Below are 129,727 nucleotides of genomic sequence, written 5' to 3' on the forward strand. Positions count from 1 at the left end.
ATTTTATCACCATGATAAGGCACTATACAGCTGGAACATTTCACACACAGGTTGTAACACCTTGTCTTTGCCTTTGATGAGGATAATGGCTGCTTTGAATTCATGTTTCAATCTTTTGGCATGTCAGGTCGCAAGCTTCTTTGCCAGGGTTCCAGGTTCTTCCTCTCCGCCAGTTTGGAAGTTGGGGACCAGAAATAACTAGCAAGTTGGATCCAATGAAGGATACATATGTCATGGTGAGTGTTTTCTTTTCAATGTCAAAGATTCATTTCTTTATTTTTCACATTTAACTAAGGAAAATGAATGGCATCTGATTATATATTCTGAATGTATTTTGTCTTGCTGCGAAGAATCTTGACATTATTTCTTGAATTTATATTTAAGCTGTTTTCAGTTGTTGTAGAGTCATGTTTATTCTTGTAATTGGAGTTGGTACTTGGTAGTAAATGATGTTCTAAGATTTAGTATTAGGTGCATCACCTGTTGCCTTGCAGGTGTTATTACTCTTTTTCCCCTTGTTTGAACTCCATTGGAGAGGCATTGTTGGAAGAGTAGGCTTGAATCTCTCATAGATCTTTCGACCTTTTTCAGTTTCAACAGCCCCTTTTGTTGGAAGGCCATTAATGAATTCAAAATCTATTTTTCCTGGATTTCAATTGTTTCTATAAGTTTTTTCTTTTTTTTTTTTTTTTTGGGGGGGGGGGGGGGGGGGGGGGGGGGGGGGGGGGGGGGGGGGGGGGGGGGGGGGGAGGGTGGGTGGGTGTGTTGCTGTGAAGCTAATTTTCTTGAGTAATCAGTCCTGGAGGTATTATTTGGATTGGCTACTCTTTCTGACATTTTTTTGGTGTATTGGATGGATAATGGATTATATTTTGTTCCTTCAACAATCACGTGGTTGTTTCATGCTTCTCAAAGCCAACTCTCACCAGAAATTGGACTACTTTGAGTGAATTTTGGATAAGCTGTGGATAGGTTGTATCCCTGTTGAGGAAGCTCATATGTAGTTTTTATTAATGTGCCAAAAATTTGGATAAATTGTCGGCGACCCTAGAGCTATGACCATCTTGGACTCCTGGAAGCCCAGTACAGGAGGTTTTATTCTGGTTGTGGTAATGTGTCTACTGGAAAGCCTTTTGTTAGAGCATCCCTGGGTTTTTATGTTTATCGATTGGAGGGGACTCTTTTCTGATGCTATTGATTGGGTGAGCTTTGGTTAATTATGTTTTTGGCTATATGCAAAGAGGATGTGCAGATAGAAGATTTTTATTTGTTCATAGGATGGAAATCAAATAATTCTTATAGTAGGCGAACAAGAGGGCTGATTTCTGGCCAAAGAAGGAACAAGAATCTTCAAGTCTTTTGAGTTCATTTTTGCTCGTGTCATATAGCTGTTTTGTGGATGTGGAATATTGCTCTGGTAGCATCTGCTCAAGCTTTTTCTTGTCTGATGCATGTACACTAGCTTGCTTGTGTCATTGTTCATGCTGTAAACATTGATATATTTCCCTTTGTATGTTAGAAATTGTCTATGTTTGAGCTATTTTGGTAATGGATTTCATCAATGCAGATTGATAATTGGTATCTATCATAGAATCTCATCATAGTGTTTCCCATGAATAGTTTGTGGCCAGCTAATAAGGAGTCTTCCAGCCATGAGCTTCTGTGCATGAAAGTTTTCGCTTAATGTTCTGTTTTCAAAGGCAAAATGTGTGCAATCTTTTCAGTGTGAATTCATGGGATAAATTCCTTTCAATTCTTTAAATTATTATAACTTTTGCTTTATAGATCAATAATTGTAGCACTTAATATTCACTATACCCTCCTGCATTTATGCTTGTTTCTTGCTTCTTTTCCTCGATATCTCATTTTAATTGTGTTAAAACGTATTGTGCAGTGTCACCATGGCATGCGGTCATTACAGGTTGCCAAGTGGTTACAGACTCAGGTTAAGCGTATTATCATTACATTCTCCCTTTTACTTTATTTGTCTTTCACAGCTCTTGTGTGTGTTCCTTTGGCATTCACGTTCTCTTTCAGGGGTCTCATTATGACTCATAGCTCCTTGTGCCTCCCCCGCTCCCTTTTTAGAAAAACCAGTGGCCAGGTAGCCATTTGTGCTGTGCTGTGCTGTAATTTATGATATTATTGAGTGCTTAAAATATGGTTCTCATTGGATGTGATGTAAGTTTATGATATACAGTGAAGAAAGTTTGAGAGCAACATCAAGCTTTAAGCTGTGTTGTCTTTATTCCGTTGTTAGATTCTAAAGCCAGCATGGTCAGAACAACAGGCAGGTCATTCATAACATAAGAGTTAGTGTCTCCCTCCTACATGCAGCCTGTTTTTCCAAAGGGCCATACTTGAAGAGGTTGAATGCATGCAAAACATTAATTGAAGGTCTATTGTCTTCCAAAAAAGAAAGATAGTCCTTTATTGGTTTGGGGTTTTGTTGTTGTGGGGTAGAGATAGTCCTTTTATTGGTTTGGGGTTTTGTTGTTGTGGGGTAGAGAATTTGAAAACAGTGTGGTTTCTGTCTAGTTTGGTCGTGGATATTATTCTTAACATGATCTTGGAGAATCAGTTTACTTGAATTAAATCCATGAACTATGTAGCTAGTCTCTGTCTCCTTGCCCCTACATTCGAAGTTTCACGTTGAGGCCATTCTAGATGTTCTATGCATGCTATTAGAAATCATAAGAGTTTCTGACAAGTTTATCTTTCATTTCGTTTTCTGCTATTGTTGTTGCTTCTAATATTGTATTGAAGGTGATTTTGTGAGGCTTGTTTAATGTTTGTTTGTTTAAATTTTGCTGGTTCTTTCTAACTAATTTTGTTTTTTGTTGCTCAGGGATTTAGGAAAGTGTTTAATCTATCTGGGGGAATACATGCGTATGCAACCAAGGTGGATCCTTCTGTTCCTACATACTGAGATTATCTCATGCATCCCTCGCTCCTCTTTTCAAATGTTTTCTTCGCAATTTTGAAAACTTTACCCTTTATGATTGGGGTGGATTTGCATATCCAAGCTGTAATAATGCATCAATCTGCTTTCCTTTTACAAAGTATGCAAGGTTCCTTGGGAAACACGTTGCACAAGCCATATGCTGCTTGGAAACGGAACTAGTCCATAGTTTTGGCTTTGCACTCCTAGATACAGAGTTACATTGACAATAATTATGAAGTTGAAAACAAAAAACTTTAGTCACAATCTATTGTTGCCCTTTTTCCCCTTCAAAACATGATGTTGTCTAATTACAATTATATTGTACTACTTGATTATTTGGATTTATGTTTTTGTCTAAAATTTGTTACACGCATTTAGTATAATTCACAAAACCTCTAACTTATTCCCCCTATTGTTTTTCATTTCTAAGTTTGATTATATATATGTGATAAAGAATATTTATTTCTTATTCAAAGCATTTGATAAAATATATTTATGATTCTAAATTTCGAGAAAGCATTGGGCGGTTTAGACTTGCAACATAAGAAGGGTAGAAAATATGGAAACAATGAACACTTAAACATGTTGAAATGATGGATCCTCTTGATGGCTTCTTGTTTTCATGGCCTGGGATGACTGAAACTCAAATAGGTTTGTTTCAGTAAATAATGACAGTAGGGAAAGCTTGGTTTACAGTTATTGGAAACTTGCGATAGCTAACAAGAACAAAGCCAACTGATATTTTACAGCAGCTGTCGTGTTAGTTGATGGAAAGTCCCCAACAGACAGAGAACGGTTTTTCAATATTTGACCGGGAAATCCTCTGGACCTTTGTCTCTTTAACACTTGCATTTCCAACAGTTTCAAACACACCAATGACTCTTTCACCACAATTCACACGCGCTTTCATCCTAAAATCCCTCACTATCAATCCCCTCCAATTTCTACACCAAAATCCAAGCTGGTTGTACTAATCTTTCAACAATCTTTCCTCACTTTATACATTGTCTCTCTCTGTCTAACAAGCTTTTCTTCAGCCCAATCAGAATTTGGAAAAACTCTTCCTCTAGCTGCTTAAGGCCATCACCCGCTCCGTCAATCCCACCCATCTCTCTATCTCCCTTCCACAATGGGGAATTGTTGCTCTCGTGGCAACCCTGCCGGTGCCCCTAACACTAATGAAAAGGGAGACGCCACACCTGATAACAATGGTAACAACCCCAGCAGCTCTTCCCTGCAGGACAGTTCCGCCAATAATCCACCTAGGCATTCGCAACCTTCACCCTCTCCGGGAGCCTCCTCCAAGCCTTCCAAACCTAACCCGATTGGCCCTGTCTTAGGCCGCCCCATGGAAGACATTAAATCCACCTACACCATTGGCAAAGAATTGGGCAGGGGACAGTTTGGGGTTACACATTTGTGTACGAACAAGGCAACAGGGGAACAATTCGCGTGCAAGACAATAGCGAAGAGGAAACTTGTTAACAAGGAGGATATTGAGGATGTCAGAAGGGAGGTACAGATCATGCACCATTTGACGGGTCAACCTAACATTGTGGAACTCAAGGGAGCTTACGAGGATAAGCATTCGGTTCATTTGGTGATGGAGCTATGTGCTGGAGGAGAGCTCTTTGATAGGATCATTGCCAAGGGCCATTACACCGAGCGTGCAGCCGCTTCTTTGCTTAGGACAATTGTTCAGATTGTGCACACATGCCATTCTATGGGGGTCATCCATAGGGATCTCAAGCCTGAGAATTTCCTCTTGTTGAACAAGGACGAAAACTCCCCACTCAAGGCCACGGATTTTGGTCTATCAGTCTTTTACAAACCAGGTTGAGATTATTTCAGCAGTCTTGATTTTTTTTTTTTTGGCTGAACATCTTCATTAAGATTCGTTCTTATTTCCTTGGATAATTTTAACCATTGTGTCTCTTGTGATACATTTAATGACAAGCAACAATAATTTTGCCTTCCAAACAGGTGAAGTATTCAAAGATATTGTTGGTAGTGCATATTATATTGCACCTGAAGTCTTGAAGAGGAGATATGGACCAGAAGCCGATATATGGAGTATTGGAGTTATGTTGTATATTCTTCTAAGTGGTGTTCCTCCCTTCTGGGCTGGTACGTTATATTGTCATTCTTATTTCGCTCCTTTTTTAATTAATCTTTTTATGAAATATAGGTACCTATATATAGAATCCTAGCTAGTAAATCTCCTGCCGATGCTTGAAGCTAAGATAATTTTTGCTGATAGAATCTGAACATGGGATATTCAATGCAATTTTACGTGGCCACATTGATTTCACGAGTGATCCATGGCCTTCAATTTCACATCAAGCAAAGGATCTTGTCAGGAAGATGCTAAATTCGGATCCCAAGCAGAGGTTAACAGCCATCCAGGTTCTAAGTAAGTATGCCTCAATGTTCTTTTTTTTTTTTTTTTTACATTCAGTATGACGTTATCTGGACATATGTCCACATGCTATTTGCTCGGGAAAAGCGCAACAGAAAAGAATATCTGACATGGAATGAACATGTCTCTGTTCTATATTTTGGACATTGTGCATGTTTCTGATGGAGTATATATATGGTTATCAACAGGCCATCCATGGATCAAAGAGGATGGTGAAGCACCTGATACACCTCTTGACAACGCAGTGCTAACCAGGCTCAAACAGTTCAAAGCGATGAACAAGTTCAAGAAAGTTGCTTTGCGGGTATTGAGTCCATATCAAACATCTCATTGATTAGAATTCCCCAAAACATTCATAACAATTTCATCAACGTCATATCCCCTACTCAAAGAATAGAATTTGAATTTACTTTATCCAATTAAAGAAAAATTAATGGTCTAATTGCTTCATTAGTAATAGAAGAAATGTGCTATATATATATATATACACACTTCCAGGGAAATTTGTTTCTGATCAAATTTTACTGAAATTGATTGTAGGTCATTGCGGGATGTTTATCAGAGGAAGAAATCATGGGATTGAAGGAGATGTTCAGGGGAATGGATACCGATAACAGTGGGACAATAACACTTGAAGAATTGAAGCAAGGTCTTGCTAAGCAAGGAACGAAACTATCTGAATATGAAGTTAAACAACTAATGGAGGCTGTAAGTCTTTTATATAAAGATCAATTTTATCTAAAATATTTTTTTTTTCAAAAAGATAAATATATGGTATTTTCTTATTTTATTTTTATTTTTTTGGAAAATAGGCCGATGCAGATGGAAATGGAACCATAGACTACGATGAGTTCATCACGGCCACAATGCATATGAACAGAATGGATAGAGAAGATCATCTGTACCATGCCTTCCAACATTTTGATAAAGACAATAGCGGGTAATAATAATAATAAGAATAAGAGGAAAACACCAAAGCTGCAGTTGAATATAGTTTCTAAATTTTAATTTCATTTATTTATGTTTTTTTGCTTCATTGCATAACTGTACATATATGGCTATTATCAGGTACATCACGACTGAAGAACTAGAACAAGTTCTCCGTGAGTATGGCATGCATGATGGCAGAGACATAAAGGAAATCCTTTCAGAAGTTGACTCTGACAATGTAAGCAAAATATCCATTCCATTTTCAAACGAAAAACAAAAGCAAATCCATCAACATTAAATCGATAGATTTAACTTGTTTTTCTTCATTTCAAGCTAAAATCATGAATGAGTAGGTACGACACACATGCATGACACCATCTTTGTTTAATCAAGTATTGCATAAATGATAAAATGTTGTCTGACATTTTTGGCAGGATGGAAGGATCAACTACGATGAATTTGTGGCAATGATGAGAAAAGGAAACCCCGAAACAAACCCGAAGAAGCGGCGTGATGTATTCGTTTGAGTTTGTGTTGGTTCAACTGAGAAGGAAATCATTGTGAATATTCCCTTGATAGGCTAATGGATGGAGGTGCTGATGTGAAATGCATATTTGTTACAAAAGCGTGCATGAAAAAACAAAAGAGCTGAATAGAAATTCATGTACATTACTTAAACACAAAACCAAAAGAACATTGATGGGGCAGGATATGGTTATTGAGGAGGGATTTTAGGCATTGTCAAATTTGATGGGCCTGCTTGCTTTGGTTAGTTGTCTTGTCTCTCTTTCTCTCTCCCTTTTATGAACATTGTAAGTGCGTCCACAAAAAAGAGGATCACTGCTTACTAGTCATAGTTTGGAGATTGAATTGATGGGTGTTGTTGATGTATTTGATTCATGTCCACTTTTAGGAGTATGCTTGATTATTTCTTACATGTTGTTGGCTTACTAACAGAAAAATTTATTCTTTTATGTGCACCTTCTTGCAACGTTTCTTGTTTCAGAAGCTTTCAAATTATCACATTCTGTTCATACAGTGTTGAATTTAATGATGATATAATAATAGTGATACAATACTATATGCTTTTCTTTGCCAATATCTGCATTAAAATTCAAATGTTTAAAATCTTTATTTTTATATCAAGAAAGGAGAATTCCAACTGAATTCTTAATTTGAATACTCAAAAGTTGATCAAATTCTAAAAAAACAAAACATTTTTTTAAAGATAAACTATAATATATGCAATCCTAAACATATATACAAACGCACATATATATAGGTTTAACAATGAACAATTTTGTTTGAAATCAAGCACGGTGCAATTTGATTTTGCGAGCATTCTTGTATGAAAATTAATACAATACAAGTTGCCTAATATATTTTTATTATTTTTTAAATCATCCCTATAAATTTTTCATTAAAAATTTGTCAAATTGGGATCAAGTCACGGAAGTAAGTAAAAGTGTTTGAATTGAAATAAGAAAAAAAATTAAAGGCCCCGAATGGAATACAAAATGAAATTAGGGAAATTAATTGTGGACAAATTTTCTCTTATATAATTTAATTTGTTCAAAATTGAGAGAAAATGACTGTAATATCTTCTTCAAATTTTAAAGTATGTATATCCTTCAATGAATGGATGAAATGGGATGAAATATTCTGATATAGTCATAGCTTGACTTGTTGAAATTTTTATCAAAAGATATAACTTTCTTACTTTTTAAGAAATTGAAAGTGATGGTCAGCAATTAAGAATTAGACATTGAAAATTTACTGAATTGCACTAAACTTCTTCTCTGAACTTATGAAAAACTCAAAGTTTATTACTATAAATCTAAAAGAAGGTATTGAAAATTTTTCTTTTGAACAACGTAGAGTTCAATCACTAAACAACATACAGAAAACCAAAAATACAGCTGGTTAAAGCTTGAGTCTCAAGTCAAGTCCATCTTCTTGCTCTTCTATATCCCCCAACTTGTCGTCTTCGTGTCCATGAATCTCTACACCAGATCCCTCAAGGAGATTTGAAGTATTATTGTCCTGAAAACATGTGAAAGCAGCAGCAACAACTTGATGGTTTATTACAGGTATTTGTCTTGTAATCACCAGACCACGGTTTCGCAGAAATGGAGCTCGGGCTTCTCTTTGTGCACCAATGCCAAATCTACGTGCCATACGCATCCAGGCGTGAACCTGGTGGAACTTATGGATTATGGAATTATTGCGGCGAACGTTAAGGAGCCTGTTTCTGTTCAAAGAACCACGAAAGGGAGGCGCTGAAAGCATACTATGGAATGGATTTTGGTAGGCAAAGGGATCAGGTGTAGTTATTGACATGCCTAAAGCTTGCCTCCGTCGTCGTTGAATGAATCTCCCTTGGATGTGAGCATTTTCTTCCATAGGGAAGGGGAGAAAATTATTGCTGGACATGGCGTTTTCTGGGTAGTCAGCTGCCCTAATGACAGTATAGCTTAAGAAAACTTGTTTGCAAAGGGAAGGAAACCAAGCTTGGGTATATATAGGCCGAAGGGAAATAAGGAGTCTGGTTGTTCAAAGAACTGAAAATCTTTCATGCAAGGAAGTAAATAATTTTACAGCTGAATGCCTGATTATTTGATGAGTGCATAAGAAAATTACCGGAAATAGGGCGGAATTAAGCTTTGACTTTACCATATATGTAGTGCTGAAGCTGAAGGGTTGGATGACAATTGGCATATGACTTTGATAGAAATTAATTAAAGAAAAATTAGGGAGGAAAGTGTTCACATCCAAAAAAATTGGCATATATAATTTGCTTTGTTTAGAAGTTAAAGAAATAATTGATTGGAAAATTGAGAGTTAAAAATTCTCTTATAAGTATGAGGGTTTTTATTGAAAATTTATTCGTATTTCTCTAATTTTTGTACTGTTATTGGTGGAAAAATCATTTTTCTCGTACATGACAAATTAAGTAGGCATATTTGTCAGCCGAATATGCTGGTTAGGATTGATGTGAATCAGTAATCTACCAGTGATCCCCAAAAGGCAGCTGACTGTAAGGATTGAAACAAAATGTAAACAGTTATGACTCAATTGTGTAACTTTTTGTAGTTAGGTGGCTAAAATAGATGATTTCAAAAACTTAATTAAATGACCATTTAAATAGTTTACTCTATTATAAGTTGGTATATTAAGTCTAATCAAAATTGATAAAATTGTGAAAAAAAAAAAAGAAGAAAAAACCCACAAAATTAATGATGGGATAATTAATTATATATATTTATATTTTATGTTTAAGTTATTTAATTTTTAAAAATTATTTAATGAATTATGTACTTTATTTGTTTCCATGCATATATACTTATAAATTACCACAGTCAAAATTTCCTCTTTTTATATATACATTCTTTTCTTTCGGTAATATTCCACCCCTAGGTAATCACACGCACATTTTAAGGGCATAAAGTTAAGAGGTATGAAGAGGGAAAAGTTTATGCTTTCAGGAAATAAAATTAAAAAAAACATTAACTATATAGGCAATATGAGATTTAATTTCATCAAATATGTATATAAAAACTACCATTATATGATAATAGTACAGCCAACCCAAGTGGGACATATTCCCCACCGTGACTTGTGCCGCATGAAGAACCAAGACTAATAAGAAAAAAATCAGATTACCCATAGATAAATCTGCTCTTATATGTGCACTATATGCCCAGAAACATCACCATTCAGTGGAAACCATTATGATTCAGCTCCCTGGAGAAACAAAAAAGCCAGGTGGAGCTTCGCGAACATCCAACAGAAACCAGCATCCGTTTGTCTATACATACAAAGCAAAAAAGCTTTCTTAATTGCTGCTCTCCCTCTAAGTTCAATCACATAAGAATACAGAGCATTGCCACAGCCTTCACTGGTCTTGAATTTTTAGACCAAGAGGAGAGGTCAGGTCAACCTCAGCATTCAAGCCCAGCTGCAAAGCAATTGAAAGGCGAAGTCGTGACAGGTTGCTCATGTTATGAAACTGAGAATGCAAGGTCATACCATCGCAACCCAATCCTTCCTCCTTACTCGTTCCACATTCACGATTCCAGCAGCCAACCATTCAGCATCTCACCTTCAACCATTGAAACCTTAATAACAGCATCCCTCATTTCTGTTAAACAGCCAAAGCAGCTCCCTGCTGTACAAAGAACCCGGCGGACACCCTCAAAACTTCCATTCCTCCACTATATCCCCTATGACATCGTTAAAACCTCATCCCCTGACAGAACGATCCTTCAAAACTCCCAGGATTAATCCCGGAAGATCCCAACCAAGCCTCCACACAATGTCACACGTCCCAGCAGACCATGGATCAGTTGACAAGCTTTGCCATCGGCTCCCTTCAGTGAGAAGACCATGTGAACAAGAAACTGGCTGCCAAGAGACCACAGCAGCAAAACTGCAACAGCAAGAGACAAAATAGAGACAACAAAGCAAAGACCTGCCCAGTAGAAAACAAATACCATAGGAACAACTCGTTATTTGAGCTGTCAATATTGTTTGACACATCTATAACCTTATATAAAAAAAAGCCTCAATGAGGTTTCTAGATAGTATCATATAGGTACATCAACAAAAGAGTTCTTCAAGTCAAAAGAAATGGTTAAGTTTTCCACGTGAAGCTATTAAGAGAGTTGTTATGGGGTTTGACTTTGAGCGAGCTGCATTATTGGTGGCTTATATGAGTTGTGGGTCGTCATGGACAATACTTGCCAGGTCAAATTTTAGTGATTAGTAATACCAGAGGGAGATGAAAGGTCAGGAGAACTTTTAGAAAAGTCCAAAAGTTTGGTCACTTTATTTGTCAGTACTCTTCCTCAAAGAGTTCAGTGGAGATGACTTGAGACAACATGTCAAAGGTTTGATAATGTTTTGGATAGTTTATTAAGATCAAGAAAGACATTTGGTCTCAAGAATGTTCTTAATATTCCTGAAAATTTAGTAAGTGAGAATGACATTCCATGTTCTGTAAGCAACATTCTTAGAAATGTTACCTTACCATGGCAATGTCATTCCCACTGCAACAGGAGGGAAAGTAGCTTTCCCAATTTTTTTCTCAGTCAAAATGGCTTTTCATTGATTAATAATTGGAGTACAATGAAGGATAGGTCAAATGATCAACCATCCAAGTAACAGACACTTAATAGAAATCTGGTGGTAAACTAGAATACAAATACTGCATCACAGTACATCAACAAAACCAAATAGTGCCCAACATCGAAAGGTGGGGAACCCACAATAAAATCCAAGACCGAGCCTAAACATTAGGCAAGCTTAGAGATAAAACAAAAATGGGTGCAACCATCACGCACCTAGACCCGTGCAGCACTGCTAAGGATGTTGTGCGCCAAGAAGTTGTTAAAAAGACTGTCCACAAGGCATTTGGCAAATTTGAAGGTCATTGTTAACTTGAAGCAATCACTTCTTCAATGGTTGAATACTGTAACATGTGTTCAGCTTGCAAATCTTGCGTGCCTCCATAAGAAGTGCCATATGTTTGGAATTTTGAAAATATAGTGTCCTGGAAAGCAAGTATATTCTCATGCTTAATTTTATTAAATTCGTAATGAAAGTACATTTTAATAATAAGACAAAAAGCTTGTTTTAAGTAAACATTCATTATCTAGTTATTAAGGTACTATGATTCTATTGAGATATTAGTATATATTTGTATGAAGAGTCATACATACGAGACATGTACTTTAATTGAATCTAAAAGTTATTCACAGCCATATAATAAAGTTGGTCACTTTATTGTGTTAAAGCTGTAGTGTCCAGATTACTTCTAAGGAAATGAATGTGATTCACTTCAAGGGAATAATGAGTTTCAAATCGTCGAACTGGTTGACTTCGAGTAATAACACTATAACATGAATTGAAATTATGTGAAAATCAAATATAAATTTAACCGTTACTTAAATCTTGATATCACATTTATGCATTTGCTTATAGTAGAACCGAAATCCTGATGGATAGTGGATTCGTGTTTAATCTCCTTATAATCTTTGATTTACCATGAGCATGATCATTATAAGGCGTTGATCTAGACTTCGTATTTTGAGATTATAATTGAGATGAGCATTTAGGAACATATATCCAAATAATGGAGTATATAGCATTAACATCACTTTAAGTTATTTCAGGAAGATTGGTGATTAATTTGGGCCTAGTGGATTAATGAATTAGTTACTCATCACATCTAGCTACTCAAAAGATTGGATCTAGAGTATTGAATCACTAATTGGATGAAATTTGAGACTAGAGGACAAAATTGATATAAAAGGTAAAATTGTAATTTCACCTTTTATCATTGGATGGTTATGAGAATTTACAATATAAGGTTTGCAATTGGATAACTAATAATTAATATCAAGTATTAAATTATTTATTGTAATTATAGTTAATCCAAGAGTACAACCATGAATCTATGGTGGAGTGACTTCATGGCTAATAACCTTGAGTTATTTTTACTGAGATTAAGAATAATTCTAAGTTTATTGGAACAAGAATATCTATATCCAAATAGATTCCCCACTTAGCTTCATAAAATTCAACTTGTTTAAGTTGAAATGCATGTTTTAATTTGATTAATTGATTATATACAAAAATGGCAGTTTTAACATGTTTGTCTCAATTTAGACAAGAAAACATGTTTGGTCTTAATTTAGATAAGAAACTATGTTTGTATTAATTTAAGACAAGAAAAATATTTTTGTCTTAATCTAAACAAGAAAATATATTTGTCTCAATTTAGACAAGATAAAATATTTTTGTTTTAATTGAAGATAAAAGTTGTCTTAAATTAAGATAATGCCAGGAGGATTTTTCCAAAAAGAATGTAGACATCCATGTTGATAAAAAGAGACTCCATGTTTGATTATCACTTTTTTATATATTATTAATTTTTTTAAATAAAGATGGATAATAATAAAATAAGGTGATAAAATAAAAGTTATTATTCCATAAAGAGTTTTATTTTATAAAGAACTCTAAATGATAATTAAAGAATTAAATTATTTATTTTTTAATTTTAATTTTGATAATTATGGAGCATATTTGATGTTTTCATAACTCTAAATAGATGGTCAATATCGATTCAACGGTGTTTGATTTTGATTAAACCTTTAAGGCAAGAGTTTTAATAAAAAGAGAAGATATTGGAAGAAAAGAGAAGTATGCATTTTTTCTTGAAAAAGTTTCGATTGTTACTTTTTTCCTCTTTTTCCAAATTTTGTTGTATCTTTCTTCCTCTTTCCCATTCTTGGCTGAATTTTTTTTGAAAAAAAATAGCCACTAATTTTTAGGAAGAAAAGAGAGACAAAATCGGTTACCATCTTATAGTCTTGCATTCCACACCTTGTCGACTCAAGGTTCAAGTTGAAAGCATTCTTGAAGAATAAGTGGTAAACTTGTTTTGTCGAGAATCATTCATTGGTGTGGTAGTTCCCAAAATCAAAATCTCAAAATAAAAAGTATGTTTTTTCTTACTTAATAGATTTTTAATTTTTTTTAGGATGTGATTATATTACTTGCAATAAGAATGATGTATACTTCCGCTTGTGTAATTAGATTGCTTGCTTCCTTTATAAAATAATTTTTTTGAAATTCATGCTTTACACAATCATATCAATCCACTAAGATCCTACTCCAAGACCATAAGTGCTCCATAACAGAAATACCACAACCATGTACACCACATTATAACACAACTCTACATTTGGCATCTTTAATCACAAGAAATTGTGACAAACAAAATTAAACCAGCAACTTACAAGACAAATATCGAGCACCGAAATGCCCATCGTAAAGGGATACAAAATATAGCACTAAGCATGAAGATCACTACCAACCATAGAGCATATCCCTATTTACCTCAAAACAAGCCATGGCATTCATTGTCAACATAGCCTTTTGAAAAATATGTTGAAAAGAAATATCACTAGAAATACGGCTAGGAGTTGTTGTCTTTAATCCAAGCCAAATCTATTTTCGAATCTCATACAATGATACCCCTCAAATGTTTCATCAATAACACCAGCTCAATAACATAAAGCAGTCTTCAGAAGTATTGTCCAAAACACCAATATCAAGAAATGTACTATAAAAAGTGAGGTGTTGCTGTGAATAGCATAAAAAAAACAACCAAATAGTACCAATAGTAGACAACTAGCCAAAAAAGACAAATCCCTTTCCACTCTAAACGAACCAAATTAATCACCAAAAACAACAATGAGCAAATCCCACCATAAATGACTTTTGTGTCTGATGAATGTTTCATTGAACAAGATTAGGTAACCAAATCAACATCATTAAAAATGAAGGTGGGCTTCAATTCACATGGCATAAGCTTTTGACAACTATCACAACCAGTTATTGAACTTATACCGATTTGAGTGAAGATTTTTATTGGAGAAAACATGGCATACGTGCATTTCATCTTCAATAGTATAGTCCATGCAGCATATTTTCTCACCATGCTTGTTTTGAATGCATTTCCTAAACCCCTAATATTATAGCAAAGTATTCTCATTTTGAATAGACAGAGTTGGCCTACAAACATGCACTAGTGAAGGCAATAAAATTTGACTTGTGAGTCTTTCAAACGATAAAAGTAGTTAGCCAAACAAACATAGTAGCATAAAATCATCAAAATAAAGACCAAATCAAATCTATATGTGCAGTAAATATGTATTTTGTGTGATTTTATTTACATAAAATGAAAAAGGATATGCACTAGTAGGAAAGCAAAGTAGATATATATAAATACCCCAAATAGCTCAACTGCCCATGAAGAATCTTTTCTAAATTTCGAGTGGGTCATTTGAATGGAGCTTCGATTACCATCTCTTAGTTTTGGGTTTAACAACTTTCTAAATTTTGTTCTTGATTTGGTCTTCAGGACAATTAGGCATGAATCCAAGAATCAAGCCCATGTTCCAAACATCATTGACTTCTTTCAAAATGACTTTGTTTCGGTGACTAATGTTCCCATCGGAGAGAGTTGAAGCTGATTCTAAATTGTTGGGATTTGATGGAAAAGTTTTTCAAGTTAGGCCTTTAATCCCCCCATTTTCTCAACATTTTGAATTTTTTTGCTGGCTTTAGTGAAGATGTCCTCTTCAATTAAGTCGGTTAAACACACATCATCAAGATTTTCTTCAATTTCTGAGGCACTTGGAACCTCATCTTCTGATAGGAGGCTTTGGTTTTTTGAGTGAAGGATATCTGTGTTGTTAAGGATTTCAAAAGAAGCTCGTAAATTATAATTTAAGGGTTTTTTTTGTTGTAAGTTAAGTGTCAAGTTAAGTAGTTAGGGCAGGCTAGTTAAGCCTTGATCTTTGGGTGCCAAGCTTGCCAATGAAATGACTATAGGGTCGAAATCTTCGATGGTTAGGCCTCCATCCATGCTTGATTCCAAATTATGGTAATTATCCTTTAGCGGACTTTCTTTAACTAGGTTGTCAATTGTTTGGGTTGTGTCTCTAATAGATGGGGTAGCTTTTGGATCAATGCTTTGTTAGATATAAGGATTTAGACTTAATAAGCTACTATTTGGAGAACATATGCCAGCTCTAGATAGACTCTTCACACATTCATTGGGACCTTGACTTGATTCGTTGCTATCAAGGTTTGGCCCTAATAGATGGCTTTTCTAATTCATGACGTGTTGCATATTATATGACCCACTACTTCGATGCTCATCTGGGCTTGATGGAATAAATGAACTACTTGCATTATTAACAGCCACAAGCCTACTATCTACATCAAGCAACATGGGTTCTTTCCCCTTTGATATTAGGTTGCTCAATTATCTTCCTTTGGACTCCATTACTATGACATCCCCCATGGCTTTTGGTTGGCATTTCCTTGATGAATCATCTATGGAATAAATGGAGTCACAATCATATTCATTCCATATTGGTCATCCTGGCTATTCTATGACACAATCAAATGCAAATTCTTACATATTAATTATAAAGAATTAATTACTTACTATACTATAAATACGTTTATCAATGGTTTAAAATATACTAGTGATGATCAACATGGAAGCTATTTTGAAATATTGCAATTACTTTGTTTCTTCACCAGACATATGAATTCACCTTATAGCTTTGTGATGTTGTAAAAAGTGGTCATGTTCTAAGCATGAATGGGGATTCTAGAGCAAGAGATCCAACATCTTCTAGAGTTAATTCCCAAATTAAGAGACCACAATTCAATATTATCAAACCATTTACTTAGCCACAACCAATTGTCAACTTTGCCTTTTCATATTGTTGTCTATTTTCAAAAGAAATAAAAAAATGCTAACCAACTGCCTTTCTTATGGTTATGACACTTTTCCCATCTTTTCGAATCAAATTTTCCACATTTTCTAGTTCACAACCATTTCTAAAAACATCAACAAGGCCAGATTCAAGCTTTTGACCTTAATGTGTCTTGAACAAATCCTTCAGGCTGTGGGGTTCAACGGAAAAGGTGGCTTTGGTGAAGAAATGCCCAGCTGCTCTTATCTTTCTCCAGTTAATACTTGTAGGCAGGAATTGTGTCGATCATTAATACTTCCTTCATCGTCCCTTGGTTTAACTCCAGAGATTGAACCCAGATACTAAGGTTTAGGTGGAGCTTTGTTGTTATCTCTCAATCTTGTCTCACCACTAATGGATGATGTGGACCTTTCTCTTATGCATTTGGCTTTATCTAAACTTTATTAGGTTCAAAACTAGGAAACTTCCCTCATCGTTGCCAAAAAACTTAACGTCAATTTTGTTTAGCCAAGTATACCCCAATCTTGCTTCCCAAGAACCAGACCTCATGGAGTCTTTTGCTAGCATTTTGAGCCTCGGATGCTTGTTAGAATCTAACAAAGCCAAAAGCTTTTCCATTGTTGGAAAGCTTGCATGGAAGGAAAACACTAATGATTTTTCATATTTTTCAAAAATTAACCTTAGCCATCGAGCAATTGTTTTTAAAGGTAGATTACGCACGAATACTATTGTGTTTTTTCTTGTGTCGTGGCTTCTGGTTGTTGTTGATTGCTTGCTATTACTTTTGATGAGCAGTTAGTCTTCATTTCTAAACAACTTCAGTTTGAATTTTCCCCCATTATGTAAGTAACTTTCCTAATTGTTTTAGAAACGTAACATTGTAGCATGATTTTATAAACGATTTTATTGAATTAAACACAACTTACGAGAGGCCCCACAATTTAAATACAAAACACTACCCTAGCCATCAGAATTTGCATGACATCAAAATATTGGAGTTGTCTTCTTCTTCAAGACCACACCAACAACATATTTCAAATCTTACACATTAAGACCTAAAAAATGTATAGTATAGATTAGGTATATAATTTAACATTGAAATCCATAAGAAACATTAGACTTTGAGATGGAATAGAGAGTTTCCAAACAGATTCAAACCTACGATTTGATCCTAAGCCAATCCACATAGGTCTTGATTTGATGTGGACGAAAAGGTCGATGTAGATATCCCACACAAAAGTTCATTTGACAACCATTTATCAAGCCAAAGAAACCTTGACTTTCTTTGATACCCAAAAAATACCCACATGACTTTCCAAAGTTAATCTTCAATTTTAAGACAAGTTCAAAATGTCGTAGCAACCTCTTGATATTAACAACTTCTTGCAAGCCCTTTTCCATGAAAATTATTGTATCTTCAACGAACTATAAATAAGAAATCCTTATACCATTCATAGATAATGATATTCCCTTAAATAGATTAAGATTCTTCTCCTTGACTAGTAGATGATGAGTGTTTCTGCTACCATAATAAATAAGAAAGGGAACAGTGGATCTTCTATCCAAATGCCCTCTTAATGGGAATTCTGAAGAGGCTAAGCCATTGACAAGAACCACCACGTGCATCGTCGAGATGCATTCAAGAATTCAACATTTCCATTTGACACCGAAGCCCATTTTCTCCATAGCAAACATAAAAAAGTCACATTCAACACAATCATATGCCTTTTCAAATTCCAATTTGAGGACCACCCCATTATTAGTATCCTACATTTTCTTCATATTGTGAATAATCTCATTAGCTAGTAACATTCTATCCATGATTTGATTTTCACTAATGAATGCACTTTGTGTATCGCTGACCGCAAGATGAATCACCTTTCTAAACCTATTAGCTAGTAACTTTGCCAAAAATGTTATAAGTGAATTAATCAAGCTAATTGGTCAAAAATCCTTTTTGCTTGAATTATTCAAGCAACTTTCACGTATAAGTGCAATAAAAGATGAATTCGAACCTTTTTCAATACGCCCATTTCTCATAAACTCTAAAATAAAATCAAGCAAGTTCTTTCCCACAAACGCCCAAGATTTTTTAAAAAATTTACATTGAAACCATCAAGGTTAGGAGTTTTCAATTCGTCGCATTCTCACACTATACTTTCAACTCACCCATTGTCATAGGAGGCTCTACTCAGACCATATCACAACAACTAAGCCTTTTAAATTCAGCGTAAGTAATCATTGATCTCACCCATTATGATCACTATGGAATAATTCCATGAAGTACTCCAATGTGGCATTACACACTTCTTTCATATTCGAAATCCACACCTCATTTTTTATATTCTCCCAATGAAATTCCTTCAAGCCTAGGCCTCCGTTTTGCCATGAAAAATTTATTATTTTTATCCATTTTTTTGATCCACTTAATGCTTAGATTCCTTATTTTGTGAAGCTTTCCAAAGCTCTTTTGTAATGGATTTCTAAAGCCGAACTTCCTCTTATAATATATCTCTTAAATTTTTGACACAGACTAACTCTTCCACCTTGTCCTCAAGTCTTGAGATCATTGTGTCAAGGTTACCAAAAACCTCATTCTTCCATTATTTTAAGCCACTTTCAACTAGTTGAGTTTCACATTTAAACAAAATCCTGCTTTGACCTGTACTCCATCAAACTTTCATTTTTCCTCCACCATCTTTGAGAAATTTCTATCATTCCGTCAACAATCAAGAAATTTAACAATACGAGGCCTCCAATCCATATTTTTTGAAACAATAAGCACTAAGCAATGATCAAAAACCAAGCATTTTAATCCCTTCTCACATAGATTCTGGAATTGCATGATCTAATCTAAGGATACAAGAAAATGATCTAATCTACATGTCGTTCCAAACCCATACCAAGTAAATTTCTTCCTCACCAAAGGTAAGTCAAGTAATTTAAAAAGGTCTATGAAATCGTTGAAGTTTCTTATTCCAACACCCTCCATACTTCATCCTCCATTTTCGATGTATCTCTCGTTGTATTAAAAGATTTTTAAATTTATGCTGATAATTTCAAATAATTTTTTTTATCATAAGACATTAAGTATTCTAAAATATGAAAAAATTGTCTTTCTCATAGTGTCCCTTTCAACACAAGTGAACAATAACAAGGAAAAATAAAAAAAAAATCACTACCCACTGAGGATAGATAACAATTCTATCCAAATCGAGAGATATCATTATTTTTCTCCAAAAATTGGTAACATCGTGAAACATCCTTGGAATGCAAATTTAATTAGTTTCCAGCTTACACAAAATCAAAATTCAATCAGCCTAAAAGTGTTTAAAAGGCCATAGCTTTGAAAAAACAAGGAAAGCTTTATAATTTGGCAACTGACACCCATATAAATCCCAAATAATGCGTTCATTACATTTTCAAAGCCAATTCTTAATCAGCAAGCTTTATTTCCTAATTATCCTTAAAATATGAGATTTTAAAGATCCATCAATTGACCCATCTTTCTATATTTCAAGGTATCATCTTGGAAGCCAAAATTGCCATTAGTAAGTCAAAATATTTATTGAATGTTCAAAAAAATGCTTTTACGTCATGAACATACCAATTAAGACATTAATACCTACCAATTTTGATTAACCTCTTCTTTATTGCCTTCATCCAAAAGGTTATTAATCCTAATACTTTGAACGATTTTTCACCTATTAGCTTGGTGAACTTATTGTATTAGATTTTAGCAAAATTATTGGCAAAAAAGCTTAAATTGGTATTATATGGTGAGTGATACTCCGAATGCATTTGTAAGTGGATGTTGAATTATGGATGCTATTTAACGTTTTAATAAGGTTATCCATATCATGAAAAAGAGATTTTAGTGGAGTGGTCCTTAAGCTTGATTTTGAAAAGATATATGATTTTGATTAAGGTTTTTTAATGTTCGTATGGAAATGATGGGTTTGAGGCGTAAAGACAACAATAGATCTTTGAGTGTATTTTATAGTAAGAATAACAATTTTGGTTAATAGTTTGCAGGGAAAAAAATTTCCACCAAAAGAAGACGTCAATAAGAAAATCCTTTATCTCCTTTCTTGTTCATTATGGTTGTTATTATATTTATGTCTACTTCGAATTGTAAATTTGATTATGTTTAAGTCGATAACATTTAAAGCTCAAATAGAGACTTTCTTATTTGAAATTTGCAAATGGCACTGTGATTTTTATGGAAACAAGTCTTGAAAAAACTTTAAATATTAGAAAACTATTGAAGTGCTTTGAATTAGTCTTTGGGTTAAAAATAAATTTTGAGAAATCTTATGTATATTCGGTGGGAATTGATGATAGTGTAGGAAAGGAAATGGAAAACAATTTAAGATGATGGGGTTTGTTCCTTTTGTGTATCTTGGTATTTCAATTAAAGCCAATCCGAGAAGTCTTTGAACTTGGGAAATTATGATAAACAAATTCAAGAAAAAGTTGACTTTGTGACAAAGAAAATATCTATCCTTGGAGGTAGGATATGGAAATTGGATGGCAAAGGTCCTTTCTCTGTTAATAAATGTACAATAGATTTAGATCATCGTTCATCACTTGAAAGGTAAAAGATATTGTTAATATATTATTTCTCCTAAAATTCAAAGTTTACTGTGGCTAGCTATTTTGAATTGGATTCCTATCAAAAGTTTCCAAAGGTATTCTTTTGTAGAATAATGATTGTTTATATTGTAATAATTGCGGAATAATCTTTAAAGAGTAGCCCAAGATCTTATACAATTAATAAAAAAAAAAAAGATAAAAATCAAGCACACTCACCCAAACATAAAAAATTACGTGGTTTGGTCTTTTGACGACTTATGTCCATGGGCACAATAACAAATAACGATCCACTAAGAGAAATCAAGAAATTACAATAATAGTCTTAAACTCATAACCTTTATCCCATGTACATCCAAATCACTCTTTCTGAATCTAGGTGTTCTATATTCTTTAATCTCATAGGATCCTTTAATAAAGCCAGGTACAATAATTTTATCCTAATACAATTAGGATATATTATCCTAGTCAAATTAGATTTAAAGACTTGCTCAACAAGGTATACAAGTTTAACTAGAATTAAACTGTCCTAGTCAAACTATAACTCAAGACTATCTTAACAAATCTCCACCTTAGGCTTGAATTCATCAAGCTTCACCTTATGAACCAATCTTTGTCGTCATTGCCACTGCCCTAAAGGGCTTCAAGCACTACGAACATCGATCAAGTTCAAGCAATGCTTGAACTTTATCCCAAACATTGAATTAGTCAACATATCTATTGGATTTTCAACTGTAATTTTTTTTTTTTACTACAATCTTACATCTAGAAACCATCTCTTGAACAAAGTTACAATTGACTTAAGCCTTAAAGCCATAAAGCCTCCTTCACTACCTTGGTCACAACCATATATTCAGCTTTCAATTGTAGAAAAAGCAACTATTAATTGAATAACCATTTTCCAATTGATTGTAGACCTTGAGAGAGTGAACACATACCTCGTTTGAGATTTTCTACTATTTAGATCATCAGCAAAATCTGAATTAGAGAAGCCAACCACATTACAACTAGTGTTTGCTTTTCCTTCACACACTAAGCCAACATCAATAGTACCTTTAGGTGGTTTCACAAGCTTCTATGTTTAATCCTAGTGTAGAGACTTAATCTTTTTAAAAGACTCAGCACATGTAATTGCCTCACGATAAAAGTAACGCTTATTAATCTCTACTTTCATAGATAAAACACAAGAATCAAAATCACCATTGACACAAGTAATGCTTCATTGTTGTATATAAGATACTGATTCTTGTACCTCTTGTAATTCATTTTAGATTTCACTACCATCTTGCATTGTTCCAAGAGCATTGATTTTAAGCTCCACCTGCTTGCCAACTTCTTAGTATGATGTGAGTGTAATTCTTGACTTTATCTCATGAAGTAATGTAGACTCATCAATGGTAACATCCGACTCACCATAAACTTGGGAGACTTACGATCAATACACTACACCCGATAACCTTTCATGTCATATGCATAGCTTAGGAATATGCACTTCATTATCCTTGGCTCAAGTTTACTACCACTCACATGAGCATAAACAAGACAGCAAAATACTCTTCACATAAAGTAATCAATAAGCTTACTAAACCAAACTTCTTCAAGAGTCTTAAATTCAATTACAGTTGATAGAGACCGATTTACCAAGTAACAAGCCATATTGATAGCTTTTGTCCAGAATACTTTAGGTAGGCCAACATTAAAGAGTATGCATCTTGCTCTCTCTAAAAGTGTTTTTTCATCTTCTCTACAACATAGTTTTGGTGTGGTGTTTTGACGATAGTGCAATGTCTAAAGATTTCTTTATTCTTACAGAATAGACCAAACTCACCCTTTCAATCCTTTTCCCAATCTACTTCTTGATCAATGCCTTCCAATGTAAAAAGGTGGTAAACACTTCATTCTTAGCCTTCAAAAAATATGTCCACACCTTTTTTGAAAAATCATCAATAAAGGTCCACATGTAAAATGATCTACCTTTTGATGCCATCAGAGAAAGATCGTACAAATCTGAATGGATGTAGTCTACTGTACTTTTAGTTCAATAAGTTGTAATATTAAATTTCTCTTTATATTGTTTGCCATAAATGTAATGCTCACAAAAATCGGGCTTCCTAATCTTTTGACTACACAATAAACCATGCTTACTCAATTTTGTCATCCTTTTCTCACACATATGACCCAATCTCATATACCATAAATATGGAACATCATCATCAAGATCATTAGATGAGACTACGAAAACAGTTTCAATGACCGTGTTTGCTACTAGACAACAAAAGTCACTAGATTACTTGCCTTTTATGATAGTTAAGACTTATTTAAATACCTTTAAGACACCATTTTGGCCACCCTATTTGTATCCTTTCTTATCTAACAAACTCAAGGATATCAAATTCTTTTTCATGTTAAAGGCATGTCTCACCTCAAGTGTGCTTACCATACCATCAAACATCTTGGTCCAACTTGTGTCAATCACAACAACTAAGAGAGAAATGATTTCCTAAATAGTGCCCATGTCAACAGATTGATTAGTTATAAACCAATCATGCTTAGAACATATGTGGAAGCAACAAGCCAAATCCAAGATCCATGTATCCATTAGGTTACAGTTGGTAACTGCAAAAACACTATCAACTTCCTTAAAAGTATCAATCATGTTCTACTACGTTTACAGCATTCTTAAACTTGTTGATCTTTTTATCATCCTTGAATTTGGTACAGTCTTATTAGAAGTGCCTTTTTCTTGCCACAATTTTAACAAGTCCTCCTTTTTGCTTTAGATTTATCTTTTTTGTCTATGCCACTCTCTCCATCTTTTCTTTTATTCACAATCAAGCTTTCTGCTTGATTTTCATTCTGACTACCACCAACTTTCTTTTTTAATTCCTTAGGATTTAAAAATTCTCTTACATCTTCAAAAGTGAGTATTTCTTCGTCATATAACAAAGTATCCATGAAGTTTTTATATGATGGAGGCAACGAACATAAGAGAATTAGGCTATGTCTTCAACATCAATTTTCACACTAATATTCTTTAAATTAAGAATAATATTGTTAAATTTATCAATGTGAGTATTAACGGACGTACGTTCACATGTTTTGAGAGTATAAGTTCATATAAAGCCAATTCATCAAGGATTCAGTCATATAAATACCTTTAAGTTTAAACTACACTGCAGTAGCAGATTCTTCATTCATAACTTCTTTTAGCACCTCATCAGATAAAGCTAGAATAATAGCAATATGTGCTTACTCTGTAAAGTCATCTTTCTCACCATTAAATAGATTCAAGGGAAAATGATATTTTCCCTCCAATGCCTTTAACAGTCTTTGGTGCACTAGCAATGCATGCATTTTAACACGCCACAAGCTAAAATCATTTCTTACATCAAACTTTTCAATCTCATACTTGATCCACGAAGTTACGATTACGAGATTCAAATTGACTTATGTCCTTGAAACTCTTATACCAGTTTGTTATGATAATTGTGGAATAATCTCTAAAGAGTTGTCTAAGATCTTATCCAATAATAGAATGAAGAAAGATAGAAATCAAGCATACACATAAGAACACAAAAATTTATGTAATTGATCTTTTGATGACCTACGTCCATAGGCACAGCAATAGAGAACAATTCATTAAGAAAAAAACCAGAAGATTATAATAACAGTGTTAAACTCACAACTCTTATCTCACGTACACCCAAATCACTCTTTCTAAATCTAAGTGTTCTATATTCTTTAACCCTATAGAATCATTTTATGAGGCTAAGTATAACAATCTTATCCTAATACAATTAGGATATGTTATCCTAGTCAAATTAGATTTAAAGGCTTGCTCAACAAGGTATATAAATTTAACTAGAATTAAACTATTCTAGTCAAACTACAATTCAAGACTATCCTAACAATCTATGCACTTGGTATGGCTTATTTGAGGAGGGTTGTAATCATATTCTTATTTGATGTTATTATATGTTTGGATTGTTTAGAGTTATATTTTTAAGTGGTAGGGACCGTTGAGTTTCCAAATTCTATAGAAATTTTCATGAAATCTTGTGAGGATATAATGGTCCTTGGTGTCTTGAAATAGAGATTTTTAGTAGTGTGTGAAGCTACCTTTTGGCTTTTTATGAATTGCAAGGAATGATACTATTTTTAATGATAAAAGATGAGATGAAAATAAATATTTTTTATGATTAGGATGAGATCAATGTTTTGTATTAAGATGATTGAAGGTAATGACAGCTTTGATGAGTTTTGGTGGGGATCTATTCCATGTGATTCTCAACCTATTGGTTATGCAGTAAAATCTAGAATATCAATTTCTTGGATGAATATGTTTTTACTGACATTGATGATTTTGCTAGAGGTAAAGCAAATCTTGCAAGTAACGAAGGGCTTTTTTGGGACTCATCAAGCTCTGTGATTGGAATTTTCTTTACTCCTCTCGAAATAAAAGATTCTAATTTTACCCTAACTTTTCAGTTCATTGTATGGGGTTGAGAAGAAGTCTCTTCTTGTTGAACTTGACTTTAAAGTGGTTATCTCTTAGGTGTGCAACAAGAATTCAAGCCCATAGTATAAATGGAATTCTTTAAATGAAATCAATAATCTAAGAAAAACTATTGGTGATATTGGTTTTATGCATAATTTTAGAAAAATTAATGCTTTCGCTGATTTCTTAGCTAAATTTGAGGTTATACTTGGTGTTAGTACAATTTGAAGGCAAGTGTTTTATGAAATTTTTTTTTCTCGAATATATTCTGATTTTATTTTGTGTCTATGAACAATTAACTTTCCTTATTTGAATTATCAGTTCGTATTAGTTTCTAATATTAGAAAAAAATTTCTTTGGCTAAGAAAAAAAATCATTGTTTGAGCCGGTGTAGTAAAAGCTTTGTAGAATTAAAAGGTACTTGTGGCATAATTTACATGCGACACGTAAGCAATGAAAAAAATTAAATCAAGTAATAGTGAAGATATTTTCTTTTTATTTTAATTAATGCAGTACACTAATTAAATTTATTTTTTAATGAATAAAGAACTAATTCTACTGACATAGATTAAATGAACAACTTTGATTGCTAAAGAACTACATTAAAATATTGTTCCTGGCATCGTGTCCTAAGTTTGTTTATGGCTTGGTTATAATCAAAGTTTTAGGGTGACAGGTGTTAATACGACTTTCATGCATGTTATGTAGCCGTCAAGAAATTGATGAATTGTGTCCTAAGTGATGTGTGAGGTGTCAGTTACAGTTTTAGGCATGAATAGTGCAGGTGTCGCAAGCTCAATATTGAATTGTTTTATTTTGAAAATTGTGCTGTCAGCTGTTTTGTAATTTGACCAGCCATTAGTGTTTTGAGCGATTAAATGGGAGCCTTTCATTAATTTAATGAAGATATGGCTTAACAAAAAAAAAAAAATTGAAAGCTAGCTAGTAGTTCCACTCGTGCATTATTAATTTGTTATGTGAACCGGTTATAAACCAAGCGCACATTATGTTTACTTGGCAAAAGGGGTTCTTATTATGCATGTTAGAGTGTAATTCGTGCCCTGTGTTTAGGACACAATTATTTAATATATGAATTAAATATAAAATTAATTTACGTTAATAATAAAGATAATTATCTAAAACTAAATAGTAAATCAATGTATCATTTACAAACATGAAGTTACATTATAATTTGTAAAAATAAATATCAAAAATCAATAGATATTTTGATGGTTAACTTGGAGACTACTATGGTATTGAAAATACAAATCAAAATTCTTTTATTAAATAATTAATATAATTAAAAATAATAAAATAACCTTTCAAGCCTCATTCAATTTTATTCAAATTCTTAAATTTCTTTTAATTTTTTAAGTTTCTCCACTCATCTTTCCCTCTCTTCTTTTATATCCTTATGTTGTGAAATTATAAGGAGGTAAAGTTTTTATTTAATTTTTTCTATTTATATTATTATTTTTTTAATTCTATTTTATTTGCTCATATGTTTTAAGTTTCTATGGATTTTCTTTTCTAAATTTATAAGAATCATCAATCATATTCTTTTTTTTTATGTGGATTTTATTTTTAATGATTTTAATTTTTAAAAATTAAAAAATTATTATATATGTAATTCTCAAATATAAGTTCTAGCGTTCTATTATTGGTTATTGTTTAAAATTTTACCAATATATTATTTTTTATTAATCCTAGTTATATAAGAAAAAAATTATATTAAGTATATGTTTTTAATGTGCTTTACGTTTTATATTTAGTTGAAAAGAAATTATCTTGAGTATAAAAAGAAATTATTAATTTTGTATTATATTTTACGCATTATAATTTAATATTTAGTATTATAAGCTTAAATATAATAAAATAAGAATATTGGATGTTGACTACAATAAGTTTATAGTCGTTTATATTGAGAAAAATAAGATTTCGAAACAAAATGGATGATAAGTTTCTTACAGATAATTTAGTTATTTATATTTAAAAATATATTGTCATTGTGAATAAAACTTTTCTAAAGCAGCATTATAAGTTTTTTTCTTTTTGTTTGTTTTGATTTATATGTTATATAAAATTATTGTCTATTATAAATCTTTTGATTATTAATGGTTAAGTTCAATATATTAGTTTTAAAAATTTTTAACTTTTATTCTTCTTAGCCTTTGGCCCCTTCAAAAAAAATTGGCTAGGACCGCCCTTGGTTATATGCAAAAAAGTTTAAGGTGAAAACAAAAATAACAAATATAGTAAACAAATTAGAGATTTGGTTTGAAAAATAAATAAGTTTAGAAAATAAAAAGAAATAGAAGAAGAAAAACAAAGAAAATGAGCAAGAAAGGGATGAAGAGAAAAACTAAAGCAGAAACACTAAATAAGAAAGGGACAAACAACTCTAGAAAGAGAAACCCTAAAAAACCTTGTAAAATTAATATAATACTAATCAATTGCATTCCTGAAAACTAATCTAAAAACCACATCAATTTAAAAAAAAAAAAGAACAAATTCATGCATAAAAAAACCATGGGTAGTTCATATTTGCTTATATGACAATGTTTTTCTAAAACAAATGATAAAATTGTAACTGTAATCAGTAAAGAAATTAAACATTAATAAAAAGAGTAATAAAAAATTTTTTAAAAAAAAGAAGAGAAATACTAACCAAATGTCAAAATTCACTAAATCTACAACTTGAGAATATTCTATTAGTATGGTTTTAATAATATACAATTATGAAGTGAATGGTTAACTAAATTATATTTTGTAAAAATACACTTATCTATGACATTTTTGAATATTCAAAAAGTAATTACAAAAAAATATCAAATGAGTTGAAAGATAAACATATAGCAAAATAATAATGACAAACATGTAAATTAAGGAATATATTTTTAGTAAAAGACATATTCTTACTCAAAAGATAATTAAAATAAGCTTATATGATGTATATGAGATAAGATGAGTAACAGGTAAAAGAAGTCAATAATTGATACAACTTGAGTAAAATGCAAGTAGATTATTGTTTACAATAGAAAAGTATAACCATACACCTAATCATATAAGATAAAAATCAAAGAAAAAATTTAAAAACTTAGATGAAAGGTTTCTAATTTCTGTATGAAAACAATAATATTATAAGAATAAAAATAAGAAAGAACCCAAATAAAATAACTTGAATAAACAAAAAATCATGAAATTGAGAAATTAAATAAGAACGATATATAAAATACCTTTGAAACAATTATAATTGGAAGTTATCTTGAACCTGTAAAAACTAAGATTGTACAACAAAATAAAGCAACAATAATTAATCGCATTCCAAGAAATTAATCTAAAAACCAAATCAACTTAAAAAACAAAAAAAAATTCATGTATAAAAAAATAACAACAATTGGTAATTAACGTTTACTCGTATGACAATTTTTTTGAAAAAAAAACAAAATTGTAAATATTATCAGTAAAGAAATAAAATATTAAGAAATAATAAAAAAATTGAAAAAAGAGAATAACTAAATAAAGATTCAATATCAAAACTTACCAAAAAGAAAATACCTATCTACCATGTTTCAACTTTTCTTATCCCTTTTTCCTTTTTGTTTTCCTTTCTAACAAATCATGCTCCCCATAGTCCTCCGTTTAAGATGTCCTAAAAATTAACATAAATAAAATGCCTTCAAAATTAATAATGATAATTAAACAAAATAAAACAAATACCATACAATCATCAATGAGGAACAAATAAAAAAATCACAATGAGGAACAAAAGCAAAAATCAATTACATGCAACCTAAAATTCATAAATCCAAAAACATTAGAAAACAAAAATAAACCAAAAATAAGAATGAAAGAAAGAAACCCAACAACCAATTTCTATGACTTGGAGAAAAACTAAACAAAGAACACTATAAACAAACAAAATCTATATTATGAAGCAATACGTTGAAGCTATATGTTCTTTTAATTAATAAATTAATATGAAAAATATATATATATTATTTAAAAATCTATATTATTAAGTAATATGTTGAAGTCAACATAAACAGACAAAATCATTATCAATATCTTTTAAAATACCCAAAACCTCATTAGTAAAAAAGATCAAATAAACACCCTAGACAAACAACAAAATACCACACAAGTTCCAGGGACCATTCAACTCAAATCAAGTCACCATGTGTCAAATAATTAGACTATACAGATGTCAACCAATTAGTTTATTTAGGGACAACTTTTAATATATGTAAAATGTTTAAGGGTATTCGAGTTGATTGAGTGATGTATCACCTCAATTCAAAACTTTTTAGGCTTGAGTTCAGTCAAGTTTTTGTTTTTGGGTACTTCACTTCTACTTGAAAAATAATCAAGTTATGTAAACTTAATTCAATTAAACTTGATAATTACCTTAATAATTCCTTATTCAAAGACAATATGACCATTTATTATTTTATGAAAAAAAATAAATTTATTCGTTTCTATCAAATTAAATTTTACGTACACTTTTTTCATTGCTGAGTTTAAGATGGGATTTTACATTCATGGATGAGAGTGAAAATTCATTTAATTAATATGATTGCAAGAAGTACTAAGTAAATACCTAACAAACAAAGTTATTTCGAATGTCAAATAAATTATGGGGCATGAAATTTAACAAAATCCTTGAACTATTCAGAAAATTTCAAATAAGCTCACATACTTTTATTGTCTTTAATCAAGTTCTTATCCTTTTATTTTGAACTAAAAAAGTCCTTATACTTTTATTTTGAATCAAATAAGCATTTATTACTAATGGTTGACTTAGTCAAAATATTACTTATCATTCTATGCGACATGGCACTAATGCTTGTTGACATATCATAATGATGATAAGATGGTATGTTAATGTGATATGATGACATCATCATATCATATTTTTCACCTTTCATATTAACGTCACGTCAGCACCACAAAGATATAAAATGATAATTGACATTTTGATTAATGATAATTAGTCAACTATTAGTCATAAGAGTTTATTTGATCTAAAATAAAAGTACAAGGATTTTATTAAATGCAATAAAAGAATAAGTGTTTATTTGAATTTTTTTGAATAGTTTAGGGGTTTATTTGAGAATTATGCCTATATCGTGGCATAAGCGATCGATGATCATGTCACAAATCTATTTTTCTAGACATTTTGGTTGTATTTTGTGCCTTGTAATACAATTGCATTGCAAGAAATGTTATCGCTAGTAAAATAATATTGCAGCATTTGATATTTTTAGGAAAGTGTGATTAAAATGCTGAGAAGATATAATTACAGTGTTTGGTTTACAAACACTTTATTAGGAATGTAATGTTAATTTTTAAAATTACCTTTATGTATTAAAATGTATTTTTGAAAATTTTAAAATATATTGTTATTATTATTATGTCGAAGTATTCCTAAAACATTACAAATAGAAATAATTCTCTTTAGGAAAAAACCAAAAATATAAAAACTCAAAAGAGATTTTCTAAAAATAATTGAAAGTAAAAAAGAAATATTTTTTATTTTTAAAAGTTAATTAAAAATTACAGAGAGGAAATATTTTTTATAATGTTAAAAAATTATAAGCATGCAAAAGAATATCTTCTATTTTATTCCAAAATTCTAAATATATGTTTTATTTTATGAATTTTCTAATCCTTTATAATTTCTTAAAAATAAAAAATTATTTTTTATCATTTCAGAATTTTTTTGATAATTAATTTTTTTTATTTTTGAAACTTTTTTTGAATTTCTAAGAATTAAAAATATTTTTATATTTTTCAAAATTTGTAGATTTTTTATAAAAAATTCAAAATATTTCAAAATTTTTAAATTTTTTTGAAGTGATAAAAATTAAATTTTAGAATTTTAATTACTGAAAAAAGTCAAAAATATCAAATCAAGTTTAAGAATATTGTAGAGTAAGTTGTAATCTAAGATTGTATTGGTTTTTCAATGCAATCACATTACATTCATTGGTTGTAATGTAATTGTATTACAATCTTATATTGTGTTGATTTGTTTCAAAATAAATATTGTAATATAATTTAATTAGACACATTATACGAAACTTAGGTACATACCGTTGATACCAAATGCCTTCTTTGCGTTTTCATAACATTTAAATTTTTTTAATCAATATACCATCATGGGAGATAATTTCGTATATCAATAAAACAATATGTATACCAGACTATATTTGTTTTATAATTAACTCTTAGGATGCCCACTATATAATAAAAAAAGCCACTAATTATTCATTGTAATTCATTAGCATACAAGAAAGGCTAGAATATTTGAAACTAAACATAGCATCAATTGAAAATTACTTCATTCTTCAATGTCAGATGCCTTGACCAAAACAACAACGAAAAAAATGACCATATATAAGTCATCTGGCAGGATAGAATTTGGGCCTTGGGATTAGGATCGTTGAGCTTAGGAAACATAAGCACTTCGGGCGAGCCGTGGGCGAACCATGGCTGAAAGAGGCACAGCCTTTTGCAAGGCAAGCCCAAAGGCCTCATCCATGTTTAGTTCCCCACCGTTTGGTAGGATCCACTCGAAAGAGTGCACCAATGTGCCTAAAATGTACTCAACTAGCACAATACCCATCCTGGTTCCAGCACAGATTCTTCTTCCAGCACCAAATGGAATTAGCTCAAAATCGTTTCCACGTGGATCGATTTTGGCATTTTTGCCACTCATAAATCTTTCAGGGTTGAAATCTAGTGGATTATCCCAAACGTCAGGGTCACGACCAATTGCCCAAATGTTGACACTAAGTCTAGAGTTTCTTGGGATGTAGTAGCCATTAATCTCACAAGCTTGGGAGGAAACTCGCGGTAAGTTCAACGGAGTCGATGGATGTTTTCGGAATGTTTCTTTGCATATGGCTTGAAAGTATGCAAGTCTGGGTATGTCAGATTCTTGGAGCCTTCGGTTTCTGCCAATGACTTTATCCATCTCGTCATGAGCTTTGTTGAGTATGGTAGGATTTTTCATGATTTCAGCTAATGCCCATTCGATTATGCTAGAGGATGTGTCCGTGCCAGCAGTGAATAGATTCTTGCAATGGAAAGACAAATAGGAATTAGAAGATGGAACGTTGAAAATATGTACCACTACATATTAAGTAAAAGCTTTGATCTTCATTTGACATTACTAACTCCAGTATTGTCTCAAAAGCAAGAAACATGCTTGTAATATAAGTTTTAATCTTCACATGGTTTATATATTCACATATGTATTTATTCAATGGGTAACTTTCAGAGCCAAAAGAAAATTTAACTTAGCCAAAACAACATACCAAGAGAAGTGCCTTGACATTGGTCAAACTGAGCTTTTCCCCTTCAGAGTTTTCTCTGTTATCCATAATAATATCAAGGAAATCAGGCTTACTCTTCCGCTCATGAGCTGTTGCCGCGTGCTCTTTCATCATCTTTGTCAGCAGCACATCCCATCTTTTATGTAATTTCTTCATCTCACGTTCAATCCCTTGCAAATCCATCCATGCAATGGACGGTATAAAGTCACCGATATTGAAAAACCCGGCAGAGGTCATGAGCTCCACCACCATGTCTTTGAATTCATTGGACTCTGACCCCTTCGTCACGAAAACTCGTCGACTGAGGATCACTTGGCCGATCATATTGGCCATGGCATACGTCAACATTTCTGGCACAACCACTGGCTCACCCTTTTGGCTAGATTCACACATAGCTCGAAGCATATGGCCTAGCTCAACGGTACGGACTTGTGCCCAATCCTCTAGGGCTTTACCACCAAGCATGTGTAGATTGCTCAGTTTACGAAGCAATTTCCACCTTGGACCATAGTCGGCAAAGACCATGTCTTGAGAGTTATAAGCTAAGTGGGTGGCACCAGCATTAGCGGGTCGATTGGAGAAATTCAAGTCAAGGGTCTTAAGGAAAGCTCGAGCAGCATCTGGGGTTGAGGCCACCACCATGCTGCATGTTCCCATTTTCAGGTACATGACAGGTCCATATTTTTTGGCTAATTTGGCCAGTGTGACATGGGGCATGGACCCTAGGAGTGGAAGAGCACCCACAGCCGGCCACCCCTTCGGGCCAGGGGGAAGCGTTTTGGTTGATTTTCTGAGAAGAGAACGAATGAAATAACGTGTGATAAAGAAGAGAATAGCTGCTGCTGTGAGCTCCCGAAGGAGCAATGTGTCAAGTGCCATGGAGAATCAGCTTGGGGTAATGTGAAATTTATATACAAGAAAATTAATTGAAGGCAAAGTTAGGTTAGAGCACGTGAGACCTACCACACCAATGCTTGGAATGCACGAGACCCTGGTAAATTTGCAGGAATGACGAAATTTTGATGAATAAGGCAAGGAGTGCTTACTTATTGAATTTGTTTGTAACTCTTTTCAGCTAAATTTTCCACTTTCTTCAAACCGAATTGCACCAACTAATGGGATTTCTATTTTTTGTAAGCTGGGGTAAGAGTGTCAAAGACGGAACTCACTGACAACACAGCTTATATAAAATTGGTAATCTAGAATTCAGTAAAGATTCAAAATGTTACTAATTCTTTTTAAAAATTGGCCGGTGATCTTAAATTCAAAGATTACTTTGCTTTGATCTTAAACAATACATTAAATCATTAAGAGTTATATCTTCGGTTAATTTATTATCTTATTTCTTAAAAAACTGCTACTATTAGTTTTGCGTTTCATTTTAGAAAGACCATTTTAAATAGAGAAATTAATGTTCTTTAAAAATATCACAATAATTAAGATTTGAAATTCTAAATTAGAAGTCTGTCTTGAATTTCAGAAAAAAAAAAAAAAGGGTGAAATTTCCGGTGAGAGAAGCAATTACCTTTAATTGTATAATCGAAGATAATCAATATAAAAAAATTTGGGAATCAATTTAGTATATAGAAACTTTATTTCTTCTGCAGTTTTTTTGAGATTGCATTTCACTAAATTAAAGCAAGCTTGCGAAGTTAATATCCGCCTTGTGCCAAGCTTAAGCTTTTGAAGTTAAAATGAATTTTGAAAATAATTATTTTAGGGAGAATACAGTCTAGGACTCAAAATTGTAATGCTAAGATATTAGAAATAATTATGATGGTTTCAATCATGTTATTATATTATTAAACATAGTAAAAAATAACAGTTAATTATATTTAAATATTCAATTTAATATATAATTTATGTGTATTTTCTTCTACTCGAAAAGTTGAATTCAAATTTTCTATATTGACAAGAAAGGAATCTTAGAAACTTTTAAATTAAAAAAAAAATTCAAATTCATTAAAAAGCTACATTTACCGACTTGACAATACAATTTGATTGGACTCAACATTTAATTAATTAGTAAATTGCAAGATACAAGTTTATAAACACATAGAGGTTAGACCAACCAATACCGATAAAATTACGTGTTAATATAATAACACGTAACTGATTAGATTAATAATTAAATGAATTACATAGAATGACTAAAAATTTTAAAAGTAACGATTATCTCAATGATCTAATTTTACAATAATTGATTATGGTAAAAGATTGAAATGCCAAAAGAATACCTGTTTACAAAAAAAAATTAATAATTGCAACTCAGAAGCTCTAATGGAGACAAGATTTTATGTTTTTTAAAGAATTAAGCAGATGATCAGTTTCTTTCTCCTCCAAGTAGGGGTGCGCAAATGATTAATTCAATGAAATCGATTTTGAAAATTAAAAAATCGAAAAAATTGAACTCTTTCTCTAAAAAAATTAAAACTGAATCGAAGTAGTTGTAATTATAAAAAATGGAAAACAAATATAGGATGTGGTCTTTTTTTACAAGATCTTATGTTGAGATTTTCTTTTGTTTTGTTTTTTTAATTATTGAGACTTTCTTTTGTTTTGTTTTTGAATTGAATAATAAATACTGAAGATAGAAGAAATTATTGTTTTTTGAACTCAAAGCTCATTTATCTTTTTTAAGTATTACTCAATTCAGTTAATTTGATTACTTTAGTTTTAGAAATTCGAAATAAAAAATCAAATTGATTAAACTATCTTAACCAAACTTAATTAATTAAAACAGCTGAATAGAATCAAAAAAATAAACTCACTACGACTCGAATTTGCACATCCGTACCTCCAAAGGGGCTCAAAAAGAAACCGTAATGGTACGTTTGGTTGGCGGAATAGACAGGAATGGAATAGAATAGTTATTATGTGGGAATAGAATGAGGTGGGAATAGAATAGAATAGTTATTACTTAGTTTGGTATGACAAAGGGAATAGAACAGGAATAATTATTATGACTTATTGTAGTGTTTGGTTGGTAACAATAATTTTGGAATAAGAAAGGAATAGAAAATAAAAAGACAAAAACACCCTTTATTATTTATGTGATATTTTATTTTTATTAGATTTTTTAAATATTAATAATCTAGAATTTAATTAAAATATTAATAATAAATCATTTAAATATTAACATTTATTTAATTTAAATATTATTATGATTAATTTTTATTTTATTTTATTTTTAAAATATTCATAATTGATAATTTATTTAAAATATTAATAATTGATAATTTCAATATTAATATTTATTTATTTTTTAAAATATTAATATTTTATTTAATTTAAATATTATGATGATCAATTATTTTATTTTATTTTATTTTTGAAAATTAATAATTGATTATTTATTTAAAATATTAATAATAGATAATTTAAATATTAATATTTTATTTAATTTAAATTTTATTATGATTAATTTTTTATTTTATTTTTTAAATATTAATAATTGGTAATTTATTTAAATATTAATAATTGATGATTTAATTATTAATATTGTTTATCTAATTTAAATGATATTATGTTTATTTATTTTTAATTTATTTTGTTTTTAAATAGAAATAATTTATAATTTATTTTATTAATAATTGATAATTTAAATATTAATATTTTATTTATAATTTAATATTAATATTTTATTAAAAATTGGAATCAAGTGAGAGAAAGAGGAGAGAGAGAAAAATAATATTTTATACTAATAAAGTTGTAAATTTTCAAACTTGTAAGGGGTATTTTTGTCTTTATTAATTTTTAAATTTATTCCTCAACCATGGAATAGCTAATACCATGGGGGAGGGTGGTATTAGCTATTCCTTGGTTTTAAAGGATTTTGAAGAATAGCCATTCCATAGGAATGGCTATTCCTTGAATCATTTTTTAACCAAACAAAGGAATAAAAATTCCTTGAGAATAAAGGGGGAATGGCTTAGCCATTCCCCAACCAAACATGCTATAAGGGTTTTAGATGCCCACATTTTCAATGGATTGCATGACTAAAAACTAGTCGAAGGCCAAGACTTTTCACATGGGCCAGAACAATCATCAACCCATTGTTTCCATTCTACGAAAATCTACGGCCCTCGTCACCTCCCACAAATTCCCCAATCTTCTCGGTTTTCTCTCGCTCTCTGAAAAATCCCCAAAACCTATACCTGTCTCTCTCCTAACCCAATGACGACAATCAGTCTCCGCAAGGGCAACACTCGGCTCCCCCCGGAAGTCAACCGGGTCCTCTACGTTCGAAACCTTCCATTCAACATATCCAGCGAGGAGATGTACGATATCTTCGGCAAATACGGAGCCATTCGCCAGATTCGCATCGGAACCAGCAAAGAAACACGCGGCACCGCCTTCGTCGTTTACGAGGACATCTACGATGCCAAAACGGCGGTGGATCATCTCTCTGGTTTCAACGTCGCGAATAGGTATTTGATTGTCTTGTATTATCAGCAGGCCAAGATGAGCAAGAAGTTTGATCAGAAGAAGAAGGAAGAAGAAATCGCTCGGATGCAAGAGAAATACGGCGTTTCTACTAAAGATAAGTAAAAATATATATGGGTTTTTTTTTTCCAAATATGTTCATGTTTGGAATTGTAGGGTTTTGTACGAACATCTGAATTAATGGCTTAATATAATCGTAAATGTTGTTCGTTTGTGTTCGTTCAATAATTATACGTTGTTTATACTTGTGCTGTGAGAAGTTTAAATGTGATTTGGAGTTATTATGTCTTATGGCTTTTAAGTTTTTGCAATTTTGGAAGTCGTGATGTTTGCTGAATTTTGCTTATTGCTAGTTTTTGGCATGCATGTGTCAGTTAACTTCATATATTTGCTGATATATTGAGCTCTAATTTAGGGTTTCCCATTTACTTGGGTTTCTACATTTTGGTCGAGGCATTGATCTTAGGTGTTATATGCTGATAGCTTAAGGATGTCCTATTGTGAAAGCTGTGAATTGAATATCTCTCTATCAGTGTCGTTAACAGTAATATCTATATTAATGGAGAAGAAAAGATCTGTCAATGCATTATCCTTAACTCCAGCAATGTCTTGATATGTTGGTAGGATTTGAAGGTATGGTGTTGGGGGTGTGAAGTGCTACCTATTTATTGGAAATAAAATGGAAAGAAGCAAAATTGGCTAATTTTCACAGTAAATAAGCAGAAAATTAAGTAATAATGAGATTAAAAAAAAAAAAAAGACTTGGGGATTGGTGCCTGGGTTTTTTTACCTAATATGCTTGGCTACTGACAGCCTCTGCGTGAGCTAAAAGCTGTTGGTAGTTGACTCTGGATAATACTCACATCTAGGCTTAGGAATTTTTTTTGTTCTAACTCAATTTGAACTCGGAATTTGAAAAGGAGTTTGGTAGGCGAGAGTGATTGCTGATAATGCCAGTGTTCATCAAGTAGATGATAAATTAAAAGGATGCCATTTTATTCCTATTGTCTTGATATGAAATTGATTTGATCTCATGTGTCTTGTTTTAACTATGAGACTATTTTCTTCATGTTCTTATGTACGTACTCATGTATTTATGCATTAAAAGTTTACTTGGGCCTTGGAAGAATGATATTGTTAGCTTGGGAGCACAATATATTATGCTTAAGTATTTAATATCTTTGACCATGGCAAATCTCTCCTCTACAATCCACCCTCACGACCCCTTCCCCCATCCCAAATAAATAAATAAGATAACAGTGGCTTCAAATATGTATACAGCTTTCTGAGTTAGCCAAGAAAAGAAAAAGGAATGCATGCTGCGTCTCAATTCCCATGTTGTCAATGCCATATGCGATAGGTTAAAGAAAAAGATTGCTTGCACAATTATTTAGCACGAGGGAGAGTGTTTTATAACTGGTAGGTCATGTCTTATTGTAATTATCTTCTGTGGCACAAGGGAGAGGGTAGTAATACTGGTGGAAGGAATCCAAGGCTGAAGGTGGAACAAGAACATAGAGTCAAATCCTTATTAAGTGCTTGCCAAATTATGGTGGACACACAATAAGAGAATGGAACATAGATGGAATGTCATGTTACCAAATACTAAATTCTTGAAGTGACCTATTATGATTTATGGTTGTGTTCTGCAAAATTAGGTGGAGAATTCAAGTAGGTAAATATGTAAAGCAATAAGGTATCCTCCAACGAGTACAACATTTGGGAGATATGTAGGAGTAGACCTATTTGTGTGTCCAACTGCGGAACCAGGCTGCTGGTTTGATCTTTATGTTGAATATGGTGCATTACTTCCACTCCATGTATGCTTACAAAACCCTCTATTTCTGGGTAGTGTTGAAAAAAGCCAAGAATGATATATCTGGATATAGAAACTTTAAAACAATTATACGTGAAAAAAAAAAATAGACAGAACATCTCTCTTCCCCGACTCTGTTTGGGGAGGATTTTTTCCGTATTCAAACTACTGTTGAATATAACCTTTCAAGGATGCTCTTTGCCTCATATTGTAAAACAATGTGTGCTTAAATGCAATTGTAACTAATGTCTTTTTGGGAAGAAAAAAACTGCTTGTAAATTTGAAGTGGTGAGTGTGCTTTCTTTGTGCCTAACTATGTCAACTGCAAACCTTGTATCCTAATAATTTCTTTAAGGTTAAAATACACGGACTTTTTTTATTTTTAATCATAATTTTATGCAAGTTCATTAATTTTTAAAATAAATATTTTGCTTCAAACATGTAAATAATATTAATGTCTAATCCTTAAATGTTTAAAATGTCTATTTTTTTTCACTTTTTTCTTTTCTCTCATATTGGTCGGCAACGTGCTCTGACACCGATTAGTCATCTCGCCAAATCCGATCGAATCTTTTGAGGGAAGCGCAAGATCTGGCCGTGCACCCTAGATCTCGGGCTCCCCTTGAGAGCACCAGATCTGGTGCTCCTTTGATGCACTCCCTAGGGGAGTATGGCCGGTTGCGGGGTGTTCGGTTGAGAGTTTTTTTTTTTTTTTTTTTTTTTGAAAAAAGAAAAAAAATTAAAAAAATATAGTTTATATAATAATAACTTTTTAAATTAATAAAAGGTAAAATTATTTTAAAATTAATTATATCATCAAATTAATGAAAATATTAACAATTGATTAACTGGAAGATTTATATGTTCAGTGAATATATTCTTTTAAGGTGGAATATTCATTTGAAAATCAATAGGTGTGTGTATAATTATGATCAAAATTAAAAAATCATTGTATTCTACCTTTTCTTTAAACATATAAAAAGTTATTATTGAAAAAAAAAATGAGCATTGTAACTCTATGTTTCAAATTTGTGATAAATTTATGTTAACTTAGCAAAGGAAAAGGAAGGTAAGGATTAAATTGTGTAAAATATGGCGAAACAAGTGTGACTAAGGATTGAAAGAGAGGAATGGAATGCCCAACGCGCACAGAATAAAAGTTTTAACCCGCAATGTTTGGTAAATGGAGGCGAAGATGCAATTATCAACGTTGCTGTTTCATTCATTTAATTGAGGTTAAGAGTCAATTTGTAGGCTCATTTGATCATTTTTACTAGTTTTTATTTTTAATAAATAATAAAAGCATGAGTTTTAATTAATCATAGAGGTTTTTAATTCATATCTTAATTGAAGTTTCTGTATATATACACACACTAGAATCAATCTCACACCATAAATGTAAGACAAAATTATTTCATAAACGAAAATTTCTACAGTGGTGGGTGGTTTTCACCTCTTTTTCAGATTTTTTTGAAACATTCTCATATAAACATAATCCAAAACACAAAGCAATGGGTGTGAATTATGAAATCGTTTTATAAATTGTTAATTTTTTTTTTAACAAGGAAGATTTGGTTACCGATTCTGAGTTCTTTGATTGAAAATTTTAATAAAATAAATATGTAGACATGAACAATTAAAGCACGGCTTATTCATTAATTATCTTTCGCAATATTTAAATCTCCACACTCATCTTATTATATCCCCCAATATAGAGCTTGAATCAATCGCACATAATGCAAGCAATTTTATGAACATAAATCTTTCAAGAAGAGAAAAGTGGAAAAAGAGAAGGGAAGGAAAAGGGGAGCTTCATCCAAAGTTCCAAACTGATTGCTATCAACAAACTTACTCCTCATTGTAGGAAGGTTTCAGTTCTTTTATTGTTTTGTTTTCGACTGAAATTGCAAACAAAATTGAAGATGTTGCCAAACCCCAGGTCCAAAGTGCAGTGACAACCAGGGCCCAGCCGCTCAAACCATGAGTATTACCATCGAAATGAAACCTGGAGAGAATAACTCAATGAACCCAATTGAAAGAAAAAGAATTAAAAAAACAAAGAGAAGCTTTCATTATGATCAAAACATGGAAGAATCAAAGCAGTGGTAACCCGGTGGTGCCAATAAAATGCAGCAGATTTGAGCAAAGAAAATTCTAATTATATATGCACATCTAAAATTGCAACCATTGAACCAGGGCCAAACCACCACACCCTACCTAGAAAATGATATACTTAATAATTATAGAAGCAATAAACTCTCACAGTCGAAAACAAAGTAAATTCTAAAAGGGTCTACTTAAAGCAAAAATTGGAGGACCTAATTTCAGACATTTGAGACATAGAACAAATAATACAGAGAAATTCATTCTCTATAAGGAATATTAAGATCAAAATCTAGCAGCCTCTTAGTAACTCGTTGATTAGATTGCGCAGATGGATGGGCTTCTCCAGACAATTCTCCTGGCCTTGGCAACGGCATTCTGCTGAATCCATCGCTAACTTGACCAGATTCTCCAGACAATTGTTCTTCGGCTTTTCGTTGGACTAACACCCCCCTGGATGGATCAACAACTGGCTTAACTCGGTGATACGTTTTGTGCCCACCAAGTGCCTGACCGGTTTGGAACGTCTTGCCACAAATCTCACATTGGTGCACACCATTCACCGCCTTTGCACGTTTAGGCTTCTTCAATTTTCCATGGCTGGACCTGGATATGGACTTGCTAGAAATACGACTTTCAAACCCCCGCTGAGTGGCCATTGAGATGCTATTTTTCGTCGTTTGCTCACTATTGCCTAAGACCTCCACAGTAGCCTCGCTGTCAGTTTTATAGCTATTAGCAGCTCCCGACTGAGACTCGATTGAGACATCTTTACTGAGCCTTGTCTTCTGTTTCTTCCTTTTCAACAAACTTTGGTTGGAATCCGCGAAGTCTCCAAGTCTCCTTTCCCTCCAAGGAACTTGAGATCCATAAAAGACCCTCAAGGGCACCGCATTGTATATTATGCCATCAATCTTGTCACTATCAATTTGCTTCCGTCCTCTCTTACCAGTTGCAGACCAGTTGGATACATAGCTCAGCAAATCATTAGAAGACCCCTGATTGTGATCATTCCCTGGAGAGACTTCGTCAATCCCTTCTTCGACAGTGGTCTGGGGTTCACTTAACGAAGTGCTCTCTTGAGGTGGTGTTGGCTGTTGAATGCCATTGTAATCCTCCTCACGATGGTTTCTCATATGCTGACATAACAACTTCAGTGATGAGAAACCGTCATCGCAAACAAAACAAGTGAAACCAGCGTTGTCTTCTTCGGAGCTCTGCTGACTATCGAGATCCGAGAAAGCAAATTCCGTATTCTCCAAGTGGTGAATTCCAGCTTTTGACCCACTCTGGTGCTGACTATGGATCCGAAGATGCCCTCCCAAGGCCTTGGCCGACTTGAACTCTCGGTGGCAGTATCTACAGACTCTAATTGTTGGATCTTGGCTTTGATCAGGGGCTTCAACACATTCTTCCAGGAGCTTAATTATTTCGGCGGCGTTCAACTTTTGAGCCAAGAAATCTAAAGAAGTATCTCCAGGCACCATGCTGATGCTTTCAGTCTCAATCCAATCAGTTGCCTGAGGATGATATATTCGAAAAAGAAAGAAGATGGAAAGCCAACAACACTAATAGGATTCAGGAGAGGAGAGGTATCATAGAAGCAGCAGAGTGAAGCGCAGCAAAATAGGGTTTAGAAGAATAAAAGAGACCGATTAGGGTGAGTGTGTGTGTGTGTATACATATATATAGCAGAAGAGAAATCCTCACAAGGTCAGGATGAATCCAAATCCTTGGCCAAAGAGGATTAGCTTTTGACAAGGAAAATCCCAGTAATTGTAGGTCTTTCTTGATTGGAACTTAAACGAAACCTTGATTGACAAGTAACTTAATGAAGCCTTTTACTGGAAGCCGACTTCGTTCTGACGTTACTTTCCTTTTCAGCCTGTATATTATTCTGGCCTTAGCAATTCAAATAGAATGAAGAATTAACATGGAATTCTCTCAATTTCCCTATAAACCTAGGAACCGTTTATGGGATTAAGCTCATGATTTAAGTACAGCCAAATTAACGCTTTTGGTCCACACACCACCAACAAGATAGATATTTATGAAATCTTCTTTTGCTTTCCGTGTAATTTTCCTTTTTAATCTCCATTTGTTTGATTGTTAATAATTACTTTTCTTTATTTTAGTGAAATAAAAGGTAAATCAAAATTTATTTTACATTGAGCAAATAATTAAAATATCGTAACACCAATTTAAATGTAATTATTTTAATATATGAGTAAAATTATTTATATATATATATATATAATACTAGGAAAAAAGTTATGTAATTTGTTATTTACAAAAATTTAAATTTTTAATTCCTCTATTATATATATCTTTTTATTATTTTATTTTTTTAAAAATCATTTATCAATCTTAACAATGATTGTTAAATGAATAAAAGTAACAATCAGATTGAGCCCCAATTTTAGATTTTCTTTCCAGCTCTTGATTGAAATATCATAGCAACAAATTAAGTTTTATTTTATGGCCAATCCTTAATTAGTGATGCCAAATCAATAATACTAGTAATTAGTTGAGTGGTAACTGTTTGATTCAAAGAAATGGATGTTTACATCTTGTAATAAAACTTAAAATCAAACAATGCCGAGGAACCTTCATTAACAGTATTTATTCATTTTCCTTATCAAAATACTAATCTAATTTAGGCACTCCATGGACGTACACATTATATTCTTACCACCAGTTCCTAACTGAAAATGGTTTAATTAGTTTTAGCCAACTGGGTTGCATGGTTGCAAAACACCTTTTTGTTTCCACTTTATCCAAATAATGCAGCAGCATCTAACAAAACCCCAATCTTTAATTCCCATATATATATATATATATATATATTTATATGTACATATATAGCACGCACATCCATCAATTTGGGGATTAATTAATCGATCATCATCTCAACTATTCCTGCCTCCCACCCTACCATGGCCCACCGGACGGAGGTAATAAGCCTGATCCTCTACTGTTTTTTTTTTATTATTTTGTGGTTTTACTACCATGCATTATGTGGATTTCTTTCTGGTTGCCAACTTCTCCTCTCTTCCCCATAAAAGTTTTACTGCCCATCTATAGGATAATAGTCATTGAGTTAATTACTCAGAATGAGAAGATATTAATGAATAACTAGTTATATGGTATTTGACAGAATAACGCATGGATGTCTGTTCCTCAATTTGGAGGGTGGGATCAGAAAGGTCCAGGAGCCACGGATTATTCAATGGTTTTCTCGCGGGCTCGGGCCAACAGGAAGCAACAGAAGACTGATATTAGGCGTAGCCTTGGAAATGAGCAGGAATTCGTTGCTGCTGCTTCATTACCTCAGCCGCAATACCAGGAAGATTCTGTTACGGTAACATTTCATTTCACTAAATCCTGCTTCATCCACTTGAAAATACCCTCACTTTGTCTCATTTCTAATGTTGCCATGCAGAAGAAAAACAAGATCTTGACCTATATTAATTGCTGCATCAGGCCTTGATCCACCTGCCAGTCTTTTGGCCGTGTAAAGCGTAAACAGCTAGACATCTGGCCTGTAGATTTACTGATAAGGCGTTCTTCGGTTCAGGAATTAAGCAGAAGGTTTTAAGCTTTAAGCTTGGTCTGCCATGTAAATATCCTTCCTAATACCTACAACTTTCTCCATCATACGTGATTCTAACCTCTGATTATCAGAGCAATGGCACGATAATTATATCAACTGACATCCAAAGTTGCCTATACATATGTTACATGAGCTGTTTTCTTATGGTCTCATCAATTTTCTTCACTCAAACACGAGAAACTAATTTCAATCTAATTAGTTGATTTCAAGCGGTTTTTGCTTCGAGTAGAACCAATCTGCCCATACAAGACAGTGTGTATCTGTAAATATGGTTCAGTATACAATACCGCGCCCTACTTTCTTCGCATGTTTTGATCAAATTTAACAAACAAAAAGGCTTCACCACCGCCTTCTCATCTGCCAATAACAACTATCAATCTAAAAGATCACTCTACTAAAATCCGTACTGTCAAGCTAGCAATTAAACCTAAAACAAACAAATAAAAAATCTCAGCTTTTAAGTACGAAGCACTTGGCCAAGCTTCCCTCATCAATTTTCATATAACTTTCCCAAGGGTAACAGCAAACTGCTCTAATCTCCTTTCTTAGCACTAAAGCAGGGTCAGCACAAGAAAATTAAATAGACAGCAGCATCCAAGTAACAACAAAGCTAGTCGCATTTGAGGGCCATGTGAAACAATGCTAAAGAACATCTGTTCCAAAGGTTCCAACAAACAATTGTAACACAAGCACTCCACAGAATGAACTTCTCAATAAAAGCATTTACATGACAAGAATTAAACAGCAATCAATCAATTAAAGGAAGTTAACAAAACTTATTAAATTGAATACCTCAAAACCATCTGCTCCAAATTTTACAAGAGCTAGGGCAATCATAAATAAAGGAGGTGATCTCATTCTCTTTACCACAGAAGAAATATCATAATCCATTCAATTTTTGCAGTGAGAATTCAATAATGGACTAAAAGTAGAGTTGTTAAACAGGAGAGCAGCACATAGCTTGAGTCATACACCATAGTTTTCTTGTTATTGTATATGATCCATGTCCCTTGGTTAACATGCAAGGGTTCTTACATGGAGAACTATGCCTTTGCAAGGAATTCTAATTGCTACTTCATTAGTATTTTGAATTAAAGAAAAATAATAATAATGATAATCCAGTAAAACTTAAAATGCTGAAATATTCATTTCTAATCCTCCTAAATGTATTTCCCATGCAGAGGAGAAAAAAGATGACTTACACAAATTGCTGTACTATGGCCTCGATGCCCTAGTAAACTGACCATTCTCCAACCTTTCAAACGTGTAATGCTATAATCACATTTCAGATTCTGGCTTTTAAATTGATAAATTTGAACTTTTTGTGATGAACTAGAGGAAGCTTTAATATTTGAATATGATTATCATGTAAGTGGCCTCAGTGCATATACTTATTCTGCCATTTATTTTTTCTGCCAAGCAAAAAAATGCGTAAATTAAGTGCAACACATTGATTACTATATTGAAATCCAAAGTTGCATTCATGTATGTTACACAAAGTATTTCTGCATAATCTTATTAACTTTATTTGCTCAAACTCAAGATGAGTAATTTTCTTCTAATTTTATTTACAAATACAAAAATATACAAGTACCTTCCATTTAAGATGCTGAGTTAAAGCGCCCTACAGGAGCTTGGAGGGAAGATAGGTACTTAGCATCAGCCTTGTCAATCCCATTGAAAAGATAACTGAAGGGAGGCATTTCTATATACTTTCCAGAACCAGGAACAACTTTCAGCTCATCATCTTGCCAAACAACTCTTCCTCCAGCAATTGTTACTTCAACCTTTCCCTGAGAAACCATATCGAAACCTTTCAAAACCTAACATGGATGACAATGTTCGGAATGCATACATATGAAAATGAGTGCTTGGACCCAAGTGCATACACACAGAATATTGGATATAGATAATTGGAATGATTACACATGAAGGAATATTGGAGATATAAATAGATAGGAAAATTTGAGGGGAAGAGAAAGCAAACAGATAGGACCAAGTACCAGTGCTAACAGGACAAAAATCACAACTCAACATATCTTAGTTGATAAGGAGTGATCCTACACCTTATATAAAACCTTCTTTCGACTTGTAACAACTCAAACAGTTTCGGTAAATGTATTGTCATTTGGCAGTATCATTCTGATAAGCTGATGTTTGCGATCAAGATGTCAACCAAAATTGAACTTTCTGCTCATTATTTGATGTTGGACCAATTTAATACCTTAATTAGGTCGGAGTATTTTATTAATTAAATATATATTTCACTTGTTTAGTAGAAAATTCTTATCATGTACGAGTATTTTAAGTTCTAACTTGAGCTTCTTTACCGTTACGAAGCTTTTCTTTATAGATTATGAGTTGTTCAAAATTATTAGCATAGTAACCTCAATTTATGTGTCTTATGTTTACTATTTTCGATCCAAAGTCCTTGTAAAACAATAATTACTAAAGCTATATTTTTAAGCACTAAAATTATTTGAATTAATGAAGAAAACTTGTAAGAGATTTTTCAAAAATGGTGCCTTACTTTAGGATTTTGTTATGCCCTAACCATGGGTTAGGTTAGGTATGACTTCTAATTTTCTTCCTAATTATTTTCTTTTAATAAAACAATGCCAGCACCACTTCAGATAAAAAATAGGCCGTAAATAATTGTCTTTGAACCATAGAGAAAATTCAACTATCAAATCCCTAGCATAACCCAACTAAATGACCCTCAAAGTTAGCATTCCAAATATAGGTACCAATCACAGCACCCCCACAGCAACTATATGTCAAAACATTCTAACAAGTGAATTTTCCCATCCAATCTAGATCTTATATCACACAAAAAATTTACTGTTCATGTAGTTTTCCATATTGCCCTCTAATAACTCTAGACAATAACCTCCAAAACCTTAAACTATCTATCCAACATAAGTTGCTGATTTATTGTTCATGTATCCGAACCTTTTCAAGCTGTCCTACATCATAAGAACACCAGAAGAAGTGTATAATACACTTTTAGGATCTTTGAATGATTGTATATCAATTTTAACCAAACCTTGAAACACCATAAATTACTATCTTACATTTAACCGTAACAACACAAACTAGTGAACAACAAGGACAGTAAAATATTGAAGAAATAGGAATTGCTTGGAGAATGTTAAAAGATTATGTTTCCAAGAGAGTGAAAACTCCAAGAACAGGAAGCATAAATTAATCATCAAGACATGACTAACCAACTTTGCCTTTACAAGTGCAAGAACATATTCAATCAAACTAAACTAAAAAAGGCTCTTCTAGCATTATAATTGAAAACGAAAATGTGAATTATTGGTCACAGCAAATGGAATAAATTAAGAAGATTGAGATTACCTTTCCTTTCCTACCGTCAAAGACATTAGTATCAGTTCTAGAGTGGTGGGAGCTTGCCCTTATTTCAAAGCTCGAGTTAGGATTAAATATAATGATATCTGCATCAGATCCAGCAAGAATTGCCCCTTTTCTTGGATAGAGATTGAAGATCCTGGCACTGGAAAATCTTGGATATTAAAATTGGTTTCATATGCTTTGTATGCAGGCAGGTAAAAGCACATATTAAGTTATCAAAAACAGAATCAACAGATGTCCTTCTAATGACATGAATTGGAAAACAAAACAGACAAAGAGGTTATTGTAAACGAAAATTTTCCAATGAAATCATACCATTCAGTGCTTGTTATCCGGACATAATCAGTGACAGAAATTTGGCCAGATTCCTGGAAAATAAAGTCATATTTGAGAAAACAAATTATTATAGAAGATGACTCTAGATCCAATTGTTTAATTTTAAAAATTGAGGTAAAAGTCTACTAAAGCTTACCACCATCGTATCCCAAACCAGGTGCATCCTCTCCTCAATCCCTGATTGCCAAGAGTATCACAATGTGAGATGGCTTAAATAGCATGTCATTATAAGAGTGCCAATTCACAAATGCCAGGAACCGTTTTATATTACCATTGACACCGTTGGGAATTTTCCGGAAATCATCAATGCCAAAAGCTTTTTGTGTAGAATTAAAGACACAATGATCAGTTCCTACAAGCTGCAAGTAGTGAAAAAAAACCTTCAGAAAATCTCTTCAACCTTTGTCAATAGCAGTTCTTATGTCTCTTTAAGTATGTTTACAGTTGCTAACTAAATTCTACAGACTGACATTTGAGGCCCCATTGATCCTATATCTATCTATATGAAGGACAATCATGTATCAAAGGGGATTCTTATTTGTACAAATGGCTCTTCGGGCTCAGAACGAGCAAGAAGAAATTAAAGGTACTTCTTTGTCATTTGAGTTCTTCTGCCAGATCGGTAGAAGAATTATCACAAATCAAGTTGCCAAAAGGCTCATATCAGCAGGCTTCGGAAACCTTTTGATTTGATGGCCAAAGAAACTAGAATCCAGGAGTTTATATGGCCGCTAATGTCCCTAAAGTGAGGTATTTATTTTTTAACTACATAAATCAATGATGAAAGAGAGACCTGCAAAACTCCAGTTGAAAGGGCAGCTTGCAGAGCCTTGTCATGTCCTGATTCCCTTATAGGAGGACTCATGACATACCTGAAATGTGAGAAGAACATAACACCTCAAAATACTTCTATATTTGATTGAATATGATCAAAGAGAAAATGATGAGGTAAGGTTCTTGCTTTGCTGCAGTGATGAAGTCAGGATCCCAAAGCCCAGAATCATCAAGGACCAATCCAGAAACCACAGGCTCTCCAATAACCTTCTGCCCTGTAACAGAAAAAAAGTTATTAACCAATCCGGTTCACAAATCTACCTCCCACAAAGGTCATTACCAGTTATAGTCCCACCAAAGTATGGTTTGGAAGGGGGTGAACTGAAATGGTCCTTTCACTTTCCAAAAAAGTAGCCACTCTCAAAACTTGAAAAAAACAATCCTAGAAAGAAAACAATTTATCTATGTCCAAATTTTTTACAGCAAGTAGAATGACTTTTAACTCTCGAGAAAATTTTAAACAGAACATATAAAACATAATAAATTTTATTTCTCATATAGATAAGATTATTCAGACAAATTATGAATAGCAACACAAAGTTGCTCTAAACATCCTAGGCAAAAGAACCTGGGTTCAAGTAAAAATGGTCAGTTTATTAACTACAACGTCTGCAGGAATTATGACATTGCAGCGAAACACCCTCAGGGATTAAATTTTACTATATGACCAGTAAATAATTATTGGGTGCCATTACCCATGAAATCCTGACTTGCAGAATAGCATGTCAATTAACTTAACTTAAAAAATGATAGTTTTGAACAGACAACATTTTTTATATTTTTATACGGCACCATTTATATTGTCATAAACTCCTCCCTGAAGGATGTTTCCAAATTAAGTCTCCAAAATAGCTCTAACTGAGCATGATGGGAATCTTTACACCACCTCAAAGTATAGGAAATAGTTTATTCTGCTTAATTACAGGGACTTTAGGTTAATGAGTGCATAATTTCTATTTTCTACCCTTCTTCTTCTAGTCAAACCCTAATTCATTTAGTTACAGCACCTTAAAAGTATAGGTGGTCTCTGATAAGAGGCAGTCACCCCAAAACTAGCAGCAATATGCTACTCAGTCATGTGATAACCATATTTGATAAGACCTTGGTGATCCAAATCACTGATCACTAAGATATCAGATCAATGTCAAAGGAATAATAAAATGTGGAAATCTAAGATTAACAAGCCATGTAATGAAGATTACGGAACAAGTATGTCCTTATGTGACTTTGATTCCCATGTGATTGCATAATTCAATACCACACATGATAATCCAAGATCAGCAATAAGAATGATCTTGGATCACCATGGTAGTTGGATGATCAGAAAAATTCTGAAGGTGATACCAAGCAGTGCTATAATGTATGCACAGACCCCAGTATGTAGTTACCAACATGCATCAAAAGTTACATGCACAAAAGGAAAAGGAAAAGGAAATATGGGAAAATCATATTGTTTTGATAATTCATACTACTTTTTTGAAGGGTTTATTGTATGGTTACAAAAGCATCAAGTTATTTCTGCAGAAACCTTGCCAAACTAATTACTCATCACATGGATAACATAAAGAGATGTATCACGAAAATAGAATAAGATATTAGTGAACTTAAAACCTGACTTTCGAGCTTTAGCTATTTCTTCCATGGCATCAATGCTCATCACATGGACAACATAAAGAGGCGTATTCACAAACCTTGCCAAACGAATTGCTCGAGCAGTTGCCTCACCTTCTAGCTGCAAGGAGATTAAATGGGAAGGCTAAGTCATGAGTATAACATATGCTCAAAGGTGCACGGAATAAAGTATTCTCAAGGAAAAGAACAAATAAACAGAAAGAACCATCTATCTGATAAGAGTTTAGCCAATAATACACAAACAGCTTGATGCAATCTGCTAAAATAGTGAACATGTCTTTCAAAAAAAAAATAGTGAACATTGAGCCGTAATTTATCCTTTCTTAGACATTTAAGTTCCCTTTTTGAAAGGAAAGGGAGCAGATGCAAGTAGTTCTTGGCTCCTACTAGCTGTAATTACCTAATAATCTTGTAGGAAAAATATGGCAGAAAAGTACTACACAGATACATATCTCTAAGTGCACTCTAGGAGACTATGTTTCCCAATTACTACATGAATAAATAAAAGGATTAAAAGGGAAAAAAAAGTATGCATAAGTTTGATTAATCTCTGAAGTGGCATATCATTTGAAGTTCACCCTTTTGACATCCCAGTCACTGCTGATCTTTGCCATCAGTGGTTACGGTAGGAAAAAAAATCTTTCCCCACTTGTGATTGGAAATTATAATGAGATTCATTAAAAAGAGCAATGAAAATACAATCAGAAATGAAAATACAATCAGAGGCATTAAATGATCAAGAGAGATTAACCACTTACCAAGATTTAACAAACTGCCAAAAGTTTCAAAAAGCCAAAATTAAGACTAGCAACGTAGAATATGAAAGCAAGAGCAAGCACTACCAGCAGAAAAACCAAATTAACAAAATTAAAGAATGCATTTCAAGAATTACCACTGCAGGCCTAGAAAGGGCATGCCCTTCTGGACCAGTAATACCAAGCTCAATCATTCTCTTCTGTCCCTCAAATACAGCGTCTCCATTTTCAGCATGGACCATAGCCAAGGCACCAAGAGACTTACACCTCTTCAGTCCTTGCAGTAGAAGCTCATCATTTATCATGAGAGACCCTTTGTATGCCATGAAAAACTTGAAAGAGTTGATGCCTATAAGTTGTAAAAATTACATCAGTACACTACTAGATTTCATTCAGCTATCTACTACAAATTTTGTAATAAGTACAGATTATGAAGTCTGAAATAAAGAATCTTACCTTTCTCGTTAACCATTATTTCCATTTCCCTTGAAACTGATTCATCCCATTTTGTGATTGCCATATGGAAACCATAATCCATACAAGATTTCTTTGCTTTCCTTTCATAGGCTTCAAAACCTGCTACCAAGCTACCATTAACTGGTATAACAAAGTCAATATGCATTGTTGTTCCACCTGCTAATGCTGCAGCCTGACCACTAAAGAAGTCATCGATCGTCTCAGTACCCATAAACTCCATAGCTAGGTGCGTGTGAGGATCAATTCCTCCTGTTAACATTACAGAGCTAGTGAAGTGGTGGAACATAACAAGACATCTTTAGCTACTGTGGTTTCAGGAAATCTGGAAATAACTTCACAAAGCCCTTGATGAGGTCAAAATTAACCAACACAAAGCAATTATGTATTTAAGTATGATATTAAAAATTCATGTAGATATTATGCTACAAAGAAAGGAATACATTGACAGAAATGAACGCCCTAAAAAATATATAACATAAACAATATCATGAGAGGCAAGAATACAACGTTATAAGCTGACCAAGATTCATTACATGCCAAAAAGAAACAATATAATGAATATGAAAGTTCTACATGATAAATTGTTACATTTGTATACATATATTAGACTCATCAACTATGTAGGCCCACATCCTCCATAAGTACAAGTCTAAAATTAACAAATCTTGTTCCGGTGCCACATGAAAAGTTACTTTTTAGACAGATAGATTCATGTTTTAGAGGATTTGTAATTCTTTTTTTAGAGAGAGAGAGAGAGAGAGAGATAGAATAGGAAATATGAATACAATAATCAGAAAAAATAACGGAAGAGCCTGTTCCTCGCATTTAGTTTCCAGAAAATTCAATTAATTGAAATGACATAAAATGCACAGAAATTGATGTTACATAATTAATCTTCTTCAAACATCTTCTTAAAGCTTTTTAGAGCACATCTCTTGTTATTTGCTTCAATTATATCCACAGTTAAAAATTCCACAAAAAGTCAAAAACCTATCATTTAGTCATGGTACAAGGAGATAACCTGGCATGATGTATTTTCCAGTGGCATCAAGCAAGGTAACATCATCCCCAACCTGCAAAAACAGTTCAGAATATATATAGAATCATAAACCACAATCATAAATTTAAACATGAAGAGCAAACAACAGCATAAATTATAGTAAGAACTTTGCTTGGGAACATTTCTAAACTCACTTCAAAATAATAGTTAATTAGCTTGCATTTATGCAATGAAAAAGCAGCATTAGATTTCACAATAATTTCTAATAGTTTGAAAATCGCTCAGAAGATGTAACAACTTACAATAACAAAATCATAAGCAGTGCAACATGTCCTTTGTAAAGAATTGAAAAAAGCAGGTTCAAGTCTGTAATTGAAATGACCAATCTCACTACAGTATTTCACAAATCTGCATTTGCTAATGTAAATGCATGATCATCTTACCTTGATATTAGGCTTGACAGCAACAATAACGCCATCTTCCACATAAACATCAGCTATCTCCTGCTGGTGAGCATTCACAACGGTTCCTCCCTTAATCAACAGCTTTGACGACGACGATGATGGCGAAATCCCACACGTTGACTCACGATATCCAATCCCAGCATCACAAAACTGCTCCAAGTTCAACACATACGCGATCACTTTAATCAATTTTGTCACACTTAGACTTATTTGTTAGTTAAATAATAAATTAAAGTAAAACAATTAAACGGGAAGTCTATCCAAATCATCCTGAAAGCTTTAGTATAAATCAAAATTTCTTTCTGTTTTTTTCAATAGTATCCCAAATTCTTTTATCTACTTGCCAAAAAAGGAAGAATTATACAGCAGTCATTTCTTCAACGTAATCACAATAAATAAAAGCTTATTGATTTGTGTTACATCTTAAGTTCTTCAATATTATTCACTTTAAAGTTAATGAAATGAAGAGAAAAATCGAAGTACCTGGTTTGACTGCGATCGGGGAAAAGAGGCGAAGAGAAGAAGAAAAGAGAGTAAAAGCAGAGAAATTAAGGAATGAGCCATGAAATCGAAATCTGTGGAGCTGAGGCTAAGCTCACTTCACTCTTGCAGTTGTGTAGATAGAATGGACAAATATCACCGGCCCGCTTGACTTTGAGCGCGGTTCCCATCAGATTCCGTCTCTGTTTTGATTTTCCAAATCCATGGGGAGAGGCTACCGTGTTTTATTGGGGATCCAAACTTTATGTGAAGGTCCAATAAGATTTTTTTAAAAAAAAAAATAGCATCTCCAATAAACTAAAAAAACTTTTCTGTAGTGAGTTAATGTGATGTTGCCATGATGACTGTGTTCCTAAATATCCATAGTAAGTGAAGGTGTTTTTTCAAACGTGTCCTTTTCATGATTTTCAATAAATATTTTTCCCCTTAACTGCTTTTAAGTAACGGTTTCTGTTTGGTGTGTGCATATATATATATATATATATATTTAATTACTAAAATCCATTACTTATACGAATATATGTAAAGGTTGCCCACATCAATTTATTGAAAAAGGTTGTCCAAAGAACACGCAAGTATACGGTCTTCCATGTTTAGTTCCAAAAAGCAGTCATGAGTCATGTTTCTTCTCCATGTACCTTAACAATGAGACTATGAGCTTGCTTGCTTGCTTGCTTTCTAGCTCACAAGAAGATATGTGCTAGTCTAATCTTTGAATAATATATATTTTTTGCTTAAAGCTGGTCAAAACTCAAACTTAGAAGAAAAATGACCCTAATGTTTTAAGCCAAAGTAAAGCTAGAAGCATTTCTGCAGAATCTTCCGCTTGTCGGATGCCGACAGACTCTCAACCAAAAGCAACGCTAGGTGAAGAAGCTACTCGATTTCTCAAACAAGTTTCATCATAGAAATGCCAAATGCAGATTTCAAGCAGCCTGAGTCGCATCGCCAGTCCATTCTTTTCTGACTAAAGCAAAATAGGTAACAAAAATTATGACACCTTCAAACGCAGAGTCAACTTTCATCTATGAACTTATACAACAGGGAATGAAAAGAAGTAATTCAGGTACAGTTATTGTGCTACATAATCTGGAAAAATATAATAGTTTTAACATCCTGAATATGAATTTCAAACATAACTCGATATAACTTATTAACTCATACTGAGCTTGCATTTTTCCTAGTGTACACTGCCAAATTCATAGATTAACAGGCTCTGAATTTCAAACAAATCCGCAACACAGGTGGACTCTCACATATTCCCCAGAAAAATATAAAAGAAATATAAATTTTAGAAAATTGCAGGTCTTAGTGCACTTATATGACTAAATATAAATAAAATGGAAAACTCAATGCCCGCATTAACTGCCACATCAATCATCAACCTCTGCTTTAATCTCTCTCTGCAGCTCATCTTTGTAGTCTTCAAAAGTACCAGGAAAAGTGGTCACAGTCCCATTGTCTACTACCCAAATTTGACTCTTTTCTTCATCCTCACATACCCGTGATATGAGCCTAGAGTCATGACTTACCAGGACAACTCCACCAGTAAACTCGTCTAGTGCATCAGCCAGAGCATCTATGCTTTGCATATCCAAATGGTTTGTAGGTTCATCCAAAAGCAGTATGTGAGGTTTTGACATGGAAATTGAAGTAAAAACAACTCGAGCTTTCTGCCCTCCAGATAATTTTGCAATTGGTGTGAGGTGATTATGGCTGGGAAGTCCAAATTTCCCAAGTTTTGCCCGGACAGCCTCCTGCTTGCTAAGTCCCTCTTGATCTGGATGAAGACGAAGAAGATACTGTACCGGTGTCTCCTCCATAGTCAGTAGATCTACAAAGTGTTGTGAATACCTCCCAACCCTCAACTTCTGACTCCTTCGTACTTCACCCTCTGTTGCAACTAGATCACCAGCAATAAGGTTCAGAAGAGTAGATTTACCAGCTCCATTAGGCCCAACAATGGCTACCCGAGTCCCCATATCAATACCCAAATCAACATCTGAGAGCCTGAAATCCTTCCGATTAGGATAACTGAAGCTTACATTTATTATCTGTAAAAGTGGCGGCGTTAGTTCAGTAGGCTCAGGGAAGTGGAACTCCACACTGTAATCTCTCCACTTCTTCGGGGCCTCAGCTGGAGGCTCATCCTCATCAATCTTGCCCTTTCCCTTGTTCTTGGCCGCTTCTTTTGCAGCTGCAAACTTAGCTCGATCTTTTACCTTGTCCTGCTGAACTCGGTTCCCTGACCTTTTTGCTGCTTTTACCTGCTTCTCATAAATTTCAAACTTCTTATTCATCTCTTTACGACGCTGTTCATACCCTGATTCAAAATCATCAAAGTTTCCTCGGTAGAACTGGAGCTTGAAATCATGGAGATGAATAATTTCTGTGCAAACTGAATTAAGAAAATCTCGGTCATGAGAAACAACCACCAATGTTTTCTTCCAACGGCATAGATATTCCTCCAACCAAAGAACAGCCCTAAGATCAAGGTGGTTAGTTGGCTCATCCAATAACAAAAGTGTTGGTTGCACAAAAAGTGCCCTAGCCAGTGATATTCTCATCCTCCAGCCACCACTAAATGACCGAGTAGGACGACCCTGCATTTCTTTGGTGAAACCTAAACCAGCAAGAATCTTTGATGCCTGAGCTTCAGCAGCATCTGAACCCAAGATCTGCAACTTTTCATACAGTTCTGCGAGCCTTTCTCCTGCATCATCCCCATTCAGATCACTGCCATCCTCTCCTCCAGGAGCAGAAGATGAATTTTGCAAAACTGTGACTTCTTCTCGAAGCCTTACTAGCTCTTCATTTGCAGAGACAACCGCCTGAAGGGCACTTCTATCATCACCAACCACCTCCTGTTCAACCAAGAGCACATCAATATTTTTCGGCACTGGAATCTTCCTCCAAGCAAGAAGCTTTAACAAGGTAGACTTTCCCATCCCATTTGGTCCAACCAAACCATATCTTTTACCATGAGATATCTTAACTGAGGTATTCTTTAGAAGCTCTTTCCCACGAGCTGACACAGAGAAATTATCTATGGTTATATCTTTGACGTTAGCATCTGCTTCATCATCACCATCAAGGACAGAAGCCCTACTACCAATTACCACCGTGAAAGCATCATGATCATCTTTAAGGGCCTCCTGTTTTGCCTGCTCGGCAGCTTGGGCAGCAAGCATTTCCTTCTTTTCACGTTTCTTCTGTTCCTTTTCGCTTATGGAGGTATCAAGTTGCTTAAAGGCCTGCCTCTGGTGCCTGTTGGACAGAGTTTGCTCTTCCTCAGAGGCATAATCTTCCTCCTCCTCATCTGACGGTGGGAGATCAATCCCATCAGTGTAAGATGAAACCTTTGGACCCTTCGCCTTGGGTTTAGCAGAAGTAGCAGTCAAAGAGGATGCACCCTTCTTCGTTTTATCAGGTTTCTGGTCCATGCTAGCAAGCATGGCTGAAACAGAGATTTTCTCTCTTTTCACATCTTTGCTGCTTCCCTTAACTTTTGCAGTTGCACCACTCTCCTCTTGTTTTTTCTTTCCCATTGCAACAATTACCCTGCTCAAATCAACATGAATAAAAAAATTTAGTAATTAAGGTCCGTTTGGCTGTTTCTTGGTTATTGTTTTTATGCCTTCTACTATTTGCCTTTTGGTTCCACAAAAGTTGCTAAAAGGCAAAAGCAATTAATAAAAAGCAAAATCATATTTGATTAGAATTGAATAAATACGTATACAAATGAACCCAGAGCTGTTAATTAATTTATGTTTGTTGGGCAGTTTCTCTCTTTCTTTCTAGTATGGCCTGTACGATATTTCACTAGGAAAAGTACAAGAAGAAAAATCCAAACTTCAATCATTCAAATGTTATAATCTTATTATATAGTTGCCAAAACAATCACACGCCCTTCAAAGCTTATATAATCTTTTTATTTGATACTATCAGATTGATTAAGAAAATCCCTAAATCTTTATAGCTTTGAGGACAACTTTAAAGTACTCCTAATTAGCATAAAAATCACAAAGTCTCCTCATTTACATCTAAGTATCTGATTACATTCCACTGCTGAAAGGTTCAGTGCAATTAATTTTATTTCTAGAGTAGTTGAATATGAAACTCCACAACCAGAATACATACATCTGTAGGTTTCATTGAAGTATTAGATCATATAATACTCAATTAATTTAAATAAAGCCCTAACTAGGTTTTACAAAACCCTAAGCTACAATCAAAACTCTGTTTTGGTTTCAAATCTTTCAATATTATCATAGTTTTCAAAGAACTACCAAGAATTAAATTAAATTAAATTAAATTGCCTAAATTCCTTTCTGAGCAGCCAAACAACATATATCTTAAAAGAGACTCTAAATTTCCGGAATCAAAAAAAAAATTAAAAAGAAAAAAGAAGAAATAAATTGATTGAAGAAGTTCAATTAGAGGTCTAAATCATCGCAACATAGAGAAAATAAAACAGCTGCGTTCTTAGTTACACACCTATTAGCTGAATCGAAGTAACAGAAGAGAAGAGAAAACCGAATCGACTATTCAAAATCTGAAGAGAAAAACGGAATATAAAACCAAAACGGAGAAGATGAGAGCTTCGCAATAATAAATTGATAACAGTGAGATACGTAAAACCTAGTAGATATTTATCGGGCAAGAGGTTTTTTTCTCTTTCTTTCTTTCTTTCCTCTCTTGGTAGGAGAAAGAAAGAGACAGAGAGAGAGAGAGGACCCACCTTTTCAATTTAAATTAAAAAGGTGAGGCCCAACTACCTGAAAAAAGTCAGGCAGGCCCAAACTCATTCTAAATTTCCCAAACTAGTTCCAGTTGCTCAATTAGGCCCAAAGTTTAAATTTCTCTGTATTTTTTAATAATTTTTATAAATTTTTATGTAGGAGGTTCATATTTTCAACCCATAAAATATACTTATTCGATGCTTATAAACTTAAAATTCATTTTATTTCTTACCAATATGAGATCCATGATATTTTGTTATATTCAATTATGTAACATCCACACTGCGCTAATACTTTCTAGTAAAACATGTTTTATTTTCTTTTGTTCACTAAAAGCATAATTAAACCAAACCGACTCGATACAATGACAAGTTTAATCTCAAACTCTCTTAAAGATTTCGAATTTTAAGTATTATCCAACTCTATTTTCAAATGAAATTCATTTAAGCTAATAAGTTGCTCGAGTTAGTATAAAAAAAATTTTGAATTTTATTTAGACAAATTATTTAAGAAAGTAATAATAAATGAGTCAAATTCAAATATTTTCAAATCCAAGTAGTTCGAGAGTAACTTTTAACTCATTCACATCTCTATGTAAGACCTTTGTCAATGCTAATATTCTATTTATTAATTTTAAATAAATAAATACCTGTCTCTGGCTTCAGTAATTAAGCATAAATAATGATTGTTTGTTTTTTTCAAAATTGCAAATAGCAATAATGCTATCATTCTCCTTTATTCGGATGACAATCATCCTATCATTCTGTTATTTAAATTAATACACTTGGATTTCCTATTTTTCTCTAATCACTAGAATCCATGATGTCTCTTATCTCTCGCCAACAATCATTTACCCTTTCGGTTCCTCTTTTTCACCTCCACTTGCATACAGAGGGATCATGATGCACACTTGGGAAAGAAGATTAATCATACAAAAGCAACTTTCTCCTTCCTCTTTTGACTGTATTCCTGACAGTTGGGGAGGGCCTGACTTGCTCTGGCAATAATGATGATTAATGCCGATCAGCAGTTGATTATAACATTCTAGCTGGAAGGTTATGCCAAGGCACTGGAGGAACCAGATGGTGACCAAGCATAGACTAGCAACCCCAGAACAAGAACGACTGCTCCTGCAACAAAACCAGTTGGAAGCGAGGATGCAACACCGAGATAGGGTAGCGGGAGCGTGAACACATAGACTGAAATAGGCACTGCCATGCAGATTCCATAATAAAATTTCAGTCATACAAACCAGCGACAGATTCTTATATAATTTATACGCATTTGTGGAAGAGAAAGGCTCTTTTTTAGAGTGGCATTCTGGCATTTATGCTTGGCAAATCAGATTTATTAAATTAACTTCTAACACTTGAGCACTATTAAAATGGTTGGCATGCTGCAAGCTTCAGGTTCTAATCTTGCCACTAAAATCTTGGCAGTACCCACTTGTGCATGCTTAAGTTTAAAACCAACATATATATATAGACGTAGACACAGACCCAAACATATAGGTCAAGTGGAGCTTTGACCAAATCCCTGCAACCAAGAAAACGATATTGAAAAGGGATTACAGAGGAAAATAAAGACATACCTGAAAAAGTAGATGCAAGTGAAGAAACCACAGCTGATGATATCTTTAGGAGATGCAGCAATGATATGTTAAAACCCATGTTGACAATAACAAACAGCAATGGCAGTAGTGGTGCACCATCACATCCTGTAGCCGATGAAATTCCAAAGTAACTAAATCAATCACTTGCTCCATTAAAGACACAATCTAGTCACAGCACAAGGTTATGTGAAAATAGAATGGTTAATCTGAATGGCAAGCCAACTTTATAGGTATCAAATAGAACTTCGATCAATTCTTTCTTTCTTATGCATGTGTGACAATATCCCCCTTTCCTGATCTTGGGTTTTGTCTCTTTATCATAGATTTCTACTTAAGAAGTTCATCGGTGCAATAGGCTACCATTACTGATACTACAAGTCACATTTTTATCATTCTCAAAACCTCTATATTTCCACAGGTGCTACTTTTATGTCAAACAAGACACATTTGTTCCTTACCTTTATAAAGATTTTTTATTCAAATTTGGTATTTCTAAAGTGTTTAGTCTACAGTATCTTTTTCTATCTCAGCCAAGCTCTGATGATGAGCAACCTTTACCTCTATATAAGTGTGCCCATCAGTCCGGATCCAAGTCCTCTAGTAGTGCAAGAATCTATTAAAATTTTCTAAAATATGTCTCTATTTCTTACATCATTATGACACATGCAGTTTATGGGCAGATTCATGGCACACTATGCCTTCCCATTTGAAATACAATTGTTGTCTACACTGCTAAGAATGGAATCTGTAGACCTTTACAACAAATAGTAGATAATAAAACAATTATGGCTTACCACTTGATATGGTACCACTAATGTTCAAGAAGCAAGCTGCACCATCTTTAAGATAGTTTGGAAGCTGACTAAATGGAATGCCCCAAAGTTTCGATAAAAAGGGTAGAAGTAGGCAAATGAACAATGCCTGCACTAAACATGGTACAATCACATTAACATTCAACCAAGACATACAAAAGACCATTAAAAAGGAGACTGTAAATAAAAATTGACACAGAACCAAAAATTGTAGTTCAGTACAAGGTACTTACTTGAAATGCAGATCCATAGGAATTTACAACAAATAGATCTACAGAACCACACTGCAATAAATGCAAGATAACAATCTTTAATACAATGCATGAACTCACAGAAATATTTCTCAGCTTTTTATGTTCAATTTGACCAACAAGATATAGGAAATATTCCAACAGTAAACATCATACTTCTAATCGCTCTGCAGCGTTTAAAAAGATTACCTCCTGCAAATGAATAAAATATCACCTGTTATATGAAAGCATTACAATAGAACTTGGGAATAATTAGATTTCAGTAAGAAAGCCAACAACCTTCAGCACAGTATCAGCTGCTTGCAACAAAAAAGAAACTATCATCAATAGACTCCAAAATATGCCAGCCTCCTTCAATGAAAAACCACTGCCAGATCCACTGCAGAAGAAAACACAGGCAATAAGTCTTATTCTCAATTTCGTTTATAGGAACAATCGTTATGAGCAAACTGGTAGGTCACACATTATAACAAGGTAGTGACTGTGTCTCAAATCACCACCATTGCAACAAATAAAAGTATATCTGCATTATCTGAATTTAACATAAATAATGTCAGCAACTATAATGCAGATTTGTCTTCAAAATTAGTAGATTCACATGGGAAATTACACTAAACCAATATGAATTACTTATCATGCTAAAAGAAAAATATTGACTAGTTTAGCTGACCTTACAAATGGATGAAGTAGTCAACATCGACACTACCAGGAAATATCATCTTAAATACTTCTTTTTCTCACATTTTTAACATAATCAGATTAATTCTCTTGTCAAATTAATACAACAACACTTTGCCCTCAAACTGATTCAAGCCTTCAAGAATACATTTGCCAATCAGTAATGAACAATTCAATTTACCATTAAAAATGAAAAGCTATTCAGACAGCTATAATAATTGGATTACAAGCCCAAACAGAGGCCTGCAACTTCCAAGGTTGCCATACAAGAAGACAACTGAGAATGCTCATATGTCTAAAATTTCATTTCTACTCCTAAAACATTCAGAGCAATAACTTGTCAATTAGTGTTTTTGTTTATTCTGCTTTAATCATCTTAAAGGTGCTTCAAAGCCTCAAGTTTTATACCAAACTTTCTCCATGCAGCTATACCAATAAGACTATGCTACTTTTCATGAGACTTACTGCAATTAAAATTCACTAAGAAAAGGCAACATTATTCTATCTATTAAGTTTTAAAACTCTAAATCAAATTCTCTTGCCTAGAGAATTTGGCTCTCATTCCGTTTCAGGGCCCTCTACAAACCAGGTAGTTTGAGGGGACGTCTCGAAAGTGAAACTGCAACAACAAAATTCATAGATGTATCAATCTAAGATTAGGATTTGAAACAGTTATAAGTTACCTTGCTACAGTTATAATTACACCAACAGCTACAAGAAAGCATCCAACTAGTTGATTTACTCTATATCTCCTCCCAAGAAAAATAATGGACAGGAGAATTTGCCACACAAGAAATGTCTGCAGAAGTCATAGACCAAAGTAACTAATCAGTGCTTATGCATAAAAATGTTTAGTGTCACAAGCTCTAATGAGCTTGACAACAAATTTCTAAATTGAAATCTGTAAAAGGGAACTCATCAGATTATGGGAGACCTAGGTCAACTATTCTTTAGATGAATATGAAATGGAAACACATCTTCCTCCTTCAGCTTTTATGTTTCTAGCCAATAACTTTGGAGAGGTTCTGAATTATGTGATAGTTGAGCTCATCCTGCTACATTCTTTCTAAAATCCTCAAGTAAAAATTTAGAGCTTAAAAACCCTTACAAATAGAAAAAGCAACCAGCAGATTTGTTCTGCTTTGTCACATGTATACATGGTTGTTTTTAAGTTTATTTTAGCTATTATTTCTCTCAAAACCTTCCTAATCACCGTCTTCTTTTCCTGTTCTCTCACTGAGGCAGAGAGGAAATATCGGCCTTCAGATCAAGAACTTTTGGCTTTAGCAGTTCATAGTTGAAAGCAACATTTTTGGCCCAATAAAGGCACTAGTGCTTTAGTAAAATTGAGGTTGCATTTGATGTTGAACATAAATGTTTTTTACCTGAGACAAAATTGGAATAGATGCCCCAGATAGAATTGCTGAACAAAGATTGAGAAAAATGAAAATTAGAATTAAAAAATAAGTAGCTAAAAAAAATAATAAAACAATATAAACTCTATTATTTACTCCCTACAAATCATGTTTACTTCAACATGAATTAAGAAGAAAATAAATATAGGGAACTACTTTCACACAGGGTGATACAAGTCTGAAAGCCATCAAGTTAAAGGCATTTCTCAATTATGTGAATTTTTCAGTGAAAAACTGATGTTTACAAATACAAAAGAGTATATTCTGAGGAAAGTGAAGAGCTACAACCAACAAACAGAAATGTTCAAATAATATTAAGAAATCAGCATGGACTGTTTAGAATTTTGAAAACTCTAATATCTCACTTCTAACACCTACATTAGTACAGGACTGTATCTTCCAAGATGCTAAAGACCCCAACCAAAAAGAGATCTCATCTCAAAAAGTAACAAAATCAATGGATGAGAAGTCATTTTATAAAGAAAAACATATTCCAATATCACCATAAAAAGATGTCCTAGAAATTTAATTGTGTGAAGTAGACAACATGCAAAGACATTAGAGCACAGGCTAACCTCCAGCTGCCATTCCAGTCGCAGCAGCAAGAGCCTCCAAAAGGCCAACAGCAAGAAATGGAGCTTTTGGCATGGAAAGCATCTCATCTGTAACTATACCGGCATGATATCGGAGAAACAATATGGAAAAGTATACAAGTACATACCTGGAAAACAACAAATCAAGAGTGAGAGAGGTAGGGCTTTTCACATAATTTACTCAATACTTCTTCAAAATTCTAACATAGTTGCATATACCAGTATCACATTTAAAACTTATAAACTATGTACCAAAAATAATTTAAAACTTATAACCCTTTTAAAAAAATTAATAACAAAATACTGTGTCTGCTAGTGTGTGTAAAATAAATAAATAAAGGATCAATATATAACATTTAGAATGTATAAAATAGTCTAACAATATAAATTCAAATTTGAGTACTAAATATATAGAAATTGATAATATAACAATGTGTATGCATGTGTGTGTAAATGTTTATATAAATGATAAATATGTATCATTTAAAATATATAAAATAGTCTAACAATATAAATTCAAATTTGGGTCCTACATATATATGTTTGTGTATAATTCTTGAATGTCAGAATTGATAACTATATTGAGGTTTCGGTAATATAGATATAGATATAAAGACAATATCTAAAATATTTTAATATTTTAATATTAAAATATTAGTATGAATAGTGACCATTTTATGAAGATAAACTGAGACCCACAAAACACTAGTGTATCAAAGTTGTTGAAGTTATTTAATATCATTATTCATTGATATAATTGTTATTGCCCTACATACACTTATAAATTCATTTTAAAATAATTAGAAAAAGCTTTTAATTTAAAACTATGTTTTCTTTTCATTACAAACTGTGATGTGGACAAACAAAAAAATACTCAGAACTACAATTCAGAAGAAGTTAATAAAAAAGACTACTCATGCATGAAAAATAAGTGACTAGTTTCAATAAAAGTCTAAATAGTTATTTGAGATTAAGTAGTATAAGGTATAGACACTGTTATATTTGCTCAAAAACAAAATAAACACTGCTATATATATTAAACGCCTCAAAGGAAAAGGCTGATCCAAGACCACAAACCAAAATCAAAGACGAAAGCCACTCTAGATGGGGCAGTGTCTAACATAAAGGTAAAGGTGCCACCTTGTCCCACCACAAGTCTAATAAGTCCAGGTAATGATATCATATCAATCCCTTTTTCAATAAATGGAAATCAATGTGTGGTGCTGCACTACCATCTTTTGTTCCTTCTCTCCTTTGTATTTGACTAATTATACCATCTCTCCCCTATGGATCTCATTCCATTTGAACCCACCACTTGTAAAGGTCAATATGACCAAATTATTTCCTTTTCAAGTCTATTTTGTTCTTTTTTTTTTTTTTTTTGGATTAATTTTCTCCTATCAACTTTCGTATTTAAATGCGATAAGAAGATTAGGAATTAGAAACTTTTGATATTCCACAAAAGATGCTACAAAAAGATTATAAGCTTATTCTAAGATAATATTCTAAATAAATCAAAGATGATCTGATCAAAATCACATGCATAAATCATATTAGTTTCACATGATTAAAGATTTCAAACTTAGAGAACCAGCTAAAAGTAGTGTAACATTTTCCTTATGCACAAACCAAAGCCATGTGCAAGCAAGGTCAATCATGCAAACCCGTGCCACTCTATAGCTTTACACATAATTTAAATTATAAAGCTAAATTCATCATTGCTCTTTCAGAGAATATTCCCTACTCAAGTTAAGTGGGTACAAAAGGCAAAATCACAAATATTTCCCCTAAAGTCTTTAAGTAACGATTGATGGTCACTGAACTAACATTCTAGATTATTTAATTCGACAATATCTCTTGGAATAAAAATGCGCAATGCAAACTAGCTAAAGCTCAAACACTTTTCTTTTATCAAAGCAAAAGCTTAGACTAAAATGATCTAATTAATTATTAACATATACATATATATATATATATATTAATTACTAAGATATTACTAATTCAGTAATGACATTGTTTTTTATATTCGAATATTTCAAGATTTTAACAGACAAAATTGATAGATACCATTCAACACAAAGTAAATTCTTAGTATAACAGTAAAAGAGTTGGTACAATGGTGTAGTAGTAGTAGTAGTAGTAAAAAAAAAAGAAGAAAAAAATGAGAGGATATTTTGTTTGGGGGAAAATAAGACATGGGATATTGAAAAGTTAGATGACTCGGGAACAGTGATTTGGGCACTAGAGGACAATTAGACTAGTTTAACACTCCATTATAGTTTTTGGCTGCTTCTCCCTGCGCAAGCAGCCAAGTTTGGCTATAAATGTTCGTTATTTTCAGGTGAGATTATTCCAGCCGATTTTTTTTTTTTATTAAAGATTCTCTCTACTCCTATAGGTATCCAAAATAAATAAATGTAAAAATTTTTCCCTATAAAACATATTACTATAAATTTGATTTACACAGTACTACCAATTGCCATCTGAAAAAAGAAATGCCGAAATATTATATATTTTATATAAGTAAAAAATTATTTTAAATAAATATTTAACTATTTATTGCAAATTAATAAAAACACGTACCATATTTTCTGAAACGGAACCCGTTTTTTGGACAAATTTCCCAAACAGAAAGTTATTTTCAGTAATTGCTGTCAATACTCAAACTGGCGAAGAGGAAAACACAAACCAGAAAAAAAAAAAACAAAAACATGTTTTTCACATGTTCTGTTGTTCAAAAAATTCTTAAGCATCGGACATCCGCGACAGGGATAGGCCTTTAGAAAAGAAGAAATTTTTTCGTTAAATTTTTACCACTACTGGCATACCTAATAAAACACAACTACTAACGTGGAAGCAGCAAACGAAGCTCTGGCAGAAGCACAACTTAGAAAAAGAAAAGTCAAAAAACACGAGCACACTAAACAAGAAACAACAATTTGAAAGAAAAGACAAATTAATATTAACAGAGTTTTTGAGTACCCGAATGTGGCGAGCTGAGCCAGAAAGAAGGGGTAATGCTTAAGAGGAACCAAAGCCAGCTTATACAGCACCCGGTTCCCCACTCCTAACACCACCGTTACCCCCGCTGCAACCACCACCTCCACCGCCCGGTTCCTCTCTCTCCTCCCAGTCTCCACCGTCCGATCTCCCACCCTTTGATTCCCCACCAAATACGAGCACGGCCCTGGCCCTGCTCCGGGTCCCGCCTTCTTCGCGCCATCTCCACCTTCCGATCTTCCTACCGGCCCCACCGCCTCCACTCTCCAACACTTTCTCAAACGCAGGACGATTCTAACCGGCCGCTGATTCATGCAGGGCCGAGGAGGGATGAGGGGAATGTTGGATGCCGTTGGTTTTATCTTCGGCGGTTGAACCGGAATGTTGGGCAACGTTTGACCGGCCGTTAAGCGGTGGTAACATGACGTCATGTCGACTGATTTGATTTGAAATAAAGAAATTAAATGTGAAAAAAAGAATGACTATGGGGAAAAAAAATTCACAAGAGAACGAAGGAGACTTCAGAGAGATTAATCAATTTGGTGAACTTTGAAGAGGCGTTTGAGAGAGAGAGAGGGAAATGGTATTATATAAACTATGAAGACTGACATGAAATGTCATATTGTTGTCAAATCGAAGTTCTCTTCTGCAATTCTTTTACTATTTACCTGTACTTTAGTGTTTTGTCCCTTTATTTTGTTACCGTACTAACTTGTTTCATGTAAATGGAAACTTAGATCATCAACAATTAATAAACTAATGATCTGTAAATCTTTATTTTTGTGTTATTTATCCCTACAACGGATTGTTGCGTTGTGCATGAATCCACTTGGCATGTGTTTGACTTACTTGTTTTGCTTTTTTTTTTTTTGACAAATTTGTTTTGCATTTGAGAATCAAAGATTAATTCCGTTTAAAAAACACAAGAATCAAAGTTTAATTGGATTGTTGAGGTGAATTTAATCACTAGTCACCCATGTTTGATATAAAGAACTATCCAACTTAAATAACTAATAATTGGCACAATCAGTTTTGTAGTCACGAGCTGTGACGAAATACGACCAATTTCACGTCAACCCGGGTTGTGCCATACGCTGCGCAGTCCGTTATCGATTATACGTATACTTCTAGTTTTGGTCTGGGCTTTTCAGAGTAAGCTTAACCGTTGGATTAGAATTTTTGCCCGCCTTCCATCCTCCATCTTATGAATCTCACGCTTCCAAACCAAGCCAAGCCTACACGGAAAACGGAAAAGATATTATAATTTTCTATATCCTTCTCATATCAAATTTGAGATAGCGAAAGAAACAACTTTTTATCCACCCTTTTTTGTCTACCGAAAACAAGTAATGTTCAAGACAAAACTTATGGAAATAAATTTTAACTCTAAGATTAGGTTTAAGTATAAAAAGATAAAAATACTCTTTATTTTATATTTATATATATATATATATATGATTATTTGTTTTTATTTTATATTTTTTAAAATATTAATAATTTATACTTTATTTAAAATATTAATAATTGGTCATTTAATTATTAATATTTTATATTTTAATCATTATTTTTTAAAATATTATTATTTTATTTATAATTTAAATGTTATTATGATTATTTATTTTTATTTTATTTTTAAAATATTAATTTTTATAATTTATTTAAAATATTCATAATTTAGAATTTATATATTAATATTAATTATAATTTAATAATTAATATTTTAAAATATTAATATTTAATTTATAATTTAAATGTTATTATGATTATTTATTTTTATTTTATTTTATTTTTTAAATATTAATAATTTATAATAAATTTAAAATATTAACAATTGATCATTGAAAAATTAATATTTTATTTATAATTTAAATGATATTATGAATAAAATATTAATAATTTTAATCAATTTTTAAACTTAAAATATATTTTTATAATATATTATTAAAAATTTATACTTTTTTCTTTTTATAATAATATTAATTCTTGATAATTTAAATATTAATATTTTATTTATAATTTAATCATTAATACTTTAAAATATTAATATTTTATTTATAATTGAAATGTTGTTATGATTAAAATATAATTAATTTTAATTAATTTTTAAAATTAAAATGTTATTTTAGATCATATATAATTAAAAATTTAAACTTTTTTCTTTTGGATAATAATATTAATAATTGATCATTTAGATATTAATATTTTATTTATAATGTAATCATTAATACTTTAAAATATTAATATTTTATTTATAATTTAAATGTTATTCTTATTCAAATATTAATAATTTTAATTAATTTTTAAATTTAAAATATTTTTTAAAATATATAATATGTAACTTTTCAAACTTTTAAAAGATATTTTCTGCACGTTTGGTATGCGAAATAGCTATGCTATTCTACCTCTATTCTTAGCTGTTAGTTATAACTTTGTTTGGTTGGTAATGCAACAAGTAATAGCAATTCTTGAGTAATACACATTATTTAAAATGGGTAAAAACTTCTCTTCAACTAAACCCCGATCCTCCCCCTAGTGTTATCTATTCCATGTCTCATGGAGTAGCTATTAAAATTGTTATGACTAAATTACTCCTCTTATATTTAGAAAATTACAACCTTATCCATGTAAAATATTTTTTCTCTCTCTTCCTCCTTTCCTTCTTTCTCTTAGCCGCATGGTTTTCTTCCACGGTTTAGTGTTCCGCCAATAGCATTGCCTCTCTCATCCACCTTTCCAGCTACGTTACTCTCTTCCATAGTCCAGGTACTTGCTTATTGTGCACTTGTTTTCTTTTGAAAGTGGAAATGACCTAGTGTTGAATTATTTTGAAAATGATGTGATTTGTTTTTATCAGAGTTGTGTATTTCTCGATATTTTGTTTGTGGTTCGAGTTTGTTCTCTTTTATTTCTTTGATTCATTGTCAATATTATAGATTATGCTTAGTGGCTGTGATTTAGGAAAAGCAATGCCATCCTTCCCGTCATCACCTTTAATTGCTATGATTTTTTCTATAACTTTGCAATCAGTTATACTCATTATTTCAAGTTGCTCCATGCTATTAGCAATAGAAGATGTTATCAAATTTTTAAGTCCGTGACACTTTGACACTTCGAGAGTCATAAGATTTTGAAAAGATACTAAAGAAGGCATTAAACTCTTTAGTTTGTAACATCCCAATATTTTTAGGGTTTTCAAGTTTTGGAAAACTGATCTAGGTTCAAACTCTTCCTTCCCAAGATGTGTCAACTCAAGAAGTTTAGATAGGTTTAATTCGTGTAGTTGATTTAGTGTCCATGCATGCTTTTCCTCACCATCTAATTCTTCCGATGAGAATATTTCACTAAAGGAAGCATCACTCACAATAAGCTTGGGAATATAGGAAAAAGACTAGAAGCAAGATGAAAGAATGGTTGATTGCTTAGGTAAGCATATGAGCTTCAAGACTTTTAGTTTGGGGAAATACTGAACAGCTGGAAGTTGTCCAAGCCAAATTTTGTTCATAAAAGCATTCTGTTCCAACCATAGTTCTTCCAAGGAAGGAAATATAACCTAGAAATTGAAGAATTAATGTGTCAAGCAAAAACCAAGGGATAAGTACTAGATAAAGGATATGGAAGGGTAGTGGTAAGCACAATTATTTGTCATTTTTTCCTCTGTTTTTTAAGCATATATTTAAAGCATTTCAAGACTAGATATGCTAATTTTAAATTACTGCACTAAATGAAAAGCACATATGTTTGTGACTTTAGAGCAATTTGTAGCACACAATAGAACTGTTGTGGTATATATCAAAGTCAAATCTTTCCTCTGCTTCTATTAACAGGCACTTAGATACATGAATTATTTACTTTCCTTTGCTTGTCTCTCTAACCCAGCCGCACCACCTTTCACAATTAAAAACAATTTTGATTAAAGAAAAAAAATAGATACATGAATTCCCTTTAACAAACTTAGGCAAAGTATGTTAGAGGTCTATTTTTTTATGGCTTCTCCCAGGTAGGTTGTCAAGATGATTTTGAAATGATATACTGATCAAGGCATAGCATTTTAAAATCATGTGCTTTTTTTGTATCTAGGGAACTTATCCCTATTTTTTATGAATGAAATCCATTAAGTTTAAAAAAAAAAACTTAGGCAAAATAATTAGTTAGTTACAAAGAGAAATAAGAATATGTGAAGGATACTATATAGTCTATTTATACCTTCTAATTATATACTTATTGGGCTAAAATGTGCTCCTGAGGTCACTTACCCATACCCAAGTCCATTTTTTGACTGAGGTTATTGTTGTTGAGCAGTCAATGATCTAAAATATTAGTTATATTTTCAAAGGATAAACATTGATTTTGCTGTGAAGGTTCAAGGACAAAAGGCTAACATGAAAAATAGAGTTTCAACTTAATCTTCAATTGATCTTTTAGCTAAAAGTTCCAAATAAAGTTTATTTTAATTGCATTTGAGGATAAGCATTGATTCAAAACATTGTCATTAACCATTTCCATACAAGCAGACCTAACTGTGTTGAATTAATTTTTTAAAAATAAATGGTTTGGTCCAACTCTGAAATGACAATGACACATGCCAATTTTCATAACACATTTCATGTCATTCTTTAATTGAGCAGAATGTACAAAATCTTTAATTCACTTTTTTGATAAATATAACTTTAAAATAAGAGAATTCGAATTCAACTTCTTTAAATAAGATAATACATGTACTGACAATTAAATAAAATGCTCACCAACTCCTTCATCATAATCCCATTATTATTAATATATTAATAATAATAAACAAAAAACCTCCTTCATTATAAACCACAACATTCTTTTTTATAAACATTTCTTTTTAAACAAAGACTTAAAAACAAGACAATGTTGTTGGATTGAAAACAAAACCTATTGCTTGCATCACTATAATAATTTAATCCCCATGTCACTATATTCTTTTTATCTGGTTTAGATGTCCAACTCTATATATAAAACCTTAAAACTTATTATCCTTATCCATAACTTTCTATTTATCCAAACAAAAGTTCAAAAAAAAAAGTGAATAAGGAAAAAATTTAGGGTAAAGCGTTTTCAAATAAGATTTTAATTAAGGAAGGTAAAGGCTTTTGGGCAAGTTAGTTGAAATTAAATCCATTATTTTAGGGTATTGATGCCAAGATACATACAACATGGCCATAAATTAATAATATTTATTTATTTATTTTGTTTTATTTTCTTACTTTTTATATGTCATATAGCTTTAATATTTTTGTACATAATAAAATAAATTAGAATATTTAGTTTTTGCAATCATGGTTCGTTTGTATTTGAGAAGATATGCTGAACGACGAAAAAGACTACTAGCTATGCTTAAATTTTTTATGGAGATTTGTCGTGCTATTAGTTCATTCTTGACTTTATTGTTTGCAGTGTCGATTTTATGTACTTATAGGTCAATAGTAAGATCTTATGCATTAGATTTTCTTGCAATTCGAGAGTATGTGAGGCGACTTGTGTATGATAATGATATTTCATGTATTTCACAAATTAGGATGAATAGAGAAACATTTTTGAAATTATGTGAAATGTTAGAAAGTATTGAAGGGTTGAAGTCAACAAAGAACATGCTTGTAGATGAGCAAATAGCAATATTCTTACATATTATTGCTCATCATGTTAAGAATCGAGTAATTAGTTTAAATTTTAAAAGGTCAGGTGAGACAATTAGTCAGCACTTTCATAATGTTTTAAATGCAGTGCTGAAATTGCAAGAACATTTGTTTAGAAAACCTGAGCCCATTCCAACAAACTCAACAGACAATAGGTGTAAGTGGTTTAAGGTAGATTATTGATCTTATTACCTTTGTAACTATATATACAAGACATTAATAGGTTTACTTATAAGTAATTCATTACATTGGATTTGTAGAATTGTTTAAGTACTTTAGATGGGACATACATCAGGGTTAAAGCACCATGTGCAGATAAACCTAGATATCGCACTCGTAAAGGGGATATTGCAACAAACATGTTAGGTGTATATACACCTGACATGCAATTTGTCTTTGTTCTTCCTGGTTGGGAAGGGTTTGTAGCTGATGGTAGAGTTCTTCAAGATGCATTAAGGAGAAGAAATGAACTTAAAATGCCTTATGATAAGCTTTCCTATGATAATAAGAAGGTATTTCAAATTATGTACTATATGATTATTCTAATTAAATAAATAAATAACTTATTTAGTTTGTTTTATATAGGTTGTTACTATTTAGTTGATGCAGATTATAGGCTATACAAATTGTGAGAGTTTTCTTACACCTTTTAGGGGTCAACGATATCATTTAAATGAATGACGTCAAGGTCATGAACCAAGCAATCCTAAATAATTTTTTAATATGAAACATGCAGCTATTTGCAATGTTATAGAAAAGTGTTTCGGGTTATTGAAAATGAGGGGGGGTATCCTTAGGAGTCCATCATTTTATCTTATTAAAATACATAATCGGATTATTATAACTTATTGTTTGCTTCATAATTTGATAATGAGGGAGATGAGTTTTGATCATATTGAAGTGGATTTAGGAGAATATATTGAAACCGACACAGCAGTTGAGAAGGATTTTATAAGTACTATTGATCTTACTAATATTTGGGGTAATTTGATAATGGAATTAGCAAATCAAATGTTTAATGAATGGCAAGCATCTAGGCAAAATGATGATTGACATTTGTTAGGCATATCGTTAATTGAAAGATCGTTTTAGTGTTTCTTTCCTTTGTCAATACAAGGTTGTGCTTTTTTTCTAATTTGTTATTAGTGTCTTAATTTTTTGTCAATTGTTGTTGTTAATTGTTGTTTATATTGTACTTTTTATCAAATGAATAAAGTTTGACAAGTTTTAATATATTATTGGATATATCACTTTATCCTTTATTTTTTTAGCATTATAATTAATTTTTTATAATAAAATATTTGGTGTATGGTAGAAAATAATGTCTACATCTTCAGCTCAAACTTTTCAAAGTTCAAAAGGAACCAAACGAAAATGGAATTATCATGAAGATGTTGCACTTTTTTTAGCTTTGACTTATTTGCACAATATAGGAAAATACAATATTGGCATTGGGTTTAGAGGGGTTATTTAATAGAACTTGAAAATATGCTTACAATAAAATTACCAAATGCAAACTTGAAGGTGAAGCCCCATATAAAGTATAGAATAAAGATTTTGAAAAAAGAATGGGCTACTATATATGATATGCTGCAAATGACACATACTAGTGGATTTGGGTGAAATGATAAAAGGAACATGATTGTTGCTGATGATCTTATATGAGAATCTTACATACAGTAAAGTTTTTGGTTTGAACTTATTTAAGTATTTTTATGTTAGTTTCTTAATAATAATATAACTAATATTCATCTTCTTTTTTTTTTTTGGTTATTAGAGTCACAAGGAAGCTACTCTTTTTAGAAGAAAGAGTTTTCTTTCTTCAATAAGCTTAATCTTATTTATGCAAGAGATCGTGCAATAGGAAAAAATGCACAAACGGCAACACATATCCTCGATGAAATGCAGGAATGTAATGATACAATAAATGAGGAAATTAAAGTGAAAATCTAGTTGAAAATAGTTTCGACGATGAGGATTTCTCCAATATTCAACCTCAAACATCAGCTCCTAGAAGTGAAACTACTTTAGCAAGGAAGAGGAAAAGGCCAAATAAGACGAGTGATCCCATTACATCCGAATCAATTATTACTGCTACCACAATATAAGATGAAAACATAAAAGAGGTTGGAATTGAGTTTAGCAAGAGTGTTAGGGTAGAGGTGAACATCCAACAAAAGGCTGAAGAGTTGGATGGGATTTTAAGTCAAGTAGAGGGATTGACAGCAAGGGAAAGGGTTTTTGCTTCAATAAAACTTCCTAAATCTCTAACTCTTATGTTTGTGTTTTTCAATATTACTCCTGACTGAAGACTTGAATGGCTGAGGACATTTCTTGCTGACCATTGAGCTTAGATTGCTCTGAAACTCTTTGTGAAGGTAAGTTCCTAATATTGTAACCTTTTGGCATTTGTGGTTGATGTTAATACTAATTATGAGGTTCATTAACAAGTCTAAACCTTTTTGAGTTGACCTTTGTGTTGCTGGTTGTATAATGATGATATTATTGTAGCTACTTTATTGATTTTGTGCATGTTGTAAGTTAGTGTAATATGATGAATATTCATCCATTACTTTCAAGGTCAGTGTATTTTTGTAAACTAGATATTGACTTTTGATTATATGTAATAATATTCTCATATAAAAGACATTTATAGTATGACAAGGCTCTTTCATTATCTATTGCTTTCCATGCTAATATGCAATAGTTATACTTGTAAATTGTCATTTTGTTGCTAGAGATGGAATGTTTATCTAAATTGAAAGACATATTATTTCTCTCTTTGGCATTTATGTTTTCTCAGCACCACATGCTTGGTTCAAATAAATGATTTTTTTTAAAAAAATAATATGATTTTCTATTTAATATATCAAAAGACGTAACTTACTTTTTTTTTTAAGAAAAAAATAGAAGACCATCTTTCTAATTTTAAAGATATGATTTTCTATTTAATATATCAAAAAACATGATTTTCCATTTCTACTAGTTTTTTCATGTTTTTCCCAAATATTTCTTCTCTAATATTTTGTCTAAACAATATTTTGAAAATGATTCATAATATGTAAAGAATTGACTAAAAACAAACATCTATACACAAAATTTAATTGATTATGATGGATAAAATATAATGCAATTAAATTATATTTTAGAATAATTATCTACTTATAAAAATATGTGAGTAAATTATAATTATTTTTAACATTTGGGATAAAATATAATTATGATAGATAATTATATTTTGAGATATATATGTATTTAAATTATAATAAGGATAATTTTATTTTTTATGAAAATAAATGTTAATATAATAAAAGTTATTTTTATCTTATTATCACATATTCCTTTCTTATTCCAATCTTATTTTTACTAACCAAACACTACAATAAGTCATAATAACAATTCATGCTCTATTTCATTCACCATACAAAACAAAGTAATAATTATTCTATTACATTCTATTTTTACTTTATTCTATTTTTACAAAATAACTATTTTATTTTATTCTTGATTATTGTACGAACCAAACATGCCTTTTTGTCTTTATCATTTTTTAAAACTATTCCTTAATCAAGGAATAGCTAATACCACGAGGAGTGTTGGTATTAATTATTCCTTAGTTTTAACTTATTTTGGGGAATAGCCATTCTAGAGGAATGGCTATTTCTTGGAGCATGTGGGAACCAAACAAAGGAACATTTGCTCTTTAAGAAGCCATTCCCCCAACCAAACATGCTACAATTTCTTTAGGAAGGCTATGAGAGAGGGCAAAAGGGATGGAGGGGAAACCACAGAAACGCCATGGCATCAGTCCATAGATGAGCATCTCTCAAGAAGGTTGCTCAACAACACCAATGGCGAGGCAAGTGATGTGACCATTCAACTTAATGCAAAACAATCATGAATAAGGCAAAATGCTTAACAGCATTTACTATATCCTAAATGTGTGCATACAGAGTAAGAGCGTATATCATTTTTCAGATGATTACCCCCCAGTTAGACCAGCAAAACAACATAAAGGAACATGATATCCTGCTGCAAATTTGAGTATTGACTGTAACACCCGTTTCATGACACAAACACGGGTAAACTACTAAATGCTGCAACTTGTATCAGTATGGTACATTCAGACTCTAAAGCAATTCAGCCAAAAATGCATACTGTTGTGTTGCACAATTTTGGGGGGATAAGATAATTCCTCACGTGCAAGGCCTAAGACCCCTCAGCAAGCTTCACAACATCAAAAGGTGGAGAGAGAATAGTCAACAATTATCTCTAATCTTCAATCAGCATCGACCCCAAACCCCTTGTATTAGCATTATCCATTGTTAAGCAAAGCCTAGTGAAATGACCGCAAACTCTACTCACTTTCACTCTCCCTTTTCGACTCTTCATCTCCAAACAAGTCTTCAGGTGGGTCGTACACAATCATGTCTGGGAAAAGCTCCAAGAAATCATCTTTGACCTTCTCTCTCAGTTCTGGATAAGGAAGAAGGCCTTTGAGGATTACTCGAAAAGGCAAAGATAAAGGGGAGTCAGGGGATCGTCTCATTTCCTCATATATGTCCATCGCCTCTGAGGGTAGTCCACTATCTAAGTATGCTCTAACAAGGTCTCCAAAGGTATGCTGATCAAACAAAACTTCCTCTCTTTTTAAATCTTCCCAAACCTGCCTTGATTCATCCACCTTTCTGTTTCTAGCAAGCATCATTAGCATATCCCTGTAAAAGAACATATCTGGCCGGTACCATATTTCTTTTCGCACCACATCATATAACTGCAAAAAAAATAAGGAAAAACTATATCTTAGAAATATAAGATGTAACAGAATCATTCACAAGCATCTATATTTAAGCATGCTAATGACCGCTTTTTCAATATAATGCAGCTAAAATATGGATGGAAGCATGCCTTACTGCAACCATAACCACAATTTTTTTTTATGAAATTACAAATACCAGTAGTCCAGTAGTAAATATAAGCATTATAATCAAAAAATTTTAACAAACATCAAATAAACGAGTCAAAAAACCAACATAAATTTGAAAGAAACCCAGCCGTTGTTCAGAATATGTTCAGGTTCAGTGTAAAGATTGAATTCACGTCCATTATCTTTCCAGCTGAACGGGAGTTCATAACAATAAACCAGTATGAAATCAGGAACCCAAATTTATTTTATACTACTAGTAAGAAATATGGTAAATAGAATTTGATTTTAAATTTCTTTCCTTGCTTAGTTGTCTCTAAAACTGGGAAAAATCATCATGCTTACAATTATTTCCTCTTAAGCCATTTTTATCCATTATCCCCAAACTAAACCTAGAAAAATTGATAACATAATTTTATGATGCTTCCTTAGAATATTTTAACCGTACCTTCATGGAGAGAAAAACCTGGTCTTGTCTTTGGAACTCGGCGAGAACAGACACGAGATCGGATTTGAGCAAGCGAGAGATGTTGGAGCGGATGAACCGGTCCAGTCGGACGGGGTTGGACTGGAGGCGCTTGAGCTCCTTGGCCGCAATCAAGCTCTCTTTGGTCATTTCTTTCTTCCGCCTCCATATCGATAAGCTCGGGCTGGAGGCTGAACCCGGAATGTAGAAGCGAACCAAGGCAAGCCTTTGGTTTTCAGTCAAAGTATCATGTAAAAGCAAGCGAATCGTTCCACAAGTTTTGCCTAGAAAGCTGCAAGTTAAGCGCCGCATAGAAAGAAGATACCAAGGTTGAATTCCCCCTAACTTCCTTCAACTCCCTCGCTTTCTCATTATTTATGAAAAATAAATTTTTAACCATTATTATTTATTTATTAAGTTCAACTCAAATCCAATTAAAAAAAGGTATTTTCAATTTGTGAAATACAATAATTTTTATTTTATTTATTTTCATTATATTTTGAATTAAAACAAATAATATCGATTAATTTGTTAAGTAAATAAGTCAATAAATACGAAATAAAATGATTGTTTTTGAAAATTTCTCAATGATAGAAATTTCATGAAAATTTGTAATGATATTTTCTCAAAACATATCTTAAAAGGATCAATAATTTAGCGTGTTATGTTAAAAAGTTGAGAAAATTCAAAAAAATTATTCTTATATAAAGATTAATTTTTCAAACAGTCTTAATGATAAAAATAATCTAAAAAACTCTATACCAAATATAAAAATATATCTAAAGTGGATGTTTACACAATATTTAAATGATTTTATATGTGATTAAAATGATACGTGTATAATATTTTTATATGCAATTTACTTTTGATAAAAAAAATTTGTGAAAGAAATTATTAAGAGAAAGAAAACTAATTCCCTAAGTGCAAAGATGAGATGAATCTTAAATATATTAACATAGATCTTCTATCACTTATTAGACATGTCGTTTAAGTTAATAACGTGAACTCCATAATTTATAAGCTTATTAAAACTCTATTTTCAGAACTTAAGTCCACACAAAATTAGACTTAAGTTTCGACTTGCGATAAGTAATATTAGAGCAGACCCGAATCTTCACTGATGTGAAACCCCATGAGAGATATAAAGGTCGAGATAGACCCAGATTGGTGTAAGAATCTATCTCCTTTACAAGTAAAGAGCTAGTGCAATGGAGGCATTGCACATTTTGGTAAGGTAGAATATTACGGATCTCACATCAATAAGAGATGTGAGTTACATACTAATTATATTTTTAAATAATTTTTAACAATTATATAAATAATATTTATAATTGTACATAGTATTATTAAATAAGAATTGATATTTAAATTAAGAAATTGACACAATTGCTAGCAATAAAGTCCAATCATATTTCTAAATTTTTACGTTTTCAAAAAAAATATTTCTAAATTTTTATTTTAAATATTTTTATATAAATATAACTAAGATATATTCAATTTATAAATAAAAATTTTAATTATATTAAATTGCTTTCATTAAAAATTTAACTCTAATAATATTAAATAATTTATTGATTAATATTACAAAATTTGGATTCAAACTTTATATTTTAAAAATATTTATAATTATATATAAAAAAATAACTAAAAAAAATTTACATGCAATGCATGTAGATAATGACAAATTTGAATACATAAACCATGGATTTGTTACCCAAAATGCTAAGATAGTGGATGAACGTTACAGTAAGTCTAACTTTACTGTAAGGTCAATTAATAAAATTTTAAAAAAATAATAAAAACCTGCATAACAAGTTAACAGGTAAAAAAAATATACAACTTTTAAATTTATCTATTTTAAGATAACAACGTAGATAATTTTTAAACTTATTTAGTTTATTTTCAAAGTTATTTAACTTTTAATTTTATTTTATTTTTTACTTTAAATTACAAGAAAATTATTCTTTTTTATATTAAATTTAGATTTAATTAATTAATTCAATAAAAATTATTATTATCACTTGTTACGTTAACTCTCACATATTTACGTTAAGATTTTAAATTTGCTTATTCCACCTTTATAAGTTTTTATATTAATTCTTACAGTTTTACGTCAAAACTTTTCAATGTCACTTTTGAACTATAATTATTTTTATCCTTATTATTTTTTATTTTAAAATTAAAATTTGTATGTCGTTAAATACTTTTAGTCCGATAATATAAATTTAAATATTTTTTATTAAAATTATATTTTTTTACTTAATTGATGTGTTACATTAACTCTCACACATTTACTTTAAAATTTAAAATTTATTTATTCCACCTGTATAAGTTTTTACATCAATTCTTACAGTTTTACGTCAAGGCTTTTCTATATCAGTTTTGAACTAGAATTATCTTTATCTTTACTATTTTTTATTTAAAAATAAAAATTTGTATATCGTTAAACACATTTAGTTGGGGAATATAAATTCAAATATTTGTTTTTTATTAAAATTATATATTTTTACTTAATTGACTTGTTACATTAACTCTCACACATTTACGTTAAGCTTTAAAATGTAGTTATTCAACCTTTATAAGTTTTTATGTCAATTCTTATAGTTTTACGTCAAGACTTTTATATGTCAATTTTGAACTATAATTATTTTTATCATTATTGTTTTTTATTTAATAATTAAAATTTATATATTGTTAAACATTTTTAGTCTGAGAATATAAAATTAAATATTTTTTTCATTAAAATTAGATTTTTTTACTTAATTCACTTGTTACATTAACTCTCACACATTTATGTTAAGATTTAAAATTTAGTTATTTCACATTTATAAGTTATTACGTCAATTCTTACAGCTTTATATCAAAGCTTTTCTATGTCAATTTTGAACTATAATTATTTTATTCCTTATTATTCTTTATCCAAAAATTAAAATTTTTATATTGTTAAACAGTTTTAGTTCAAGAATATAAATTTAAATATTTGTTTTTCACTAAAATTTGATTTTTTTTACTTAATTTACTTGTTATGTTAAGATTTAAAATTTAGTTATTCTACTTTTATAAGTTTTTATATCCATTCTTACAGTTTTACGTCAAGGCTTTTCTATATCAATTTTGAGCTATAATTATTTTTATCCATATTATTCTTTATTTTAAAATTAAAATTTGTATATTGTTAAATACTTTTAGTCCAAGAATATAAATTTAATTATTTATTTTTCACTAAAATTAGATTTTTTTTATTTAATTTACTTATTACGTTAACTCTCACACATTTACGTTAAGATTTTAAAATTAGTTATTACACTTTTATAAGTTTTTATGTCAATTCTTATAGTTTTACGTTAAGACTTATCTACGTCAATTTTGAACTATAATTATTTTATCCTTATTATTCTTTATTTTAAAATTAAAATTTGCATATCATTAAATACTTTTAGTTCGAGAATATAAATTTAAATATTTGTTTTGCACTAAAATTAGATTTTTTACTAATTGACTTTTTACTTTAAGTCTCACACATTTACGTTAAAATTTAAAATTTAGTTATTCCAATTTCATAAGTTTTTACGTTAATTCTTATAATTTTACATCAAAACTTTTTTATGTCAATTTTGAGCTATAGTTATCTTTATCCTTAGTTTTCTTTATTTAAAAGTAAAAAATTTTTATATCGTTAAACACTTTTAGCCAGAGAAAAAATATTCAAATATTTGGTTTTCATTAATATTAGATTTTTTTACTTAATTATTATTTTACACTAACTCTCACACGTTTACGTTAATATTTAAAATTTAGTTATTCCACCTTTATAAGGTTTTATGTTAATTTTTACATTTTTATGTAAAGGCTTTTTTATGTCAATTTTAAACTATAATTATTTTTATCTTTATTATTTTTTATTTAAAAATTACAATTTTTATATCGTTAAACATTTTTAATCTGAGCATATAACTTAATATATATAGTTTCCATTAGAATTAGATTTTTTTTCCTAAATTGAGTTGTTACGTTAACTCTCACACATTTACGTTAAGATTTTAAATTTAATTACTCTACCTATATGAGTTTTTATGTCAATTCTTATTGCTTTTCATGAAGAATTTTTAATCATAACTTTTAAAAACTTTACATTTAGGTTTTTTAATGACAACTTTAAATTACATTTGTTTTTATTTTTGTTTTCATCACAAATGGATTCACTACAAAGAAAAAAATAATTATTATAACTAAATTTAATCATCAACATAAACATCAATATATAATAAGTTTCACAATTTAATAAATAATAATACTTACAATTATGTCAAATAAAAAAAAGTAACATATGTACACATCTTATTAATAAAAAACAAAGGCATTCTTAGGTCGTTTTCATGGTTTTCACCTTTTTTCAAAACAAAATCCATGCAAGAAGTTTTTGTCGTAGTCTCAACATCTCTCATTATTGTTGTCACACATTTTCTAATAATAATATCTATAAAACTGCATTATAAAGTGAATGTAACTAGCCTCAAACAGGATTATGAATTGAATAATTGTTGTAACAAACATCAATAACAAATGTCAAAACATAAATTAAGAAGTTATATAGTAATGATGTTCAAACACAACCAAATTATTTTTAACTTATAAACCAGATTATTTTTAAGCAATTCTAATAGAAAAGAAAAAAAAAATACATGGCTCAGATGCAAACTATCCCCATAAAATTCTAAATCAATTTCCATAAGCTAATTATTGATATGAATGATACTCAGAACAATGAGTTCAAATATTAGTAAAGTAACAATGATCTGAAAAATTTCTAAATCATAGTGAATTAGATAGCATTATCATGTTTACAATTTAATTCAATCAAACCAATAAGGAAACAACCATCTCATATTAGCTTTCTTCCCTCTGGTGTTTGTTTGAGGTGTCATATATGTTCTGGCCACTTGGACATTTCTTTCATCTTGTTAATACATTAGCATTGTCAGGTTCCTAATTTGCAACAATTTATTGGTATTTATTAAATGCAAATCAAGTCATTTTAATTCTCTTATGGTTGCAGTAAATTTGAATTTGTAATCTACAAACTCAAGGAGATGGAAAGATAGCAGAGAAAGACATTTTGTAGATCTACAACCAATTTGATACACTAGACAATAGCAATTGTGGCAAAGTTACAGTCGTTGATCTCATGGATAATGACGACTATATTGTCATTTCCATTTTTTAATTGTGTCATGAAGATGGCCTAATTGCAAATCGCTTTATACTATACAGAAGTAGAACCACAAATAATACATGATCATTTTTTCAACATGTCTAAAAGCAAGAAGTTAGTGCTACATCTTTCCTGTAGGTGGAATATTAGCAAAAAATATAATAATCTGAGCAATTCTTTGCAAGTGATAACAAAGGATTCTTTGGTAGTTTTACTTCTATGTCATTTGTTATCCTTTCCTAATTCACCAAGAAGATGTCCAATTTTTTTTTGAGACACTAAAAGATTTCCAATTTCAATTGGTACTAGAGAATGTATAAAATATTTATTGTAAAAAATTTCACAAAGTAGGTCAATTTGATGATGAAAATGTAGTGATTCCATGGATTAATTTAATGAGATATGGTTGAGATGGTTCTACCTAATCAAATCAAGAGTCATTTTGAATTTGCTCACAGATTGTGAAGCGATGATGACATGCGGTGCTTAAGTCTTATCACAGAAAAGAGAATTTTTGGTTTGGCATTTGATTTGTAACATGGGAAGAGATTGCTTCTTTTTAAACAACTCCAATTTCCCTATATCTAGGCTGTTTGATCCAAAATCATTATTTGCTTCATGCTATTTGACTTTGGTTATACTTGAGTCATTAGATTCTCAGCTTCACATGTGAATTAAGCACATACATGATTACTGTGAATAATACACAATAACAGAAATGCATCTCTATTTAACTTAGAGAACATGCCATTTACAGTCACTGCAATATAAAGGGAAAAATGTGCTAATTTTGTTAATATTGTTAGGCATCATATAATACAGACAGCAAAGTGTTTCATTCAATGCCATTGCCATTAAGTTTTGAAACGACACAGTCTCTTTATACACCCACAACAAAACTAAAATAATATATATGCGAAAAAAGCCTCTGTTTTTACTAAACACTAAATACCCATGTCCACGGTCATTGATCAAAACCCTACGCTAAAGAAATATATCATACCTGTAGGCATTGCCTTAGAAGTAGTCCTTGGTAAAGTCTCACATCCCGGAAACTCTCAGACTAGGGATGGCTTGCTATTGTAAACTTGCTGCAACAAAATTACCCATTAATTGAAGGTGAATTTGAGAGTGAAGGAAAATAAACTTAGACAGGAAACTCATAACAAAATATTATAAAAAAATTCCTCAATTTGGAAAGAACTCACTATGTTAGGGAGAGTCCTCATCTCCCTTGACACTTTAATTTTATTTTTTATTAACCAATTGAGTTCGTTTACCGGTTTCTTTATGGGTTTTGAATCAATGGCTGCAATTTAATCTCATAGATTAGATGATCTTTATTAATTGACCTTGCAGTAAGGTCAAAAAGAATGACCTTACTGCAAAATTTGCCTAAGATAATGTGACTATTACAGGTTTACACTTCAAAAAACATGTTTATTATATGAAATAAAACTCTTATTAATGATTTTAAAATCCATCTCATTTCTAACGTATGTGAGATTCGTAACATAATCCTTGAAAAATAGTATTGGTCATCTTAACAACTTCAACTTATATTGAAACAACAAGTTTCCAGTAATCTACGATTAAAAGGATAAGATTTCAAGTATCATAAGGATACATATTTCCTATTCAAAGTGTCCATTTTAATTTGCTTTTTTTTTTGGTGATAAATGATTACAAAAATGCTGATAGCTTGGGATGGATTCAATGCTACAGTGGCAACCATCTTCAAACTACTCTCCAATACCATAAATTTAACTAGAAGCAGAAGACTATTAGTGGCACCAATATTCATTACAACACCACCAACCCTGGTTTCAATGCTACCACTTTGCAATTAAGGCCTTTAAAATTGCACCATCTGTATTGATCTTTAAAAATGATTTGGGTTGGTGGTGGATCACTCGAATCTACAAAATTTGATTCCTCTGATTCAATGGCCATGATAAAACCAGTTGTGTTGATGCACATATTTGCAGTATAATAGGTAATATTCATCTCAAAGATACCATTCAATGATAATCATAATTTTCATTGAATTGCTAATGTGATCTATTGAAGACATTTGAAATACAACACCGCATTATTGCAAGAATTTAATACAAAAAAAATCAATAAAATTATTATTTATATATGAATCACGTAATCATTAATAGAGATGTCAATAAGACGGATCATTAATTGAGATACTATTATATTTATAAATATTATTTCTCATAAATGAATAAAACTTAAAGTAAAGTTATAAATTAAAAAAAATCTAAAATACATAAATAATATAAACTGTAAAAATATTTAATATGTGGCATCAATTAGGTAAGAAGTGATGTAATTATTTACAAATTATAGATATATGTTCATTGTGTCATATGGAAAGGCATGATATTATTGTTAATATATTATCTTTGTATGCCAACAAATAAATTTAATAATATTTAAAGAAAATTCAACTTTTAAAATTCATGTAAATATTAATTTTTAGATCAAAATATTAATAAAATAAATAATAATGCATATTTAATTTATTTGTTTTAAATTTTCAAATAGGATATATTTAAGCATGATATATGGATTTTACTAAGAAAATCGAAACTATTCTATTACCTATTTTTGTTAAAATATTTATTAATTACATTCACTTTTATCATTTTTTATTATTTTGTACAAGTAAATCAATAATTTCAGCAATAAGTATAATAATTAATAATATTCTTAATTATTATGCTTGTTGTAGTTGGATGTGATATGTAAATAAAGAAATAATACATAAAATAACAAAAATACATTTATTAAAATCAGTAAAATATGATTTAATTGTGTTAAAATTTTAATTATTCTACATTTATTTGTAAAAATCAACAACAATTGTATGTATGAAATAAGTAAGATAACATATGTATTTATCTTGTCTGTTAAATGAATAAACCAAAAAAAAATTTATTTATTTACATTTTACTTTACATATTAATATGTTTTGCCATTTTCTTTATTTTTTTTAGAGAAAAAATAACTTTATTTTCAAATCATACAAAGGAAGCAAATACCTCACATATCACTCCACAGTATAGACATAATTCTTTATTTTCTTTTAATCTTTATTAATTTTTAAATTTTTATAAGATATAATAATTATCTGATAATTTTATTTTAAGTTCGAAGTATCGTGACTACACGCAACTTTTAACCGAAATTCTGTCCGGAGCTGGGCCGGGATCACCGCTCACCTCGTTTGATAGGTGTGAGTGTGACTGGTAATAACCCGTCCCCAAAAGGCAAGGTCGTCAAACACATTGATTCCCAATTTTAGCCGAAAGAGACAAAAGTACAGAACATCAACTTCACCGGTTACCGCTTACTTCAGTGAAACACGAGTTAAAAAACCCTCCCACGCACGCTCTTTTCTTACCCACGTTCTCGCCACACAAGCGAACAGTGCGCCAAGCGTGGGCCCCACTCGAACCCTTCGTTTCCTCAAATCGTGACTATGGCCCGTGATAATTAACTGAATCTCGTGTAATTTTACGTTTTTTCGGGTTTTTTTTTTTTTTTTACCGAGAGACGAGATTGACCGGGCCTGTAACAAATTGTCTTTTGTGCTCATATGCGCTGAAACCGGTTAACGATCTGGATGGGACCAATACAATTACGCCAAATCAGCATTTAACTCAACCGGGTGGGCTCAATTAATAACGCCTGTTTTTGCCAGTTTTCATTTTTGGGGTCCATGAAGGTAATTTAGGTGTGCTATAAAATCACAATGACTAAATGCATTTTATTTCTTGAACTACCAATAGAAAATGAGTCTTAAACCTTGCATTTATTAGAAGAGCAAACCCCTCTTCTCAATTTTAGAAAAATAAAAAAATTAATAAATTTACGTATTCTTTTTTATCGATCATAAAAAATAATTCAAACTTTTATCTTTGAAAGTATATTGCACGAAATGGTAACATTTAGTAATTTCATTTATTTATTGTTTTGTAATTTTTGAATAAAAGAGAAAGTCTTATTTTAGTAAAATAAAATATTGTACTTGTGACAATTAGCTTAAAATAAAATCAAAATGAAATATCTTATGAAAAACAAATACTAAAAAAGTAATTATTTTGGAAATATCATTAAACAATATTTTGGAAAAATTATATAATATTAGAAACTTAATGCTTAAAAGAGACAACAATGATATATTTTAAATTTATTGCTAAAATTCTTAGTTATATGCATTGATTTATTTGAAGGCAACAATGTTGTTTTACATGTCAATTCTTTCTCATTTTTCATTTTTTTCAACAAATAACTAAATAGCGGATGTCCAAAATTCTAAAGGAAAATGGCATTTCCATGTCGGCTTGTGCTGACGTGGCTTGCTGTAAGTGGTGAAAGAGTAGAGGTTGGACTGAAACTGACTGTAGACGACCTTAGCTCTTCTTCATTCACCGTTTGTTTTTCTCTCTCCAAAACCAGTGAAGTAGGTGAAAAGCAAAGACTCTCTCTCCTCCTTTTCTCTCTCTCTTTCTCTCTGATTTCCATATTACTACGACAACCACTATTGCTTTATACCTAATCCAAATAAATAACATTAAAAAAATTTTATATTACATATAAATTAGGAAAAATTTTAGAACAGAAAGGAAAATGAGAGAAAAAAATATTAGTAGCATTTAGGTAAATAAATTAAGTATATTTATAGAGAGAGTGGTAGTTCTGGTTGGTGATTGTTCTTTATTGTCTCTATCAATCTTTCTTCAAAAAAAGAAAAAAAGAAAAACCCTAAGCTTAAAGATTCACTTAATATTTGCTCTAAGCGTTTAGATCTTGCCTCGATTCGAGTTAACTCTCCGATCTGCTGTGTCGACTCAATGTCGAACGCCGTGCATCCGCTGAGAGGTTGAAATGCTGAGGAATGCCTTTTCTTTTCTTTTTTTGATTGATTGATAATTTCAATGATAATCTACGAAAATGTCGGCTTCGTTAGCGGCATTCGAGCGGCCCAGAGGGGGAGCCTCAAACACGGTAACATCTATTTAATTTATTTTTCCTTTTATTTTAGTTTTTTGTTTTCTGTTTGGTTCCTGCGAAAATGGAATGTGAATAAAAAGAAAGCTTTTGGATCTTTATATGGCTTGGTGTTTGGATTTGTTATATGATGTTACAGATAATAAACCTTTGATTAAGGCATTTTCTTTACTATTTTTGGTAGAAGTTAAAATTTTTGAGATTTTTAAATTAAACTTCTGCTTTTTTAGTAATATTATTATCAATCAATTTGAAAGGAAGAAAGGCGTTTAAGAGAACTCAAATAGCGAAATTTTGAAAACACGAAAATAAAATAGAGATGATAATTTTTTTGGATCAAATGAGGCATTGTGATTGGTGTTATTGGGAATTTTAATGCTAAAGAATTGAATTTGAGATTTTATAGTTTAAGCCTAATTTGTGCTTGTTTCAATTCAAAACTTTTACTTTAGGTTAAGAATTTCGTACCCTTACAAAAAAAGCGTATCAGCATGCATGGAGCCATAAAAAAATTATCTTAAACAAGTAGAGTGATAATTTAAGTGTCAATAAAATGGCCTACATACATGTCTTTCTTTTTCTTTTCCCCCCTTGCAATTCTAGGGTTTGGAGAAATTGTGCAAAATCAACTTTTAATTGTGTTATAATAAGAAAGTTATAATTTCAATTCAGCATATGTTTTAGTGACTTAAAAAGCATTGCTTCATGATGAAATGGAAAATTTTTTGCTACCAAGATAGGCAGATCATATAAAGAAAGCAAAAGAAGAAGAAAAGAAAAATGATGTGTGGAAGAATCTAGAAAATTCAATTGACACCTTTTTTAAATCTATGAATTTACTCCTTATTTCATTCCAATTGTGCTGGAGATCTCAGTGTCCTGTGGATGTTGAACACCTCAATTTATGTTCACTGATCTGATATAGTTTCATAGCTGCTTGATTTGACTTTATGAATTTATATGCTATGGTCACATTTTAATGTCAACTGGTGAACCCATGCATTGCCACATTTGTAATTCTCGAGAAAACACCTTTTACGTTATGTAAATAATCATTGCTTTAATCATTCATTGATTGACTGGCACAATGTTTTTATTTTTTGAAATATTTGTATAGCATTAACTGACGGTATAATGTTAAAAATTTTGGGTTTTAGTGGTAACTCCAATGATGTATATGCTGTATATGCTCCATTGATTAACACATGTCTATTTGCGAGAGTATAATTAGTTTTACGCTAGGTAGTTGGTGCTTGTTCATGGCTTCTGACATATGACCAATTCACAGGTTTTCAAGAGTGGCCCTCTTTTCATATCCTCAAAAGGTTCGTAAAGTTTTTGATTACTGTTTGCTTTCTTCCCCGCTTTCAAATTCTCCTACTTTTCTTGGATATAACTTGCCTTAACAGTTTTACCATCTAGTCGTGGCCTGTATGTGTATAAATAGTGCTATATCTATTGATTTCATTAGTAAATGAATAATTTTCTTTGTTTGTAATGATAAGGAAAAAGCAATTTATTTTTTGGCATGGCTTTATGTGTATAAATTGCCTCAACAGTTTCTGTGTGCGTGTGTGCATATCTATATCTATATCTGTAAATGTGTTCTTTGTGTCTGTGTGTGTATGTATGTACATACGTATGAGTTTATGTGCGCATGTAAGTTTGTTTGTCTTCTTGGTAAACCATGTTTAAGTATTTATTCTTCCTTATTGATGGTTTCAGTATTAATGTTGCGCAATGCGTTCTTGAAGTGAGGAATCATGTTTATGCCATCAGTTATTAGCTCCAAATTCTTGGAGAATATGCATCTTTTGTTTTAATATTTGTTGAATTAAGAGCAGAATCGAGATCTATACTATTTCTTTTTTCCCATATACCTTTTATCACCTCTCATGTGTGGGACCTAGTCATAGCATTATGTTTTAAATACTCTTTTGATTCAATTATCACTGTAGCTTATCTAAAATTTTTTCATCTGAACTTCTGCAGGCATCGGTTGGAAGTCTTGGAAGAAGAGGTGGTTTATCCTCACACGGACTTCCTTGGTGTTCTTCAAAAATGATCCTGTTAGTACTGATCATCTTTTCCATTATTGGAATAATAATATGGCATTTTTTTTTTCAAATTTTTTGTTCTACTGATTCTTAACTTTAATGTGTTGCCAAAGACATGCTAGCATTAGTGATCTGTTGTCTTATTTTTTAATTTCATAGTTATGTGATGTTTGTTGACTGTATAAAACAGGAATTGAGGAAAAGGGTTGTGAACTTTGCATTTTAAAAATAACATTCTTCTGTTATATTATAGTCAACTTATTAGCTGTTTTTTCCTCACTTTTTTTATACTGTTATGTACATACCATGCCTTTTCAAAGCTTTAGCTGTTGGAATGGTATAATATTATATTCTAAATCATTTAGAATTATTGTTAGATAGATTAGGATAGTGATTGATTGTATGCAACAAAATACTTCACAGTCATCACCAGGAATTTTGGGAGAGTGGTTGTGGACCATTGTATCATCAATATGTGACTAAATGTAGATTTTCTCATTTCTTGATGTGCTATGCTGTAGAAGTGCCTTTGGAATTTTTTGGCTATTAGGATGATTTGATGGTACATTTTAAATAATTCAATATTGATATAGGTGGATTAGGATAATGGCAATTGAATACCACACATATTCATATGCTTATGTTCAGTTGTAAAGTATGCACAACTGACATGTTGGGACTGTTGATACTTAAATGATGGTAAACCATTATTAGAATCTGTATCTTGCTTTATGTATGTGAAGTTATGTTGTTGGAAAAATCTGTAAGAATGAAGGCTTTGTATGTTTATTGCCTTGAAGGAAACAACATGTGGAAGAAATTCTTTATTTGATAATACAAGTATAAAACGAATTAGTAATTATTGACATTTGGATCAGATCTTTACTATCAACTTTACCTTTTGCAAATAATACTAATTTGCTCGGAATCATAAGAATCCAATTTGTTAGAGGGGATCCTAGAGACTGAAGAATTTATGCTGAGGTGAATTCCTTGGATAAAAAATGAGAAAAAATGCAGATTTCTGTTCGTAAAAGCCACATATAAGATGTTAACTCTGATATGAGAAGGATCAGCATTTATATTGCTATTTCATAGTCAAACTTTCAGTAATACAAGTTACTCTCACTTGCAAGCTGTGAACTTGTTGAGAATTGTATATCATAAGAGTAAATCGTGCAAATCAATCAGGTATGATATGGAAGTATTTTGGATGGCCGTCTTAGATATAATGAATCCTCATTGTATCAGATCTTTATTTCTTGAAGATTGTCATTTCAACATATCCATATCATATCGTGCTTATATCTTGTTCATGTATTTGTGCTTCACTGGACATCACCTATGTCATTGGCAGCTAAATTTCAAATGCATTTTAGTATGATATGTGTTGATCACCTGGATCCTAGAATTTAAGGGATTACCGTCAATCTGAGGGTCTTCTTGAACTTCTTAAAGGTCTTTGACTTAGGATTGCAGGGATCTTTCTGCATCATTCCCTTATCATGATATTATATGAGCTGAACTCCTTTGTGACATTTCTTTTCAAGTTGGGATTGATGGTGGTCGTGGAGAGTCAAATCCTGTGTTAACAGGCTGAGGTGCTCTGCATAGTTCTAACTTATATGGTGTGTCATTGGCAACTCAAATTTGGGAGTACAGCTGATCAAGGCATTATGATGATTTGAAAGATAACTTTAGTGCCTTGTCTTAGGGGTTAAGAGTTTTACCTTCTCAATGTAAAAGCCTTTCTGTCCTTCCAGTTGGACATGCCTGTCTTTGTCACCTCAGAGAGATTCGACACATGCTTTGCAACACATTACAAGGGGTGAATACTTATAACATCTTTTGGTAGGAAGAGAGTTGCTTCCTACTATCCTCTTGATGACACTCCAAGGGCTCTGTGTCACCATTGATGGCTTCTTTTGGTGGCCGAATTTAAAGCTTGAATTTTGACCCAGTGAGGCAGTATGATTATCTAGGATGAGTTGAATGTCTTCAATTTGTGGCTAGGGAAGGAACTGTGGCTTGGCACAGGATGTGCCTTTCTGACCTTGCAACCACATGTGCCACCTTTTCCCTTTTAGAGGGTAGGGTACTTTATGAATTATCACCCTTAGCATGACACGATTTTCTTGTTTCCTGTGTAACATTTTTGAGGGTCTATTGAGATTTGTCCTATGGATATGGTTATGTGCAAGCATGGCACTTTCTCATGATGTAATATCCTATTAAGGTCCTGGAACACACGCTACAAATGTTATCAGGAAATAAAGTCTCTATTTTAGTTGTAAGACGAAACCTTGTGGTTTGGATGGAATTACTTATTATGTTACTCTTTATGAAGCATGGTTTAGAGAAAGTAAAATATTCAGTGCATGAGAAAAGAATGCATTATGATTTTGTCTACAATTCTCCCCCTTATCCTAAAGGTAAAAGGTGAAGTATGAAGAGAGAAGTCTCAATTACCCTCTGCATAAGTTATTAATTAGGAGTTTTCATCTTCATGCTAGTCCAACATTGTGGCTTGCATGGAAATAACATTATATTTCTCAACTTTTGCATGTGGTTTTAGAGAAAGTGAAATGTTTGAATATGCAATTGATTATATGATTTGATCTATCTCTGTATTCCATCCCTCCCCTCAAATTCTTTTAAGAGAGAGGGAAAGGGGAAGAGACTGATAATTTTTATGTTTCACTTTTTAAGATGTTGGTTAGAGGTCTTTTTGCTGTACTTAATTGAAGCAAATGCTTATTGCTTCATTTTCCTACAGAGAGAAGCACAATCTGATCATTGTCTTATTTGTTATGTATGAATGTTTGTTAGAAGATTATTTTCAGGAGTTATTTGAAACAATGCTTATTGTTATAATTTTCTTGCAGAGTGCCCTACCACAAAGGGGTGGTGAAGTTAACTTGACTTTGGGGGGCATTGACTTGAATAATTCTGGAAGGTGTGGATAGTCATTGTATGTTTATGATAGTGTCACATTAGTCTTGCTTATAGTTGCTCTTGTTTGCAGTGTTGTTGTTAGAGAAGATAAAAAATTGTTGACTGTGTTGTTTCCTGATGGACGTGATGGACGGGCTTTTACTCTTAAGGTGCTTCCTCTGTAGTTGAATATTGTTTCAGTTATTATTTTATGTATATGTTTATTTTTTGACATATTTGAATGACCACTAGTTTGTCATTTTCCTGTAGAAAATGTTCAGCTAGTTAATACCTTCCTTGTTGCTTCAAATTTTCAGGCAGAGACATCAGAGGATTTGTATGAGTGGAAGACAGCCCTAGAACATGCTCTTGCACAAGCGCCAAGTGCTGCACTCGTCATGGGACACAATGGGATTTTCCGAAATGACACAAGTGATACAATTGAAGGGTCATTCCATCAATGTTTGTTCCCATAGTTGCTTCTTTTTTATTTGATGATCTCTATTGATTGTCGACCGATTCTTCTGCTATTTCTTCACTTTACTAGATTTTTGGATTCTTTTTAGGGAGAGACAAACGCACTGTTAAATCGTTGGTTGTTGGTAGACCAATTTTGCTTGCGCTTGAAGATATTGACGGGAGCCCATCATTCCTTGAGAAAGCTCTGCGGTTTCTTGAGAAGTTTGGTAAGTGGTGATTTTAAGTTGTTATTAAATATGTTACTGACCAATTCTTTCTGGTGTTGTGTTATTTCTTATGGAAAGCAAATCCTTTCTTGCATCCTGTTGTCTTCTCTAGAAATTTTGTAGTCTTGATCTTAGAAATTGGTTTTTTCTTGTGATCATAGCAGTTAGGGGAGGTGCGTGACAATTTATATGGTTACAACGTAGATATCCATAACTTCATGTAGTAAACATCTTGCTACTGTTAGGATCTCTTGGTTATGTAGGTTTTCTCTTTGTAGACTATAGATGGGGAGTGGTCTGAAAGAAGCAGGTGGAGAGGTTTTGGGTTGACCTCACACACACCCGCACATGCACAAATGATCAGATTGCAATAGAAGCCAACTGTAAGATTGGTGTTGCGTCAATTAAAAATATTAAGGATTAAAATGAAACTGGCAATACAGTTTTTGTTGCCCCTTCGTTCCACCCACACAGCTGCTGATATTTTGATTTTAATGTAGCACCGGATCTTATGCCTTTCTATGTCTGCAAATTATGATCCTTTGCTAGGCTGGCAGTTTTCTTTTATAATTAATGTGAAAATTTGATGAACTTAGGGGAAAATTTCTATGCGCAGACGCTCTTTTGATCATCTATTGTTTTTATCTCATTCTAGGTCTGAACTTCTGAGCCATTGTCTAGGCTAGATTGCCCAACCCAAATAGCAATTGCCGTTCTGGTATTCTGTCTATTTAGGATAGTTTGGATATGTAATTAAACTTTATGATCTGGTTGAGTTTGTAAAACTAATTTGTAGCGAGACTATTTTAAAAACAAACTGGGAAATTTCACTGATTACATGAAGAGACCTGAAGAGGATAAGAGTGAAGAAAATGTTTTCTTACTTCTTTGTTACACTTTTTTCCTTTCACTTACTGTTTATGATGTTTCTACAACAGGAACTAAAGTTGAGGGAATTCTACGTCAGTCTGCAGATGTTGAGGAGGTTGATCACAGAGTTCAAGAATATGAACAGGGTATCTTTTCATTTCAACTTGATGATTATTTTAGAATATCCACATATTTGCTTTTTTGGATTTCTTAACTGTTTTTTACATTGGCTGTGGATAAGTTATTTTGTTGACATGCCATTCAAATTAAGGCTGTGTTACTTGTCTTCCTTTTTGTAATTTAGGCAAGACTGAATTTGGTTCTGATGAGGATGCTCATGTTGTGGGAGACTGTGTGAAGGTAATTTTTTTCAGTACATTATGCCATTTGTGATTATCAGATTAATGTCATGGTTCCTTAATCAGCTGAGGTGTTTGATTTGCAGCATGTGCTAAGGGAGCTACCCTCATCCCCAGTTCCTGCATCCTGCTGCACTGCGTTGCTGGAGGCTTACAGTATGTTTTACTCTTTTCTTTTCTATCCTATATTGTCTCTGAAATTTTTCACTTTGAATTTTGATAGTACCTCTTTGAGATGTTAAAAGAAATATATTGTTTTTATAAGTCCTCATTACCTATTATTGGGGCAGAATTTGACACTCTATATGTATTTTTAAAGCAAAAAGCAAAACCCTGCAGTATGAAGTTATGATGCCATGCATGCTCGCTTTATCCTGTACCCATGAGGTTTTGCATGATGAGTTCATATAGCAGGTGCATCATATATTGACATGGCGAGCCTAGAGTGAATAGAAGAATAGGGCACTTAGAGCTTGAACATCCCTCAAGTTTTGGCCAATTTATGGATGTAAATAAGGAACATTTTACCCAGACCAAGCTATACTTAAAACATGGTAACTGAAGCTTTAAAGTTGCCATGTTGATACTCAACATTCTATAATTAATGAGCAAACATGTTAATTTATGTATGTTTTTATTGGAAACTTAACTTACATCAGTATTTAAGAGGAAGAATAGAATATTTGGTTTGTTTGACAGTTTTTTCTATTTATTTCTTAGCATTTCAATTTCATGATTGACAAAGTGGTCCTTTTTTTCAGTTGACGGAATTGAAAGAAAATGAAACATATAAATAAAGTTGTCAAAAAATAAGATATTTTCTATTATTTGCTGGCATGATAGTTTAACCATGTGGCTAAGTTATCATTTTGTTGGGGGGTATTTGTGATGTCATCTCACTTGTTAAAATGTAAGAGGTAGGTAGATGCTCCTATTTGGTTTGAGATGGTTCTAGTCGTGTTATTTAAATTGCATTGTTGGGGTCCTGAATCTGCTAATGTTGTTTGTTGTTGCATTGGCATTGCTGCTTTCTAATTCTATTTGTGTGTATGAACTGATTAAATTTGAATGAACAAGCCTTTTCTGCCTATGAATTTTTCGGTTTTATCCTGGAGCAAATGTATATGTTTTTGTTACCAAGTTTAAGAAATACCAAATTCCTCAGGTTTTGGTGGTTTCTGTTTGATTCCAGTAAGCTGCTGCTAATGTTTTTTTTTTTTTTTTGGGGGGGGGGGGGGGGGTGGTGTGGGGGGACAAGTGCAATGGGTACAAAGTATAATTTATCATCTTGATTTTGTTAAGATTTTGGTGTCAGAAGCATGAGTTCTGTCCCAACCGTTCTTTTAATTCTTTTTGTTTCTTTTTAACTGTTTACAACTTTTCTTTCTTTCCTTTTTTTTTTCAAAAATTATTTTTCATTTTAGTGAAATGATTGGTCCATGTGTCTGTAAAAGTTAATACTGTTGTTTTATGTTTTTGTTGCATATAAGAAATTGATCGGAAGGAAGCTCGAATAAGTGCAATGCGCTCTGCGATATTAGAGACATTTCCTGAACCAAACCGGCGTCTATTACAAAGGTAACGCCCCCATCACTTTCTAACATGATATGTTTGAACTTTTTCCCCCTATTTGCATCTATTGTCACTTGTGGTGTTGCTGTGACTTTTGTGATTGAGTTCTTAATGTTTTTAAACCTATGCATTTCATTCAATAAATACTTGTTTCGATTATATTTTTATTTAATAACTAAATTACTGCATTAGTAGTAGATATCTTGTTGACATGATACATTTATGCTGAAAAGATGATTTTGCTGCCTAGTTGATCTACTTAGCCCTATGCTTTGACACAAAAGTAGATGCTAAACTGTGATTCATTGCTAAGAAGGTATGGGATTAGCCATTTAGTTATCTCACTTGGTTGTGCCCTATGTGAGGATGACATTTGTGGGAAGGGTTCCCACCAATATCTAGTGTTTAGGCTACAGAAAGTAGAGAGAAAGCTACTTGATTCACAAGCACTTCCATATGTGTCTAGCTTTGAATTGACAAGATGGCTTTTCGTAACATTTTACTTCTATTACTATTGTCTCTTAAACATACTTCAAATCTGTCTATTTCATAGGTGAACATCCTTGAAAATTCTTGTAAATATTTATCGATTTATATAACTTAATATGCATCACCTTTTGCAGGATTCTGAAGATGATGCATACAATTTCATCTCATGCTCACGAGAATCGAATGACTCCATCTGCTGTAGCTGCTTGCATGGCACCCTTGCTTTTACGCCCCCTATTAGCAGGTGAATGTGAGTTGGAGGATGACTTTGATGTTAATGGTGATAATTCTGCCCAGCTTCTTGCTGCTGCAAATGCTGCTAATAATGCTCAAGCCATCATTACAACTCTTCTGGAGGAGTATGAGAATATTTTTGATGTAAGATGCTCCCAAGTTCATTGTTGTTTCATATGGCGTATCGATATGTAAATGCTTTCTCTATGATTTTTTATGCGTCATGATAAACCCTGAGTCTGGGGGGTTTTTTTCTTTTTTTAAACTTCTTTTAGAATATTCATACCCAAGTTTGTATTGAAATGATATATCATGAAAAGTAAGTTACATAAACTTAGATGCTTGAAATTATGCCCTACCATTTATAGCCATTTATCTATAAGTAATAATTAAGCATAAACTCATTTAGAACTCTACTGACTTGAATGAATTCTGCAATCAGCTACAGGTGTGATGACAATGTTATTTTATGCCTTACTGTTGAGCAATTGCAAACTTGAATTGTTCATGCTGTCACTAATTATTGAAAACTTGTTCCTTGTAATATTTCTAATGATTGTTGACCTTTTCTTTCTCATAACTCTAGTTTAAAATATTGTTAACCTTTGCATTATCAGAGCCCCACGCTTGTGGTCTCCTTTAGTATAGTGCCATTTGTGGTGATTACTTTTGTTGTTTCAGGATGAAAATCTACAAAGATGTTCTATTTCAGCTGATTCTCGGGTTGAAAATAGTGTTAGTGAAGATTCGACTGATGATGAAAATCCAGATATGAAAGACAATGGTTACCATGATGCCGAAAATGAAGCTGATCCAGACACAGATGATGAACCTGAACGTGTTCTCAGTGGGAAATTAAGTGAAAGCAGTGGTTATGCAGGCAGTGATCTGTATGACTACAAGGTTCGTTGTCACCCCCTTTCTATAATAGAAAAATGTGAAGCACATACACCAATATCTGCACACACACTCGCTTGACTAAAACGACAAATTGATATAATGTCTGTTGCGATGATCAATGTTCAGAAATGATGTCAGGATATTTTGGACATGGAAATTGGTTAAAGATTTTAGTTGTCTGCATAGAACACTTGTATTGAACTTAAGATGTTGATGGACTTCCTACCTAATAATAGTCCATTGCCGTGCTCTTTTGCTTGTATTCTGCAGCCAGGAATCATATGATTTGATTCTTTCAGAGTATTGTCTTCGTGATTATTCAAATATAACAATCATGCCCTATGAACAAGAAGTATCTAGGCTTGTGATTATCCATGAAGGGTATATGGAAGAGCACTCTATCATAGAATTTGAGTGAGTTTAGTTGAAATGGGTGTTTTTAAGATGTATTTGTGGTAATATAAAAGAGGATAAAATGAAAAGGAAGTTATTTGTACGTTAGGAAAAAAACATGTTTCATATCCAACATTAGCTTGTTCAAGGACTGGAGATTGAATGAATGAAACCTTCTTGTTTTTCATGTTATAGGTTGTTTGAGGTTTCAATGTTTACTCAATAACACTAGGGCCCCTTCAAATCATCCATGTAAACTTTGTTCTCGAGATGGATACTAAGTTTAATGCTGATTTGTTCATTCCTTCATACTCAAAATAGTTGCAGACCTTGAGTGATAATCCATTTAACTAATTGATTCATTTTTTTTTTTTTTGTGTGCAGGCATTTGGGGATGATGGTTCAGATGTTGGATCCCCTAGAGACAATCATACTCAGGCTGAGAGTTCAGGCTTAACTGTAGGCCCTCTACAGATGAGAGATCCCGATGCTCAGCTGGAGGAACAAGGTAAGCAAAATAAAGGAAATGAAAATCCAAATAATGAGATAGATGTCTCAAGTGTGCTACCTACTAGTGAATCTTACCGATCAATGGGTGAGATTCTTTCTTCAATGGATCCTGGCCATCCTATATCTATGCCTGGAGTTGAATCTTCCACTGAGAAGCCTGTTGGTAAAGCTAAAGGCTCCAGTCTTAATGCAAAGAGATCAACATTCTGGGGAAGAAGCAATGTGAGTTCCCTTTTTATGATGCATTATCTAATTTTGAGGAACTCTGAATTTACATGCGTTAGGCACATCACACCGATCAAGCAATATCTGGCTGGATTTTAACATGGTTGATTTACTTAAATAGGATCTCTGTCTTAATAAACTTTACAACCATGGTGATAAGAAAAGTTGATTTTTGAAAGGAATCATAAGAATTAAGTTAAAACTTTATTCGTTCTTGCATCTTTGCTTTGTGTTCTTGTTGCCGCATTCTAGGATTTTCCATTACACATGTTACTTTCTTTCTTTTTCTTTTATGACTTTTTGATAAATGCAGCAAGCAAAGCTTGAGAAACAAACTTAGTGCCCACAACTGTGAGGCCAGACTATTCCATCATTCAATAGATAGCGACCCTGACGTAGAACATCTTGGAGCAGGCTGAGCGTAAAAAGTCAAAACTAAAAGCCCAAAGTTCATAAATGGGCATGTTCATAATTTTAATATTTTCCTTGTTAGTTAGGAGTTTAAATAGGAATTATAGGTATAATAGAATTTTTTTTTATTTAATTTACTTGTACTAGGACTTTAGGATAGTGATGTTCTAATTAGGAATAGAACATTTATTTTATTTAAGCTCTTGTTAACTATTCTAGTTGTACTAGACATCCAGAAGTAGAGTTTTATTAGGATTTGGATCTATAATGCTATAAATAGGACCCTTAGATTTAGTTTTTAGGATCATTGAATAACATTACTGAGTTCTTCTCTCAAACTTGAGTTTAAGTTTCAATATTTGAAACTTGGTTATTAACCTTAAAGGCTTAGTCAGGTGCTAGCCTTTTGTGTTATTTAGGAAGAGAAAACTCTACATCTTTCATTCATAATACATCATCTATATATACAGCCTAAACATCTCTAAAATAGGATAAGAAATAAAGAAAATAAAGAAAATAAAATTCCTATAATTATGATGATTCCCAATCCCTATAATTATAGTGATTTCTAATTCCTATAATTATATTAATTAATAAAAGAATATTTACTCACTTCCTATTCTATAGCACTCCTCTTCAAGCTGGAGCATAGATGTTAATCATGCCCAGTTTGCTACAAATATAATCAACTCGAGGTCTAGTCAATGCTTTTGTGAAGATATCTCCTAGTTGGTCTTCAGTTTTAACATATCTTGTAGAGATGAACTTCTGCTGAATCTTTTCACAAACAAAATGACAAATCAATTTCAATATGCTTAGTTTGTTCATGAAACACGGGATTGGAGGCAATATGGGGAGCAGCTTGATTATCACACCACAGCTTTGCCGGCAAAGAACACTTAAGACCAACTTCACTTAATAGCTGATACATCCATACTACCTCACTCACAGTTTGTGCCATAGCTCTGTATTTTGATTCTGCACTAGACCGAGATACTACATTTTGCTTCCTACTTTTCCATGAGACCGGATTCCCTCCAATAAAAACACAACATCCCGTAGTGGATCTCCTATCACTCTTGGAACCTGCACAATCTGCATCTAAAAAACATTCAATACTAGTGTGTCCATGATTTCCAAAATAGACCACATCCTGGAGCCCCTTCAAATAACATAGGATTTGTTCCAAAGCTGCCCAATGGTTAATTGTTGGAGCAAACATAAACTGACTTACAACACTAACAAATCTTTTGTCTGAAACTGGGTATGAAGAGAGGATTTGAGAGATGAAATACATGCAGTGTCACTCCCAGTAATGACAATATCATCAACATACACTACTAGTAAAATTATGCCAGCCTTAGACTGTTTATAAAACACTGAGTGATCACACTTACTCTTCTTCATCCCAAACTCTTGAACTGCCTCACTGAATCTGCCAAACCAAGCACGAGGGCTTTGTTTCAGGCCGTACAAGGATTTTAAAAAATGACAGACTTTCCCATACTCCCCTTGAGCAACAAACCCAGGTGGTTGCTTCATATAGAAAAACATTCTTGATATCTAATTGATGTAAAGACCAATCATAGGTAGCCGCCATAGAGATGAATAAACGAACAGAGGTAAGTTTAGTCATTGGAGAGAAAGTATCAGAATAATCAACACCATTAGTCTGGGCATACCCTTTAGCAACAAGGTAGGCTTTAGGGCGAGCCACTGATCCATCAGGATTTACCTTTACAGCAAACATCCATTTGCACCCAATAGCTTTCTTCCCAGCAAGCAAATCTACCAAATTTCAAGTGCCATTACCATCTAAAGCCACCATCTCCTCTACCATAGCAGCACGCCAGCCAAGATGGGACAAGGCTTCATGAACAGATTTAGGAATTGAAACAGAATCCAAGGATGCAACAAATGAACTAGAAGAAGAAGACAAGTGATCATAAGAATCAAAGGATCAAATAGGATAAGTACACTGACATTTACCTTTCCGAAGAGTAATAAGGAGATGAAGACTAGGATCATGCTCACTAGAGACTGGATCTGATGGTGAAGGGACTGGTAAAAGGCATGTGGTCTGAGTCTCTAGTCGTCTGGAATAGACATGGACGAGCAGGTGTAGGATCAGGTGCAAGAATATTTGTGGTACTGACAGAATGTGTTACAGTATAAACTAGTAGATCATTTTTCTCCCCCTGACTATCATAACTCGAAGATTAGGAAAAGAAAGGAGTATTTTCAAGGAAAGTGACATCTGCAAAGACAAGGTATCGGTTAAGAGTAGGAGAATAACATCTATTACCTTTCTGAAGACTAGAATACCCAAGGAAAACACACTTGAGAGATTTTGGATCTAATTTGGTGACCTGGGGACGAACATCACGAACAAAACACGTATGACCAAATTTCCTAGGTTCAATAGGAAACAAAGACTTGGAAGGAAAGAGGACAGTATAGGGTTCTCTAAAATAGGAAAAAAAATAAAGAAAATAAAGAAAATAAAATCTCTATAATTATGATGATTCCTAATTCCTATAATTATGGTGATTTCTAATTCCTATAATTACGTTAATTAATAAAAGAATATTTACACACTTCCTATTCTATAACAGTTTTTATGCTAACTAGTTATGGTATCAGAGCAGGCTGAGCATCAAAAATCAAAACAAAAACTCAAAAGTCATAAATGGGTATGTTCATAATTTTAATATTTTCCTTTTAGTTAGGAGTCTAAATAGGAATTATAGGTATAATAGAATTTCTTTTTTATTTAATTTACTTGTACTAGGACTTGAGGATAAAGATGTTTTAATTAGGAATAAAACATTTATTTTATTTAAATCTCTTGTTAACTACTCTAGTTGTACTAGACAATTAAAAGTAGAGTTGTATTAGGATTTGAGCCTATAATGCTATAAATAAGACCTTTAGGCTTAGTTTTTAGGATCATCGAATAACATTACTGAGTTCTTCTCTCAAACTTGAGTTTAAGTTTCAATATTTGCAACTTTGTTATTAACCTTAAAGGCTTAGTCAGGTGCTAGCCTTTGTTTTTACGCTAACTCGCTGCGTCAGACCTACATCATCCAAAGATTGCATTTTTATTCTCAATATAATGTTTCTAGTTGATGTAGCTTCAACTCATACTAAACTGTCCTGCTCAGTCATCAGTTTCCTTGCATGGATAATTTCTTTGTCTCTACTTTCTCCCTTGTGTGATAACTCTTTGACAAGTTTTTTTGGCTCTGGAACCATTTGGAGGGTTGCTCCTTTTCATGTGCTTAAATAAACAGATGGAAATTATGGTAGCTGCATCAACTAGCCAAGAAATGTCAATCTTAACAAAAATCCTTTGTGTTTTTAAAAATTGCATAATTTACATATGTGACAAGCTTGATAACGTATCAAGTGCAATTTTTTTCTCACTCCTCTTAAATCATCTTTGCAAAACATTATTCCTTATTTTGTTGGTGGACATACATATGCTTTGGTTTCGCACATGGAAACAAAATTAGGTGTTTTACTCTCATTTCTACAAGTTTTTGATTCACACAACACAACTCTACTCACTTGAATCTTTCATTTGCTTTGTTATTCAGGCCAGAAAGACACCATCGATGGAATCTGTTGATTCTTCTGGCGAAGAAGAGTAAGATACTCATTACATCTTGTAGCTTTCAGCTTTATTATTCACATTATTTTTTACTAGTATGTGTGCATTTGAAAACTATTACTTAGGCTTTGTGCTTTTGCAGCTCCTGCTTAGCACAAGTACGACTTTTGGTATCCATCTTTAAAATCTATTTACATCTTATTTTGACTGGATAGTGTTTTAAGATGCCCATAGTGTTAAAACAGTGAGCAGTTGAGTTCTTATATTAAAACTGTCAAAATGTAGCATAAATCTGATGCTGTCAATAGTTTAATCACAAAATTAATTTGTTGAATTTTTTCTAGGCTTGCTATACAGAGGCTTGAGGTTGCAAAGAATGAACTGCAACATCGTATCGCGAAAGAGGTAACGCTCCTTTTTTAAAACCATTTTAGAGAAATATTTTCTGTTTCCACTCACACATTGCTTATTACCTGTTATAGACTAGAGGAAATGCAATTTTACAAGCTAGCTTGGAAAGAAGAAAACAAGCTTTGCATGAACGTCGCCTGGCACTTGAACAAGATGTATGTCTTTCTTACCAATTGAACACTTCACTTGTCCTCAGAGATTTTTTATCTCTAAATCTGCTTGGTATTTTTTGCACTACATGTTCAGCAAGGAATTGAGTCTTAGGATCTTTTACTTTGCTTTCATTTTGGATTAGTAGTACATGGTTTACTTAGGCTCCTTTCTATCTTGGTTGTTTTTACTTTAATGAGGCATTAGCTTCTAAACCCTTTTATATTGCAGTAGCTAGGATCCATCCTTGGATTCTAAATTTAATCCTATCATCAAGAAGCACATGTTTGTCTTTTTTATGTTGCCTACCTTTGATTATTCTATTAGACTTGCTCTTTCAATTTGATATTGAAGATTTTAGATTTCTGAACTTTCTTAAATCTGGTTGAAAGGGAAAAGGTCTCAAAATTTTTTGGGCACTAACAGCCCAATGGGCTCATGTGGTTGATAATTTTGTGCCATCTCTTAAGTATGTGGGAAGTGAAGGTGTTTGACCTGTTGGCTGCTTAGATGATTGGATGAAGTTCAATCTGCGGAGAGCCATGCTAACTTGCAGATTTTATGGCTTGCATTTGTCATTATATAGTTATGCACAAGTAACACTTTGGAGAGTTGACTTTCTTTTTTGCAACTTTTGCGGACTATAGAACAACTAAGGGGGTTAATAATTTTGATGCTGTATGAACTAAATGGGTTGTGCAGAATCTCTAACTGTGGACATATATCTATCTTCTCTCTTGTTAAGAAAATGATTTTTCTTATACAATTATCTAAGCTTTTATTGTAGCATTATGTTCCCAAAGTTGTGTTCATACTTACCTGTAAATGACTATATAGGTCTCTAGATTGCAAGAGCAGCTACAAGCTGAACGAGATCTTCGAGCAGCACTTGAAGTTGGATTGAGCATGTCATCCGGACAATTTTCTAGTTCCCGTGGAATGGATTCCAAGGTTTGTACATATGTTGAGAAAACCAATTTTTTTTTTTTTTTTTAGCATTTCTCATACTTATAACTTAAAATTGATGCAAAGACGAGGGCCGAGCTTGAGGAGATTGCTCTTGCCGAAGCTGATGTGGCCAGATTGAAGCAGAAAGTTGCAGAACTCCATCATCAGCTGAATCAGCAAAGGCAGCATCACTATGGTTCTCTCTCTGATGCATGTGACCGTTATCAACATGTTCAAAATCATAACTCTCAACAGTGAGTTCATGAAATTCTTTTTGTTCATTGATTCCTAAGCTTTAGATGCTAAACGTGGTAGGCAGTTGCATGGCAGATTCAATGAGGTCATAATGATTGTTCTCAAGGAACCAATTAAAATAACTTCTTTCAGTACTGGTTTAAGCGCTTAAATTGCCTTTTGCCAGAGGCATTTTGAACTTTGCCTGTTGGTGCCCAAAATTATCATGTGACTTGTTTCATCTTATTGGTTCCTTGCATTAGGAGTTATCTCTAAGCTTCCTCTTTAGGATTCTGCAACCTGACAATATCATATTAGCCTAAATATAGCATGCATGGATATTGTGCTTTTCTGTTTTCATGCAACAGTTACTCTTCTGCATGTTATAGTAACTCAAGACTTGGGCTCCGTTCAGGTGACCTTGACTAATATCTTTTGAAGACTAAGGTTTTTTGAAGTTCTTTGGATATCATGTTGAATCCAAGCCCTTAAGAAGATGTGGTTCTTACAGGATGTCTTGAAAAATAGGCGTTTTTAGGGCTTTTGTTGAGTGGAGTGCGGGAGGAGAGCCATAATTTTAGTAGCTTCTGAATCATTAAGCCAAAAGCCTCAGTTAATTAGGTTGGATTCGAAGTTTGAAGGGAATGTGGTTACTGCCAAATTCAAAAGCCCAACAATTGAATTCCAGAGAGGGGAAAAGAACTTCTGCTACATGGTTATGAACAGTTTTTATAGTCTTGTAATGGTAGTTATTATGTGTAATATGGTGATTTTGAAGGATTTCTTATGATTACTAATTTACACATTGTTTTATCATTTTAGATGCACCTTTTAGTGCAAACTCGCAACTATCCAAAATGGTAAAGAATAGTTTCTATCAAGTTTGTCTTCTTCCTTTCCCTGTGCTTAAAATGTATAATTTTTATGTTCACAGGAGGTTTCTTCAGCAAGATTTTGACACAACCCTTGCTTTTTGTAATCATGAGAGGAAACAAAGAACAGAGGTATGTGTTCAATATATTTTTTAAAAATCCTATTCATCTCAGTTGATTGTGTTGGACTGTAAAATTTCAGTAGGGAAAATTCTAAGAATTTGGTCGTTGTTGGCTTTCATCATTTTGTTTTTCCTAGTGTTTTAGAGCCAGTCTGGCCCAGTCATTTGACCCAGTTTAATTGGGACATTGAAGGCTGTCTGGGCTGGTACAACCCTAAAGTGTTTTAAACCTAGTCAAACCCAGATGAACTACTGCCCTTCAATTATTTGGATGACCCACTACTTGTTGGGTTTCTATTCCTTCTGGGCTTTTGATCCAAAATGTAAAAGGAAAGAGGTTTGCTAGTTTGGGCTAAGATTTTAGGCTTTAGGCTTGAAATGAGAATGTTGAATGGAAAAAGATTTGAGGGAAAACTGAAAAAGAGCTACAGAAAATGGAGAAAAATAAAAGCTGGGTAGAAAAAAGTAGCAAATTATTAGAAAAATTTTCAAACACTGCCAAAAAAAAGTAGCTAATACAAACTCTCAGCTAATTTCCAACCAAAAACACAAATCCATCTGCCCAAAATAACCCCACATGAGCTTAAATTCCTAATTCATCAAAAAAATTGACCTAAGATTTCAAGCAAGAAAGCCACTCAACAGTAGAATGAGGTGAACCAGCTCGAAACTTTGGGGTGTATCTGTGCCTATTGTAGATCTCAAGATTTGGTTTAAACTTTGATAAAAGAGAGGGGTTGGTCGAGGGGAAGAAACAGGAAAGAATAAGAAAGGAGGAAAGAGAGGAGGCCAGCTATTGTGTGTACTGGCTGTCATTCAGAAGTGATGTGCTGAGACTTAAAGCAAGGGGTAAGAAATCTAGAGGTGGAATGTTTATGAAAAGGAATCTGGAGGGTGAAAGACAGGCCAGAGCAAAAAAAATTCAGTCTGTCTCTGGAAATGAACAGAAGAGGATAGTGTATTTAAAAGGCTGCTGAAATGCACTATATGCTGGGTGCCTGGGCATTTCAGCCAGTTGACTAGTGACCCATACCTCTTGGTAGGTAGGGTCTGTACTGGTGAAAAAAGCTGGTTCTTTTGTTCCGCCTTTAATTTTGTTAGGCTTAAGAGGCATTTCTTACAAACACTTGGTACACACAACATAAAGCTTCTTTAGACAAAGTAACTTTCAATATTGTCACACAAACAAGCATAACTTCCAGCCAATGTTTTCTACAAGAACTGTAATCAACCGAGTTTGAGGCTCAAAATCAACACAAAATAACTGCTAAGCATAATTTATACTGAAGCAAATAAACAAGAATAAAATTACGTTTTTTGGACTTTAAAATGCATCAAACTCATCACTGAGACTAGAATGAGAGTTCTTACGCATTAAGTTTAAACTTTGCCCACCAACTAGAACTCACTCGAGAAGCTCTCCTTTTTCTCTTCATTACGTCTTTTGCCTCTGTTTCCTGTTCTGTTTCCAGCAACTATACAGCCACTTTTGTCTTCTCTTTACTTATCCATTTGCACCCTAAATGGGCATAAAGCCTACCAACTCAAGTCCAGCATAAGTATAAAGAATGTAGGCCAACTAGTAAAGTTAAACCAAAGTAAATACCCAACAAAATTGATTTTATGACCAACATCCCCCCTTAAACGCAATTACTATTTTTCATTCCGGACATCACCTTCATTCTTTTAATGGCATCAATATTCAAGGGCTTGTAAATGTGTCAACTTGGTCTTAAGAGTTGCAATGCAATGAGTGAGCTTCTTTCTTCTCAAACCAATAATTCTTCTGCATCTTAAGTGATCTGCCACGTTTATGCTTGACTCCTCGCTCGCCTCTCCATCAGACTGTTCACTCTCTTCTGCTTCCAGCTAACTGCTTTCTTCTCAAATCCACCATTCCACAGATACCACAGGTATCATTCAATGCCCCATTAGCTACAAGCCTACAACATATCGTCTTCTTTTGTCGGCCCAGCCTTTGCAATGAAGACTTAAGTTCCCTCCCACCCTCCTTTCTCTCCCCTTGTCTCTTCTTATTCTTCCATAGCCCCTGTGGCTAGCCAAAGGGAGAAGAGACAGCCTCTGCATTGTCAGTGCTGTGTAAGGCACATACAATGTATCCATACCTGTGTCATGTTGACACTGTTACAAGGACCTCAAATGGCAAGTTTGTGTAATAGAGGGCCTATTTGGAGTGTAACTAGAGTAATAAAAAGAAGACAAAACAAGGCTTATAGTGGCTGTATAGTTGCTGGAAACAGAAAGCAAAAAATGTAATGAATCAAAAATAGAGTTGACATTTTGAGTGAGTGCTTGTTGAAGAGAAGATCTTCGAACTTTATGTGTAAGAACTTTTACTCTAGTCTCCATGATGATGTTTGATGCATTTTAAAGTGCAAAATCTGATTTTATTCTTATTTATTCGTTTGGGTACAACTTGTGCTTGGTAGTTAGTTTGTGTCGATTTTGAGTCTTGAACCTAGTTGATTGAAGAAGGTATTTGTGGAATATTTTTGTAGGAATTTATGCTTGTTATTGTGGTGATGAATTGTGATTTTGGTGGATTTTGAAAAGGTTGAAAGTTATTTTGTTTAAAGAAGTTTTACATTTTGTGTGCCAAGTGTTTGTAAAAATGCCTAGGCTTCTCCTCTCAACAATTTTTTTGTTTTTCTTGGAAATGGTCATTAAGTTTTGCTTGTCCTGTTCCTTCTATATTTCATGTCATTCCTGATATTTCTCCTTATTATTGGTGGAAAGCTCAATGAGCCAATAATGCTTAATTGTATAAGTGTTGTATATGAATACCGGTATGATCAGCTTATGAAGGATTTCTATATGTAGGAGAATATACAAAATAAACAAATCAAAGCAACTCAGAAGTGTATTACAATTGGACTAGGTAATTTTGCACACAACACAATAACATGACACAGAATTATGTGAGTTTGGGCTTATGATACTCGTGTTTTGTGTCTTAAACGTGTCAAACCTGCTTAACCCATTTAGGACCCATTTAAGACACATGTAGTTAATAATGTTATTGTGTATCCCATGACCTGTTTATTATTTGTTTAATTAATTGTGTAAACATGTCTACCGGATAAGTTTATGACCCGCTTATGACCCCGTTCAAACTTCCATATGAAAATACTCTATTTTATTATGGTTGTTTTGAAATGCTTGATACATATTATTGTTTTCTTATAATTTGTTTTGTGATTATTAGTTTTAAATTTGAATAATGAAGTTAGAGTTCATTTATAGTTGTATTCATTTTAATTTAATCATGTTTCGTATTAATCGTATTTATCATGTTTAAAATATTAATCATGTTAATTATTTAAACAGGTTATAAATTGTGTCATGTCGTATAAAATTTAACTTGATCTGTTTAATAAACGTATTAAGTGTGTCATGTCATGTTACACGTTTAATAAACGTATCTATATTCGTGTTTAGGATCTTTACACGTTTAATTAATAGTGTTGTTTTAATGACTATCGATGCAATTGTTAATATCTTATGTTTACACGACATGGTTAATACACATGAATATATGTCTTAAACATGAATTGTCAGGTTCAAATTTACAATCCAGTTGAATAGTTTGAACTTAAAGTACATGTAGTAACCATTTATACTTCATATAATTCTGATGCTTAGCAAACTAGGCAGCTCACAATTGTGATATCTTGGTACCAAGGACAGATGGCTAGTGATTTTACCTGGTTTCTGCAGTTTTTAAACTATTCTTAGGTTGGTACATATTTTCTTGTTATTGTTGTAAACATGATGTTATCACAATTTCTTTGCCTACAGTGACAAATTTGTGAGTGCAATTTGGTTCATCTTTTTTAAAATCCTTTGTCAAGGGTCCACCTAGGGACCAAGCGCCTATAAACAAAGAAATGCCTATATCGATTTGATTCAGTAGCTCTCGAGATATGTCCTTTGCATATAAAAGTAACCGATGCTTGTTATGCACCCTGATGTCACATATCAAGGATTTTCATTGGTGATGACAATGAAACTAAACTGATGATGACCAGATCAGTAAATGCTTTAGTTTTTCTGCATCCATTTCTGTCAAGCTGATACTCTTTTCTTACATTTGAACTTGTTCTGTTTTCTATCTCCATCAAATTATATGTCTTCTTTTAGTTCCCTTCCTTCAGATATTCATGTTCAGTCCTCATCTTATCCACTCTATATATGCATTTTAAAACCATGATGCAGGAAAATTTGTTAGGGGCGGACTGGAGGAATGTTAAAGGACAGGGGTTGGCAGTTGGCAACAGCAGCAGGCAGCCTATTCGAAAGCAATTTATGGATTCAACAAGCTTGAGTGACTCAAAAAGTACTGAAGCATCAGCAAATGTGACCATGGATGAGCTTTGTGTGGTTGATTCTGCCTCTATCCCATCCACTTCTAGAGCAGCAGAGGTAAGACTGACAGTTGCCTGTTTCTGTTCCATCGGTGACATTCATGCCTTTGCCCCTTAATTTTGACCATGCAATATGTGCATCAGAATCCAATCATGTGAAGCTTGACTATCACATGAAAGTTGAAACCTTCTAACTGGCAGATCACCCAACTTACACCTGATTAATTCTTGTTCGATATAGTTAGTAGGTATTGATACAGTTGTCCTTTGCAGGTGATTGATTATCCACGACATCCATCAGCAGCTTCTTCTGCTTTGGTAGAATTAACAACCCGTCTTGATTTTTTCAAGGAAAGGCGTTCCCAACTAATGGAGCAGCTCCACAACCTTGATCTGAACTATGGCACGTCTTCTCAGGATTTTGTATACAGACCATCATCACCCCCATGGAACTAACCAGAGATGAACAATGTTGTCTTGTTGTACATCCTAAATTGTTGCATATAAATGTATTTCTTGTAGTCTTGCTCGTTTAAAATTTATTTCTTTTTTTCTTCGCGTTTTTTGGGTTGTGAGAAGGTGATTGGAGTTGTAACCATGCTGTTTATTTTTTGTCAGACATTGTAAAGATACCAGTAACAATGTCAATAGTAGGTGGAGCGTGGAGGTATGTATTTGTGCGAATGTCATTGAAGAGAAAACACTTTTCCCATTTTGAGCACTATTGTATGATCATCTCTGCTAATATATAAAGTGATTGAGTGAGTTGCTGTTGCGCTAACTCATTCCCTCTCTTAAATTGGTATTTAGTAATCTTGATTTTGTCCATTTATTTTCGTTAATTAGTTTCTATTATCGATGTCCTAGTAGTTTTGTTATTGATTTTTGGTATATAAAAAACCCATTGAACTGTCTTTTTCTCTTCTCAGGAGCCCTACAACTCCCTTTCCAAGATTGAACGTGAGATCTCTAAGTTGAGAAGTCTCAAGTTCTATGTAATGTTATGCTATAATCCGTATTACATTATGCCACCATCAAATATTCAAAAGCATTATCGGAAGAAGATAAGCACTCAGCCACCAATCCTACCAGGGGACCTGTTAATAGAAATACTTGTGAGGGTACCCGTGAAGTCTCTTTCGCGGTGTAAGGGAGTGTGCAAACCCTGGCGAGCTTTGATCGATGAACACCTTGATAAAAGCCAGCGAACACAACAACCCTGATAATCCAAGGTCAGAGGTGACTCATTCTCAGAACAGTCAACTACACATGGCTCATCCCCAGTAGTGAAAGAGGTTAGAGGTGACTTTGTTTCTGTGGAATCCATCAACCAGGGAAAACAAGGTTGGAGAAACAATAATGAATCAAATTTATATAGCTCCGAAGCTGCTGCACTTGGCTACGATTTTTACCCCAAAAGTTACAAGGCGGTGACGGTTGGCACAAACTAATTGAAAGTTTTTGATATGTTAAAACTAATTTTTGGACACGTATTGTTGATGGTATAAACGTTTCCACAGGCATGAAAACGCTGTGACCCTGGTTAATGTTAAGGAGTATTATGCAAGGCTGAATGTTGAGTGTTGAGTTTGAAGCAATGCTCTCATATTGCATGTCCCATTTATGTTGTATTCAGCTGTGTTAGCAAAAGCCTGATCTTTTTCTCTAATATGTCCTTACAAGAGACGCCAATCTCGGACAACAGATAATGTTTAGTAAAAGCATTTGTTAGTTGTGTGTTGTTGGGACATGTTGCTCATGATTGAGCTTTTCTCGAACAAACAAGTAATAATCTAAGGTCGGATACTCCATTCTTGTATGTAAAATAGGATTCTTTTTTTTTTTTTTAATTTTTTTTTCAAGTGTAAGTGGCAGTAGATTATCTCAATACACTATTGAAGGTGTTGAAAGATTGACTTTGAGCTCCTAAAATTAGGATTCAATCCATGTGACTTCAGAAACAGTGACAGCAATTGCTCTATATTGTGTTCCTGTGAAAGCTCTAGCCACTGAGTTTTGGTTTTTAGAACAGCAAGAAACTGGTGTGTCACCAAGGTATACATATGAGACATGCAGAGATAGATGTTTTATCATCTGGATTCCATGCCCAGTCAAAATCTAAGAAAGCATGAAACACAGGTTAGACTTGTACTTGATGAATAGACCATGAAACAATGTACCTTTTAAGTATCTCAATAATAGTTTTTATAATGCATAAATCGAGAGAATTTATTGACAACAAAGCAAATAATGTATCAAGCCTGGTGTAACTTCAAAATTTTAATGCTTACTGTACGGGAACTGTTTTTAAAAATTTTTGTGAAAAAATTTAGCATCATATTTATGAAAATTTTTAATGAAAATATAAAATCATAAAGCAAAAACAAAAAACTGTCGCATTCATCCTTGGGTGGAACTTACCAAACCAATTCCCGGATTGATCCGGAGCCGTTACACGCGTGGAGATAAAACGAGATAAAACTGAAAATAGATATGAATCTCATCCAATGAAATCTAGATCTATCATACTTTTAAGTGGGCCATACAGAATATAAGTAGGCCCACTCCGTAATCCAAATAGAGAGAGAGAAAGTCCACAGCAATGTTCTCGAGAAATTCCTCTATCCCCACAATTTTTTTACTCACTTTCTCGCCTTTATTCCTATCCCTCTCTTGCGTGATCGATGAATTAGCCCTGTAAGTTCCTTTCTGATTCTCATTCCTTGTATGTTTATGGTTATATCTGTTTAATTCCTGAAAAAACCAAGGGGGAAAGAGGAAGAAAATCCTTTTGTTTTATTTTACTCTTCTTCTTTTTAAGTAAGATTTTAAGCTTATAATTGAGCTTTAAAGGCAATGAATTTGATTTAGTGTATTCAAATTGGTCAGATAAAATCCTTGATCTCTTTGCCTATCTTTTGCTCCTGGGAGTTTAGCTGTTGTGAGAGTGTGGTGAAATTAAATTAGAAAGTTGACGAAAAAGGAAAAATTAGTTTGTGGAATAGATTAATTTCGCAAAATTTTATGTAATTCAGCTAAAATCTATATAAATATCAGAATTTCATTTTTCATTTTGTTGCAGAAAATGATGATTGGATTTCAACCCAATTAATTGTCTTTCAGAAAAGTGAAAGTTTTAAAGCTGAATAATTTCGATTTCTTTGTGGTCCCCTACTTTTTTTCTTGAGTGATTTGGTGTTTGCATGCTCAAAAACAGTGCAATTATTGAGCTGGATGTTATGTGATTGTGGTTTGTGGAATAGTGCTGTAGATGGTTAGTTGCCCTTGCTTATGCTTTTGAAAATGGAATTATATTTCTTGATATAATTATGTCTTATCAGGTGTACTGAACGAGTTACCTTCTGCTGGCTAAGATCTATAATATGGTGGCATCTTGTGTTTTTTGATGATGAACTTTGGATTTCTTAGCATTCCATGGTTTGGTCTCGATCCCAAAAGGGATTCGGAGTTGACTCTCGCATCCACAAGTGCTCTCCTGGAACAGCCTAAACAGAAAGCTGGTTTGGAGATCAGGCTATGGGGATGGACTCTAGTTTCAGTTCCTCCATGTGCAGTGAATGGTAATGATAAAAATCGAGCACCAACCACTATAAATAAAGGATTAAAAAGACGTGCACGACAACGTGGGGCTATTGAGCCTCCCAATGGAGGTACCTCTATCCGGTTTAGGCCATATGTTTGCAAGGTTCCATGGCATACAGGTGCTAGAGCCTTCCTTTCGCAGTTATTTCCACGATATGGGCATTACTGTGGTCCTAATTGGTCAAGTGGGAAAGATGGCGGATCTCTTGTTTGGGACAGGAGACCAATTGATTGGTTAGATTTTTGTTGCTATTGTCATGATATTGGTTATGATACTCATGATCAAGAAAAGCTTCTGAAAGCTGATTTAGCATTTCTTGAATGCTTGGAGAAGCCTCATATGAGCACAAAAGGTGATGTCCGTATTGCTCATCTTTACAGGACAATGTGCACGACAGGTATGCCTAGTATTAAGTGTGCTTTAATATGGTACATTATATTGGAAGGAAAAAATATTAGAAAATTTGATTTTTATTTCAGTTTTTTCTATTTACTTATTATCTTCCCTTGTCTGAGGTCAGCCTTGTGATTGGCAAGGTGGAGGGTATTAATTTTAAGGCTATTCTTTTTGGCAGTGTTGAGTTAAAATTTTTTTCTCAGCACTGTGCTCTATCAATGGCAGGTCTTAAAAATATACTAATCCCATATAGAAGGCACCTTGTGAAGCTACAATATGGGCAACCTCTCATTGATTTTGGATGGCTAAGGAATGTGAGAAGGAGAAATTGGAATTTTCAGAAAACCTGAAAGCAGATCATGCAGCCTTGGTGAGCAAGTTATTCAGATGGCCCCTGGGCAGTATGACAGTAGATGGATTTTCAAACACTTTCCTCTCCTATCCTATAGTTCATTCATGTTGAGGTTTTCCTGTGTCTGAACCTTGGAGAACTCATTATCACAGTCTTCCTTGGAAATACTGGATATCCTGATCTTATCTGTATTTTAGCCAAATATCATATGATGTAAATAACTTTTGCTGCATGCTAATTTCAAACTGTGAATGTTATTGACTTTGATGATAGCATATACCATCAATTTGAATCTGCTCATTGGCTGATAAATAGAGTTTGGATATGGCTATTAAATTTTCTCAGTGAGGGTTGTTTCAGTTAGTAGACCTTATAGCTATGTTATTGACCATTGATTGTCCAAAGTCTTAATGGTGTTGGTCTCATTTTATTCAGTAAATGGTATCTAAGCTCTATAGTCTATGGTATTGATTATCTGTTTTTTCCTTGAGAATAAAACCGTCACCATTTTTAATCTTCATCACTTGATTTTATTATTCCTGGTTGTTTTTCGTTAAGGGCTTGAATGCTTTTTGTTTTAGGTGCCATAACTATAATCTGGAGATTACGACCAGATTTACATCAAGTTCCCCTTACCTGCGCATATTGACCTAGAGATTGGTATCTTCACCCTGCGTTGTGGTGGCTGTTGTGTTTGGTTTGTTATGTTACTGCATTAGCTTTAAGAATATAACTAGTTTCCCTACTTTGAGATGGGAACTTTGCATTCCATCAGTACTTATACACCAGAATAAATGTGTGATCAGAAGCAACCCATTCCCATCTCTGGTTAGCTGTATGTTTGCAGAGCTTATGGTTGTTAAGGAAGGAAGTTTGATGGCCCCGTGTTTAAACAGTAAGTGCCTTCAAATTCAAATTGATTCCTGCTAGAAATTGTCTACAAGCATTTGTTGAGGACAGTTTGCTGTGCTTTTAATCATTTTTGTTGTGGCTCAGGCAAAGCCTCTATTGGCGATGGAGAGAGAGCCCACCAGGGTTGGAGCCAACAAAAACTTACTATTGAATCTTTGGTCCAGCTTACAAAAAACTTTTTTACTGTAAAAAGCCAAAAACAAGGTGTTTAATTTTTATAATTTTTAATTTATGATAGCCATTGCATTTTTAGAGAAAGTTATTCAAAAAGAATTAATAAGCAATAGCAAATATTAAATAATTTTTTTATATAAAAAATATATTATTTCACATTCATTTTCTTTATTTGATGTAACTCTTTTATTGATTTTATTTTTAATGGACAAAACTATCTCTGTTTTATTTATTAATTTTACATAAAAACTTATAATTTAATTTAATAAAGTTGGGTAATTTATTTTATTTATTAAAAATAAAAAAATATTATGCAATGGTTTTCAACACTTTTACTGTAGTTTTGTATTAAGTTTGTTAAACACTATTCGTAATTTCTCTTTGTAACACTCTAAACACAGTTTTACTCAAATAATATTTTGTACAGAAATCTTAGTCGAGTCAAACATGTGTTATGAATTATTAAATATTTTTAAAAAATATAAATAGAAGTCAAAGTGAATTACATCAGATTTAACAACAAAAAAAAAAAAAAGAATTACATCAGAACAATGTGAAAATAAACATTTAAAATCGTTTGGAGAAAAAAATTAAATTCATGGAAAACTTGAAAATACTTCTATCTATATTAATTAAAAACGAAGTGAGTTACGAGACCTTGACCCAACTAAAAAATAAAAAACACCAGAGAAATTGAAATTAAAAGTTAAAAATCCATTTTTATATTTTTAAATACGTTGAATTAAAGAAATTTTAAATTTCTATAAAAAATTGATAAAACTAACAAGTTAGATTATATACCTTCATTTAGAAATATTTATTTTGTGAATTCTTTTAATTTTTAAATTTATATATTTGTCTAGTCCAAATTCAAACAAATAGATACAGCCTCCCCTTGATTGTTGATTTCTTTGCTCGTATATGATTAGCATTCTAAGTAAGGCCAACCATAGAGTAAAGTCAACAAAGCCCATGCTTTAGATCTTAAATTTTCATAAATCTCATAATTTTATAATAATATAATTAATTATATTAAAAATATATAAAATTTAATATAATTAATAAAATATTTATATATCTTTTCATACTTAATAAATATATATTTTCTCTCACTTCCACATCCTTTTAATTCTTAACTATTTATATCATTTTTCATTAAAATTGAATAAAAGTCAAAGTAAGTAATGAAATCACATATTATGTGATTAATAAATCTTAAATTTTCACCGCTTTTCAATTTTCACAATATTATATATATATATACTAAAAAGTAAACAAATCAAGTGCCATTAAATAATCAGAAAAAAATTGATTTTCTTTTTTATATAAAAGGAAAAAGCAAAAAAGAATACTACTTGTTAGAAAATCATGAAAATAAATGAGGTGGCTGGGGGTGATGATTACAACGAAATTTTTAACCGTCAGATTACTAAGAAAACCAAATAAACGGCTGTGATTATTCCAGATTACAATTTGTGCAAACTGAGCCGGCGATGTGTTCTGAGCGTTGGAGTGGGCATTACGGTATTACCTATGCATGTCTTAATCCACGCGTGGACGGACTTAGTCCAGGTCAGACTATTGCTCATGTTCCACTCGCTTCTCCAGCACGTGGGGGACAACATGTAACAAAATGCAAAAGTTTTATCAAGTTTAAGGAATTTTCAAAAAGAAAAGGTTTAAGAATAATCAATTTTTTTCCATTTGAATTAATCATGTTAATATATAATTAAGAAACCTAAATTTTCATGTTTAAGATTAACTTGCTTAATTCGGAACTAACTTGAATTAACTTTGTTTAGTTTATTTTGTTAATAGATTAATCCATATAACTCTACTAAAATTTTAGTATTATTAAAATTTCTTACGTTAATCTCTTAACATGTTTAATGAATTTTACACTCTCTTGCAAGGAGAGTTTTAATTTATCTTTTCTGTAAATATATATTCTTTTAGAACTCGGAGAATAAACAATATCATCTTAAATAATAATTTGACAAATTTTTTTCTAAAATATGCATACAAAGTTTATGCTTTTTGGACTTAAAATAATCAATTATATTGATAAATAAAACTCAATTACTTTAAATTGTAAAAGTAATTATTTTAAAGATTAAATTGCTAAGACTTACCAGTGGCAAGCTACTATGATAAGTATGGGAGATGGAATATGGAGCTAATCATGCAAATGCTTCCTCAAAACATAAGCTTTGTGATTTTAGCAGTAATGATTGACCCATCAAGTGGGGATGAAGATGATTTTTTCTGACTACGTTTTAGTTCAGGTATGTTCACAGTTAAATTTGCCTATGAAATGCAACTCGAAAACCATCCCCCTCACACAATATGTTGGAGAAAAGTTTGGAAACTACATGCATCGAATAAGGTGAGAATGTTTATTTGGAGATTGCTTCATGAGTCATTACCAACTGTATCTTGGTTGGCAAATAGAGGATTATCAACTTCATCTGCCAGCTCATTTTGTGGGGCCCATGAAGAGAATTTAGTTCATGCTTTACGTGATTGCAATAGAGTTAAAAACATCTGGTTAGCTTTCAATTCAGGGTTGACGAACAGTGGGTTTTTTTAGCAGGATTTACAAGATTGGATGTTAAACAATATGCAGAACTTGACGTTATTTGATGATATTCCATGAGGGTCTATATTTGTTTATTCACTATGGTGTTTTTGGTTTTGGCGCAATATATCCATTTTCGATGACAAGTTTTACTTGCTTTCATAAGGGTAAGTAGATCACATGGTCAAAAGCCAAAGAATCTTGGGACATTCTTCAGCTAGACCAACAAAAAATTAAACAGGAAATAATGGTTAGCTGGTAAAAGCCTGTGGCACCATTCGTAAAGTTGAATATAAATGGTAGTGCAAGAGGACAACCTAGATTAGCAGCAGCGAGTGGCCTGATTCGAGATGCATCTGGTGTGTGGATAATAGGTTTCGCTTATAAAATAGAAGTCTCATTTTCTCTAACAATGGAACTCTGGGCAATTTATCACGGATTATAGGTGTGTTGGTCAAAGGGTTACAAGAAAGTGCAAGCGGAAACAAACTCATTATTATCTTTACAAAAGATAAGGAACCAAGAAAATGATTTGGAGCCTAATATTCAACTTTTGAGATCAATTTGATAGCTATTTAACAAGAGTTGGGAATGTACTTTAACTCATATACGTCGTGTGTTACAAAATTAGTAGAAAAAGAAAAGAGAAGAAAGTAAGGCTTGAGGCCTGCTATAACACACTTTCTTTAAAGAGTTGTTGCCTATTACGAGGATTCACAGACAAAAACTCTTCACGATACAACAAACCTTTTTTGCAAAATGCTTTTAAAAATAAATTCTAGCTTGGAAGTACGTTCTTTTATAGACAGTGAGAGCTTGTGTTTGTTGTCTTTCAACAGATACGTTCTTTTTATTTTCAACAGATGTGTCTGTATACTTTTTTTATAGATGTGTTTGTTGTATTTCAACAGACGTATCTACAAATTTCAATAGTTGTATTTGTTGTAAATATTTATTTTTTGTTTATTTTTATTTTATTATTTTTTAAGAGTTATATTTATTTTTAAACAGTCACACCTGAATAATTATCTTCCAACAAATATTACAAACTATTCAACAATCCCCCACTAGTTTGTAATATTAATAATACTATGCATAATAGAAAGTATCTTGAAGATTTGAACTTTTTATTAGTGTACAAATTTTAAAGTTAAGATGAAGTTATTGGTATCATAAGGATTGAACCTCAACTCCTTATGTCATAACCGAAAATATCACACACATAGTATTAATTTTTAAGATTCTACTAACTGCTTTAGCACTTATATGGCCTTGTGCTAATCCTAGTTTCATGAATATTTACAAGAATAAACCCTTTTAATTCTTGGTTGGAGCGCCACCACTTCAATATTCATATAGGTGGAATTTGTATTTATGCCTCTGTTACTACAAGCATTTGATGTTTCCATTAAGAGCCTTTTGCTCATCATTTTCTCGTAATAGTCGCACTGAATGTTCTAGAATGAGGCTATTTGAATATTCTAGAATGAGGTTATTTAATATAAAATTTAGTACATAATGATAGCATATAGTAACTTGTTATTACCCATTAAACTTTTATTGTTAGTTTTGCTAACTCAAAGTTGGGTTTCCATTATTAATGCTTTTAAGTCAAGGGTTTTAGCCCCATTCCACTAAAAGTTGACTTTATAGCCTCTCTTGGCAAAGCTTTGGTAAGTGGATCAACCAAATTCTTGCAAGATTTAACATAAACTATTGTTATAATGCCATTTGAGATTAATTCTCTTATATAGGCATGTCGCAGACTTCTGTGTCTAGACTTTTTATTATAGATCTTATTATGGGTTACAGACATTGTAGTCTCACTATCACAATATATGAAAATGGCTGGCATTGGTTGCGGCCACCACTTTATATCTAATAACAAATTTCTTAACCATTCCGCTTCTTTTCTAGCAGCTGCTAATGCTAAAAATTTCGATTCCATTGTGGAATGCGTAATACAAGTTTGCTTCTTAGATGCCCAACTAGTGGCACCACCTCCTAAAGTAAAAATCCATCATGATGTGGATTTATTGTCATCAATACTAGTTATCCAACTAGCATCAGAAAATCCTTCCAAAGCACTAAGAAAACTATTGTAACAAATTTCCAAATTTTTGGTTTTCTTTAAATATCCAAGTACTCTAGTAATAACCTTCCAATGATCCTTGCTACGTTTACTTGTAAACCTTGAAAGTTTGCAAACAGCAAAGGCTATATCTGGTCTGGTACACTGCGCAACATACATAATGCTGCCTATGACACTGACATATTCTAATTGTGCCATAACTTTTTCACAATTCTTAGTCAATTTTATAGTCGAATCATAAGGAGTATTAAATTCTTTGATTCCCAAATGACTATATTTGTGAAGAATTTTCTCTATGTAATGTGATTGATTTAATGAAATCACATTTTGATCTATTTTAACCTTAATTCCCAAGATTGTGTCAACTTCATTGAGATATTTCATTTTGAAAATTGAAGTCAAATATTTCTTGGTTTCAGCAATTCCAAGCATATTTGTACTAAAGATCAACAAATCATCTACATAAAGACATATGATTACGCCATAGTTTTTTGTAAATTTAGAGTAAATGCATTTATCTGCATTATTATGTACAAATCTATTTGAAAGTATAGTACTATCAAACTTTTCATGCCATTGCTTTGGAGCTTGTTTCAATCCATTAAGAGATTTGATTAGTTTACAAACCTTCATTTCATTTTCTGGAAGTATAAAACCTTCAGGTTGCTCCATATATATTTCTTCATTAAGATATCCATTTAAGAATACAGTTTTAACATCCATTTGATGTACGTGTAATTTATGAATAGATGCCAAAGCCAAAAATGTTCTTATGGATGTTATTCTTGCTACCGGGGCGTAAGTATCAAAATAATCAATGCCTTCTGTTTGCCTGAAACCTTTGGCAACTAGTTTAGCTTTAAGGGTTTGCACTGAATCATCTGTGTTATATTTCTTTCTAAATACCCATTTACAACCTATGGGTTTTGATCATCGTAGATATTGGCCTCATTTTCAAGGGTGCATTGGTGCTATAGATAGATCACATGTTCCTGCTACTCATCCTGTAAATGATCAAATTTGTTTTATTGGTCGAAAAGCATATCCAACACATAATGTCATATTAGTGTGTAATTTTGACATGCTATTCACTTTTGTGATTGTTGATTGGCCTGGCACTACACATGACACCTGTATCTTTTCAACTGGACTTGAAAAAATGGAAAACATGTTCCTTCACCCTAAAAAAGGTACAACTTATAATTTTTATGATACAAAGTTTACCATTCTATATATTTATCTCTTGAATTTGTATAATGAACTAATCTTGAAACCTTTAACTTTTTCCTTAGGTAAATATTATGTAGTGGGTGCTGATTATCCTAATACGAAAAGGTATTTAGCACCTTATAAAGGTGAAAGTTATCACATTCTTGATTTTGGAGGTTGCAATCAACCAAAAGGTGTAGAAGAAATATTTAACCAGGCATATTGTTTGTTGAGAAATGTCATTGAACGAACAATTGAAGTTTGGAAAAATAAGTGGCATATCTTATCTGATATGAAGCCATTTTCGTTGATAAAACAGGAAAATATTATTGTTGCAACAACGACACTTCATAACTACATTAGATAGTGTTGTGATCTAGATGAGGAGTTTGACATATGTGATTGGAATCCAATTGTATTCCTGAGAGTCAAGAAAAAAGAAATAATGATTAAGAAATGGGTTCATATACTTCTAGAAGAGCATTGGATGATAGTTACATGGGAAGAGTTCGCAACCAAATGGCTGCTGCATTGATCGAAAATAGAAATCGTTAATTTATGGGTTATTTATGAATTATGTGTTATTTATAAATTATTCGTGAAACTCTTTTTTATGATTTATTATTAATTATAAACTTTAAGTTATATAAAAATCCTTTTTATATTTTCAAAATTTTATTTTAAATAGATAAAAAATAAAGTTAATTTTTTTTATTTTGAACAAAGAAATTCGTGATTGATAAAAATTTATTTATTAAATACCCTTTATGGTAATTTTAATCAAAATTAGAGTTTATATAAGTTGTTTTGTCAAATAGCTTATCTATAAAAAAAAAACTTATAAAAAGTAAATTTACCAAACAATTTTAGCTTAATTTTAAAAGCTATTATTTTTTACAAAAGCTTTATAATAGCTTTTAAGTTAAAAAAAAAAGTCAAGCCAAACATGCTCTTAGGTGTTCAATGACCTAGGATGTTATTTTAAGTTTATTTAATAAGAATTTTCCTTTGTAAAAAAAAATTGATAAAAACGGTATTGAGAATATATTATAAATAATTTGCCTAGGATGTATTAATATCAATGTTTGGTTCAATTTTTGAACACGAATGATGATTGTGATCAATGGAGTCTATTTCAATTAAATCCAAAATAGTCATTCTTGACTCGCACCTCAATATTTAATTAAAGAATAGAGAACACTGTCGTAACGTGCGAGTCCGGGAACCCGTCCGCTAGACACCGGTGAAAATTAAAATGGTTTAGGAGTCGTCACCAATCTTTTTTATCTAGGTGTGATTGGTCACCTATTAACCCGATTCTAATCGATGAAGTCCTAAATTAATTTTAGGTCCCCCGAAAGAACGAGAACTGATCCACGTTTTTTATAGATGGGTTCGGGAGTGCGGTTTAGTACGGAGAAGGGTTAGCACCTCCGTGGCGTCTGTTTCGTGAACGGTACCATTTAATCTTAAGTTATCCTATTATGGCCTACTTTTGATTTAATCCCTACTTATTAACTAAATTTTTATTAAACTGACTGCTTGAATCTTTTATTTGGTTTTACGTATGCACGTGATGCAAGCGTAAAATGATGTCATGACTTGTTTATTTTAAATAATGGGGTCGGTAATCTTTTATTGGAAAACTTATTCGAAGACCATCCCAACGCTTTGGTGAAGTCTCAAAATTCTCCTCACCTAGAGATATCCCCAGAAGAACTCGTCTCTACAAGCTCTTCGGGGAAATCCCATCATCAGAATTCCCGCACCATTTGTAAGATAAATGTGGTGTGCTATGATAGGATAAAATGCAGATGTCTACATGCACGCATTTATTGAATTAGGTGGTTCATAATTCACCCAACTATGTATTTAATAATTTATCACCTTGTTTATATGTTTAGTATTATTTGTTATTAATTATTTATTATTTTTTAGAGTTTCCTATTTAAATCTATATTCTTTAATTAGCATAGTGAATTAATATTCCATCTTATGTATTATTTTCCTTTTTTAATCAAATAAATAATTAATTAAATTAATGATTAACTTATTTTTATTTAATGATGTTTATTTGCTAATTAACCAACTACACTAACCTAGATTTAAATGTAATATTATGTAAATTTATTTTTCTTAATATATATTATTATTTTAGCAATGATTATTTGACTTAACGGATATTGGAGTTTAGAGTTCGGATTTATCTCGACGCTTCGGTGAAAATCCGTCTCGAACTTCGTACTTAAAAAATCTCACTTAGAAGAGGCAACTCTTTACCTCTCTTAGGTGAAATTTTTCAAATAATCATTTCATTTTTCCTTTTTTATTCTTCTCATTTACTTATCATTATTACTATATTTATTAAAAAAAACTAAATCTATTATGAATTTTCTTTCTATTTATTTACTTATTATATATATATATATATTTTTCTAAACTATGCATTTTTACTATTATTATTTTTTTATTATTACTATCATTATTATTTTCTGATTTTCTAGCATTAAAAGAAGCATTCATAATATATATATACATATATATAAATGACTTTTCCTAATATGGTTTAAATCATAACAATAAAAAATATAATTTATTTAACAAAATGGGCTAACCCAAAATTAATTGAAATAAGCCCAAACTAAAGAGAATGAGTTATACCTTTCTAGGCTCGGATTAGCCCAGCTCAATGGCCCGTAGAAGCCCAAATCTGCTACACCCGATCTGCTTCCTAAGGCCCACAAGGCAGAATTCAAAATGCACCATTTGGTGCCTGCAGAGCCGCTCAAAAAGGCGCCGTTTAGGCCTAGACTTTCTAACTTCTGCCACTCCACTAAAATGGCACCGTTTTGCTCTCTTACACTTGGATATAAAAACCTCTTTTTTGGCCTTTTCTACTCATTTTCAACCTTCATTTTCTCTCTTTAGTCAGCCACCTTCTCTGCCTTCTCTATAGAAAACCTTCCCTCTCTTTCTCCTTCTTCTCTCCCTTACGTCGGCGGCTTGCCTCGTTCTATTTCTTCCTTCTCGCCGGTCGACGCCTGCTTTTCTCTACTTTCTTTTCACCGGTCGGTGACTTCTCTTCCTTATTGCCGCAGACTGGGAGTCCTAGAGCCCAAATCTCTTCCTCCTAAACGGCACAATCCGCTTATTGATACCCAAATCGGGCCTCCTCCCTTTAACGTGCGGTGACCCAACCGGATTTCCCCAAGAAAATCACAAAATTCGAACCCAAAAATCCTAAACCACTGCCATTTCTCCTATTTTTTGTATTTTTTGGTTATGAGTTTTTATTGCCGTTGATTGTGGTTAGGTAGTTGGCTGCTAGATTTAGGATTTTTTCAGGTTTGATTTGTGATTTTTGGTTTTTTGGTGGTTTTGAAAGATCTAATTTTTTTGTTTTTTATATTTTTGTTTGAATTTGGGTTTTTGGCTTATGAAAGATTGAGTTTTTTGTTGAAAACGTTTTTTTTTGTCCCCTTTCAAAATCTTTTTCCCTCCGCCTTTTAATAATAGGATTGTCTAAAAATTTGGACAATCCAGAAGTGAAATCATGCTCTTCTGAGCATGATTTCACAATGCTTTGGCAGGTTGGAGGGGTTAGCAACCGGAGGTGACCGCTCCTTCTCAAAACCCGACTGCCTTTCAGGGCTTCCCTACCCTGTAATGATGGACTGGGGAAGGGGCTGAGCACCCTTCCTGTTCATTCATCATTTCATTTTCTTTTTTTAAATTAATTTTATTAAGTATTTTATATTTTATTATCATTTTATTTTAGAGGTGTCTACAGTTGCCCCTCTTTATACATTTTTTAAAATCAAGAATAGTGCAAAGACGTAGACACCATATTTGACTTATCTTGGGGTAAGTTTGATTCTAGCAATTTGATCTAGGCTTAACCTATCCCAAAACAAGTTCGATTTAAACAAAATTGAGATTTCTAGACTTGATCTAGGCTTGGCCCGTATTAGAACAAATTTGATTAAAATTTCTAGATTTAATTTAGGCTCGACATATCTCACAACAAGTTCGATTTAAACAAAATTGAAATTCCTAAACTTAATTTAGGCTTGACCTATCTCACAACAGATTCAATTTAAACTTGAAATTCCTAGGCTTAATCTATGTTCGACTTATCTCACAAAATGTTCGATTTAAAAAATTGAAATTCCTAGACTTAATCTAGGCTCTACTTATTTCACAACAGGTTCCATTTAAAAATTAAAATTCTTAGACTTAATCTAGGCTCGACCTATCTCATAACAGGTTCGATTTAATTCTTTAATGCTAACTTAATTGGATTAACATGAAATGAAAAGAATCAAATCCTTCCATCAAAGTTTTACAATCTCAACACATTAAGTCAAGTGAATTTCTACCTTCGAAGCTTGGGAGATGAATTAATTTTGATTCTTGTTTTGAAAATGATCATGTGCATGGCTAGACATGTATGTATGATTGACATGATAGAATGCTTTTCATGTTTATGATTCATTAAGGTTCCAAGACCTTTCTCTTGCTTCATCCAATTTTTCACTGCAGCTTTCAATGACCTTCGTCTGTTTACTTTCCTTCTGGAGGCTTTCGGTAACTCCGAATTTTCCCTAAGCACCTTTTCTTTTTACGTTTGACTTTGCCCCAAGTTTAAGGCTCTGCCATTCCTTTTCCTCATTATTAAGTTTTTTGCTGAACAATGAGTATAATTTCTTGCTTAATTAGTTTATTTCTTTTACCAGTCATCATTCATTTCTTATGACAATCACTATGTGAATCATGGGATGGTAAATAACGAAAGGGTTAAAATAAAGAGGCAACGGAGAATTTCATATATGAGAAGTCAGATAATTCAAGGCAAAAGAAATTTACAGAGCAAACATTTTATCTTTAAGTAATGAACACTCAGACCATTCAGAGAAAACAATCTGATATTCGATTTCAAGAATTGTCCTTGATTGATGCCTTGAGCAAATTTGTAGGCTGCAGACTCCCTAGCTTCTCCTGTTTTGCGAAATTGTGGAGCTCCATTCATAGTGTATTTCTACCTCAATCTTGTGTTCCATTTAGGTTGACATCTTCAAATTTCATTCTAACTTCCTGTTTTTCGACCTCAAACCGCCCTTTTCGGGTTTTCAGCATGAACCTCCTCCTTTAGGTACGAGCTGCCCTTTTCGGGTTTTCAGCACGAACCTCTTTCGTTTTTTTTTAAGCATAGTACTTTTTCACCGCATCCGCATTTATCGGATTAGGCAAATCCTCCCCATCCATGTCAGCCAAAATCAAAGCTCCTCCTGAAAAAGCCTTTTTTACCACATATGGTCCTTCCCAATTTGGCATCCACTTTCTCCGAAAATCGACCTGATTAGGGAGGATTCTCTAGAGAACCAACTCTCATTCTCGAAACTGCTGGGGACGAACTTTTTTCTCGTATGCTCGCATCATCCTTCGTTGGTAAATCTGGCCATGACAAAGAGCCGCAAGTTTTTCCTCCTCAATCAGATTCAATTGCTCATAGCGGAAGCGGACCCATTCAGCATCTTTTAATTCTGTTTCCATCAACACCCTCAATGATGGGATTTCTACTTCGACAGGTAGAACTGCTTCTGTACCATATACTAATGAGTACGGAGTTACCCTAGTGGAGGTACGCACATAAGTTCGATATGCATGCAAGGCAAAAGGAAGTTTATCATGCCAGTCTTTATAAATTTCAGTCATCTTTTCGACAATCTTTTGGATGTTTTTGTTGGCTGCCTCTACCGCTCCGTTCATCTTCGGAAGGTAAGTTGTCGAGTTATGGTGCTTGATCTTGAATTTAGCGCAAACCTCTTTCACCATCGCACCATTCAAATTGCTGCGTTATCAGTAATGATCCTTTTTGGAAGCCCATACCGACATATGATCTCCCTTTGGATGGACCTGCACACCACCTTTTGTGTCACATTGGCATAGGAAGCTGCTTCTACCCATTTCGTGAAATAATCAATGGCCACCAATATGAATCGATGTCCATTAGAGGCTTTTGGCTTAATAAGCCTAATCACATCCATTCCCCACATTGAAAATGGCCAAGGCGCTGTGAAAACGTGCAATGAGGCTGGTGGAGCATGGATTTTATCTGCATAAATTTGACACTTGTAGCATTTTCGAGCAAAGTTTATGCAGTCTGATTTCAATGTCAACCAATAATAACCAGCTCTCATAATTTGTCTAGCCAGCATATGTCCATTAGCATGAGCTCCACAAGTTCCTTCGTAGACTTTTTCCATTATTTTGTTGGCCTCCGTAACATCCACACATCTCAAAAGTACTTGATCTCGACTCCTTTTGTAGAGCACTTCTCCGCTAAGGAAGAAACTCATTGCTAATCTTCTAAGAGTTCACTTGTCATTGTCTGTGACATTCTCAGGATATGCCTAGTGCTTGATGTATTGCATGATATCATGATATCACGGCTTACCATCAACCTCTTCCTCAACATTCAAGTAGTGTGCGGAGACTTTATGGACTTCTAAATCAAAAGGGCGTACATCAGCCGCTTCTTTTATTTTGAACATTGCTGCGAGAGTGGCCAAAGTATCAGCAATCTGATTCTCTACTCGAGGCAAATGGTTGAAGTTGATTTCTTTGAACTGTTTGCTTAATTCTGTAACCAACTTTTTATATGGAACTAGTTTATAATCTCTAGTTTCTCATTCACCTCTCATTTGACATATCACCAAAGTCGAATCTCCGTAAACATCTATCGCGCCAACCTTCATCTCGATTGCTGCTTGTAATCCAATTACAAACGTCTCGTACTCCACTATATTATTAGTACAATTAAAATTCAATCTCGCCGTGGCTGGATAGTACTTTCCATTTGGAGAAACCAACACTGCCCAAATTTCGTGCCCTAAAGCATTGAATGCTTCATCAAAATACATCTTTCATGGATTAAATTCATTGGGAACGTCCTTTTCTATGTGCAAAACAGACATCAAATCTTCATCTGAAAAATCAAAACTTACAGATTCATAATCCTCATTAGCTCGATCTGCGAGGAAATCAGCGATGACGCTCCCTTTGATTGACTTTTGAGACATATACAGAATATCATACTCAGACAATAACACTTGCCATCGAGCTATTCTTCTAGACATGAAGGGTTTTTCAAAAATATACTTGATAGAATCTAATTTTGCCACCAACCATGTTGTGTGATACAACATATATTGTCTGAGCCTCTAGGTGGTCCATGCTAGCGCACAACACATCTTTTCGAGCAC

General features: G+C 32.7%; 12 protein-coding genes across 17 annotated transcripts in view; 6 read left to right on the forward strand and 6 right to left on the reverse strand.

Annotated features, from left to right (window-relative positions):
• Nucleotides 1-3,271, forward strand: part of LOC18589967 (rhodanese-like domain-containing protein / PPIC-type PPIASE domain-containing protein) — a 6,078-nt gene extending 2,807 nt beyond the window's left edge. Inside the window, exons 6-8 of the mRNA XM_018128403.2 lie at nt 128-236; nt 1,895-1,945; nt 2,849-3,271. Coding sequence (XP_017983892.2) covers nt 128-236; nt 1,895-1,945; nt 2,849-2,929 — 241 coding nt within the window. The 3' untranslated portion in view covers nt 2,930-3,271. The remainder of the gene's footprint in view (nt 1-127; nt 237-1,894; nt 1,946-2,848) is intronic.
• A 489-nt stretch (nt 3,272-3,760) lies between these two features.
• LOC18589968 (calcium-dependent protein kinase 34-like) lies at nt 3,761-7,294 on the forward strand. Its single transcript, XM_007015191.3, has 8 exons — nt 3,761-4,779; nt 4,928-5,071; nt 5,205-5,357; nt 5,552-5,667; nt 5,904-6,071; nt 6,176-6,303; nt 6,432-6,531; nt 6,728-7,294. The coding sequence occupies exons 1-8, from the start codon at nt 4,074-4,076 to the stop codon at nt 6,818-6,820; spliced, it is 1,608 nt and encodes a 535-aa protein (XP_007015253.1). The 5' UTR covers nt 3,761-4,073; the 3' UTR covers nt 6,821-7,294.
• Nucleotides 7,295-31,935: 24,641 nt separating this feature from the next.
• On the reverse strand, nt 31,936-33,904 carry LOC18589969 (flavonoid 3',5'-hydroxylase 1-like). Its single transcript, XM_007015193.3, has 2 exons — nt 33,008-33,904; nt 31,936-32,766 (listed from the first exon to the last, which is right to left on the reverse strand). The coding sequence occupies exons 1-2, from the start codon at nt 33,902-33,904 to the stop codon at nt 32,137-32,139; spliced, it is 1,527 nt and encodes a 508-aa protein (XP_007015255.3). The 3' UTR covers nt 31,936-32,136.
• A 3,167-nt stretch (nt 33,905-37,071) lies between these two features.
• LOC18589970 (RNA-binding (RRM/RBD/RNP motifs) family protein) lies at nt 37,072-37,755 on the forward strand. The gene has a single exon (XM_007015194.3). The coding sequence runs from the start codon at nt 37,202-37,204 to the stop codon at nt 37,574-37,576; it is 375 nt and encodes a 124-aa protein (XP_007015256.1). The 5' UTR covers nt 37,072-37,201; the 3' UTR covers nt 37,577-37,755.
• Nucleotides 37,756-41,627: 3,872 nt separating this feature from the next.
• LOC18589971 (uncharacterized) lies at nt 41,628-43,094 on the reverse strand. The gene has a single exon (XM_007015195.3). It carries the CDS (start codon nt 42,875-42,877, stop codon nt 41,651-41,653), a length of 1,227 nt encoding a protein of 408 aa, XP_007015257.3. The 5' UTR covers nt 42,878-43,094; the 3' UTR covers nt 41,628-41,650.
• A 1,399-nt stretch (nt 43,095-44,493) lies between these two features.
• On the forward strand, nt 44,494-45,002 carry LOC18589972 (RPM1-interacting protein 4 (RIN4) family protein). The gene is made up of 2 exons (XM_007015196.3): nt 44,494-44,751; nt 44,833-45,002. The coding sequence occupies exons 1-2, from the start codon at nt 44,560-44,562 to the stop codon at nt 44,878-44,880; spliced, it is 240 nt and encodes a 79-aa protein (XP_007015258.2). The 5' UTR covers nt 44,494-44,559; the 3' UTR covers nt 44,881-45,002.
• Nucleotides 45,003-46,439: 1,437 nt separating this feature from the next.
• PYD2 (pyrimidine 2) lies at nt 46,440-54,545 on the reverse strand. Its single transcript, XM_018128143.2, has 13 exons — nt 54,363-54,545; nt 53,859-54,029; nt 53,437-53,488; nt 52,395-52,664; nt 52,076-52,287; nt 51,163-51,283; nt 49,679-49,766; nt 49,511-49,589; nt 48,989-49,076; nt 48,854-48,894; nt 48,697-48,749; nt 48,367-48,523; nt 46,440-46,796 (listed from the first exon to the last, which is right to left on the reverse strand). Exons 1-13 carry the CDS (start codon nt 54,441-54,443, stop codon nt 46,605-46,607), a joined length of 1,605 nt encoding a protein of 534 aa, XP_017983632.2. The 5' UTR covers nt 54,444-54,545; the 3' UTR covers nt 46,440-46,604.
• Nucleotides 54,546-55,503: 958 nt separating this feature from the next.
• ABCF4 (general control non-repressible 4) lies at nt 55,504-59,094 on the reverse strand. Its single transcript, XM_007015199.3, has 2 exons — nt 58,878-59,094; nt 55,504-57,941 (listed from the first exon to the last, which is right to left on the reverse strand). The coding sequence occupies exon 2, from the start codon at nt 57,926-57,928 to the stop codon at nt 55,754-55,756; it is 2,175 nt and encodes a 724-aa protein (XP_007015261.3). The 5' UTR covers nt 57,929-57,941; nt 58,878-59,094; the 3' UTR covers nt 55,504-55,753.
• Nucleotides 59,095-59,790: 696 nt separating this feature from the next.
• Nucleotides 59,791-68,119, reverse strand: CLT1 (CRT (chloroquine-resistance transporter)-like transporter 1). Of its 2 annotated transcripts, XM_018128369.2 has the most exons (10): nt 67,466-68,118; nt 64,466-64,611; nt 63,861-63,898; nt 63,159-63,274; nt 62,077-62,176; nt 61,954-61,989; nt 61,780-61,830; nt 61,529-61,655; nt 60,714-60,839; nt 59,791-60,333 (listed from the first exon to the last, which is right to left on the reverse strand). In XM_018128369.2, the coding sequence occupies exons 1-10, from the start codon at nt 67,912-67,914 to the stop codon at nt 60,179-60,181; spliced, it is 1,344 nt and encodes a 447-aa protein (XP_017983858.2). In that variant the 5' UTR covers nt 67,915-68,118; the 3' UTR covers nt 59,791-60,178. The 2 variants fall into 2 exon arrangements, with proteins under 2 accessions (XP_017983858.2, XP_017983859.2); XM_018128370.2 differs by lacking the exon at nt 61,954-61,989 and having other exon boundaries at nt 61,780-61,832; nt 62,076-62,176; nt 67,466-68,119.
• An 8,923-nt stretch (nt 68,120-77,042) lies between these two features.
• LOC18589976 (Pentatricopeptide repeat (PPR) superfamily protein) lies at nt 77,043-78,891 on the reverse strand. Its single transcript, XM_007015202.3, has 2 exons — nt 78,513-78,891; nt 77,043-77,914 (listed from the first exon to the last, which is right to left on the reverse strand). The coding sequence occupies exons 1-2, from the start codon at nt 78,840-78,842 to the stop codon at nt 77,498-77,500; spliced, it is 747 nt and encodes a 248-aa protein (XP_007015264.3). The 5' UTR covers nt 78,843-78,891; the 3' UTR covers nt 77,043-77,497.
• A 9,397-nt stretch (nt 78,892-88,288) lies between these two features.
• Nucleotides 88,289-112,971, forward strand: LOC18589977 (Rho GTPase activation protein (RhoGAP) with PH domain-containing protein). Of its 4 annotated transcripts, XR_016028343.1 has the most exons (24): nt 88,298-88,764; nt 90,056-90,092; nt 90,760-90,836; nt 93,710-93,780; nt 93,850-93,928; nt 94,076-94,220; nt 94,325-94,444; nt 95,383-95,460; nt 95,619-95,674; nt 95,760-95,829; nt 97,164-97,251; nt 97,869-98,112; nt 98,650-98,871; nt 99,646-99,993; nt 104,010-104,059; nt 104,368-104,428; nt 104,506-104,589; nt 105,422-105,535; nt 105,617-105,786; nt 106,701-106,770; nt 110,997-111,203; nt 111,419-111,654; nt 111,764-111,812; nt 112,075-112,971. XR_016028343.1 is itself a non-coding variant. In XM_018127272.2 (22 exons), the coding sequence occupies exons 1-22, from the start codon at nt 88,711-88,713 to the stop codon at nt 111,599-111,601; spliced, it is 2,628 nt and encodes an 875-aa protein (XP_017982761.2). In that variant the 5' UTR covers nt 88,299-88,710; the 3' UTR covers nt 111,602-111,944. The 4 variants fall into 4 exon arrangements, 2 of the variants coding, with proteins under 2 accessions (XP_088665890.1, XP_017982761.2); XR_001929428.2 differs by having other exon boundaries at nt 88,299-88,764; nt 111,419-111,812; XM_018127272.2 differs by lacking the exon at nt 112,075-112,971 and having other exon boundaries at nt 88,299-88,764; nt 111,419-111,944.
• A 721-nt stretch (nt 112,972-113,692) lies between these two features.
• LOC18589979 (Phospholipase A2 family protein) lies at nt 113,693-115,809 on the forward strand. 2 transcript variants are annotated; one of them, XM_007015211.3, is made up of 3 exons: nt 113,693-113,842; nt 114,487-115,146; nt 115,324-115,463. In XM_007015211.3, the coding sequence occupies exons 2-3, from the start codon at nt 114,552-114,554 to the stop codon at nt 115,332-115,334; spliced, it is 606 nt and encodes a 201-aa protein (XP_007015273.3). In that variant the 5' UTR covers nt 113,693-113,842; nt 114,487-114,551; the 3' UTR covers nt 115,335-115,463. The 2 variants fall into 2 exon arrangements, with proteins under 2 accessions (XP_007015273.3, XP_017982762.2); XM_018127273.2 differs by having other exon boundaries at nt 113,694-113,842; nt 115,371-115,809.
• Nucleotides 115,810-129,727: the final 13,918 nt, after the last annotated feature.

Source organism: Theobroma cacao, chromosome 9 (assembly GCF_053813885.1).
Source record: "Theobroma cacao isolate CCN51 chromosome 9, ASM5381388v1, whole genome shotgun sequence".
In the NCBI taxonomy this organism is placed as follows: Eukaryota; Viridiplantae; Streptophyta; class Magnoliopsida; order Malvales; family Malvaceae; genus Theobroma; species Theobroma cacao.

What these genes read in the sequence shown, in the direction of transcription:
- LOC18589968 (XM_007015191.3), top strand. Translation starts at nt 4,074, where the DNA reads ATGGGGAATTGTTGCTCTCGTGGCAACCCTGCCGGTGCCCCTAACACT. An exon ending in TTAAACAACTAATGGAGGCT is followed by an intron (nt 6,072 to 6,175) that starts GTAAGTCTTTTA and finishes TTTGGAAAATAG; the next exon opens with GCCGATGCAGATGGAAATGG. An exon ending in CAGAAGTTGACTCTGACAAT is followed by an intron (nt 6,532 to 6,727) that starts GTAAGCAAAATA and finishes CATTTTTGGCAG; the next exon opens with GATGGAAGGATCAACTACGA.
- LOC18589969 (XM_007015193.3), bottom strand. Translation starts at nt 33,904, where the DNA reads ATGGCACTTGACACATTGCTCCTTCGGGAGCTCACAGCAGCAGCTATT. An exon ending in ATGTCAAGGCACTTCTCTTG is followed by an intron (nt 32,767 to 33,007) that starts GTATGTTGTTTT and finishes TTCCATTGCAAG; the next exon opens with AATCTATTCACTGCTGGCAC.
- LOC18589970 (XM_007015194.3), top strand. Translation starts at nt 37,202, where the DNA reads ATGACGACAATCAGTCTCCGCAAGGGCAACACTCGGCTCCCCCCGGAA.
- LOC18589971 (XM_007015195.3), bottom strand. Translation starts at nt 42,877, where the DNA reads ATGGTGCCTGGAGATACTTCTTTAGATTTCTTGGCTCAAAAGTTGAAC.
- LOC18589972 (XM_007015196.3), top strand. Translation starts at nt 44,560, where the DNA reads ATGTCTGTTCCTCAATTTGGAGGGTGGGATCAGAAAGGTCCAGGAGCC. An exon ending in ACCAGGAAGATTCTGTTACG is followed by an intron (nt 44,752 to 44,832) that starts GTAACATTTCAT and finishes GTTGCCATGCAG; the next exon opens with AAGAAAAACAAGATCTTGAC.
- PYD2 (XM_018128143.2), bottom strand. Translation starts at nt 54,443, where the DNA reads ATGGCTCATTCCTTAATTTCTCTGCTTTTACTCTCTTTTCTTCTTCTC. An exon ending in CCCGATCGCAGTCAAACCAG is followed by an intron (nt 54,030 to 54,362) that starts GTACTTCGATTT and finishes AACTTGGAGCAG; the next exon opens with TTTTGTGATGCTGGGATTGG. An exon ending in CTGTCAAGCCTAATATCAAG is followed by an intron (nt 53,489 to 53,858) that starts GTAAGATGATCA and finishes CTGTTTTTGCAG; the next exon opens with GTTGGGGATGATGTTACCTT.
- ABCF4 (XM_007015199.3), bottom strand. Translation starts at nt 57,928, where the DNA reads ATGGGAAAGAAAAAACAAGAGGAGAGTGGTGCAACTGCAAAAGTTAAG.
- CLT1 (XM_018128369.2), bottom strand. Translation starts at nt 67,914, where the DNA reads ATGACGTCATGTTACCACCGCTTAACGGCCGGTCAAACGTTGCCCAAC. An exon ending in GACTGGAATGGCAGCTGGAG is followed by an intron (nt 63,899 to 64,465) that starts GTTAGCCTGTGC and finishes ATCTTTGTTCAG; the next exon opens with CAATTCTATCTGGGGCATCT. An exon ending in CTATTCCAATTTTGTCTCAG is followed by an intron (nt 63,275 to 63,860) that starts GTAAAAAACATT and finishes TGACTTCTGCAG; the next exon opens with ACATTTCTTGTGTGGCAAAT.
- LOC18589976 (XM_007015202.3), bottom strand. Translation starts at nt 78,842, where the DNA reads ATGCGGCGCTTAACTTGCAGCTTTCTAGGCAAAACTTGTGGAACGATT. An exon ending in AGGTTTTTCTCTCCATGAAG is followed by an intron (nt 77,915 to 78,512) that starts GTACGGTTAAAA and finishes TTTTTTTTGCAG; the next exon opens with TTATATGATGTGGTGCGAAA.
- LOC18589977 (XM_018127272.2), top strand. Translation starts at nt 88,711, where the DNA reads ATGTCGGCTTCGTTAGCGGCATTCGAGCGGCCCAGAGGGGGAGCCTCA. An exon ending in GAGGGGGAGCCTCAAACACG is followed by an intron (nt 88,765 to 90,055) that starts GTAACATCTATT and finishes ACCAATTCACAG; the next exon opens with GTTTTCAAGAGTGGCCCTCT. An exon ending in GCCTGGCACTTGAACAAGAT is followed by an intron (nt 104,590 to 105,421) that starts GTATGTCTTTCT and finishes ATGACTATATAG; the next exon opens with GTCTCTAGATTGCAAGAGCA.
- LOC18589979 (XM_018127273.2), top strand. Translation starts at nt 114,552, where the DNA reads ATGATGAACTTTGGATTTCTTAGCATTCCATGGTTTGGTCTCGATCCC. An exon ending in CAGGACAATGTGCACGACAG is followed by an intron (nt 115,147 to 115,370) that starts GTATGCCTAGTA and finishes TATCAATGGCAG; the next exon opens with GTCTTAAAAATATACTAATC.